The 142,771-nt window shown below is 42.6% G+C and overlaps 9 protein-coding genes, 1 long non-coding RNA gene, 1 other non-coding gene and 2 pseudogenes across 14 annotated transcripts in view; 6 read left to right on the plus strand and 7 right to left on the minus strand.

The window, feature by feature from the left end:
* Positions 1 to 3,230: 3,230 nt before the first annotated feature.
* Positions 3,231 to 4,295, minus strand: LOC107275450 (uncharacterized). The gene has a single exon (XM_015771565.2). The coding sequence runs from the start codon at positions 4,272 to 4,274 to the stop codon at positions 3,231 to 3,233; it is 1,044 nt and encodes a 347-aa protein (XP_015627051.1). The 5' UTR covers positions 4,275 to 4,295.
* Positions 4,296 to 7,703: 3,408 nt separating this feature from the next.
* Positions 7,704 to 14,630, plus strand: LOC4328264 (AIG2-like protein D). 2 transcript variants are annotated; one of them, XM_015771568.3, is made up of 6 exons: positions 7,704 to 7,873; positions 7,968 to 8,040; positions 8,201 to 8,293; positions 8,495 to 8,578; positions 9,143 to 9,280; positions 14,474 to 14,630. In XM_015771568.3, the coding sequence occupies exons 1-5, from the start codon at positions 7,755 to 7,757 to the stop codon at positions 9,233 to 9,235; spliced, it is 462 nt and encodes a 153-aa protein (XP_015627054.1). In that variant the 5' UTR covers positions 7,704 to 7,754; the 3' UTR covers positions 9,236 to 9,280; positions 14,474 to 14,630. The 2 variants fall into 2 exon arrangements, with proteins under 2 accessions (XP_015627054.1, NP_001396245.1); NM_001409316.1 differs by lacking the exon at positions 14,474 to 14,630 and having other exon boundaries at positions 9,143 to 9,459.
* Positions 9,472 to 16,865, minus strand: LOC4328265 (auxin response factor 5). 2 transcript variants are annotated; one of them, NM_001409798.1, is made up of 14 exons: positions 16,479 to 16,865; positions 16,285 to 16,403; positions 14,877 to 14,975; positions 14,734 to 14,790; positions 14,502 to 14,657; positions 14,333 to 14,417; positions 13,877 to 13,967; positions 13,587 to 13,751; positions 13,346 to 13,468; positions 13,132 to 13,207; positions 12,917 to 13,046; positions 10,709 to 12,546; positions 10,421 to 10,611; positions 9,472 to 10,156 (listed from the first exon to the last, which is right to left on the minus strand). In NM_001409798.1, exons 1-14 carry the CDS (start codon positions 16,576 to 16,578, stop codon positions 9,958 to 9,960), a joined length of 3,429 nt encoding a protein of 1,142 aa, NP_001396727.1. In that variant the 5' UTR covers positions 16,579 to 16,865; the 3' UTR covers positions 9,472 to 9,957. The 2 variants fall into 2 exon arrangements, with proteins under 2 accessions (NP_001396727.1, NP_001396728.1); NM_001409799.1 differs by lacking the exons at positions 14,333 to 14,417; positions 14,502 to 14,657; positions 14,734 to 14,790; ... (1 more) ...; positions 16,285 to 16,403; positions 16,479 to 16,865 and adding an exon at positions 14,220 to 14,322.
* Positions 16,866 to 32,662: 15,797 nt separating this feature from the next.
* LOC4328266 (L-arabinokinase) lies at positions 32,663 to 41,148 on the minus strand. Its single transcript, XM_015771300.2, has 28 exons — positions 40,939 to 41,148; positions 40,581 to 40,757; positions 40,362 to 40,445; positions 40,162 to 40,238; positions 39,613 to 39,679; positions 39,341 to 39,398; positions 39,187 to 39,254; positions 39,035 to 39,097; positions 38,718 to 38,771; positions 38,516 to 38,618; positions 38,316 to 38,425; positions 38,088 to 38,207; positions 37,752 to 37,808; positions 37,180 to 37,343; positions 36,914 to 37,073; positions 36,733 to 36,816; positions 36,193 to 36,315; positions 35,890 to 36,020; positions 35,734 to 35,815; positions 35,364 to 35,451; positions 35,166 to 35,209; positions 34,985 to 35,080; positions 34,802 to 34,878; positions 34,472 to 34,687; positions 34,222 to 34,387; positions 33,874 to 33,945; positions 33,575 to 33,778; positions 32,663 to 33,422 (listed from the first exon to the last, which is right to left on the minus strand). Exons 1-28 carry the CDS (start codon positions 41,071 to 41,073, stop codon positions 33,312 to 33,314), a joined length of 2,991 nt encoding a protein of 996 aa, XP_015626786.1. The 5' UTR covers positions 41,074 to 41,148; the 3' UTR covers positions 32,663 to 33,311.
* A 1,754-nt stretch (positions 41,149 to 42,902) lies between these two features.
* Positions 42,903 to 44,662, minus strand: LOC4328267 (uncharacterized). The gene has a single exon (XM_015769572.3). It carries the CDS (start codon positions 44,435 to 44,437, stop codon positions 43,157 to 43,159), a length of 1,281 nt encoding a protein of 426 aa, XP_015625058.1. The 5' UTR covers positions 44,438 to 44,662; the 3' UTR covers positions 42,903 to 43,156.
* A 211-nt stretch (positions 44,663 to 44,873) lies between these two features.
* LOC4328268 (uncharacterized) lies at positions 44,874 to 48,098 on the minus strand. The gene is made up of 3 exons (XM_015768096.3): positions 47,816 to 48,098; positions 46,161 to 46,425; positions 44,874 to 45,543 (listed from the first exon to the last, which is right to left on the minus strand). The coding sequence occupies exons 1-3, from the start codon at positions 47,915 to 47,917 to the stop codon at positions 45,224 to 45,226; spliced, it is 687 nt and encodes a 228-aa protein (XP_015623582.1). The 5' UTR covers positions 47,918 to 48,098; the 3' UTR covers positions 44,874 to 45,223.
* Positions 48,099 to 80,112: 32,014 nt separating this feature from the next.
* Positions 80,113 to 80,251, plus strand: LOC112938024 (small nucleolar RNA Z247). The gene has a single exon (XR_003241072.1). It is a non-coding gene; the product is annotated as a small nucleolar RNA Z247 (small nucleolar RNA).
* A 1,886-nt stretch (positions 80,252 to 82,137) lies between these two features.
* On the plus strand, positions 82,138 to 86,399 carry LOC107280059 (uncharacterized). Its single transcript, XM_066307850.1, is given in 4 exon segments — positions 82,138 to 83,358; positions 85,277 to 85,622; positions 85,712 to 86,015; positions 86,018 to 86,399. Coding segments are annotated over 3 exon segments (837 nt in total). The 5' UTR covers positions 82,138 to 83,358; positions 85,277 to 85,286; the 3' UTR covers positions 86,215 to 86,399.
* Positions 83,377 to 85,026, plus strand: LOC107279957 (protein ALP1-like; annotated as a pseudogene).
* Positions 86,400 to 94,772: 8,373 nt separating the features above from the next.
* LOC136355433 (uncharacterized) lies at positions 94,773 to 97,247 on the minus strand. The gene is made up of 2 exons (XR_010739685.1): positions 96,686 to 97,247; positions 94,773 to 96,166 (listed from the first exon to the last, which is right to left on the minus strand). It is a non-coding gene; the product is annotated as an uncharacterized lncRNA (long non-coding RNA).
* A 16,791-nt stretch (positions 97,248 to 114,038) lies between these two features.
* On the minus strand, positions 114,039 to 125,268 carry LOC9266165 (uncharacterized; annotated as a pseudogene).
* A 2,080-nt stretch (positions 125,269 to 127,348) lies between these two features.
* On the plus strand, positions 127,349 to 130,013 carry LOC4328271 (uncharacterized). Its single transcript, XM_015769475.3, has 2 exons — positions 127,349 to 127,999; positions 128,680 to 130,013. The coding sequence occupies exons 1-2, from the start codon at positions 127,476 to 127,478 to the stop codon at positions 129,551 to 129,553; spliced, it is 1,398 nt and encodes a 465-aa protein (XP_015624961.1). The 5' UTR covers positions 127,349 to 127,475; the 3' UTR covers positions 129,554 to 130,013.
* A 3,583-nt stretch (positions 130,014 to 133,596) lies between these two features.
* The window catches only part of LOC9266752 (nuclear pore complex protein NUP160), a 13,839-nt gene continuing 4,664 nt past the window's right edge, over positions 133,597 to 142,771 (plus strand). The window contains exons 1-15 of one of the 2 annotated variants that reach the window (XM_015771439.2): positions 133,597 to 133,916; positions 134,756 to 134,888; positions 134,974 to 135,238; positions 135,323 to 135,383; positions 135,809 to 135,966; positions 136,932 to 137,014; positions 138,295 to 138,399; positions 138,590 to 138,687; positions 139,067 to 139,187; positions 139,629 to 139,811; positions 139,918 to 140,110; positions 140,208 to 140,776; positions 141,181 to 141,343; positions 142,086 to 142,348; positions 142,461 to 142,648. In XM_015771439.2, the coding sequence (XP_015626925.1) occupies positions 133,705 to 133,916; positions 134,756 to 134,888; positions 134,974 to 135,238; positions 135,323 to 135,383; positions 135,809 to 135,966; positions 136,932 to 137,014; positions 138,295 to 138,399; positions 138,590 to 138,687; positions 139,067 to 139,187; positions 139,629 to 139,811; positions 139,918 to 140,110; positions 140,208 to 140,776; positions 141,181 to 141,343; positions 142,086 to 142,348; positions 142,461 to 142,648 (2,795 nt within the window). In that variant the 5' untranslated portion in view covers positions 133,597 to 133,704. The remainder of the gene's footprint in view (positions 133,917 to 134,755; positions 134,889 to 134,973; positions 135,239 to 135,322; positions 135,384 to 135,808; positions 135,967 to 136,931; positions 137,015 to 138,294; positions 138,400 to 138,589; positions 138,688 to 139,066; positions 139,188 to 139,628; positions 139,812 to 139,917; positions 140,111 to 140,207; positions 140,777 to 141,180; positions 141,344 to 142,085; positions 142,349 to 142,460; positions 142,649 to 142,771) is intronic. The other variant, XM_015771440.2, reaches the window with a different exon arrangement.

The raw sequence follows: 142,771 nt of genomic DNA on the forward strand, positions 1-142,771 counted from the left end.
AAGACGTTCCCTCGATAGTTTAAAACCCACTCTCGAGAAACTGAGGGGTTGTTAAGTTCCCAAAAAACTTTTCCTAAAAACATCACATCGAATCTTTGGACACATGTATGGAGCATTAAATATAGATAAAAAAAACTAATTGCACAGTTTGCATGTAAATCGCGAGACGAATCTTTTGAGCATATTAGTCCATGATTAGCCATAAGTGCTACAGTAACCCATATGTGCTAATGACGGATTAATTAGGCTCAAAAGATTCGTCTCGCGATTTCTAGGCGAGTTATGAAATTAGTTTTCTTATTCGTGTCCGAAAACCCCTTCTGACATCCGGTTAAACGTCTGATGTGACACCCAAAAATTTTCATTTCACTAAGCCCTGAAACCACCTTCCTCCGTCACTCTCTCCCAGCATGACTTCAAAATCAACACCCTACATCCCTACCCCATAACCGTAGAGGGCAAACCAACCCAAAAGCGCACACAGCGTGACCACACTGGTCAAAGAGCAAGAAGATGCAGACTCATCATCACTCACTGCTGGCAGAAGGCTACAACGAGTGGGAGAAGACATGGAAGCCTCACCAAATACTAAAAGAACACCCATACTCACCACTGAGTGTGAAACACCGATACTTTATTTTCTTGCCGTACGTGTATCGGATACTCCATCGATACGGTATCGAAGGAGTATCGGACACGGACACTAAACAGTGAAAAAATAAAAAATAATTAACGATACTCGTACCATACTTATTGGATACTTCTCTGATACCTAGCCCTATAACCACTTGTTCAATAGCCCATTAAAACCCCAATGCTACACTACTAATATATTTTATAAGTTTAGTACTGACCATATTTATTATTTAAGGTTACAAGGTGTTAAGCTTGTTACTTGTTTGTAAGAGGCAACAATGCATAGAATTTTGTTTTGTTAAGGTAATCTTATTGTTTTACCTTCTCTATATTTTAGTTTTTTAAAAATATTTTTTATATACTCACCGTATCGTCATGTTGATGTTTTTCAAAATTCCCGTATCACCGTACCAATATCACGTATCCATGCATCATGACTGGTAACACATGCAATTAACTACATCAAGCACTCCGCTCTGAGAGCTGTCCTCTCCTTTGAGAACCCCCAAATAGCATGAATCCCAGGATAACTCTAACGATAAAAAAATTGACTGAAACAAAATAAAATTTACCGCCATATCTGATCACAAAACGATTACAAATAACAACAATGACACAACTCAAAAGATCGGACACATATTCAAATGGTTCCCTCTAAAACCATTTTATTATATTACTGTGCCATACAGTTTTGAAAGGAGGCACCACGTTTGCTTTGGAGGCTAAAAATTCCCATATTGATCGGAGAAAAAGAAAAGAATAGTCCAACTAGAAATACAATTTAAAATAACTGAAATTCATAATTAAAAATAAGCACTCTTGAAAAAAGAGTCCATTTAAGAACCTAATACGAGATTTATTAACATTCAGAATAAAAAATAAAATAAAATCCGAAATTAGCAAAAAAAAAAGAAAGAAGAATTCGAGCAGAAATATAATTTAAAAATAAATAAAATTCGAAATTAAAATTATGAAATATTGAAAGAAGAGTCCATATAAAAAACCTAATACGAGATTAATTTAAATTCAGAATAAAAATAAAAAATAGAAAATAGAAAATAAAATAAAAGAAGAGTACTGAAAGTTGGAATTAAGTATAGACAATATTGAAATAATAGTACATATAAAAACCCAATACGAGATTAATTAAAATTTAGAATGAAAAATAAAATAAAATCCAAAATTGGACAAATTAAAAAGAGAGTTCAGGAAGGAATACAATTTTGAAACAACTGAAATTAAAAATAAAAAATAAAAAATAAAAATATTAAAATAACACAATTCAATATTAGTTAATATTCAAAATAAAAAATAAAATAAATTCTTAAATTAGAAAAATAAAAATAAGATTTCAACTAGGAATACAATTTATAAATAACTAAAATTGATGATAAAAAATAAAGACTATTGAAAGAAAAGACCATCTAAAACACATGACGAGATTAATTAAGTAATAAGCATATAAATGAGTATAGTGGTGGCGGTTGATGGGACATGTAAAAATTATTAATAAAACACCAAATATAATCTTAATGACGATTAAAATGAATGATGATGGATAGGTCGTAAAGCAACCGGTTAAGGCGGTTGGCGGGACTTATAGAAAGTCGAAAAATAAACCCCAATGATAATTATATTTAATTTTTAAAATCTCAATGACAATAAAAATGATAGGCAACGGGCGGGTCGTACAGTAGTACAATGGCAGAGCCGGCAATAGTTGATGGGACTTCTAGAAAGTAAAAAAATGAATTCCAACGATAGTTATGTTCGATTTTACGAATCCCAACAACAATAAAAAATAAGCGGCGGATGGGTATAGTGGCAACGTTTAACGATATTTCTAAAAATTATAAAAAATAAAATCCAACGAGTCAATAAACCCTAAAAACTATAAGGTCCAATTTTAAAAGGTTCGGGCTTCTAAAAAGTTTTAAAAAATAAACTCCAATGATAATTATGTTTGATTTTAAAATCTCAATGACAATAAAGAAGGGAGGCAGCGGGCGAGCCGTAGAGGAGTACAGCGACAAATCCACGAACATTTTGGCGGAACTTCTATAAAGTAGAAAGAACCTAAACGATAATTATATTCGATTTTGAAAATACCGAAGATGCAGCAGACTGGCCGTAGAGGAGTATAATGACAACGTTTGACAGAACTTATAAAAAAAATCTAAATACGAAACCCAACGAGACAATAAACTCTAAAAACTATAAGATCCAATTTTTAAAGGTTACAAGGAGAATGAATAGGAACAGTGGAAGACCGAGCAAGCAAATAAAAAAGGATATGACAGAAGTAAGGGATAGTAAGTGGTGTGACTTTTTAAAAACTACTATAAAATTAGAAACATGGGGATTTTAAGATTTGGTCTTTTATAGTCTTATAAGACAACGAGGTGGTTATTTAATAAAGTTTAAGTAAAATCATATAAAAAAATAATTGTGTATAGGCGTTAGCCTTGCGCGGGCCACCCAGCAAGTTGACTATGATAAAAACCTTTAATCGATCCTTCCTAGCTCAGTTAGAGTAAAGTAGGGCCTCAAATCATTGTGGTTGGTTCAGTGATTTGAGGCCCCTGGCCAGATAACTAAAGCACCCAATACATCATTTCGCTGGTGAGCTTGTACATCTCAGACCTGTGCTTCAGCATGCGGAGCCCTCCACCATTGGCACCACCACCAGCATCATCCTCATCGTCATCGCAGCGCTCCACCTCGACGGCGGTTAACACAGCGAACAGCTCCTCGCCATCGCGATGATCCTCATCGGTGCGGAAGAACCTGGCAATGCAGAACTTGCCGGAGCCCAGGTTCACGAGGTCCGAGCTGACAAGATTGAGGGCGTCTGGCGGTGTGAACTCCATAGGAAAGCTGCGAAGCAGCGGCAGCTCGCCGCCATCAAGGTCCAGAGCGGAGAGCACCAAGCTCCTCTTCCTCCTGTCTCTGGTGCTGTGTGAGAGGCCAAACCAAAGGCCGTGCTCATGGCAATACTCGGCGAGACCAACAAATGGCAGCGTCCATCTTGTGGCCACTGTGCTCCACGCATGGCGCACCGTGTCGAAGCAGTAGATGCCGCCATTGTCGTGCGTGGATAACCAGATGTCCGTGCCACCGATCACAGCGTAGGAGTCGACTTCGAAGTCGGACAGCGGCGGCGGCGGGAGCGCGCAGCAGCGCCAATCCTCGTTCAATCCATCCTCATAGATGAGCCCATGGAAGCTTCCACCGTCGTCGACATCGAGGATGTAGAGGTCGTCGCCGACGGTGACAGAGGTGGCAGGCAATGTCACCTGGTAGGGGAGGGCGGGCATGGTGCGGACGGCGTGCTCGCCGGGGTCGTAGAGGACGGTGCGGCAGCTCTGGTCGGCGGCGACCACCATGTTGTGGTTGCCTCCAAGGAGGAAGAACTCCATGTTCTGGTTCCCGGACAAGCTGGAGGAGGGAGGGTAGAAGGTCATGGCCGGGCATGGCAGGCTGCCGTACTCCACCGCGTCGGCGGCGGCGGCGGCGGATGGCACCGGAGATGGACGTGGGAGGAAGAAGCGGTCCATGTCTATGTTCCGCAGCGTGTAGTTGCTGCGGCGTGGGGCGAACTCCTCCAGCACCAGATGAACAAACCGACGAACACTCATCGTCGATCGATCGGATGAATCGATGATCGTCCCCAAAATGAAGTAATCTTACTAAAGATTGATTGGATTGATTGGATTGGATTGCTCTGGATCTTCTTCTCCCCCACCACGAATAACTAGGGTTTTCACGAAGCCAAACGATCTTTCTCGTTGCAAAGCGACTTATCCGATTCGGTTACGCGGAGTGGAGATCATGCGGGCGCCCTGATCATACGATCTATCTCTATATAAACCGAGCTGCCGCCTTCACGCAACACACGCGAAATCAATCTAGGGTTTGCCTCCTACTCTGTGCTGCACCTGATCAAGCGATCTATCTCTATATAAACCGAGCCGCCGCCTTCACGCAACACACGCAAAATCAATCTAGGGTTTGCCTCCTACTCTGTGCTGCGCCATCGCTCGTAGACTACTCCATCCCACTCGCCGGTGTGCACCGGCGATCGGGAGAGTAGATCTCCGGAACAATCTACGGTTTGCCTCCTACTCTGTGCTGCGCCATCGCTCATAGACTACTCCATCCCGCTCGCCGGTGTGCACCGGCGATCGGGAGAGCAGATCTCCGGAACCTCTGCCTTCGACGTCATGCACCGGGAGAAGGCGGAAATAAGGTTTTTGGGAAGCGCTTCGCGCGACTGCTCCCTGTTCGTCCGCGATGGCTCGCCTTCCTCTTCGCTCGCGTGCTGCGCACCTTCGTCGACGCCTGCAACCGCGAGTAGTCCCTGCCGAGCAACCGGTCTTTCCGCCACCTCGGTACGTGTTCGACATGTTGCGCATATTTGATCTGTTCATATTTTACTGTTTAGTTTACATATGTAGACCTAATGATGCGTTCATGCTAGTTTATATCTGCAATGTCATGATTTATTTATGGAATAAATTAAATCATTATGTGCTTATAATTTCAACATAAGCGAATCGGATAGTCACCGGCGGCGGACAGATGATGGGAAGGGAATGGCGGAGGAAGATGGAGTGGAGAGAGGGGAGGAGGAGTTGGCCACCGACGAGGTCCACTCTGGTGGCGGCGGAGAAGAGGGGTGAGTGCGGGGGCGTCCGGGGGACGCGGCGGGTGGGAAGGGAGGAAGGCGAGGGCGTGTGATCTGGACGTGAATAATATTTAAAGCTATGTGTGAACTGTAGATAATTATAACTAGAGGACTGCTACACCACGGACTCCCGTCCTAACGGGATAACTTAATGAGGATTATTGTTTGACCAATCAACCACTTCTGTCAATCTATCCACTTCACGTAATTCCATACAAGGGTCAAAGCGTCAGTGTATGTTCACATAATCACGTGAGAGTCTACAGGCTTATGGTTGTCTTTCAGTCTTTCACTAGAGACACAACACACTAGGTACTCGATACTTAGGTGGTACCAGGTACCGGATACCCCATATATCATAATATCTAGTACTGGGTATGGTACCTTTAGGTATCAGGCTGGTCTAGGTACCAGGTATATGATACCTAGGTACCCAACGTACTCAGATGGTACCAGGTACCGAATACCCCATGTACCATGATATCTTAGTACTAGGTATGGTACCTTTAGATATCAGGCTGGTCTAGGTACCAGGTATCTGATACCCCAGGTACTCGATGCCCTATACCAGATCTGGTACCTATGGGATTCATGCCGATCTAGGTACCAGGTACCTTGCTACCCCAGGTATCAGGCTGGTCTAGATACCAGATATCTGATACCCTAGGTACCCAATGCCCAGTACCAAATATGGCACCTATGGGATTCATGCCGATCTAGGTACCAGGTACCTTGCTACCCCAGGTATCAGGCTGGTTTAGGTACCAGGTATATGATACCCCAGGTACCCGATGCCCAGTACCAGATCTGGTACCTATGGGATTCATGCCGATCTAGGTACCAGGTACCTTGCTACCCTAGGTATCAGGCCTGATACCTATGATATCAGTCGAAACAATCTGGGTACCAGTTACATGATACCTATGTATTAGAAACTCGATACCTAAGCATTAGGTATCTTGTGGGTATCAAGCATGTTTCATGGATATTAGGCCCTCATGCCGATGGGAGCTATGAGAAAAAGGGAAAAGAGACGAGGCAAGCACAAAAATAAGATGGCTATCTTCCTTGGAGGTGGAAGAACACTATTCCTTCTTGTTGCCATCCTTGATTCGGATCGCCGCTGCTACATCCTCGACACGCATGTGACCATGATGGTTATGGACATCGCCTGTGACAGTAGGACGGACACCTCAATCTCTCCTCCTAGCTCGAACTCATTGAAGCTCTTCCTAAGCACCTAGTACACGAGAGTTCCCATGACCACCATCAACGATGTGATGTTCCGCACAACGAGAGCTAACACCGCTCTGGTCTTGTCGCAGGGCTTGCAGTGAGTACTTGCCCAGCCACATTAATTAGGAATGAAGAGAGGAGTTAGAGAGGGAGAGAGGCGTAGAGGAGGAGAGGCGAAGGAGGAGGACGACCAAGCAAAGCTCCGGGAGAGAGAGGTAGAAAGGGAACAGATAAGATTGGATATCGTTTCACTTCTCCCGTTCCTACGGCATTCCGTTGGCTAGTTTTTCTGTTATAACTATTTTTAGACGACATACGGTGCTCAGTGAAAATATACGGTGCTTCTCTAAACTTGCTTTCCGATGATTAATAATCAGCTGTAATCAAAGCTGTTAGCACCCAATGGAGTACAATATATTGCTGATGAGCTTATACATCAGAGACCTGTGCATCGCCGTCGTCGCAGAGCTCCACCTCGACGGCGGTGAACACCACGAACAGCTCCGGGCCATCACGGTGTTCGTCGTCGGTCTCCAAGAACCTGGCGATGCAGGAACCTGCCGACGAGGTCTGAGCCGACGGGATTGAGCGCGCCGGGCAGCGTGTAATCCCGAGGAAGAAGGCTGCGACCACACCGGCGGCTTGCCGGCGTCAAGGTCCGTGGCAGAGAGAGGACCATGCCACTGCCATCACTAGCCGGTGAGAGGCCGTGCTCCGGGACGTACTCGGCGAGGCCGCCGATCGAACGGCAGCGTCCAGTCGTCGGCGGCGCGCCGTGTCGAAGCGGTAGGTGCCGCCTCCGCCGCCGACCAGGAGTCGGGTTGGAAGGGAGGCGGCGGGAGAGCACGGTAGCGCTAGTCCTCGCCGCCGTGGTCATCGTAGGCGTAGATGAGCCCATGGAAGCAACCACCGGCGACCGGCGAATCCGAGGCGTTGAGGCAGGTCGGGAAGGCAGAATCCGAATCCGAATGAGGACGGTGTGCTCGCCGGTGTCGACGGCGCGGCGAGTCTGGTCGACTCATCGCCGATCGATTGACCATTTGACCTCCAAGATTGTTTATCTGGCATCCTGGCCCCGCCTGCCATAGACTCATCGGTCTCTGGCCCCACCTGTCATAGACTCATCCGCTTCTCTCTGCTCGTTAGTTGCCTTCGTCCTCCTGCCGCCTCGGGTGTTCTTCCTTCCTCCATCGCCATGGCGGCGGCGGCGGCTTCCCACCGCGTGTTCGTCTACGGGACGCTAATGGCGGAGGAGGTGGTGCGCGTCCTCATCGGCCGCTCGCCGTCCTCCTCCCCGGCCGTCCTCCCAAACCAGTCCGTCCACGAGACATCTGTTTCTTCTTCTTCTTCTTGCCAAGAATCCCCTCCTCTCTGCTGCGAAATTCTGATCGGCCACCGTCTCCTGCAGCCAGAGGTTCAGCATCAAGGGGCGCGTTTACCCGGCGATTCTTCCCGTCGACGGCAAGGAGGTCTCAGGGAAGGTAAGCCCCTCTTGCTTCCTCTCTCGGTTAGGCAATCAAAGATTCAAGAAAGCTGAAGAGTCAAGTGAAGAGAAAAATCACAAGTGCTTGTTGCTAAATCAGCATGTGGAGAAAATTAAGGCCAGTTAATCTGTACTCTTCTTTTATGTATGTTGTGCAGGTTTTCAAGGGCATCACTGACAGGGAGCTCAATGTGCTGGATATATTTGAAGATGAGGAGTATGTCAAGAGAACCGTTGAGATATCACTAACTGTAAGCCTATCTCTACTATGTACTTAGCAAATTCCGATTGTTTAGATTGCCTGAAATTGCTGCTTCAGCAGTCTGTCATGCTGTACTGAAATTCTGAATGTTCAGCAAGATTGGACCCTGTGTCTTGAAGGAGAAATGTTTTGATTAGCTTCTTCTTTTCATCATATGGCTTCAGTAAGATGGGATGGTTTGGATTTTCAGGACACATCGGAGAAATTGCTTGCTTATGCATACATTTGGGGCAATCAGGATGATCCTGACCTCTATGGTGAATGGGACTTTGAGGTGAGGATGTTTCCTTTTTTTAAAAAAAAAAAAAACTTCCATATGCCATAACAGTGTATAACGTCCTAACACTATGCTATCATGGTTCTTAACACAATGATACTCAATTCACGTATTTGCGAAACCATGTTATCATAATCATCCAATGCAACAACCTGGCAGCCAACACCATGAGAGCTGCAAGCTCTTGCAGAAATAGTATATGCATCCGTAGAAAGCCATTTCTAGTTCTACTGTCAGTTCAGCAATCCTTGTTCCTCTGAGTGACCAAGATCACTAACTTCAATCAGTCATCAATCATTTAACATAGACGTGAATCAGTTGGTCAAATTCGAACCTGAATAGAAATGGCATGTCAGATCTTTTGGTTAATTATAGAGCACACACTCAAGAACTGGTAGACTTATACTCCATGGTCAATTAGCTGTGTAGAATGTTTACTGACTTTTGAGCCCTGCTCATTCATTGCTCTTCTCTCTTCTGCTGTCAACTTCTTTGAATCTTCTGTTGTCGAATTGTGATGTCCTCGGTACCTTTAATTCCTGTGCAATGTGTTATCTGTAGGAATGGAAAAGGGTGCACTTGGAGGATTATGTCAAGATGACACAAGAGTTCATGGAGGAACTGGAACAGCTCGAACCAAAGACCGAGACCTGAAGCTCAACACTCATTCGTCCAGAAGGATTCACTCAACAATGAATTGTATGTGCATTGTCAAATGGTTCTCCTCTTGTTTGTAAATAAGATGTTTACACCATTAATTGATAGACAACAGTTACAGAATTCGCAGTGGTTTCAATTTTAGTGCTTATAAGCTTGAGTGCAAATACATATAATTTCTGTGCTTTTGAATCAGTCCATATTTTACATGTGATGATGTGAAACAAACTATCTTCAATTCAGAAATTGATTGATTGGCAGAGAAGATGACAGGATAAAGAAGGAAAGGTGCAGAATATTTGCTATAGTGGTTTCTAATCTGGGTCTGATCTTAATAGAGGCTTGAACAACCCCAAGAACAGTTAGGGCAAATGTTTTCTCTAAAATACACTATCTTAAATTTCGCCTAAACCCTGTCTCAACTCGTTAACAGCTCTAGGTAAGTTCCATTCTTATCTCTAACTTTTTGCAAATGCAAAAACTACACAATATATCAAAAGAGGAAAAGAAATATTCTGAGGAGCATTTGCCCTCCCAGCTATAAGCTGACACTCTACACTGAATTCGGCGCATAGCCTTTTAGGCCACGGATTTGATGATAGTTATGCTGGGTTTTTGTAGCCATTGCATCTCTTCTGATCCCATTCTGAATTCATAATGGACGCAAAATAAGACAGGGATGTCAAATATTTCATATGTGAATGAACCTCTAAGTCAGGTCATTCGAATTGATCATACGGGCCGATGGAAGGGTTCCCGGGGTTCTGGTCACAGCGAGGCCTCCAACCATTCACCCCATCTGAGCTGCTGCAAGCCTGGTTGGGGAGGACATTGCTCCCCAGATCACCATCCAAGCTCATCTGTTGCACTTCTTGAGGTGATAGAATCCTAATGCATCTTACACAGTTCACAAACTCCCTACATAATCCGCAACAGCTCATATTAGAATAACTAACCAGTAAAATCTTTCATCGAATAGTTCACTTGCACATCTTGTACACGCATTGTTTTTCAGTTTATGAATAAACATATTTTTCTGTCATATTATCATGCTGGATTAACCATATTTCACTCTGGTAAACATATCTTTAGCTGTCAATTTTAGCAATCTTTATTATCTTGGGGCCTATTTTAGAGCAGGAAATTAAAGGTTCACATAAGGAGAAAGATAGATATACTTACTCCCATGGGTCATCACCAAGAAGCAGGATGTCATCCTCGTGATCCTTGTAGACCAGTTTCCAGCCTATTCTCTGTCGATCTTCAAGTTGACCCTCTATACCAAACATGCGAGCCAAAGCATGCTTCAACTCTTCATATCCAGAGTACCTGCCGATGTCAATAGACCGGCCTACAGCTCCTCGTTTGTACACCTATAATTCTTAGATTAGGCTTACTAGCATACGAGCCACAAAAACACACATCTTGAATGCTACACCATCATAACCTAAGCTAAGGAAAAGCCAATACCTTGGTGAATGTCCGCATTCTCTGCAGCAGAGGGGCAGCGGGCCAGGAATTTTTGTTCAAGAAGGCACCATCATTGATCGCAGAATCAATGGAATTAAAAGCCATATCCGACTGACCAAATGACTGGGAAACCATGGAGGTTGATATTTCTTGCAGAGCATCCTTTTGCATCGGGTAGTTGTTTTCAACATCAGTTGATATGTGATTCTGATACTTGACAGAATCAAGTGCATTTATCAGCAAGTCCTCTGTTTCTATTGGGAATCCTAACAGGTTATCATTGTTGATCCCAAACAAGCCACTGTTACTTGGATCCACACCTTCCATTTCTACATCAGGAAGTGCATCTTTGAACATCTGGTGTTGATTGAAGTTAGAAGAGGGGAAACCTTGATGCACAAGTCCATCTGTTCGGGAAGGACATAATGAAGTTGCTGATGAAGATGTTTCCAAGTTGTCTGTTTGCAATGCATGGTTTATACAATTTTGTGGGCCAGGAGCAACATTTGGTAATTTTGAGTTGACAACACTTTGCTTCACATTATTATTCGGCTTTGGCAATTCCTTGGTCATTAGTGGAGTTGCTGTTACAGCGTCAATGGAGGTTGGGATCAACATTGGAGCAGTGGACGGTGGCAGCCTTTCTGTGTTGATGCAATGTCTGTTTTTGGTTGATTGTGTAAAGTGGTTTCCATTAGCTGTGGATGGAGATGTTGAACAAGAGGGCATTTCCTCTGTAACTACAGATTGTGTAGCACCCGAAATGATCATAGCACCTCCAGTTTTGGGGATCACATTGGTTGATGAAATTGGTTGAAAAGCAACTCCTGACACATCTGCAAGTGAGACTTGTTTCTGTAAAAGCTTCTGCTGTTGCTCTTGCTGGACCGTGGGTAGCAATGGTGTTGCTTGCAATGAAGGCTTGATTTCTTGTTGGGGCATCATTTGTTGCTGAGCAAGTGAATGTGAATTTGACAACTGCTTTTGCATGTCCGTGATTAACTTTTGCTGTTCTTGGATCAGAGGTGGCTGTGAGAGTGTTGATGTGGATTGTGACATCAGTGATTGCTGCTGCAGTTTCTGTAATATCTGCAACTGAAGCTCCTCATCAAACAACTTAGACTGCTGACTTGCCAGATTTACCAACTGTCCAAGGGACTTATTTAGCTGCTGCTGATTCTGTTGTTGCTGCTGCTGCTGCTGCTGTAACTGTTGTTTTTGCTGAAGTAAAAGCTGCTGTTGCAGCTGTAAATTTTGATCCTTCTGTTGATGAGACAAAAGCAGCCGCTGGCCATTAATCCTTTGCGGGTTTTGAGTTGGAGATGGCTTCTGCTGTTGCATCTGATTCTGAACAATCACCTGAGCCTGGACGAGATTAGATTGAGCTTGGCTCAGGGGAATCACTTGTATGGAGTTCTGCTGTCTCTGATGGTTGACAGCATCTTGTTTCTGATCTTGAGGATTGATGATAGCACCAAGCTGATTCAACGGAATTGCCGCCTTGGACAGATCGTTCATGGTTTGCATTTGCTGAGGGAGCTTGGGAGAATTAAACTGTATGCAGTTCTGTTGAAGGAGATTGTTCTGGACATATAGTTGCCTTGCAAGTTCATCAGCAGCAAGGTTTTGCATGGCAGGGTTACCTAGAGCTTGCAGGTACTCAGACTGCGCAGCGGTGTTAGCCAATGATGAGCTCTGCTGCCTGTTCATGTTCATCCACTGAACCAAACTTAGACCAGGTGCTGTACTGTTCTGGTTTTGAGTATCCTTTATGCATACCTCCTCACCAAGCCAAGGCATTGCCCTCTTGAAAAGGTTTTCCATCTCTGACTCGTCATCTGTTAATTCAGATAAAAGAATATGAAATATACTACCATAAAAAAAACATATGCTAATGCGATAATGTAATTAGCCTATAGCAATCCTGGTTTCGAAATTTATACACTTGTTATCCTGTTCAGTCTACTATAACCATACACAATAACCCATTAAGTAATTCCGCATCGATGTCTAATGTTTAACAAATATGCAGACCAATTGTTTCCAGCACACATAGAATAAGTAAAAAATATGAGCAGAGAAGTACCAAACTAGTATATGCGCATACTGTTTAAATTAAGGAAAGGTATTTGCAACCAAATGTTCAGAGGCCATTTGAAGGAAATCAGTGTTGAGTATTCTTGTTGAACATACTAATATCAGTCATACCTAATTGCCTGGGGCGCTTCACACCAAAAAAAGGTTGGGGACATAGAAAAAAGGGAGCTGCAACCGGTTCAATCTCCCAGATTGAAACTCTGTTCCTCCTTTCACCAGCTGCAGACTCATCCCAGCCAACCTATAGAAATCAAATCAGCGAAATGGAAGAAAAATGAAGGGTGGAAAAAGATTAACACAACTTGAAAGGTATTCAGGAATTCAACCTGTAAATTGCGCCATTGGGAGTTTTTCCATCTCACAGGATCTAGGTCACTTATTCCAGTTATTGTACCCATGTACCTGAAAAGGTAGATATTTACCTATACGGACAACATAGCCATGATTTTTTTTTCTCCATGTTTTAAAAAGAAAGCAAAATGCATGAATCTCATTATGTTTCAAAAGTATGTGTTTTACGGATAATAAATGCCAGCGTACCTTCTTGTTCCTAATTCCTCGGTTTCAAACATCATGCGAAACCGCATTCCTAAAGATATCTGATTACTATACAGTGCCTTCTGGTATTTTGCAAATGGGATAACAAATTCAGTAGGACTGGCCCTGAAAGTTCATACACGTCAAAACACAATACTCAGAGCTATTCAGTTTTGTCTATACAACTTAGCTATTGAATGTACAGTAAACAATACAGACAGGAGTATAAAGTCAGCACGCAAACCTAGGGTTATAAAATATGGTAAAAGGGCTACTGTTGGCAGCAGCATGGGCAGCCGCAGCAAGGACTCCTATGTGCATACTGTCGCTTGAAAGTACTGAAGATGATATATTAGTCGGTTGTCTGTTAGCACGCCTGATTCCTAGTAGAAGTTGATGCTTTTCATCCCTGAAAATAACATGACAATAAAAAAAAAAGGGGGCATTTACATCTTGGATTTTGCTGTTTATTCTGTACCTAAACTAGGAGAAGCTTTTATTAGATGGAACTAAGGAAAGAAGCATGGAGTTCACCTCACAACAATAACAGAATCACCAGCAAATAACCTCTTGCCACTCACGAAAAGGCTCCAACCAGTAGTAAGTAAATGTCTTTTTGGTTGACCTGATAACACAAAGCACAGAAATAATTAACTGTCTCCAAACTTTACATATACGCATCAAAGACATTCAATAGAAGTATAGAACTAGGGACCTCTGTTAACTTTTATAAACCATAAGACAGACATTATCGTTCACTATTAATTAGCTTAATAATAGAAAACTGATGCAGAAGTGGTACCCATGTTGGTATTATTATAGGAAAACTATAGATCAAATTCAATTTCCGAAACTGCAAAGGCATACTCTGCCTTACCAAGGTCAATGGAGGGGCTATCCAGAACAAAAGTAGATACTAGATGCATGGAGAATCTCATTTATCCTGCCATTTTACAAAGAATGTTATACTGAATGTTAAATTTTCCACACCTCGATATATATGACGAAATGTCCACACATTGTCATGTATATCTCTAGCTTGCAGTTCTTGAGCTGGAGGTTGCATAGAGAAGTCCTACAGTGCAGAGTGGCAAAATTACAATGGTGCTAAGAACAGATCTTTTGTTGCAGAAAATCAGAAGATATGAAGCCTACATACCAGGGGAGGGAATATCTTCTCTGCGGCACGGCGAGGCACAGAGAATCCTCCATGTGTACTTGTATCACTTGCGGTGAGTGTCTTACAGAAGAATTCCATTTGTGGCCTTGCTTGTTTTAGTGCAAGCTCTGATATTTGCAACGCCTCTTTTCCATACTGATAAAAGCAATTGATGAGTGCATTTGAACAGACTAGGAACTTTTGCGGAAACCACAATTTTTTGTTTGCTCACTGTATTCACTGGTTGAAGAGTCATCTGTGCATAAACTTCATCAGTATCTGGGTCTGCCTGATAGGTAAAGATAATGATTTTAGTATTGCTGATTGCTAGTTCTTAAAGCAAAGAGAAAATGGAAGGCAAGTAGCTTTAGGTACATGCAAATTGACACCGTGAAGAAGACATATCAACTTGGAGGGAAGATTTGGGTAGCTTGGAACATGTGCATCCACATCCTTTTGCATAGAAGCTGCAACCTGAAACAAAAAGCTTAGATTAAGTAGATATTCTGCTGTTTCCAATAGCATGGAGAAAGCATTTCTTAATATCTGAAACAATGAAAAATGCAGTCAGCTGAACCAAGTAGCCAGTATATGTGGATCAACATCCACTTTTTTCAAACTGAAAAAAAAGGTTTTGTGCTCAAGAACATGGAAGTGGAAAAAGAAAAGTACTACTGCACTACTCTGTAAACTAGCACTCGATAACCATCTCATAAAAATTTAAGAAAGTACAACCTTTCAAACATACTATGTTACTTTTGTACACCTGTCAACAAAATTTCAATAAAAAAATGAAGTTTCGTAGTGTCCAGTCCAGAAAGTGCGGTTCATGAGTGAACTTTTTTTAGATAAACTCGCATAAGTACAATTACCATCATGTGCAGCGCAACCAAATATCATTCATGAAAAAGGACCTTTTTTCTCATCTTTCTAAAAAGAAATGCACGAATAATTGCAGGATTAGTCCTCCCAAGACTGTCTATTGACCTAATAATTAATTATTTATTTTTTCAATCAGAGCACCATACCTTACCATTTGACAAAATTTCTCAAAACAAGTAGGAGTATTTATTTATTACAATCGGTTGGACTAGAAATGATCCATCTCAGGGTCATGGATGCAAGAAATCCAAATCCCATAAGATGCTTCATGGAGACCAAACCACATTAACATCGAAACAGTACTCACCATACTAGTAGGGCAACAGAAAAGGGAAGCCAGTAGGCCCAATGCTCCCAACCACTTTGGTAATGAACAAGTACAGTTATTAGTAGCTACATACAAGCAGAGATGTCTCTGCTAGCAAGTAAAATCCTCACATACATTAGCAGTGAACAATGCATCATGTGAGAAATACTCTTCAACTCTTTTGTTATAAAAAAATTATCTTCCATAGGAGATCAAATATCCAAAGCCAAAAGTTTATTTGGGGTGTAAGTAAAACATTTGCTCTGAGAAGGATCGTTGCACTGTATCAATCACTGCAACAGTACATACAGAAAGAAATAAAGAAAAGTTCTTTTCTGTAATTAACCAAAAGAAAAAAAATTCCCATTGAACAACCCACAGAAATCTGAGAGTTTCACCTCAAAACGCACAAAAAAGACCACAAATTTTCAACCTTGCCATGAGCAGCAGCATCAGATTAACATTATACTAGAGGAGAGGAGAGAGCATCCAAAATACAGCAGAGATTAAACAGCAAGAACTGAAGAAGTCTTCGATCAAACTAGGTCGATGATGGAAGAAGAGGAGAGAGAGAGAGAGAGAGATGATGATGACCTGCTCGCTGTGGCCTTGCGGGAAGTAGACGACGAGGCTGCCCACCGGCGGCAGCGACACGAGCGGGCCGGCGCACGCGTGCCACAGCTCCGAGTTGATCGCCGCCGCCTTCCGCTCCCCTGCACCGCCGCAGCCGCCGCGTCAGCCACCGCCACCAGACGAGCGAGGAGAAGAGAAAAAAAAAAGCAGTATACCTTCGCATGCGGCCACGGCGGCGGTGGCGGAGGAGGAGGCCGCCGCCGCCGCGGTCACCGCGGAGCTCGCCGGCGTCTGCTGCTGCTTCATGCTCGCCATGGCAGTTCACTTCAGAGTCCTCCTCCTCCTCCTCCTCCACGCATGGCACGACCGCCGCGCCGGCGCCGCGGGGTTCGGCGCTAGCTCTTGCCAGATGAACCACGCACACAAGCTCGGCTACTCCGGCGGCGGCGGCGGCGGCGGCGAGGCGAGCAGCAGCAGCACGAAGAGCGAGGTGCGCTCTGCGGCGTCTCGGGAGTGGGAAAGCAAAAAAACGAAACGCACGCGGCGCGGCGGCTCTCGTTCTGCTGCTGCTGCTGCTGCTGCTCTGGCCTCTGGTTGCTCAGCTAGCAAAGCAGCTGGTGTTTTTCAAGTGCGTCAAAAAAAAATATCAGTTCTTCTATTGGAGAAAAAAAAATACTAGTAGAATATTGTTTTTTTTAACAGTGGCAGGGTTTAGTTCCCTTCAAACTTCAAAAAATTCCGTCACATTAAATGTTTGACACATATATGGAGCATTAAATATGGACGAAAAAAAATCAATTGCACAGTTTACATGTAAATTGGGAGACGAATCTTTTGAGCCTAATTACGCCATGATTTGATAATGTGATGCTACAGTAAACATTTGCTAATGACAAATTAATTAGGCTTAATAAATTTGTCTCGCAGTTTACAGGTGGAATCTGTAACTTGTTTTGTTATTAGTCTACATTTAATACTTCAAATGTGTGTCCATATATTTAAAAAGAATTGGCACACGAACTAAACATACGGCTAGTGTAAAAAAAATTGTTTCCTTGCGAAGAGTAATAACTTTTGTGTGGGCATGCAAATATGCAATCGGCCGTTTGGGAAAATGTCGGGAAGATATACGTTGGTCCTCCGTGCTCTCCCTCTTATCATAAAACCATGAATATATAGGTGGAAATAGTATGACAGTCTTGAGTTAGCATATATATTTGGTAGAGTTTCAAATCTCTGTGTTTGGCAGAGTTTTAATGTCTGAAATAGCTTAGTTGTGGAGCTGACAAAAAGCAATCTCACCCTTCTTATGTTTTTCCAATAGTGGATCCTTCTAAATTGCTCTTAAAAATTAAGAATCTAGTATTATTTAATTCGGGCGACTGTATACTAAACAGATATCCGAAACTGATAATAGTATTAAGTATCTAGGGAAGTCCATCATACTACAACTACTCCCTCCGTTCCAAAATATAAGTATTTTTTATCCTGACATATGGTCTCCGAGATGCTACTTTGATCAACAATATCTATAAAAGTAAGATATTTTAAATAAAAAAGTTGCATATTAGAATAGTTTGTTCAATAATAAATCTAGTAACATCAATTTTACATGATTGATTTTTTTTCCCTATTAATGGTTAAAATAAAAAATGTTTGACTTGTTACTTTTCTAAAAATGTTTATATTTTAGAACGGAGGAATTACTATGTTACTATCTCCATTTGAAAAAGAATCAATTTCTAAGGATAAATTTGGATCTAGAATCATACCTAAAGTTGATTCTTTGAATGAGGATGTACCACTCGGCAAAGACTTTTTTTTTCCGAAAGACCCTAGGCAAAGACTCAACAAGACGAGTGGACGATGTTAGTCACGATCGAGTAGCTAGGATATATGGTACGATTAGTTGGGATGTTCAAGGAAATCCCGCGATTTGTCCAGCTAATTATAAATCGATCCTGGAGCATGTCTTCTGTAAGCTAGCTTGTTCGATCGACGTCCTCATCATCAAACGCCATTTGTGTGTTTTGTACTACTAGTACGTGTGTGTTGCGTCCACTTGACACATTGGTGATAATTTGCTAATCATTTTGTCAGCTCTGCATCGTGGAAACACAATGCTCACTACTAGTAGTATACTAGCATGTAGCGTGCTCGTCCGTTCATCCTAGTATTTTCATAAAAATAAACGTTTCAGAGCAGGTACAATAGTAGGCTATAAACCAGCTGTAAATATAATTTAAGAAGATAAATAAGAAGAGAAAAGAGCAGCGGGCTATATATTTATAGCCAGCTGTAGCACAGATTTCAAGACGCAGTGTGTGTATGACAGGTGGGACCAGGTATTAATAGTGTAGTATGTAACTATTGTATGGATAAGCTATTAGATTGGTTATAGATAAATTAAAGCTAGTAGTTGGCTTGGATAAGCTATTAGATTGGTTATAGATAAATTAAAGCTAGTAGTTGGCTATACTATTAAACTTGCTCTTAGAGTATATCCATACAAACATGCCAAACTTACCGTCTTGGCACTAACATATTTATATGGTCTGCTCATGGTGTGTTTTGTAGTACACGCTCCTTAATTTCTACTCCCTCGTCTTTCGCACGTACGTTTTCCGAACATCTAAGCATTGTATATTAAAAAAGGTTATATAGAAATTATTTTTAGAAAAACATATTAAACCGGCCATTTTTCAAGGTTTTTATAGCTAATACTTAGTTGATCGTGTGCTAATGAGTCACCCTGTTTGCATGCACCCTCAATAGCCTCATGGCATGATCATACCAATGCACAGAATTTAAACGATTTTTGCGAGAGTTTTAGCCATTTAGTCCTATAAGAAACATTCTAAAATTCTGTTGTTTCAAAGGAGAAATCAGTTGCTTAACCTTTAAAAAAAGAGCGGGTACAATAAGCTGATACTATAAGTATAAATGAGGCGTACAAGTTATCACATCATACTTGTATTTATGTGGAGGAGAGAGAAGAAAAACGAGCTCTAAATTTATAGTCAACCGTACAGCACAAACTTCAATATACTGTGTGAGAGAGATAAGTGTGTTAGATATTAATGATACAATATGTCTATATCTATATATTACTTAGTATTCCATGAGTAAACTATTAGGTTGGTCATATATAATGCCTTAATTTTTTAAGCTAGTAGTTATTATATTATTAAACTTGTTCTATGATTTTTTTTATAGTATGTTAAGAGGGTTGGGATTGTGATTAGCAAAATGAGTGCAGGGTTACGATAAAATATTAAAATGAGTGAGAGGGAGATGATAATGGAAGGCAGAAGAAATCGACTAACCTCTAATATCCAAAAGAGAATCATGTTGATAGGTGATTTTTTTTTCTCTTAATCCATTATCCAAACTGGCTCAAACACCACCTAAGATGGTATTTGAATCTTCTGAAGATGGAGATGAAGATGAATATTAAGTTTTTTACGTAAAACGAGGTGGTATTAACGTATGATTGATTGAGTTTTAATTATTACAAATTTTAAAAATGGATTAATATTATATTTTAGAGCATCTTTCATATAGAAAGTTTTCGTACGAAACACACCGTTTAGAAGTTTAAAAAACGTGACACGGAAATTTTAATCTTTATCTAATTCTGGTTGGAGAAAAAAACTGGGCCTCAAGACTCATGTCCAAGCCCAACCCTGACCCATCTGCCTTACGACAGTGTACGGCTTCGACTGCGAGGGGTCGATCCGACATGGGCAGGGAGGGAGGGCAGCAAGGGGTTGCGATGCGTCGTCGTGCTCGTCGTTGCCGACGCCCGCGGCACGGCGACACGTCCGGCGGTCGCCGTGCGTCGTGCCGGCCGGCGAGGGGACCTTTTTATTACTATATCCCCTTTCCAGCATGGACTACTACTACCACTCTTTTTCACTCCTCTAGCTGCTGCTCTGCTCAGAGGCTCGTGAGCTATTCGTAGCTAGGCTTTCGCCAGCCGGCGGCGAGGAGTTGGATGACACTGACGCACGTACTGTCGCTGCACAGCGGTTAGAGCAAGTTTAAGAGCACCCGCAATGGTAAAGTAAGTTGCTATCTATAAAACATGTACATCTCAGCAATAGACTCAATTAATAGTAAACCACCTTAATAGTATGTCTACATTGGTATCTATAATTCTCTCATGCATTGCCTCGTTTTTCTCTATAGACTATCTCTAAGTTAGTAGATAGCTTTGCTCTCTCTCTTCATTTAATACCTTCCAAGTAGAAAAATATGCTGACATGGATCTCTTGTAGAGAGCCTATAGATAACCATTGTGGGTGCCCTAATAGTATAGCTAATTATTAATTCCAATTTATCTATAGCCAATCTAATAGTTTATTCATATAATAGTTATATACTACACTATTAATATATGGTCCCATCTGTTATACACACTGCATCTTGGAGTCCATGCTATAGCTGGCTACAAATCTGTAGCCCGCTACTCTTCTCTCTCCTTATTATCTACTTAAAATATGTTTATAAGCCAGGCTTATAGCTTACGCAATTGTACCTGTTCTTAACGGTGGCCGGCGCGGTGACGCATGCAGTACTAGTGCAGAGAGGTGGTCGGATTCCGAGGAGCTCTCCTGTTCTGTTATTGTCCTTTCAAACTTCTAAAAATTTTATGGAACATTAAATATAGATAAATGTTGTATTTAGATTGATCCAAAGTTTAAAATTTGGTTGAAATTGGAGACGATGTGACTGAAAAGTTGTGTGTATGAAAGGTTTGATGGAATGGAAAGTTGGAAGTCTAGAAAAAAAAACTTTGGAACTAAACACACCCAAAATAACTAATTATGAGACAAATCTTTTAAGCTAAATTACGCTATGATTTAACAATATGATGCTACAGTAAACATTTGTTAATGATGGAATAATTAGACTTAATAAATTTGTCTCACAATTTACAGACGGAATTTGTAATTTATTTTATTATTAGTCTATATTTAATACTATATTTTTATATATTGTCCATATACTTGAAAATATTTTGGTCAGACAACTAAACCGTACTACATCGGTTGTGTAGTTGGCACGCTTCTTCATCAGTGTGGCCTCGGTGCCCGCGCCGCCGCGTGCGCCGCTCTTTCATCGGTGCCCGAGCTCAACACACACACACACACACAGCCCTGCCCTGCCTTCTCTCATGCGAGACCCCTCCACCGAATGTAGTTTCGGCTTGGCTAGCTCCAGAGAAAACCATAGAAAAAAATTCCATTTTGGTTATTTGAGACACAGGATTATAAAAACGTAAAAGTAGAATAAAAAATACATGAATGAATATAAGTAGAAAGTCATGTGTAGAATAGAGTATCGAAAAATGGTCGTTGTTTCAAAATAAATCAACTTTTGTGTTGATTGAGAGATACGTAAAACGAGATGAGCCATTAACGTATGATTAATTAAGTATTAACTATTTTTAAACTTCAAAAATGGATTAATATGATTTTTTAAAGCAACTTTCCTATAGAATTTTTTTTTAAAAAAACACACCGTTTAATACTTCGGAAAGCGTGCGTGTGGAATACGAAACAAACTCAAAGAACACACCGTTTTATCATATCGTAGGTTGTTTAATTTTGGACTGAAGGAGTATGCATTAGATGGAGCATATGAAAAACATAATGAAGGGCCCCCTTTAAAATGTAAGATTGTCAAAAACACGAGAATAGAAAAAACATAGAAATATGATGTTATGTCCGTTGGATTTCTAAGAGATTTGAAAACACAAGAAAGTTTCAAAACTACCGTTTGATAGCCATACAGGAAAAACGTAGGAATTCAAGACACGGAAAGAAGAAAATGTGAGGTAAGACCTCAATGATATTTCTTGAATTTTCTCAAAACAATGGTACTTCCTTCATTTTATTCTCTCCATATCAATGAGGGGTACAGTGATATTTTAATCACCTACCTAATTTGTTTTTAACTAGCTATAACTATGTCTTGTTCCATAGTAAGATTAATACGACCTCATACCTCATACTCTTTATTTCATTCTATGTGGTCTCCCTAGTTTCATGTGTTTCTTTCTATACAAGTTATCCAAAGGCATAATTTTCTAAATTCTTATGTTTTGGGTTCCTATAAGGTTCTATAGCTTACAACATTTATTCATGTATTTTTCTTGTTCCCGCATTTCAAAGGAGGCCATAGACTCGTGAAGTGAGCGTAACTCAACTGGTTAGGTTCCTTGTGGTGGAACCACCCGGTTTTAAATCCTAAATTTGATACGAGTGCTCGCATTTACGGCTAATTATTATTTCAGTGGTAGACGATGTACCCGTGAATAGCAAGGCGCCAGTAGTGACTTCGTCAATCTCAAGATATACCCGTCCAGTTCGGAGGTGCTCATAGGGGTAGGGTCAACAGCGAAGCTAGTGGTGACTTTGTCAATCTCTAGATATGCCGGTTCAGTCTTCCGGAAGTGCTTATAGGGGTAGGGCTAACAGCGAGACGCTAGTGGTGACTTCGTCAATCTCTAGATATGCCGGTCCAGTTTTCCGGAGGTGCTCGTAGAGTGTGCGTATGTACGTTTATAGGGATGAGTGTACGTGTGTTGTGAGCGCCTGCGTTTATACATGTTTCTAAGAAAAGAGGCCATAGACTCAAAGCCCGAATTAAACTGGCTCCAACTAATTTAGAAAAATCGGTTTCACTTTAGTAAACATGATTAATTATTAGAGTGGTAGATTAGCAGTAATTGTACTACCATACACGTCACATGAGTACATGATGGTGCTCCGTACTTGTATATGTAAGCACCCATACTTCTACTTGAAACCTCGACAGCGACAAGTGCCAAGCACTAGCTAGAGAACCGAAGAAAAGACATGGCAAGGTCAAATGGCCACGTAGCAACTCATCACCAAAAAGATAGTACTACTACAAATTATTTTTCTTTTTTTTAAAAAAAAACTCAACAGCAAGAAGCCAAGATACCCGGTACTTGTAGTGGTACAACATGTGTAGGCAGGTCAGGTCAGGTCATGTGGTCAACCAGCCAATGGAAAGCAACCGAGAGATGCCTTCCATGGATTAATGTGCATGGTAGTAGCAAATGGTGGCCAGCATATCGTTCGATTTTTCAGACACGGGACAAAAATCGTAGGGACTCAATCTTTTCGCTTTATACTTATCCGTTAAAATTTAAATTTTCAATCTTAATTTAAAGCTGATTTTAATTTTTTTTTATTTTTTAGCATTTTACTTTTAGATTTCTAGTAACACGTATATAAAAGTTTTATTTACCAATTACTTCTCGTTTGTGAATATACGTTTGGCTTATTCCACGAATAAACCAAACAATGAGACCGGTACTCGATTCACCTTTTAAACCTCTCCCTTGTCTTATGAAGTATAATGAACTAAAAGGACAAGTAATTTACTCCTTTCATCTTAAAAATACAAAATTTGAAAATAAATTTGGACAGTGATAGAAAAGTTAGAAGTTTGAAGAAAAAGTTTGGAAGTAAACAAAGGCTAATTCACCTCCAGGTGGAGTTACCGTCCGTACTGAAAACATTCATACGGCAGACATATTGACACAAGATAATTTATTATAGGAGTAGAAAAAGGAAAAAGGAAAGCTGTCCTGAATGGGGAGCACACATCGATGGATTTGCCTTGTCTCCTGGCAGTGAGGCAAAGCTTATTCTCTGGTCTCCTCTTACATGGATCACGCCCAAGACAGCTTTGTACGACCTAACATCACCTGGTCAGCTCTAAATTCCATCTCTCTCTCGTCACGGGCCGCACCACCATCAGCAACCACCACCATCAGCAAAGATTCACGATGCTGTAATTATGTATTAACTGTAACTATGAGGTTATTATAGGATATACACCCTCCGTCCCAAAATAAACACAGCTATAAGCTTTCGTACCCAACTTTAATCGTTCGTCTTATTTAATTTTTTTTTGAAAAAGCTAAAAAACATAAATCACGCATAAAGTACTATTTATGTTTTATAATCTAATAACACTAAAAATACTAATCATTAAAAAATTTAAATAAGACGGATGATCAAAGTTTGGTACGAAAACTCATGGTTATGTTTATTTTGGGATGGAGGGAGTAATTCACAAAATAGTAAACGGAATTGCTTATGAAGTGATCTTACTTCATCTTAGTTTTATTAGCGTAGATGTTTATAAAAGGTCTACTACTCCTATGTGTTTTAAAAGTTCTTTTTTTATGAAATTAAGGAGAGATGTGGAATTAAGTGAGTGATGGTTGTAATTTGATTGAGATGAGAAAATAAGTGGGCAAGTTTGTTTAGGATAAATTTTGAATGTTAGCATACTCTTATACTAATGCGAACCCGCTAGGGTTTGTGGCCCGATCTTTCGATGAGAGGTAGGGGATAACTCGATTGGATGAAGACGACGTTCACGGCCCGACTACAACCGTCCAAAGACGCTGCGCCTTAGCAACCGATACACCATCTCCAATGGTCGCCGCGAACTTGTGGTGCGCGTCAACCCGGCCACGAGAGCACTCGTCCTGCAAGCAATCGAAGAACAAGCAAGAACAAGTAGAACAAGCACTGAAATTGCTAGATAAAGATGAAAGTTTCACTATCAAAACACAATATGGTGGGGTTCCGATTACAGGCAGACGGGCGGTTTAGCCAACACGCGCGCTGCGAGCCGGTAGCAAGTAGCTATCTCTATCATCAAAACCCGAGAAACCCTGAAGGGGTACCTAGCTATTTAAGGATGTGGGAGGATGACCAATGGTGCCGTAGGGTCGTTCTCCACCAGGTTGGGGCGCACCCCACATGGGCCCCACTTGGGCCGGGGTCCCAGGCGAAGTTACAAGCCTATAGGCCCATTACAGGTGACGCAGCACCTTGTTTCTGCGATTGCCGTCGACTGAGATGGAATCTGGGAACAAGACTGGATCCGTTGAAAAGAGGACTTGGAGAGCTTTCCATCAAGTACTCATAGACCCAAAACGGAGCTCGTATGAAAATTTGGCGGCCGTTTGAAGTCAGCAATGTAGCAGGTGGCCGAATCGAATTCCAGCTTATGGAGGACTTGATCTTGATGTCTTCTTGTTGATCCATGATGTGAGCAATGGTTGTATCCATAGTAGCCATGTTCACATCATTCTCCCCTTCTTCACTGAAAACCGTCCTCGGTTTTTCCATATGGTGCTCTTCACACAGTCCATTCAAAATAACCTGTTTCATCAAATCAAAACAAGGCAAACTCGAAATAATTTTGTTAGCAATAACATTTCTCTCTAGCTTGCATGTTTTATCCACATGTATAGGAGATTCTAAATCTGAACATATGTAAACTCTATGCACCAAATATAGTCCTCTATCATCAGATTCGCCAAATATATGAAAAATAGCACTAGTTGGACAAGGCAAATCAAACTTAGCAAATAATTTCTTCTTCAAATTATTGAGCTCACAAAAATCATCAAACTGAACATAGCCCAAAATATTTAAAGAAGATAGCAATTCACGTTCCTGTACTTCATTAGCAATGTGAACAACATGCTTAAAATTGGCACACAAAGAAACACTAGAAATAGCATGTTCATTCACTAGTTGTGTTAGGGATATAAGTGAAGCATTATCACACAACTCTTCTTTATCACAAGGAATAGTAAGTAAATCAACTTGTGACAAAGGCAAATCAGAAGTAGTTTCCACCAAAATTTGTTCTAGATTAGCATGGATAGTGGACAAATGTGACTCATTAGAAGCACACTCACCTTGAGTAATATCAGCACCATTTAATTTACCTTTTATGCCCTCTTCAGATAATGTAGGTGCATCAGTCTTCTCTTCTTCCTTCGTGAGTGATGGAGATGACATCTCGAGCATATTGCTCTTCTCCTCATGGTGAATGTTCTGAGCTCCCTGCAAAATGTCAGTAATAGGAGGCACAAGCATAGATTGTTTCTCCCTTGGGTTTATTAAAATATTGCTCTCAACACTGCAAGCAAGCATGAACAAGTTGCCTATATGATTATATGTCACGTTAATAAGCCCAGCCTGAATATTGGAATTAAGCCCTCTGAAAAATCTAGTCATTGTGTTCTCATTAGATTCTTGTAAATCACTATAAGTAATACAAATTTTAAAATCATGAAAGTACTCCCTAACAGTTTTGTCACCTTGTTTTAGATGTTCAAATTTCTCAAGGAAAGCACGTCTATAGTATGAAAACACAAATATTTTTCTCATCAGTATTTTGCATTCATCCCAAGTTTCAAGCTTATTTCCCACAGTATGCCACCAAAAAGATGCAGAACCGGTACACTTATTACTAGCAGCCTTAATCATTTGAGCATTAGAAAAATCATACTCATCAAATTGTTTTTCTACTGCTAGCTCCCAATTAACATAAGCGGCGGAATCATACTTACCATCAAAACCAGGCAATTTAGATTCTACCCTTGCAAGATCACTATCATGTACCTCATATGTGATGCGTGAAGAAGTCGCTATATCTCGTTGATGGTGAAGATGTTGACGTTGAGCATGACCATCTCGTTTCCCCATGCGCAATCCTGCCATGGTTAGTAGCAAATAAGAAACATACACAAAAATATGCGCGTTCCTATTAACTACTAGGTAGTGGCAGCTCAAAAATCACACACACTCAAGCTTTTAACCAAGCTCTTACAAGATCTTACCAATGCAAGCGGAATGGTGACATACACCGACTCAACCAAGCACCCCAATGGAGGTTGGATGTATCGATGCCTTGGCAAATACTTGCTGTACGGCTGCAATCAAATCTGTGGAGCTCTAGGTAGGCTTAAATATGTAGCAAAGGAATAGCAAATGCTCAAATCAGATAATGCAAAGTTGAATAATTGTTCAAAGTCAAGTACCGTGCTGGTCCTAGGCTAGAACGTACTAGAGACGCGAGCCTAGACACAAACGATACCACAAGATAGCACTAGGAACAACTCATGCACAACTCTGATATATGAAGTTCAGCTCAAACATAACAGTATTTTCTCTTTTCTTTCTTTCTTCTTTCTTCTTTTCTTTTTTTTCTTTCCTTTTCTTTTCTGTTTTTTTGGTGCATCTTTTTTTTCTTTTCTTTTTTTTATGCACCTTTCTGCCTTTTTTTTCTCTCACTTTTTTCTTGATTTTTTTTAACAAAAACTGACTCAAGGACCTTAATGTAAGGTTACAGGGACTCAAACGTAAATATAAAATTTATAGGGACTCAAATGTAAAAGTTCAAACCAAAATTAAAAATTATACAAAAATGGAATGCTGAATTTATACTGATTCTGTTTTTCTGAACGGATCTTGAAACGGACACCAAACAAAAATTCACCAAGGTGTAAGGGATGGCACGGTGTAGATTGAACCGAAAGGAGAGGGGAGTCGGACTCAAGGGGGGAATGCCGCATGGAAGGTGGTGGGACTCGGTGAGAATTTCTGAAAGAAGGAAACCTATTCCTTTTCTGCGTGGCCCCCAAATAGAAACGAAAGCAATCTAATCTAGTCTAATCTTCTCCTTCCATCTTCCTCATGCGCATCTTCTCCTTCCTTCTTCCTCACGCGCACATGCACGGCAAAAACAAACACACACAAGGATCGGCAAACTCTAGATGCAACACAATAACTCCAAAACTAACCGACAGAAACTTCTGAAAACTACAAAAATAGAACCGTGGCAGCGAGCCGATTCCGTTTTCGTAGGTCCCGACAACAACAGAGACACGGTGGCAGCGACGACTGTGGTACAAAACGTGACCAGAACTCGAAACTCTAAACGAACTAGACGTTAAGACCAGCAAGATGACGTGACGATGCAACACAAAATTCAACAAAGCAAAAACTGAAAAGAACTATGCAATGGCACAATATGGCTAGGTAAATGATACAATTTCTTTTTGTCGGGCTATTTTCTGGTTATGGGTAGATAAAAACTCACCGAGCAACGAAAGCTCTGATACCACCTGATGCGAACCCGCTAGGGTTTGTGGCCCGATCTTTCGATGAGAGGTAGGGGATAACTCGATTGGATAAAGACGACGTTCACGGCCCGACTACAACCGTCCAAAGACGCTGCGCCTTAGCAACCGATACACTGTCTCCAATGGTCGCCGCGAACTTGTGGTGCGCGTCAACCCGGCCACGAGGGCACTCGTCCTGCAAGCAATCGAAGAACAAGCAAGAACAAGTAGAACAAGCACTGAAATTGCTAGATAAAGATGAAAATTTCACTATCAAAACACAATATGGTGGGGGTTCTGATTACAGGAAGACGAGCGGTTTAGCCAACACGCGCGCTGCGAGCCGGTAGCAAGTAGCTATCTCTATCATCAAAACCCGAGAAACCCTGAAGGGGTACCTAGCTATTTAAGGATGTGGGAGGACGACCAACGGTGCCGTAGGGTCGTTCTCCACCAGGTTGGGGCGCACCCCACATGGGCCCCACTTGGGCCGGGGTCCCAGACGAAGTTACAAGCCCATAGGCCCATTACAGGTGACGCAACATCTTGTTTCTGCGATTGCCGTCGACTAAGATGGAATCTGAGAACAAGACTGGATCCGTTGAAAAGAGGACTTGGAGGGCTTTCCATCAAGTACTCATGGACCCAAAACGGAGCTCGTATGAAAATTTGGCGGCCGTTTGAAGTCAGCAATGTAGCAGGTGGCCGAATCGAATTCCAGCTTTTGGAGGACTTGATCTTGATGTCTTCTTGTTGATCCATGATGTGAGCAATGGTTGTATCCATAGTAGCCATGGTCACATCATATACGGAGGGAGTTAATCTACACAGAGTTGCTAAACCAGAAATATAATTATGACAGCTTAGGTTGTTTGACTACGACCTTATTGTTAAGCTTTTGTTTATACTTATGTGAATCGCTTATCAACAGTTTTTAAATAACTTATGAGTAGAAATTTTATACTGTATACTACTCCCTCCATTTCAAATTGATCTACATATATATTTTTAAGGTTATTCCTAAACGATATACATATTTGTGTTCATTCATTAAGTCTATTCGTTATCTGTGCTTGGAGTAAATGGACATTGATGCATGCATCCATGCACACAAGTATTTATAACCCATATGCAATATCTTTATTTGCTATTGGCTAGGAAATAATGGGGATGGTGCATACATTAAGTCTATTCGTTATCTGTGCATTGGAGTAAATAGACATTGATGCATGTATCTATGCACACAAGTATTTATAACCCACATGCAATATATTTATTTGCTATTTGCTAGGAAATAATGAGTATGGTGCATACATCGAGTTTGTTGCTAGAGTAAATATAGTAGGAGAGAGTTATTATTTTTTCTTGGTCTTGATGTACTTATGAAATATGTAAATCAATTTGGAATGCAGGAAATATATCTTTAGCGATTCAAAAGTTTTTAAATAAACTACAATGAAAACCTATAAAACCAATTCCAAAATTAAATTTTACAATTCAAAAGTTAATTTATAAATATAAGCATAAGCTTTGAAGGAACTATCACGCCGGCATGACATGCATGATGCCGACAGTCCCTGCATTTTCAGCTTCAGTCACATCTTTGAGTACTCCACTTCATTTTTTCAGCTTCAAGCTACTTCTAGTACTACTTCAGTACAAAACTTTTACTGTCATAGTGTCATGCAAATGTCAATAAGTGCCACCATCACAATACATCAATGTAAAGAAAGACTCATGATTTTTCCCTACTCTTCACTCCTTAATTTCACCTTTTCTTTTTCTCACTTTGAGCTTTCAAAGTATTCAAAATACAGTATCATGAGGGTCTTCAAAAGTCAGGAGAATCCAATATGCATGCAGCCTTTACTGCTAGATTTGGGACACTTGTCACAGTCTCAACGTTACAACAGTAGTAAAAAAAAAGTTGCAGTATCAGCTACTAGTAATAATATCTTTTTGCTAAAAAGCCAGGGTGAAGAAAGTTACTGTTTAGAGCAAGTATAATCTATGAGAAGGCAAAATGCTGAGATGGATGAGAGAGGAGAGGATAGAGATGAGAAGCAGGCTGTAAGTTTAGAACCGGCTTAGACATAGAAACCAAGAAAATCTGTGAAACAGACATGTGAAACAGACATGTGGACTATTATATTAAAGAGTTAACCATTATATGAGTGAGCTGAGAGATAGGCTATAAATATCTATACAGTAAACAATTGGCTGCATTATTATCCGTCCTACAGATCGTATGTTTGTCGTAAGCCAAATTATTTTAAATTAAATTAAATTTATAAAAAAACAATAATATTTACGATATCAATTGTTATCATTTGGTCCACTATGAAATATATATTTACAGTCTATTTCTTTGATGAGATATATGTTATTTTTTCTAATAAAAATTTAGTTGCGCTTAGAATAGTTTGACTCAGACGAACCTAATATCTTTTTTATATTTTAAGAATAGAGGGAGGAGAAGTAAAAAATTCAGAGGGAATTGTCAAAAGTTTATGATTACAGTTAAGCTAGCTTGTTCAAGCTTAGCTGCCGACACGATCATCCAGCCGGCAGAAAAAAATTGAAAAGGAATTGCAACTTTTGTAGTATCTCTCCTTCACCACTGGACTGGAGTCGTCAGGTCACAGCCCAACAGCTTGTTACAGGCATATGCTGAGCTACATGTTCTGAAATGACCTCTGCAAACGGGTGAACCTCGCAGCTGCACTGCAGTGCACTCAACTGCATCTGAATTCTCTTGCAACCACTCAAATTCAGAGTAAAGAAAATTCTCATCTGCAGTGACTGCTCTGACTTTATATGTGAGATTAGTAATTTTGCAGGCCATGCCGACATACACATTGGTTGCTTATCTGATACCTGTAGAAGCTAAGCAGAACATGTTCTTGCTGATGAGTTGCAGGTGAAGAGGATCTTATCCTGTCAAATTTGCTGCTGGCTCTTATAGATTTGGATGGCCATGATATCATCAGCTAATCTTTATTTTTCTTTAATTAGCTTATACTGTGAAAAATTCTGATAGGTAATGACAGATATATATACTCACATAGCAAGGATATCTCTTTAGCTTGAGTGGTGTCATCTCATGTTTGCCACTGCAAATAAGCCAATAAACCATAGGCTCCAAAAGGTATTATTCTGCTAGGATATGATCTAAGATTCTAAGGCTCTCTTTTATCATCTCCTAACAGATAAAAGGACCATAGGTATTTTTACCTCCAATTCTATCTATCAAGAACAAGGCCTACAAATCATCAATTGCATACTTTTATTATGGTCCCAAACTTTATGGATGCAGCATTACAGCTAAATGACATGGAAGAACATCCAAGATGCATAGAAACGAATTAGCATTGAAGAGGTGTGTGCAAGAATCTCAATGGATGCCAGGCTTTTTGATGGCAATGGCTCTATGGTGCAATGCTCCTGGTCCAAGTGCGTGCATATGATTAGGATTGTGAGGTGACATTGGCACCTAATGTGTTCTCCTTGGAAGATAGTACATTGCTGTTGCAATACCCTACTTATCTGAATATATCCCCAGTTTATGCTATGAAAATTCAGAGTCTGTGTTTGATAAGTTTGGATTGTGTTCTTGACATGGACATTGCAAAGGGAGGTTGGCCAAGATCTAATTAAAAAATTTTGATCAGCTAGTAGAAAAGTGAAGGGGAAAAACATACAGCGCTTGGCTAACTTGTACTGTACTACTCAGGAGCAATGTGGGGGTCACACTGGGCCTGCTCTTTGATGTCTGATGCTAGGCCCTGTTTAGTTCGCGAAATGAAAATTTTTAGGTGTCACATCGAACGTTTGACTGGATGTCGGAAGAGGTTTTCGGACACGAATGAAAAAACTAATTTCATAACTCACCTGGAAACCGCGAGATGAATATTTTAAGCCTAATTAATCCATCATTAGCATATGTGGGTTACTATAGCACTTATGGCTAATCATGGACTAATTAGGCTCAAAAGATTCGTCTCGCAATTCCCCCCTAACTGTGCAATTAGTTTTTATTTTTATTTTTTTTAAATGCTTCATGCATATGTCCAAAGATTCGATGTGATATTTTTGGGAAAAAAAATTTGGAAACTAAACAGGGCGTAACAGTTTTGGTCAGTTTGGACCTACTGAAAGCTATTGGAATCTTCTCTGTGTGTGTGTGTGTGTGTGTTTATTTTCTTTTTCTTTCTTTCTTTTTTTTTTTTTTTGCTCAAGAGGGGACCAAAATTGTTGTTGTTGCAAAACCTCATAATCCAAGTAGAAAGTTTCTGATAGAGCAATTCAATCAGAAAGTTGTACTTGCATCTTGTGAGATGGCAGAAGCCAAATAGGCAGTGATACTTCATTTCTGTCAGGCAACAGTATAACTCTGATTCTAGACAACTTTCTGGCATCAACTTCTGCAAACAGTAACAAAACTCTAACAAGAAGCTAGAGCTAAGCTAACTGATCAATTATTCTGCTAAATGATTGTTCCAGATAATACACTAACTAAGCCCTATTCATGATAAGGCTGAATGAAATCATCATCCAGCTGCTTGATACTACCAAAAAAGGAGAAAAGGATGTGTTACTCTCTGAACATTCAGATCTCTCCAGGTTAGCACAACTTGCCATCTGAAAACAGAAGGCCATGCTGCTACTCTACAATGCCCAGTTTGCATCTGCTGTCTGCTTGATCAGAAGCCATGTCTTGTCCCTTGCAAATGCAACTGCTCCTTGATGCATGCATAGCCTCCGATCCAATAGTTGAAGTCGGTAGCCACTGTGTACCCATGCAAATGGATGGTGTTGAGGCTATCAGCTATTGCAGAACATCAATCTAAAGACTTCCATTTTATTATCTGGATACTGCACTTACACAATGGAAGTCTGCACCAGAGGTGCACTAATCACTAGAATTATTGCATGAACTAGAGAGCTTATTACTACTACATAATGGGATGATGTGATATGTGTTCCATATGAACAGGTAATATTCAGGTTCCTGACAAATGTTTGTGTGGACCTAAAATACAGCCAAATCTTCAGTTAGGCTGATTGATGGCTATGTGGATCGCCGTCGAATCTTCAGGTATCCAAACTTGCCTGCACCTGGAGATGAGCCCTCGAAAACAATTGGTAGGTACCCGGTAGCAGCTTTGTATCTCTTCTGAATCTGAAAACAAATGATATTTTGTTAGCATGCAATACCATGAAAATGCAAACATTATGGTGAATCACAACTCTCTTGGAGGGTTTATCTTGGATCTTTGTAGTTATGGTCATCCATTGTGTACAACTGACAATAAAAAACGATGTCGAAAATACCTCAAAAATCTCTTCACTGCTTTTCAAGCAATTTTTCCCAATGACACAAACCGAGCCCCCAGATCCTCCACCAGTTATCTTTGCACCAAATAAACTAGGACCACCATCCTGTGAGGTCTTCCTGTGCTGGACTTCTTGTACCATATTAACAAGCCTGTCGGTTCCATCAGAACCAAGCCCACAAGCATTGTAGCTGTAGTGGCACTGCCAGAAAACAAAAGGGTCAATGCAGTGCCACTGACTGCTAATTTTGTGAATCAACATGTACAGTGCTGGGCTTTCATTTGTAATACAGATACCTGATACATCAATTCTCCAAGGGCCGAAAGTTGCTCAACTGTTTTGGCTGCTGTTAGCAATGCTTTGAAGGCCTACACGTGAGAAGCATAACAAGTGTCAAAAATATCAGTGAAAGGAATAAGCTATTCTTTATGGAGAAAAAATAAAGCTGGTTCTGAAAACCATGCGCTCTCAAGATAGTTTTCTGATTTGCAAACATCTCAAAGAATTATTTTAAAGTTTAAAAATACAAACAACGAGGATAAAGCAGCAAAAGCAGTAGAACATCAGACAACAACATGCAGGGATCTCATCAACAGCCATTATGAATCGAGAGGTGTAGATATTCTGGTTTTATGATATCAAACCTCAACTCGGAAGTTCTCGTATATAGGATGTCTAGTAGGAGCCTTCACACAGTAAGATCGTTTTGGGTCAACAGTTGTTACTGCATCATTATGATCTCCATACTTCTCCAAAAATGCATCCCCGGTTATGATCTCTGGAATATCTCTCGCGTAAACAGCTTCATATCTGAAATTTTGCCAAAGTCATAAAACCTGGCATACACTATGAAGGACCATATAAAATTTGCTGTCAATATCAAGGTAATGAGACCTATGAGGTGGTAGGTTGCATAAATACTCCAGCGACGCTTCAGATTTCAAAAGATCTACACCATGTTCTTCGTATTCATCAGAATTTGTGTTGCCTGATTGAATAGGAGGACAGGAGGGTAATGATTCTGAAAGAAGATCAGATGCAGCACACTTGATCATCTTGCGTCCCATGTAAGTGCCTACCCTTACAGAGCCATAATCAGTCCCACCAACACTGCATGAACCAAAGAAGATTATGGTTAACTATGCATCCCAACAATAAAACCAAACCATGCATCCCAACAATAAAACCAATCTTGCAAAAGATATCAATATGGAAAGTATTTACCTATGTCGTATCCCAGAGTCAAGACCCCAAAATCGAATGTGAGTTGGAATGCTGACCAACTCTTTCACTTCTGCAGGCTGCAGCAAAATTTGATCAATTAATTATAGAGGAAATGCAAAGTTGGACTGAGGAATGACTGGGTCTGGTAGCTACTTCCTCCAAGAGCTGGGTACCCTTACTAACCTGACAAATCATTGCAAGAAGTTTGTTAGCTTCTCCACAAGCAGATGTCATTTGATCCATTACACCACAAGGTGCTCCAACAATGCGATTCTCAACCTGCATAGTCACCAAAGAATGACTCTCTGCAATAGAAGACCTACCACATTCTGAAGCTATATCCCTTCATTTATTAGTACTTTACCTTTTGGCAGAGTATGGCAAGATCCCGTGGAGGGATATTTAGACCTGAAGCCAAGACAAGAACATGAATTGATGTCAACTAGCACGCCCAGTTAAGTTAAATGTGCAACAGTGGTGGCTGCTGCAGAACTAGATATCCAACCAAAAGAAAGAAAATAGTGGCATTATTACAACAAAGATGTTCAAGTCAATCGTTTACCATAGGCAGCAGCAATAGCAGACATACTGGCAACCTCCACTGATGCAGAAGAGGAGACACCTTTACCTTCAGGAACTGATGAAGAAACCTGAGGATTCAAATAAAATTATCATGAATGACCAATACAAACATTCGAGTTAGAACACTTGATTGATTAGAATGTGGAAGGAAACACTTGATTGATTAGAATGTGGAAGGAGAAAGTGTGAAAGATGCTGTTTTCTTTTTGTGACTAATAAACAATATTCCTTTTGAGTTCTGAATATCTCTTTATCTCCCCAATATGAGAAAGGTGACAAACTGGACAAAGAGGTGGAATTTTACATATATTACTGCATTCTGATTGAAAACAGAAAGGATCAAAGCTTACCAGAATGCTCATGCTGTCTGTGAAGACCACACCTAGCTCGGTCATCAACACAAGGATTGTTCCAGCAACATATGCAGCCCATCTGAACCAGAACCAAGAATGAATATGCATGACAAGTTATGATTTTTATAGAGTAAAACAAACGATCTTTCTTACTTTTGGGATGGGTCCTGAGAGAAATATTCTTTGGCCTTATCATAGGATATTGGTTTGTCACCATCCATAAAATCAGACAGGTCCATATCAAAGGTTGGTGCACGATTACTCAATTCAGAACCAAATGATACCTGTACAGACATATTTAGTAAGAAGATCCCAGTCGTCCAAATGAGCTGTGAAGCATCCAACTAAATATATGCTACATCTTTGGTTGTCAAATGAATTAAGTTTTAAGAACGCATAATAAGGATAAGAAAAGGTAAGCGAAGATGCTTAGAGAGTTAGTGATAAATAACATACAATTTGTAACAACGGCACTGCTCTGCCATTTGCTAGTTGCCTAGCTTGTGTATGCTTCCATAGCTTCTGCTTCATAGGATTACTTCTCTGAATAGCAACATGACAAGCCTCTCGAATGGGCATCTGGTAATTTGGACCATCTCAATGTCAATCGCATATGCCAAAAGAAACTTTCTTTATGTTTTAAATATATCAAATCAATCAATAACTTAGTAACTTACAAGGAGACATAATATTTATTCATCTATCTAAAAATAATTGTAGGAAGGTCTATAGAACATGCATGTATTCAGAGTTTTCCAGGTATATGTCAATATATCATTCCACAATACATGCAGGAGGAACCCCTACCTTCAATGGTATCAAGAGGAGATGCAAGCAAAGTTACAGAAACAAACTAAAATGATAGTCAAATGCAGAATTGAAGAATCTTTAAATATTGAAAATTTGAAATCATTTGTGTGAAAGTTTTATCACATAGTGGAATTACAGGAAGGCTCATCTATAAGAAATGCCACTTTCTCTTGCATTTGAAACTACCTGTAATACAAGACTTCCTGAATAATCTGCGATGCCACCCATGACATCTAAACGTCCAGGTGCTCTTGCAACATATATTTCCTCCTACAACAGAATAAATCATTCGAAAATGATTTTCCCCTATAACATATCAATAGTTTCCCAAAAAAATCAGTGTATTATTTTTATGCTTGTATAGTACCTCCCAATCAAAGAAAACAGAAGCAGCAACCCTCTCTCGAGATTGCTTCTCAGGGCTCCTTGGATCATTTCCAACAAGTCCTGATAAACTAGTTAAAAATGCCATTGTATCAGTTAATCCTTGTATGTCCCCATGGAGTATCTCGAAGTCCTCAAAAGATCTGACACCAAAACAAAATTATTTGAATGGACGGGGATATGATAAAGTGTGTTATTGGATAAAGTACATGTTATTATGAGGGGAAAAGAAAGGATATGGAAACTTACGACTCTGCACTTCCATTAACCTCATGATATGTTGGTGCTGGACGAACACCGATTTCTTTCTCAGACACAGAATACCAGTCAGGAATTCCGACATCTCTCCCTGGAGCCCTTTGTAGTTGATATCCTAGCACTATGGCATCACGCAAACGTCTTGCTCCGCTCAACTGTAATTGTAGAGTAGTGCAAATACTAAGTCCAGAAGTTGTGAAAAAAAAAACTCTTGTAACTTTAAAACTTCATAGGTTTTCAAGTTCCAGAGCAGTAGATAAATCCTCTGTTCTGAATTGGGAATTAGCAACTAGGTGGACAGTTCCATAAAAAAAATATTCTTGAGCAAAAGAATTAATAAAAACCTCCAGGGGTGAAATGATTTTAATGAGTAACATGACAAGAAAAGGCAGAAGTGTTTACTTATGTTCAACTTATCACTTTATATGTGTAGTATGAAAGCAACAAAAGTTCCATACGACACCAAATACAGATAACTGAAGATATCAAAGTCTCACTTTTATCTGAAAGTTTCAAGGTACAACTGAACAATAATGTATCAACAATTTATGTTAGTAACTCACCTTGCCAGAAATATACTTCTTGCCAACAGCAGTGTCCTGGAGGATATGTGCAGCCACCTGAACGAATAATTATTAGCTTATCTTGTATTATAAATGCAATCAAGAAAGTCTGTGAATCACATCTGGTTTGAGGAAAACATGATGCAAGTATCCAGTTGACTCTTCATGACTTACGGAAGAATTGATTCAGGATGAACTTCAACCTATGGCTAGTATGGTATTTCAGTTTTAAAAATCAGCCATCATAAAAAAAAAATAAAATTTACAAGATGGTTACTAGCTTGAGTTCCCAAACAACCCTCACAGACCCATATCTGAGAACTGTAAGGACATTACCTCACCACCATTTATTGGACCATCATAGCATGGATGAAGTGTCATAGCACGTTGCAGATAAGGTTTCCAGTGTCCAGTAAGTAAATCCCTCCGTACCATCTCAACGCCACATTGATAATGCTGTTTATTAGGAAGAAAAGAGGATATAGAACAGGACATCAAGGTTCATGACTGATGCTCTATAAGTACGAATTCTTAAAATGAAACTATACTTCGAGATGTTTCAACCTCAAGCATATTCCTCAAAAACGGCTCTTCATTGAAATAATCTCTACGAACAAATACAAATGGCAGCTTGTAAGCCAAAGCCTCACTCACAGTGCCATATCCAATTTTCCCTATGCAACAACCAACAGAATTGTTACATTTCTAGAAAAGAAATAAGGCGGTAAATAGCCCTAACACAGATAATATAGCACTGTATTTACCAAGCATGCAGTCAGATGCTGCCATCAAATCAGGTGTATAGGCGTCCTTTGCAAGTTTAATGAAATTTGGTGGAAGCTCTTGAGTTTCAGATGCACCACATACCTTTATGAAAATAGAATTTGGTCACAAATGTTGTCCAGACATTATTAAGAGAGAGAGAAAGAAGAGAGAAGAAAACACGTAGTTTCAAAGAAAATATACCAAACAGAGCCAACCATCAGGCAGCCATTCTTTCTTCAGTTTCCATCCTGCAGGCTGAAGAGGAAACCATCACAATGGCATTGCATCAGCAATACTTGCATAAGATGGTAGCAAATTCAACTATGGATTGTACTGACTACCAATAACAGCAGAAAGACAGAAACCTTAGCTGGTCTAAAAGGACATATTGATTTAACATAAATATAGCCCTTTCAAAAAAAAATGATTTAACAGAAATATGCAACTAACATCCATTAATTGAACAAAATCGAGCATCTATAAACGAGAAAGAACATTCAGGCTATTTAATGGTTTACCTGTCCTCCAAAGTTGAAAATGACCACCTTAACATCATCTTTAATTCCTAATTCCTTCCTCACCTGATATATGGAGATTTTTTAAGTCATCAAGAACTGAGAACATGGGTTGAGTGTTCAGAGCAAACATTGTCCAGCAGAGTTGTACGCACCTCAGATCTAGATTTATGCAATCTTCTCACCACAAGAGGAACATCAATGACATCACGGAAAGCAGGCACTGCAGAAGATAGAATTAATCACGAGTACTTCAAACCAACATGCAGGATCTTTGGATATATTATTCATTCAGACATATAGACGTACTAGGGCAGTATCCAGGGAGTCGTAGTAAGAATTCACAATGTGAATAATCTTCTGCTATCTGCAGTTGATGCCAACATAAATGCATGGTTATTGAACGGGCTGAATTAGTCTCAACTTGCAACTAAAGAACGATATTACAGAGAACAGTTTTCTCAAAAAAAAATCAAGAAATTTGAATCCGGTGTCTAGGTGGCTTTAGGAATTTAGTAGTTAGCATTAGCAAACCAATTAGACAATTTTGCACCATTTTTGGGAAATGAAATGACAGGCACCTGCCACACAATTGAGCGATGATGATGTCCAGCTACTACGACATACTCTGCATAAATGAAGTCCCAGCTGCAAATAGAAGGTGAAAATTAAAGACCGTGCTTTGATTCAAAAATAACTACTCAAAAAAGAAGCAAGAAAAACTGCAAATAAAACTATCCATGTAAATTTCTTCAATAGCCCGAATTATAAAAATAAATGGAGAGAAAAAATTATGTTTACAACTAGTCAATTTCGGGTAAAGCCATAACTAAAATTTATTGTTAGCATCACTCAGAGCTGCAGATTTCTTGTGGGTTAGTAGATAACTTTTGTGTTCAGCGTTAGTACTGATTACATCAGGAAATGAATGTTAGCAGGCAAAACATATAAAAGTCAGGTAACTGTAGCAACTATGCACTGATGAAACATATAACCCCAAGCAAAATGTTAACATAAACTTGGAATAATATGGGAACCCACAAAGGCTGTAACTAATAATTCTAAAGCTCACTCTACATCCTCATTGCTCCTTTTGACCCCTAGCATGAAGCAACCACAGAAACACTAACCTGAAATTGGTGACGCACACCGATCGAATGCCAGCATCCGCAGCCGCCCTGCACGCGACGGGGACGACATCTGAAACCTGACCAAAGACCAACAACACCACATTTGCTTCAGATGCTGTAAAGATTCATGGAGACCCCGGATAAAAACAGATTAAAAAAATCGAGCAAGTAGTTGGTGTTAGCATCCTCAGGAGCATTACCACTAGGTCGGCCTTGATCGTGTTGAGCCATTCCACCTCAGTCCTCAGAATCGATTCGCGTGGCATCACGGCCGTCTGATGATACTGCATTCCGCACCACACAATCACTCAATCAGCCACAAATCCACAGGCAAAGCACAGCACAGCAAGAGCAAGAGTGGTGGATGTTGTAGCAGTAGCAGGTAGTAGAGTGGAGATATTGGAGTATGTTTCTGGAACCTTCTCGAGGGAGGCGAGGCGATCGACGGTGAGGGCGTCGGCCTGGACGGCGCCGCAGTCGAGGAGCACCTTGCGGATGTGGAGGTTGGGCGAGCTGATCTCGGTGGTGAAGACGAACTCCGGCGCGCCGGTGACCACGTGCACGTCGTGCCCCGCCGCGATCAGGTGCCTCACCACCTGCACTAACCACAAACCAAAATTCCATCACCCCAAATAAAAATTAAAAAAAAACTCAAACAGCAGCGAATCCATCCATCCAGCCACGAAACCAAAATTCCGCGCAGAAACCAAAATTTCATCGCACGGAGACAAACACGAATCAATCCTCCCCAAAACGAGAAAAAAGAGAAGACGAGACCTCGAGCGCGCGGGTGGCGTGGCCGAAGCCATGGCCGGTGATGTAGTACGCGAAGACCAGATGCTGCGGCGGCGCCGACACCACCGCCATCGCCGCCTCCTCCTCATCACCTCCGCCGTCTCCCCGAATCCTCATCGCCGCCGCCGCCCCAAATCTCCCGGAATTTCTCCCGGAACAACAAAAATCGACACTTATTATCAGAGACTCCACACTCCACACTCCTCCTCTCCTCTCCCTCTTATATAAGTCAGACGATCAGCAATTGATTGATTGGGAGACGAGACGACGTGGACTCGTTGGTTGGTGTTATCCGAATTAACGAACTGCCACGCCTGAATTTCTTTTGTTGTTTTTTTTTTGGGTTTTTTTTGTTGTTGGCGCGATGATTTGTTGGTGGTGGATGGTGGTGGTGGCTGCCATTCCCGCGAATCTCTCTATCTCTTGGTGTCATTGCCGCGATTCGCATGGTGCCTGCAGAATCAGGGCGCAACAAAAGAGCAGATGGAAGAAGCAACAGCAAGTAGTAGCTGGGGGAGTTAGGTTTTTATCCTATCCAATTCCAGTAGCAGCCAGGACGATTCGCGTATATCCTATCCAATTGTTGGATTATGAATTTATATCCGATTCGTTGTCCAACTAGTCCAACCTCCTCTGCAATTGATCAAACAAAATTAACCTGTAAAGGTTAATTGGATAGGATAACCTTTTACTTAATTGGTTAATACTACTAGATTTTAAAGTAGAGGCTAGAATAAATTCTACGATTGGAAAAATTCTTATGCTTTCTACCTTTTGTAGGCTTTCTATCATTTAGGGAAGGTTTTTTTATAATTAAGTAAAGTGTTAATAGTGTTAATAAATTAACCCTTTAGTTAATTTGATAACATTCTTTTGATAATAAATTATATTATAACAAAAAAATGCTAATTTTATAGTGCTTCTTAACGGTTTCCTGGAGGTAACACATTTTCTATGCCTCCGGTTACACTAATAATTTTGTATCTTTAGTTACATCTCAAGAACTGTAAAATTTTGCCAAAAAGTATCATGCTTAGTTACTCCCTCTTTTACTAAATGTTTGACGCCGTTAACTATTTTAAATATGTTTGACCGTTCGTCTTATTCAAAAAATTTAAGTAATTATTATTTTTTCCTATCATTTGATTTATTGTTAAATATACTTTTATGTATACATATAGTTTTACATATTTCACAAAAGTTTTTGAATAAGACAAATGGTTAAACATGTTTAAAAAAGTCAACGGCGTCAAAAATTTTGGGATGGAGGGAGTATTTGGTTAATAACTAAACATAATATAAAATGTGGATAAGGATAATTAACGTTGTAGAGGTATTTAGCATGGCATGAGCATGCATGTAGATGACTGAAGATCATAAGGCTATAACAAAATTGGCATTTTTCAAACCAAACTCAAGGAAGCCATGAACATGTTATGACATCCTTCAATTTGACACCAAAACTCAAAAAGAAAGGATCTTGAGACCAAGACGGAACATATAACATCAGTCCAAGTCATCAACTCAACCCATCGAAGGGGTTGCGTCTACGCCATGACCTTGACGTCCATGACCAGAACATGGCATCGTGTACCGCTTGTCCCTCTGCTTAATTTGGCACTTTTGAGTTTTGACTTCGATCAAGGGATTTTTTTTTCTCTCTATGAATTCTATTAACCTCTAATTTTTTAATAAACGACGACGTTAACTTTTGGACGCATATTTTAGCATCTGTCGTCATACTTTAAACTGGAGTGAGCAATAATCAATTCCGTTATCAACTATGCAATTTTAGAAAACTGCAATTTTAATGACAAAACCAACATTAGCGACATGTTTTAGTTTACTACAACAATAGCGTGAGAAATTATCACAAAACTGTAATTTTTACGTTATATGCTGCTACAGTTGTTACCTATATGTACTGTAACAGCATATATAACATAAAAGTTACAGTTTTGTGATAATTTTCCATGTTATTGTTGCAGCAAATTGAAACATGTCGTTCATGTTGCAGCAAACTGATAGTTATGGCACTAAAGTTACAGTTTTTTAAATTTACTCATGGATATATTATCAGCAATGGTTCAGTTGGTCACAAACTCACAATCGCAAGATCACAAATGCAGCCAGCAGCAAGTCCAAACGCACAACAACAACAACGTCGGCTGCTGCAAACCTGTCTGCAACGTCGCTCAGCTCAGAACACCCAGTGCAGCGTCTCGTCGTCGTCCTTCCTCGGCCGGCCGCGCCGCCAGCTGCTGCGTCGTCTGGCCTCGCGCGTGACGACCGTCTCGGTGGAGAGCACGTACCGCCTCACGGCGCGCCTCGCCATGCGCAGCGGCGCCTTGCCGCTCGCCGACGCCTCCACCTCCACTCCGGTCACCACCGCGAACCTCTCCCTCACCTCCGTCTCCTCCTCCTCCTCCTCGCCGGCGGTGGCGGCGGCATTGAATCCCCAGCGCCGCGTCGTCGTCTTCAATGAAGCCTTCTTGTTGGTATCGAGTGGTCGTCCTCCCACCTCGACGCGCGTCGTCTCGAACAGCTCGGCGACGCACAGCCTGCCGCCACCGAGCTGGACGAGGTAGGACGCCACCGGGGCCGGCCAATCCTTGTGCGGCGGGCGGTACCTCCATGTGTGGCGCAGCGACGGGGGCGTGGCGGTGAGGTCGGAGGCGCAGAGGTGGCCGTCGTGGTGAGGGGAGAAGCCGAACCAGAGGCTGTGCTCCGGGACGTGCTCGGCGCGGCCGCGGAACGGGAGCGCCCAGTCGCCGGCCTTGGACCACGCGCCGCTCGCCGTGTCGAAGGTGAACGTCCCGTGCCGCTCCGTGGACACCCAGATTTGGGAGTCGCGGACCACCGCGTGGGCGGCGACGCGGGCGGGCCCGTCGTCGCCGTCGGGGTCGAGAACGTAGGGCGGCGCCGTGAGGGAGCGCCAGTGCCAGTCCTCGATGATGGTGGCGCCACCCCGCGGCGGCGCCGGCGGGAGGCCGTGGACGAGCGCCTCGAAGCAGTGCTCCGCCCCGCGCATCCGCGCCGGCTCCGGCGCCGCCGCCTCCATGACGTAGACGCCGTCGCCGACGGTGAAGGCGATGGGGCACCGCTTGGTCGCGCGCATGTGGGGGAGGAGGCGGACGGCGTGGGCGCCGCACTTGAACAGGATCAGCAGGAAGCTGCGGTACTCGCCGTCCACACCGACCACCTTGTCCTTGCCGCCACCTAGGATCATCGCACCGCACCTGCCCCAGCCGTGGCCCTGGGGTCTATAGATGGCCTCGCCGGCGCGAGGTAGCTGCGCGTCCACCATCGCTGCCGCCACCGGCGCCAGGCGCGGGCGATCTGCGGCGGCTGATCCGTCGCCCCCGCCGGTTGGCTTTCTCGGCGGGAAGAAGCGCGACATGTCGATGCGGCGGAGCCCGAACTCCTCGCTGCCCCACGGTGTGGGTTTCTTCACCAGCAGATGCAGAAACCGGCGGCTCATCCTACAACTACCGATGAATTTCTCGACGGCGGCAGCGGCAGCGGCGGCGGGGGGCGGCGGTTTCTTCCTTTGGCCGTACCGGTTAAACCCCTAGCTTTTCGCGCGTCCGATTTTGTACTGATAACCTAAAAGATATCCCCTTGTTTGGACAAAGGTATCCTAACAGATTGGCTGTGTTTAGTTCACGCTAAAATTGAAAGTTTGGTTAAAATTGAAACGATGTGACGGAAAAGTTGGAAGTTTATGTGAGTAAGAAAGTTTTGATGTGACGAAAAAGTTTGAAGTTTAGAAAAAAACTTTGAAACTAAACAAGGCCGTAGTTTGAGTAAAATTTCTCAAATTTCTGTTTGAAATCTACAGGATACAAATATGTGCAATACAACATAAGAAAAGGAACATATCAAGAAGATCACAAATGCGGAAGAGGCGAAGAGCATTGAGGTGGTAAATCCAAAATGCTAGATAAATTAATTGGATGCCAACATACAGGCTTGTGTTTTTTGTAACAACAACAGTGTACACTCTCTACTAAAACACTAATAATGGGCAAGATCAGGACTATTTCTAGGTGTACACTGAAACACTGAATGGGCAAGATCAGCACTATGCTAGAGGGAGCTACTATGCACATAACAATCATTTTACCAATTGATCTAATGATCAGCACTATGCACCACATGGCAGCCATTTGAGGTACTAGTCGTGGATGCTAACTAACTGGAGGATTTCTTCATCCTTCCTGTAAGTAAACAGCAGCAGTCAATTCACAACAATGACATCTGACCGTCACCTTGACCACATAACAGGTGCTGAAGGGTTTGGTAGCGACGATGGGGTCATGCAGTGTTGTTGCCACTGGTGAAGGCTTTCGCCATCGATTGCTGCGACATTTGCTTCCGGAGATTCCTCAACGTCCATAGAATCGACTTCTGTCTCATCAGACTCCATTGGCACTTCGAAGAATTCTCTCTTTTCTGAATCTGAAGCAGACCAATTAGATACCGTGGCAATTTGTGGTGGTGTCCAAGGAACTAAAGCCAAGAAGTTGCTGCACCCAGGAGATTTGTCCTCCAGCCCGTGAAAGTTCCTTTGCATAAAAGCCTGATCTGAAAGATGAGAAAGAAAATGGTGAGGAGCAATTTCAAGGTATGGATGATAATCCTATCCTGACATACAGGACATGAGTATAACACTAGAAAATACATACACATAAAGTCCGGTGCGCCATACAAACATGCTAAAGTAGTTCAGCGGGCTTTCTTCCTTAAAGTTAATCATCTAATGCTCATCACTTAAAACAGAACTCACACAAAGAATGTCACCAAGTATAAGTGTGCTAGAAGTACAGAGGCATTTTAAGACAAAAGCAAATATAAAATCAGGAGCAACGCGTGCAGCTAACAAACTTGCATGCTAGCAACATAGCCTTGAATATTTGTTCTACTACTAGCCAGTTGCCACAAAACTAAACAGTGAGATCTTTGCAAGATAAGTTCTGTGTATACTTATTTCAATATCAACCTTGGATGCATCACAGATGTAGTATGTAAAACACTAAAACGCCTAACACCTAAAGTAGCAATAGCATCTTCTCCTATATATCTATCCCATTTGACACACGCTCGACATACTGTAAAAGTACAAAATAAAGTATTGCAAACATTCAAATATTCAGAAGAATACAAGAGTAAGTTATAATAATACAAAATGTTAAGTAACTTACTCTTTAGACTACGTATCAAGTCTGGACTGATTATGATTGAAGGGTTCGAGGTCCCAGGACCAATGCATGCAGTGTTATCTACTGACTTGTATAAAACAAGTGCCTTGTCCTCACTTGATGGATGAGATTCCATGGCACCTCCCAGCATGTCTTCTATAATGGGCATGCTAACAACACTGTGGATTTCCTCTCCTAGCATCTCATGTCCAAATGGCATGGAAGGACCTGGCGTCTCTTCTTCCATAATAGGTGGAAGCCCAATATCCTACAAACAATAGTCGACATTTATTCAGCAAAATGTGACGGTGCAGCAAATTTATTGAATATGTACTTACAGGGAAAGTAAAATATTGAAAACCAAACAAATGCTAGAAACGATATAATGCGCATTTATATCCTGAAGCAACTAGCCAACTACAAATGAAACCTAGTTTTCTTCAAGCATAACACTCCTACTGGTTAGTGGTAACATTGAATGAGGTATCAGAACCAAGGTGAAATATGGCAATACATTGCTCAGTACTGAGAATATCTCCCACTAGAACACTGAGTGGGGATGGTGATGTCATAACAAAATCATGCATGCCACGCCCACACCAATGGTGGACATCTTATTAACAATGAAAGAAAACAATGTCAAGATGATAAAAAAAAAAGAAAAGAAGAGATGATCCATTGAAGTACAGTGAACCACAAGAAAGGTTTGCTAGTGGTTCCATACAGATTTTGACGAACAGAAAGATAGAGTCATTTCATTATTAATTAGGAACCCTCTGTGATAACTGTTACTGCTGAGCAAACTCATATTGGATAATGCTACAATGATAAATTTGGAGAGGATTTATGGTGCTGATAAAGCCTATATAATGCTCCCTCCAATCAAAATTATAGAACTAAGTTTAGTTCTCCGAACGTCAAATATTTTGACTGGAGGGAGTATCTAAATTATAATCCATTGAACAACTACATGAAAGATAGTTTAGGGAAACAGCTGGTACTCAAATACATAGTAGTATTAGCTATGCTTTCACTCAGCTATTTTATTTCGTTGGGAATCCGTTGTTTTCTAAACTCCATCATGCGACACACAGATGTAACCAAGCAACTCCAAGGTACTGACAAGCAAGAAAATGAAATCCGGTAAACAAACATACTGCAATAACACGGTAGATTCTTGGATGGGAACAGTTGTCATGGTAAGCCCAAGATGACACTTTCTCAGTGCATTTACCATTTTTTTCTCAGCCTCTCTTAATAATCTCATTGCAAACACGGCACCCGCGCAAAATCAGGGCATCCATAAGCATCCCGAAATACAACCTAAAAATGCACCAAACTACCTGGTAGATATCGCATAATAGTACTCCAACTAACATTAAACCAAGCAAGCTCATAACATGCATCAAACTGCTACTAGTAACCAGTGGGACGCCTAATCATAGCTATAAAAGTAAAAAAAAAAAAATATGATTCCAGGCTCCAAGCATGAACTACAATAGAAATATCCGACTTAGAGCCAAGCACAAAGCTATGAAATCTAACACTCGTATCGAAACAGTACTAGAGCATGGGGGAAGACAGCTCGGCTGCTCAGCTACACAGACCAAACGAAGCCGTAGGGACGAGGAGAGCAAATGGCGGTGGCGGGAGCTCACCAATCTGCGGCTCTTGGCGGCGGGGCCGGAGAGGGAGAAGTCGGAGAGGCCGTCCACCACCTGGTCCAGCTCCTTCCTCTTCCCCATGAACCCCACCATCATCCGGCTTCCCCCAAGGGAAATCAATCGTGCTCGAATCCCGCGGGCTCCTCGCGAGTCCCGAGCTCGAATCGAGGCGCGGGGATGCTGGGAATCTGGGACTGGGCTGTGGTGGGATTGCCGGCCGGCGGGCGGCGGCGCGGGGAGCGGCGGGTTTCGCGGGATCTTGGCAGATGGAAGGGGTGGGGTTTCGCGTGTCCGCGTGGGGTAATTTTGCGTGGGTGGGTGGGTGGTGCCTCGCACCGGATGGATGGTTCCAGAAGACGGGTGGGGTCGTCAATGGAAATCATCCAATTGGATTGGTCTTAGGGCATTAACAATACGTCACACTAGTTGAGTTGAGGAGCCTCGGGGTGTCACATAGGATAGGGCTAGAGGTCTAAAATTTGGATTCTTCACGGTGCAAGTGTCTCTAGGAGTTTATATTTCAGCCCCTAACATTTTTTTTAGTTCTTATAGTTTCTTTAATTTATGTGAAGTTCCAAAATTTACACTATACACCCTACAATCTCTACTATTATAAAAATTAAAGATGTTTTTGTTGGTACTTTGGTACATCATCCGTGTATGAGTTGATTTTTAATTTCGTTCGTTTTTGAAAATACATATCCGTATTTGTGTCGGTTTTTAAGTTCGTTTGCTTTTGGAAATACAGAAAAGACTTCTAATTGTAGCTCATGATTTTCTTAAAAAAAATATATTTATCCAAGCGAATTTCTACAGTAAATTTCATCTTAACTAAACCATATCTCTACTATTATAAAAATTGAAGATGTTTTTACCAGAATTTTAGTACGTCATCCGTGTTTGAATCGGCTTTAATTTTATGTTTCGGTTTTAATCTATATCTCTACTAAAAACAATAAATTCTGGTCTTATGTTAAAAAAAGAAAGAAATAAAGTCCAACTTAACGAGCGATAAAAAAAACTTCCGTCGTTAGTAAAAAAAAAAGCATCTCGTCGCTTGAAAAAATTGTCCGACTCCTGTAGAAAAGGAAAAAAAATCTCCCAGTAAAAAAAAAGTCCGTTTGGTTTTTTTCACTGGTATTTTTTTTCCCTTTTTATGTTTGGCTGGGTCAAAGAAAAGCAGACCGAATGGAGGAAGGTAGCGGACACGGAATAGCGGACTAGTCTAGGGCTGAAAAGGAAGGAAGGCTTTCGGCCGAAAACACAGAAAATATTTTTATTAACCTTTTTAATTATTATCTATAGCGATCCCAATGTTAAGATTTTTATTAACTTTTCAATTATAGTGTATAGTAATCCTGATATTTTTTATTGGTATGAAATCTTAGGTAATCCCGATTTTTTGAAATCTTAGGTATGACAATCTGAAAATTTATTGGTGCTTGTTTTGATATAAAATCTGAAGTTGCAATGTTGTTTGTTCAGAAATCTCAAAAACGTTATAGTACTAGTTCTGAAGCTGATAATATGACAAGTTTTACAGTGAGTTCTTGAATGAACTAGCTGATAATTGACCAGAGACTATTTGGCTACATGTTTAATAACTTTAAACTTGGTTAGTTTCAAGAAATTGTAGCAGTGAATGTAGCACGTTCTGAAAATTTTACCTCGGTGCTGTATTTTGCTTCTGACGGATATAAAATTTCACTGTATTAGATTCATGGCAACTAGTCAAGTACTGAACTATCGTGTACATGTAATGGATGTTAGATTTAATTGGGTAATTAATCCATTTAAATCAATTAAATCAAATAAATTTCAAGGCTCATTATGCTAGGAATTCATGTGAATTCATTCTTCTATGGGATATCAATGGGATGAAGAGTTTTGAGAATTAATCCATTTGATTAAGGAATTGGTAACTTATATCAATTAGTCCTAATTGATGGATGGTTGATGGTTGTGTAGTGGAGGATGGTTCATGGCTAGTTGATGACAATTAGTTGCTCTATTCCTCTTCCTATTCCATGACTCTTACTCTTCATCTTCCATTCCTCTTATAAAATGAGAATGGATTTGATCTCCCGCGAGAAGAAGTAGACACACTTTCATCCATTTTCAAAAGCTGTTGCTGCTACGGTAATCCCATCCCGACGAGTGTGTGCACACGCGTTGGGAGAGTAGGCCTCCGAAACCACGCGTTGCTGCGACGTTTGCACAGACGGGCGGGCGATCAGGTTTTTGGGGAGCGCAAGGCGCGACTACTCACTGTTCGTCAACATCTACTTCATCTTCACCAACATGTCGAACACTGGAGACAAGGAGAAGGAGACTCCCGTCAACACCAACGGAGGCAATACTGCCTCAAACTCCAGCGGAGGACCATTCTTGGGGTATAACCTTATTACATTATTTCAATTAGAAGTTTTACTGTTAATGTTCATCGCAATGTCAACATTGTGTCATTATGTGATTGTTGATGCTTATTCAACGTTAAGCATGCTCATGTTGATTACATTCACCACTATCACTGGATCAAATTCTATTGTAAATATCATGTTTATTATCTTGTTATTTTGGATTAAAATATGCCGAATTATGACCAAATTTCCAACAATGGATACATATCCAGGTTTCTAAAACTACTAGTAAAATGTAATTGGTTCTGTTGTGCTTTCATACATTTTCCGATTCCAAGTTACTATTGGCATGTGTGAATGCATAAAAGAAATAACTTGCTGTTGTTTGTTGTTCATGTGAAAATGGATGGAAGTGTAAAAATATACAAAAGCTCTTCTGTTCATTGCAGGTGATCATTTGATATGCTACCCCGGTGCATTTAACATGACTACAGGGCCATTGCACTGGGAGTTGCTGCAAAGAGCAAGGTATTACATTTTCTAAATCATTTGCACCTGAAAATATTACGATCATTCAACGAATAAATATGAGCTTAAGGGACAAATAAGAGACAATGAATTGGACTGGTAATGAATTTCTAAAATAAACTCAAATGTACAGACAACTTAAGCTTGGTTAGTTTCAAGAAATTGTAGCAGTGAATGTAGTGTATGTAGTATGCACATTGTGTACAGTAGCATATACTTCTCTATATGATAAAGTTGATCCTGTACTTTTCCATGTGTTATGGTGAATTGGTGGTGATGTTGTGAGGTGATCCATGCATATATTATGGTGATGGCAGAAGATTCTACAATAAACAAATTTGATTTTCCTGCAACTTGTAAATTCGCAGAGAGATAGGGCGAGGAGTTTGAAAGAAATATTATGGCGGTCAAAGAAACACCTGATGAAGCACAGAAGCTTGAAGAGTTCTTATGCGTACGAAGAGAAATGCTGAAACGTGTTTAACTGGTGAATATGTCGTCTGTTGCTTTGCCGTGTAAAAACCGTTTTATCCTGGCACTTGTCTGCAGGGTGCCTGTTCTACTAGGACAATGAGGCACCTGTTTTGATAGCTCTCTTTTCATATTGTTCATGCTGTAAAAAATGGGTGCAACTGTTTATGGAGAAAAAAGTGGGGGATGCGAATCATACTTTGTTGTGGGAGGATGTGTGGTATGGGCAAACTCCTGTTAGAGTGCAATACCCAGGCCTGTATGGGGTCAGTTTACAGTGTGGGAAGACTGTTAGGCAGGTCTGAGACGGGGGGGGGGGGGGAATGGGATCTAAAGTTTTTAGAAGACATTTGTGTGGGGGGAGTTTGTTGGAGCTGCAAGATCTTCAGAATAAGTTGAGGGCTGTTGACATCACTTCAGACTGTGATAGGATCATTTGGCCTGCTAGGAGGAAGCGGGAGTACAATACTAGGTCCATGTATCTCTACTACTTAAAAAGTCCGTAGTGGTGGTCTTGATTCCTGACATAGCAGACGCATCTTACAGACATGCATAATCTCAACCATCCGATTGCCATATCCAATAGCGTCAATCTCCTCCACATCACGCGATCGCTCCTCTCCCATCACGCGCTCGCTCCTCCCCATGCCCACTCCTTTCCCCACGCCGCGTCCTTCGCCCTCCTCCCTGCGTCGCCTCCTCGCCCCGCCGTCGCGTCGCCTCCTCACCAGCCATGCCCACCGGCCTCCTCTCCAGACCCCCGCCGCCCTCTCCAATCTCCACGCCTCCACCTCGCATCGGATCAATCCTCCACCTTCGCCCTCCTCCCTCCTTTCCCTCCCACACGGAAAAGTCTATACGTACTAAATTTTTCTTACAAAATGTTTACAAACTCTGATGTGTCAAGCTGTGAGTAAATCTAGATTTCTTGTAACTTCCATCTAGTTAAATCAAATGGTTGAGAAATTTGTTAGTAAAAGTTTTGTAAGAAAATTTTAGTACGTGTAGCAGTACTCCTCCCACACACACGACTCGCGCCACCACCGGCCCCTCAACCCCGCCACCGCTTCTTCCCTTCCGCTCCTTTCCCTCCCCCACCCACCGGCGCCGCTACCGATCCCGCCGCCGCACTAATCTCTCTCGCCACCGTCGCCCGCCATCTCCTTACTCCGCAGGCCTTCGGCACGCCGCAGACGATTTCCACGCCGACCGGTCACCACCGACGCCGTCTTCTCCCTACTTCACCGCAGGTACTGCTTCATTGCTTCCGCTCCCACCTTCCCCTTCTCTGATCTTTTATGTCGCTCCCACCTTCCTCTTCTCTGATCTCTTTTATGTTTTATGTGGTAGCTTGTGGTAGCTAGGTCTTTTATCTATACTTTCCCTGCTTCTTCTTCTTCTTGTTGTGTTTTTGTTGCTGGATGAGTGGATTGATCAAAACGTATGTCCTCATCCGAGAGAATCAACAAAAAATCATATAGGCATCATTTATGTTTTTCCATTTCCACTTTTTTTCACTAAGTAAATTAAAGAAATAGTAAGTTTGCAGTAGTGTCCGAGTTGTGAATTTACTAATGAAAACATCCAAACTGAACGAAGTTTGTTTTGCTGTGGCCCTTATTATTGCATGTAGAAGGCCAGCGGTATTTTATTTTTAAAACTCTCTCGCTAATTTGGTTTCATTTCATTTAGGTAGATACTGATTAAATTTTTACCAAAGCAAAATTACCTCTATGTTCTCAAATAGACCGATCTTGATAATTATGGGATAATTTTTGTGAGATTATTCTCTCTATTCTCATATATAATGATTTCCATATTGTTTAACAAAGATTATGTTCGATCATATAAAACTTTGTATCCCTTTACCGAGGAATGATAGGAGTTGAGAAAATAGTTTAGAGTCAGATAAAAAGAAATTTGAATGGGAGGTGAGATTGAAGGTAAGTTATTCTATAAATCCTTATATTTTTTTAATAAATTCTAAACATTTGCAATGCTTATATTTGTAGATAGAGAGTAGCTACCTTTATGTTATTTTAAAGGGATTAAGGAGAGGGCAATAAAGTTAAATGGCAGGGTTGTGTTTTATTTTTGTTTTTGATAGAAAATGTTAAGGTTATGATTGATTGAGATAAAGAAGCATATGAAGAAATTAAATAGAAAATGGTAGTAGTTGGTTGAGATGAAGGAATATGTAAAGTACGCTAAATTTTATATATTAAAGGTATTTATATTTTGAGATGAAGGGAGTAATAAAATTGGCACTACGATGGATGGAGTTCTTAAATAGAAAATGGTTGTAGTTGGTTGAGATGAAGGAATATGTAAAGTACGCTAAATTTTATATATTAAAGTTATTTATATTTTGAGATGAAGGGAGTAATAAAATTGGCACTACGAGGGATGGAGTTCTATCGTTGCGGGTCACTGAGACGAGCTGCTGGTACTCTCCATCTATATTTATATATTGTGTAGTAGTATTATGTTTATGAAAAAATATGTATTTTATTTGAGTAGGCTATTTTGTCTAGGAACATATGAGTTCTCTGCCAAAGGGCATTTTGTCTGGAAGCTTCATGATTGATCTAATGGATTTCGCTGTCATTCATGATTCTCCTGTGATCCAACGGTCTATATATTTTTACCAATTGAATCTGATGGTCCTTGCAATTTTAATTTAATGAAACCGTTCCATTTGTGGGATATTCTATTCGTAGACTGTAAAGAACAGTTGCATAAGTAATCTTAAAATGAACTTTGATAAATATTCTACTTATTTCAAATGCAGTTATTACATTCAGTTGATAATTGTTTATAATGGTCGATTTGCTCGCATACATTATTTAATACCTGTATATTTCAGAATATTCCAACTATTGAGGCGGACGCAGGTTGACAACTGATCTAATTAAGCAATACAGGATCCTTGCGTGTAAGTATCATATGCTCACAGCCCTTTTAATATAGTACGAAATTGGGGATGATCAGACCTTTGTGTTGAATTTAAAGATTCCTGGACAGTTTTAAAGTATCTTATTCTGTTTGAGGATTCAAAATTTGGATTGCTCAGGTGTTGTATGTACATATTTGTAGTATGAAAGAATGCGATTTCCTACTTTGATCACTAAGGAAATCGGGCACACTACAAGACTGAGAGTCTAAGTCACATGAATTTGTAGATTAACTGTTGCGGATTTACATTTTTGGTAGAAAAAAATCTCAAATTTGCCTTTTGCATTCCATCTGGCACTAACTTAGCCTGCTACTCTAGCAAAACTTACGATCATTCTACCGTTAAACTTACAATCTGACCAAAATACACTGGGTGCATAATCCTCAGATTTTCTTCCAATTTCCAAGTTAAGATTGTTTGTTCTGACAGTTTCATCCATCCAGCTAATGTTATATTCATCGGTCAATTGATATATTATTGCTTGCTAATTTTACAATCACTCCTCTCTCAGGTCCTTTTGCTGATATAACTAATGTAATTGATGCTAATTTGACGAACAACCATCCCGCTATTAATAAAAATGGAACTAATATGCCAAAAGATCATGAGAATTGTCAACACAACAACTTGGACTCTATAGGTTGGGCGTAGCACCATATTATATATTTCGTTTCTTTTTAAGCCTTTTGTATTAAGCACAGTTTTTGTGTGCAGGCACTCTTGAAGATGTTACAAAACTAAGTGCGGCTGAACTAAAAAGGAAGCGTGCTAGGGAGTGGTACGCATCATTGGCCAAAGATCAAAAGAAAGATAGAAACAAGAAGGCACGTGATATCAGGAAGCGGAGGAACTATGAATCTCAAAGGTTTAAGGGGGTGTTTAGATGGGGCTAAAACTTTTTAGCCCATGTCACATCGGATGTTTGGACGCTAATTTGGAGTATTAAACATAGACTAATAAAAAAACTAATTTCATAAATGAGAGCTAATCCGCGAGACGAATTTTTTAAGCCTAATTAATCTATAATTATAAAAAGTTTACTGTAGCATCACATTGTCAAAATCATGACATAATTAGACTCAAAAGATTCGTCTCGTGAATTAGTCCAAGGATATGGAATGTGTTTTGTAATTAGTGTATGTTTAATACTCCAAATTAGTATCCAAACATCCGATGTGACATGGATTTGGAATAAGTCCCTGGAAACCAAACGGGCCCTAAATCTCTACTGTTGTGTTGCCTTCTGCTTCACCGTGACAAGCTCTGTTAGATGTGATGGGTACCACCTATAGGGGCTCTGCTACAGCGATGGTTCTTCTTGCTCATTGTCCAATCCTCTTTCAAATTGCCCTCTTGATCAGGTAATTAGGTACTGTACTATCTTAACTAATCGATTTGCTTTTATCTATGCTTTCCTTCATCTGGTTTTGCTTCTGTTTAAAGGTGTGAGTAATTGAACTGATGAACTTTGCCCTTGTTTTCCTCGTCCACTGTTCATGATGTGTTGGAATTGTAACATTTTCATTTTATTTCACATTGACAGCATGAAACTAACTTTCTACTGGATTCCACTTGTGGTGTCAGTGGGAGAAGATATATGCTTAGGACTTCATTGAGATTAATCTAGAAGATATATTTGGACTACACCATATGTTTACGTGCAGCTGTCATGTATGGTGACCTTTAATTTGGATTTATTTATGATATCTTTAGTTCTTAGCCGTGAAAGACATTATGGTATGTTTATTTGCTGTAAAAAAAAGGCAATTATTTGTGAAGTGTAAAGTTAAGTTTGGACACTTTATGCAATTATCTGTGTAGCACATGCACATACCTGTTTGTGTTTTTACATCTATGCACATGCAATACACCGAAATACTTTGATACAATTTTGTTGAGGGTGATGCATTGGTTCAGAAATTCAATTCTGGCCGTGTGCAGGAATTAGAGATAATCTATATATGAACTTGCAGTCGTAGAGGTACACTGACCAAACAAATTGTTATTGAAGAGAAAAAAATATCTAAGGTTTCACTGAATATTTCAAACGAATTGTATATTCTAGAGTAAATTCCCTGTGTGAAAACTCACTCAATACTTTCTTTAGCTAATCCCTTCTATACCCTTGAAATTTCAACTTGATCCCTTCCATGCCCCTACCGTTACATTTTCCATCATTTCACTATTACGTTTAGTTACAAATGACCTTTTTTCCCTTGATGCTTTAGGTTTGAATATAACCTTCAAAAACAATTAAAAATTTTGTTTGAGTGCGCAGTATGTGCATTTTATGAAACTAATGAGACTAAATAATTAGTGCAGAAAATTTTGACATAAATTTTGAAAATAAAACAAAAGTAATAAATTGAAGTTTTTATTTGAAATTTTAATAGGACAATGGATTTTTTTTATCGGGAGCATTCATAAAACCATTATTGTGAACATTGGTCCTATATTTGTATGAATGCTCCTCATTTTTTATGATTTTTTTTAAAAATAAATACATATTTTTTATTTCATTATATAAAAATAATTTTGGGGATAAATAATACATCGCACAACAAACTCATAACTATTAATAGTCTCATGCGGGAAACTTTTATATTTTTAATAATGTAATTCATAAATTTATATATTCATCCGAAGGGTAAAATGGTCATTTTTATAGAAATTAGACGGTCAACTAACGGTCAACTGACGGGAGGGGTATAGAAGGGATCAAAATCAAATTTTAGGTGTATACAAGGAAGTAAGTGAAATTCAGGGGTATAGAAGGGATTAGCTTAATTTCCAGGGGTATACAAGGGATTTTCTCTATATTCTAAGCCTCCATGCGAGATAAGAGTTAACGATCTTGTGACCTACTTTTTGCGAGCACTTCTTGGATGCCCTAATATTATGTTTGCTTAGTGCCTTTAAGGAGAACCGAAGCAATGCTAGGCTCAGTGTGTGGCGTGTTGTAGCATATAGAGATGTGTTCGTACCACGGAAATGATAAGACATTTTAAGGATGTTTTTTATTAATCAAATAATAAATCTACTATTTATATATTTTGCCTACATTTATTTTCTTGAATATATAATTTATAATTTAGAGGCAATGGTAAGTCATATATATGTTTCTTGATATCATTCATCTGTCATGTATGCTTCTATGTAAATGTCACAGGCATGCTACTACTAGTAGATTGTTAAGTTTTGGAGGGGTTATTGATGCAGAAATGCAGGATGTGTGGCAAAGTAAAGTGCCTCTTAAGATTAAACACTTTGTCTTCTTAGCTTTAAGAGGGAGAATTCCTTCACCCTATTTTTTTAGGGTTTGCAGTTTTACCCTCACGTTTTGAAATCTGAAGCAGCCGTCTACCCTCACTTGTGACAACCGTTTGGTGGGTCCCATGTTGTGCGTTAAAGAAATACTAAAGGAAATAAAAAAAAGGTTTTAGGAATTGTGATATTACCTTTGTACCCTTGAGGGAATGGATATGGTTGACCAGTTGAGTGAGTCTCCCACCCCGTGCGTCACTTTGCAGGCCGGGGGCGCCGGCGGCTGCGGCAAGGGCGGCGAGGGCGGCGCGGCGCGGAGGTGGCGGCCGTGGGCGCGCACGAGGCGGCGGCGGCGAGGGCGTGCGACGCGGTGGCGGCGACGAGTGCGCGCGCGCGGCGCGGAGGCGGCGGCCATGGGCGCACGCGCGAGGCGGCGTCGGCGGACGCGAGCGTGCCGTGCGCGAGGCGGCGGCGGCTGCGGGCGCGCCGTGCGCGAGCGGCCGAGGGCGTGCGCCGGCGCCCGCTCCCAGGAGGTGCACAGCCGTGCTGGCGGCGGCGGCTGCCGCGTAGAGATTTGCTGTTTCAATTTGATGAGCAAAATGGCTTTGTATCGACATAGTTTCAGAAATGGATCGCTAAATGTTACTTGGTATTTGGTATTTTGTTGATATGCACATGCTTGAGAATATGCACAAAGGGCGCACATTATATGATTTATACACCAGTTGATCCTCTTCTGTTCGTTGCAGTGAAGGTACGTTGATTGTTCTTCAACTTGTTGAGACATTCCAAGCTAAACTTAAGACATTGTGCCTGAAAACATACGCCCTTTGTGCATTATAAAGATGGTGAGTGACAAAATAGGGGCAAAATCACACAAAGCTGAAAACAATAGGGCAAAAATGCAATAACCATCGAGGGTATAAATGTCCTTTTCTCTACAACTAACACCGTTAGAATAGGCTGTTAGAAGTGGGGTACACAGCTGCTTTAGATTAAAAAAGTAAGGAAAAAACTGCAGACCCTAAAAAAAAGTAAGGGTAAAACAGTAATTGACTTTGAAAGTGGGGGCCACTGATGCAATTGCCCAAGAAGAAATGGGATGGCGCGGGGGGAGGGGGGGTTGATGAATTAGAGTCTGTGGGCTTGGATTTGGTTCCTGGGAATTTGGGGATGCTTTGCACTTGCTAAAAAGAAATTGGGAAGGGTCTTGGGCGTGTTTGTAGTTGCGGTGTGTATTTGGACGATTTGGCTCACTAGGCGTGTATTTGGACGATTTGGCTTACTAGGAATGACTGGGTTTTTGAAAACATTTTGGTCAAATCTCCTTTGCAGGTGGTGTACAAGGTTGTTGCTATGATGCAAAGATGGAAAGAGTTGCTAAAGGAGGGCGATCGAGGGCAAGTCGATAAGTGGAAGGAAGTGATCCTGGAGAATTTGGCGCGACTTAGGCAGCTGTGTGATCCTCCTGAAGACATCTGATTTCGGTTTTTTTTTTTTTTTTTTGGGGGGGGGGGGGGGGGGTGGGCGCCGGGTGCTTAGGGGTTCCGGTTTCTGAGGCCTTGCTATCTATGTGTTAGTGGTATTTTGTTCGCTTGATATGTAGCTGGAGTCCCCTGCCATCTAGTTTCCTCGTTTTTCCTTTTGTTTCTTGATGACTGAGCTCTTTAGACTCAGAAGACTGTGTTCTCCTTTTGGCTTGGTTTTCAAGCTGGGTAATGAATTACCTGATCTCAAAAAAAATATTGTTCTTCGACAAATATAAGTGATGCCTATTACTAGTACTTTTTTTGGCATTCAAGGGTATAATTTTGAAGCATGCTATAGCATCAGGATTACGGATTACTTTCTTTACTTAACTCATGCACTTTTTTTTCCTGTTTTATTAACCAGCTTCGAGGAAAAAGCATTTTGCAACAGAGAATTACCATGCACAAGCTGCTCTTGATCATTGCAATTTTGCAACCTCCATGTTTGGCATAAGCAGAGCAGAGCGACATAAAAAAATCACTGGCCTATTATATTCTCTATTTTACGCGTGAAAACAAAAACCACTCGGGTTACTATTATTTAAATAAATCAAACTTTGGTGTACTATATCACAGAATATATTATAGCAGAACGTTTTTTTTAAAAAAAAATTAAGTCCGGGTGTCCGGACCAGATCGAATATAAAAAACCTCGTGGTTTTTCGGACAAGCGTGTATAGGAATAAATGACAAATATTATTTTAGGACACAATTGGTTAAGCCCGGAATCCGTCCGGTCTACCCGGACTAGGTCGAATATAAATAATCATTGTTTTTCTGTCGAGCGCGCATATATTATAGCAGAACAGTTTTTTTTTTAAAAAAGATTAAGTCTAGGTGTGTCCGGACCATGTCGAATATAAAAAACCTCGCGGTTTTTCAGTCGAGCGTGCATAGAATAAATGACAAATATTATTTTAGGACACAAATGGTTAAGCCCGGAATCCGTCCGATCTACTCGGACCAGGTCGAATATAAAAAAATCATGGTTTTTGTGTCGAGCGCGCATACATTATAGCAAAACGGTTTTTTTGGGACAAAAAAGATTAAGTCCGAGTGTGTCCAGACCTGATCGAATATAAAAAGCATCATGGTTTTTTTGTCGAGCGCACATAGAATAAAGGACAAATATTATTTTAGGACGCAATTGGTTAAGCCCGGAATCCGTCCGGTCTACCTGGACCAGGTCGAATATAAAAATTCGTGGTTTTTCTGTCAAGCGTGCATATATTATAGCAGAACGGTTTTTTAGTGTTCGAATGTAATTTGTTGGAACTTTTTAAAAAACATGGTTTTTCGGTCGACTGCGCATAGAATAAAGTGGAACGGATTATTTTGGACAACTAGTTATTATGAAGCCATGATCAGGTCGATTTTAAAAAATAAAGCAGAACAGATTATTTTCGGGAACTAGTTATTATCAAGCCCCGACCGAGTCGATTTTAAAAAATAAAGCGGAACGGATTATTTTGGACAAATAACTATATGTACAGACCAGGTCAATTTTTAAAAAACATAGATTTCCGGTCCACCGTGCGTAGAATTAAGCGGAACATATTATTTTCGACAAATAACTATTAAGACCGGGATTGTCCGAGCCAGGTCGATTTTTTAAAAAAACATAGTTTTCCGGTCGACCGCGGATGGAATAAAAGACAAATACTATTTATACTATTTTAGGATATAATGTCGAATATTAAAAACCTCACGATTTTTTTAGTGTCCGAACCTAATTTAATAGTGAATCTCTGAAAATATCCACGTATATTCTCAGCAAGTACAGCCCATAAAGAAATTTGGAGGCCATCTACGAACGAGTGGGCCTGTATCGAGAGGCCCATCAGCCGAAGCGCTATTTGGCAGCACAATCTGGAATCCATGCGCAATTACATAATACACCCCCCTAAAAACTGAACTTACAAGAATACCATATGATTTTTTTTCCACAATTACTCTTTTACTACACTACTACTCCATCCGTCAAAAAAAAAACCTTTGAGGGATGTGATTCAGTTTATCTCTTTTTTGACAGAGGGAGTACACATTTATATTAGGTGTAGTAGCAACGAATTTTCACCCTTATATCTCATCTCTTCAATGGTCTATATTCATTTAGAGGTACACTAAAAAAAATCCATTTAACAATGGACTCAGTTGTTGTTTCCAAGTGTGAATTAAGTTACGTCTAACCAACAAAGACACACACGTGTTGAATGTGGTGTTCAATGTAAAGTAATTTCTTCTACAGGATGTACTATGAGTTAACATTTTAAGTAGAAGTAGAACATTAATTCTTACAAAATAAATTGGATGTTGATCTTCTTATTATAACTGGAGTGCAACCTTATCTGTGTGCTACTCCCGCGCCGCCTCTTCCCCCACCGCATCTGCTGCCGCCGCTGCCTTCCCCGGTCGTTCCAAGCCATGGCATCGACGGCCTCCCTCAACGCCAAGTCGCATCAATGCCAGTGCTCGTTTCTTGAGGTGAGCGCATTCCTTCTCGTTCTTAATTGAACCGAAAATAGGCATCAAGATATATAAGTTGCTGCACTAATCTGCAAGTTTCTGTCAGAAAACATAGCAATGCATTTAGAGCTTGATTTTAGTTAGCAACTTAGCATTATATGTGAAAATGCATTTAGAGCTTGAGTTTAATTAGCAACTTAGCATTATATGTGAAAAAAATTAGCAGTTATATAAGATATATGATTGTAAAAACTACAGCGGCTGCCGGTAGGGATTTTTGGTGGTAAGTATTGATTTGACAATTTTGGATTTTTGGGGCTGATTTTTAGTAATTAGATTCAGGTTTTACCAAATTATTCAGGTCTCCTACATCACTGCTCACTCCTATGCATCCTATGCGGCTGTTGCTACTGTCTGCCAAGATGAGTTGAATCATCTCGCTGCACTTGGTGGTGATGATGCTATCAGATGCTATCTCCATATTTTAATGTATGATACTGTTGACTTTTTATCCAACGTTTGACTATTCGTCTTATTCAAAAAATTTATGTAATTATCATTTATTTTATTGTAACTTGATTTATCATTAAACATTTTTTTAAGCATGACATAAATATTTTCATATTTGCACAAAATTTTTGAATAAAACGAATAGTCAAACGTTCGTCAAAAAAGTCAATAACGTCATACATTAAAATACGGAGGGAGTACATGCCATGGACCACCGTTGTTTCTTGAAATCTTCGTTAATTATATCAGGGTATCCAGAGCAAAGCACGGTTGAGGTAAATACAATTTCTTGGATCACAGTTTATCTGAACAATTAACCACTCTTGATGTACATGTCACATGTTGAAAAGGTTTCCAGTGCGTATTCTGAACTTATGTTAGCAAAAAAGCTACTATTTTGCCACCACCATTTTGATTTATGTTTAGATAGTTAAACTCTGATATCATCATCCTAGAGATGTACTTGAGGTGAGCACTTGCCATCTCGTTCTTAATTGAACTTAAAATATGCATCAAGATGTGTACTTGCAGATAACGATGCCTTAGCTGCACAAATATGCAAGTTTCCTTCAGAAAACATACAAGGGCATTTGGAGCTTGAATTTAGTTTGATATACGAAAAAATGTTAGCAGTTATCTAAGCTTGAATTTGGTTTTTCTTAGTTACGACAGAAGATGAACATAGAAAGATTTGCATCGTCCTAATATTTGTTTACTACTTTACTGCTTCCACCTGGTCTATTGCGTTGTACTAGTAATTAATTTTTTCGAACTCTGACATAGTGCAGTGAGAATGACTCTAAAGAAGCAAATGAAGTAATAGTAATAGGGGAACTTCTTTTGCGCATCAGGAATTAGAAGCAAATGAAGTAATAGATAGACAACCTCCTGAGGTAGTGCGTAAAAATATAAGGTGTATATAGGTCCTTGCTGTGCCGTTGAATTCAACAACTTTTTGTTGTACGTGTAACTACCACGTGAAAACTACAATGATATGAAGATTATAAAGATGTGATGCAATTATCGTTTGTGCTTCAAGGTTTTCGTTATAGCAGATTTATATTGAATTATTATTTTATATCACATTATCCAGTGATTCAAATTGATGTACAATTTTTCCCGTTGCAACGCACGGACGTCCAGCTAGTAGTGACTAACTGTCGTTCAGATAAGAATTGCATCATCATGAAAGAAATAGTATACAGAGCTTTCGAATGCAGAGCTTTTAATCGAAAGCTAACCGATAAGTCTGCATCCTGCAAAAACAGGATGATTAACAGAAGAGAGGTTTATTGAACAAATCCTAAGCAGTGGAGTACTCCCTCCATCCTATAAAAAACCAACCTAATACTGAATGTGACATATACTAGTACTACGAATCTGAACATATCTTTGTCCAAATTTATTATAATAGAATGTTACATACAGTCGTAGATTCAATTTTTTCAGTGGGACAGAGGGAGTACTCTGCTAGTCAGAGTAGGAGGTTTATTGAACAAATCCTAAGCAGTGGAGTACTCCCTCCGTCTAAAAAAAAAGACAAACCCTGGGTTTCCATGTCCAATGTTTGACTGTCCGTCTTAAATGAAAATTTTTTATAATTAGTATTTTCATTGTTGTTAGATGATAAAACATGATTAATACTTTATGCATGACTTGTCTTTTTAATTTTTTTCATAACTAGCAATAGTGCCCGTGCGTTGCAACGGGAAAAACACCGTTTGATAATGTGACACTTTGAAAACCTCAAATCTGTAAAAATCAAGTCTAATTTGATATATTAACAAATAGGTAGAACCGAGTCTAATTTGATCAATTAGCATAGGATTTAGGATTTAGTTTTAGATTTATTTTTCGAGCCTACTTAGGAGTTTATCCGACGGACTTTAATTTGAAAAATGTAAGCCACATTGTTTGATCAAATTTGCTTTTGGCCTAGGTCTTCCCAAGCCGGTCCAAACTTGGGCTGGCCCATCTTTAGCGAGTTGAGTCAATTCAACGGCCCGCAAGCTGAGCAGCTAAGTGCGGCCCACATATGCGGGGGCGGTCCGATGCACTTCCGCGGCCCATTGGGCGCAGCGTAATCAACGGCAGCGACGGCCCGTCGCTGGGCGAATCTGAGCCGTCCGATCTAATGGACGGCTCCAATCGTCCCCGCGCCGGATGAAGCGCCGACTGGGGAGAGGGGCAAAACCCTAGCTCCCAAATCCCTCTCTCCTGATCCCATTTCCCTCCGGCGACGAGCGAGCGGAACGACGGCTGTCCGGCAAGTTGGTGCGCGCGTGCAGTGACGACCGCCGAGCGGCTCCTGCTTCGCTGGCTGGGGGAGCGCACCCGAGGGCGGCGCAAAACCGTGCCACGATGTCGGCGGTCCGGCTAGGTGGGCGTGCAAACGGCGACGAGCGCCAAGTGGCTTGGACCTCGTCGGCGGTAGGAGCGACGCCAAGCCGACGCTTCCCGTCTTCGGCAAAGGATGGTGGACGGGTGCTCTAGGACAGTGCGCGTGCAGGGAACCCGGCACGACTGCGAGGAGGTGAAGGTGCGGTGGTGCCGCTTCCTGAAAAGCTCCGGTGAGCTCAGGGGCTTCAAATCCGGTAAGTAACCCGAACCCTTAGCTTAATTGATTTGGATTTGACTCCTATGGTTCTTACCCAAAATTAGAGTTCTTCGAATTTAGAGAATTTTATCGGGAAATTTCAATCTATTTTATTCTCTCTTTTCGAGTTAGGGAAGTTTCAATATCGTTTATCCTCTTTTAATTTTGGAAACTTCAATCTAGTTTATCCCTTTGCTCAATTTCATTTTTTTTTTTTGCTTTGGCTGGCGTTTCATTGTGCGGGCAGGGACGGAGGGCGCCGCTCGTCCCCTCGGAAAGATTAAGATTAAGATAAGATAGGATTTTCACGGACGACGGAAGTAAATTGAATCGAACTTTCTTTTATTTGTTTTAATGTTTTTTTCGCCCTTTTTTTGTTATTACGAACAACGGAAACGTTTTTAATTTTTTAAGTAGTAGAGATAGAGAAGATAGATATATATAGTACCGTGTCAAATATAATAGGATTCGACTTTTTTTTACCGCGTCACATGTAATTCTTTTTTTTTTTGGATCGGACAGATTTGTTTTTTATTTTTTTCGCTCTTTTTTTACCGCGTCCACGCGGATAAGTTTTTTTGCCGGTCTTTTTTTCACCTGGTTTTTTTTATGCCTGTTTTTTTAGGAATCGGACATATTCCTTTTTTATTTCTTTTCGCCCTTTTTTTTACCGCGGAATCGGATTCGTTTTTCTTTTCCCTTTTTTCCCTTTTTTTATCGGACAGATTTGGTTTTTCTTTTTTTTTCGCCTGGTTTTTTTCGCTCGTTTTGTTTTGGATCGGACAGGTTTTTTTCACCTGGTTTTTTTAACGGACGATGGAAGCACCTCTTATTGTAGTATAGATAGAGAAGAGATAGGGATTTTTTCAAATAAGACGGACGGTCCACGTTAGACACGAAATTTTTAAGTAGTAGAGATAGAGAAGAGATAGAGATTTTTTCAAATAAGACGGACGGTCAAACGTTGGACACGGAAAACTAGAGTTTGTCTTTTTTTATTATTATTTTGGATGGAGGGAGTACTCTGCTAGTCAGAGTACAGATGTGGGTATGTAGCGTTCACCAAAACTATAACGTTGCGACTTATGCCTGATGATGCGAAGCTCGTCGTCGTGGCCGCGCACCACCTCGACGCCGGTGAGCACGGCGAAATTCCTTTCATCCGACTCGAAATCGCAGCAGTATTCGGTGCAGGTCCCCCGGCGAGAGACCGTGTACAGCTTGGCGACGCACAGCTTGCTGTCGCCTAGGTGGATGACGTGCGACGAATACACCTCGGTGAATTCGCCGAGGTCGATGGCGTGCGACGGGCGCGCCCTGCGACGCGACGGCCCTGGCACGGCGAATTCCCTGCACCCGGGGTGCGCCGGCGGCGGCGGCTCCGGCTGCTGGACGGTGGAGGAGGACAGGTCCCACGCGCCGAGGACGCCGTCGTCCGCGGCGGAGAGGCCGAACCAGAGACCGTGCTCGGGGACGAACTCGGCGTGGTCGCTGAAGGGCAGCGTCCAGTCGCCGGCCTTGCTCCAGGTGGCTCTCGCCGTGTCGAAGGAGTAGGTGCCATGCCTCATCGACGACAGCAAGATGTGCGAGTTGCCGACCGCCGCGTACGCGCAGGTGTCGCCGACGACGTGTTTGTAGTCCGCGGCGTGCACGTACGGTGGCGGCGGCATGGGGCGCCAGAGGCAATCGTCCAACTCGGGCTTCTTACAACGGACGAGCGCCTCGAAAGAACGCTCGGTGACGCCGTCGGGGTGAGGTGACACCGCCATGACGTACAGATCCTTGCCGACGGCGAGCGACAGTGTCCAGAGCTTGGGCGTGACCATGGTGGGCAACGCGCCGACGCTGTGCTTGGCGGGGTCGTAGATGATTGTGCGGCCAGCCTGGTCGACGGCGATTATCTTGTCGTCATTCCTGCGCATAATCTCCATCCACGTGATGTTGTCCGTCCCCGAATTGCTGCTGCCGGGGGGAAAGAAGTTGATGTCGGTTGGAGGCAGGCGCACGTCCTCCACGGCCGCCGGCGACGCCGCCGCCGCCGCCCGGTCTGCATAGAAGAGACTTGATGGGTCGATTCGGCGTAGCCTCTGGAAGGAAGAGTCTACAGCCCGGAAATCAACCATGTAGAGGAATCGCCGGTTTTTCGTCTTCTTCACTTTCTTCTCTTCCAAGATGCCGGAGCGATTATTGGGATTTGTCCCCAATCTGCTAATGGGGTTAACATTTGCTAACGAGGAGGTTGGGGTTGAGTAGATGCGGTCGGCGAGCGCGGCGGCGCGACGGCAGCTACTGGCACCTAGGCGATACATGTTGTGGATGGATCTGGAGGAGAAAGATGAGCTAGCGGGTGTGGCGGCGGCGCAGGGGATTTGGAAGAGAAGCGCAAGGGGATGTCTCGCCGTCGTCGACCTGTGGTGGAGAAGGAACGGATCTATGGTTTTTCTCTTTTTCTTTCTTACGAATTTTTTTCGTTTTTAGATTTTTTTTTAATATTTACAGAAATAATCTATCGACCAAAAAAATTGCAGAAATAGCCTCTGCCGCCCTAATGATGGGCGGCAAGCTGACGTGGCAGACGGTGGGTCGACCGCGCCGTCTGCCGCCGTCGGCCAAAATTGCGGGCTAATTGCCATTTTGGCCGCCCATAAAGAGCTTGCGGCCGTACTTTTTTCATCTGGGTCCCTTGCCGCCCTCTATGCCGCGGCGGCAAGGGACCCAAATGAAAAAGTACGGCCAAAAGATTTTTCTATGTTATGTTAATAATAAATAAAGAAGTATTTATTGGTAAAACTTGTTAATATTGTTATAAAAATGTATTGAAGTTGGTTGTTGCGCAATTTCATATGTTAAGTGAGGTATTATTTTGTACCTTATTCGACGTATTAGTACTCGGATAATTTATATAGGCCTATCGCAGTCTGGGTCATAGAAACATTATATGGACTTAAACAAGGAGAATTATGTAACATGAAGAAATAGTAGTACAATTTGAATATGATACAACTATTTGCATTGCGGTTACATAGATGATATTAGATTCGAACTAGGAGGGAGGTAGTGCAATAGTTGAACACAACAACGATGTAGTAATGGGACAAGGAAGCATGACAGTAGAAATTTCAATATGCCAAGTTGTCCGATAATAGCTAACCCCTACGTGAGGATCCCTCTCCTCTCTCAAACCGCGCTTTAGTAACCCTGTATTGCTCTGGTAGTTTAAGCTGCACAACACGGCTAGGTGGAGTTAGAATCCTTCTGGTGTCTATCCATTCTCTGTATTAACATCTCCTTGGTGGTTCCTGGGAGGAAAGAATAGATGTAAAGCAAGCAAAGTTAGTAAATGTTGTGAGAAAATAAGGATTCATGTAATCAAAATATTCTTACCATGAAATCGTCGTCAAGAATATTTGGACAAACAAAGAACCTTCGACCCAATGTTGTAGGATTTATGGAACGAAGAACCTGACAACGATCACCACACCTGCATCTTGGACGGGCTTCCCATGGAGGGAGTGCCGTAGTTAGCACCCGCCAGTCGCTCTGTTGTTCACGACATTGTCGTTCATAAGTCGCTTTTCTCTGTAAGTATTGCTCAGTACTTTCGGATGCGAAATACCAGCGACCTTCTTATAAACAAGTGGTTAGGTCGAGAACGGGATTTTCTGTATCGACCCACTCGATGTATGCGCAAGCCGTAGTGCGGGTCTGCCGAATAGAGTAGTGTTACGAAGAATAAAGCGATTGCCCATACGGAATGAATAAGCATATGCAGATAATAAAATACCTCACGGTCATAGTTAGGGCACCTAAAAAAGCGCCTTCCTCGAATATCAGGATTCCTCGAAGCCATTAGTTGGCATCGATCACCGCATAGGCAGAGAGGACGCTGGCACCAAGGTGGTAGTAGGTATACACAAGGATCGCTACGCTAGTTTGGATCCTCAACACCTCGGCGTCTAGCCATTGACGAAAGCCGGTCGGATTTGTAATGAAGCAAGTGGGGAAGAGAGTACTGAATGTGACTGAGTTTTGAAAGATTGTGAGGCCTCACACGTTAAGGCGACTTATATAGGCGCAAAAAATCGAGTGATACCCCTGACATGTGAACGTGGTGGGGTATGGTGGGTATGCCTGATTGGCGCCGAAAGATACATGCATGATCGGCGCCGAAAGTTACATTGGTCGTATGCGCCAAATGGCGGGCAAATACTCGTATCACACGCGAATAAAGGAGGCTGCATCGGTGCGGCAGAAAGTAGTCGTGCATGCGCCGAAAGGTATCGTGCATGCGCCGAAAGGTATCGTGCACATATAACAACAACGTAGTCATTACACAAGCATACAGTACTGGAAAGTGAAGCAAGTAAACAAAGAGAAGACTGCTCTACTGGCCCTGCCCCGCACCACGACCACGCCTGGTCCTCCGGGCCTGTGCTCGCACGTGGTCCTGGGAGTAGGTGAAACGATCCGGTGGCACAGCACGGGTAGCACGAGTGTCCCGCGGAGGAGTGGCCTGCGCATGGTCCTGCGTCTGCACCGGCGGTGCGCCTCCCAGCTGTGAGGGGCCGATGACGTCCTTTGTCGAACCTGAAGCGAAGTCGAAGTCAGTGATGTCGAAGAGGAAGGTGGAAGGCAACAAGTGGTCCGACGAGGTCCCAGCATGGTCCAGTGGTGGACCCTGACTCGACGTGCCGGCTGCCTGTGACGAAGTCCCGGTGTACTGCCAGAACTGCGCTGAGTGCGAGGTTGACACAGCTGCCTGAGACGCTGACCCTGCAGCCTGGGAGAAGTGGGCGGCCTGCGTCATAGCGAACTGGGCGAAACCTACACATCGACAACGGGACCCTTGTAAGCTAAGACATAAAATGTATGTAAATTGATTGTCGAAGTAATGTTGTTTTTTTAAGTACCTGTGGGGGGCACAACAGAAGGCCTAGCCGAGGAAGGCGGGGTGCTGAACGGTGCACGAAACCCTGAAGCAATCGACAAGTGAAACGGCTCACTTATATGTGCGAGGCATGTACAGAAATAGTAATAAAAATACTTACCTCCGTGCGGAGGGGGAGTCGGCCTAGGAACGTGCGCAGCTGGACGGGGACCAGTCGGTACGGGTGGCCGCTGTACAGCTGCGTCTGCCCGAGCAACGTCGTCTGCACGACAGGTGAGAACTCGGAGAATCGAGCGCATCGACTCCACCATCCGCGTATACGTCGTCAGGTGCTCCTCTACGGGTACCGAAATCCCCGCGCCTAAACGTTGGATCGTCGTTGAACCGTCAACGACGATCCCGGTTGATGTCGTCGACCTGCATGGTTAATTTGTTCGTAAATATTCGTAAAATTTGACGAAGAGAAAGACATGAAAACATAAAGGAATGGTGCGATGCAGGGTACTCACAACATGAGCGAAGTCCTGGTCGCGGTGCCTGGCATAGAGGTCTCTAGTGCTCGCAACGTGGGGCTGCTGCTCCAAGGGAGCGAAGGTGACCCTAGTACAGGTGCGTGGCTGGTACCAGCGTAGGTAGGCCTGGTACGACTCCTCAGTGTGTGGCTCTCCCTCGTGGTCCACGACCTCCTCGGTTGCGAGCAACCAGTCCTCAACAAAAGTCGCCAACTTGGCGGGCCAGTCGCCAGCTGAGTGTTGACCCTTGCGCGAGTACCTGCGAATTAATGTTTAATATTAGTGTGAAACGACAGATGTTACAAATTATTGTGAACAGGCAGATTTTAATGCAACAACGGAAAGCGTAGTGCAAGAAGCAACCGGTGAACAGCAGCTGGGACGGTGGTCGGAAACGGTACTGGAAAGGGCTGACGGAAGCCGAACTGCCGCATCACGCGGAAAGGGGCGTGAGGCTCAACGCAGATGTCGAAGACCATCGGAACCGTAGTCATCCAGTACGCCTGGTCCCTGGTGCAGAGTGTGGACAGACCCAACGGCGCACGAGCCTGGGTAGCCATGGCACTGTAGGGCTCCCACACGACGTCAGTCGGCAGAAGGCGGTCGAACTCCATAACAAACTCAGGATACGACCGCCTAACCTGGACGTGGGCCCATCGGCGCTGCAATACGAGACGATCGATGTGATGTACAATGAACTTAGCAATTAACTTAACAATACGATAAGATCGATGCAACGTACCTGACGACGGCACCACAGAGTACCCATCGTAGGGTAGTCGACCTCTGGTCGCTCCTCGTACAGTGACTCCTCGTACGTGTGCTGGTCCACCTCAGGGCGGCCGATCGCAATCCTCTCAGCTGCCCAGATAGAAAGAAAGAGAGGGCACCCACCAAAGGTCGCGTTGGGATCCGTCTTCGTGCAAGACTCACAAAGTGCACGGTACAGAGCCGCCAACAACGTGGAACCCCAGCTCCACTGAGGCACCTCGCCTACCGCGGCGTCGGCGATGCTCCTGGCGTAGTGCACGAGTCCCTTGTCGACCGCGTGCCCGTGACCGCCACAGAACATCACCCAGCCAAAAAGCCAGAGCAAGTACGCCTCCAAACATCGGCTGTAGGAGTACTCGTCGGCCTCGGCCTGTAGCTGCTCAACCTGCAAGCCGTCGATAAAATGTTAGGCACCTTAACTGCGGACTAAATATGTAATACGATTGTCATTTCGGTACAAAAACACTCACGGTGAACTGAAGCAGCCACCTCTTCGTAGGTCCGGTGTTGCGGTGGTGTGCCAACGGCTCGAGCGGGAGGTACGGTGCGCGCTGTACTAGTGCGAAACATGCCGTCAGATCGTCCTGCCAGTCCACAGCCGTGGTCACTGGCCCAACAGCGTCTCCCGCGAGCGGTAGCCCCAACAAGTACGATACGTCCTGTAGGGTATGGGCTACCTCACCGCACGACAAGTGAAAAGTGTGCGTCTTTGGCCTCCATCGATCGACCAAAGCTGCTAGGAGGGACCTGTCCACAGTCCATCGTCTGGCCGGGTCCGCGTCGCCGGCCGCAGCCTCCACCAGCCGACACATCGGTAGGAGGCCGGCCTCACGTAGCCTGCAATAACAAATTAATATGTCATTATAAAAAATATTACAGTGCAACTAACTTATAGTAAAACACTGTTCGTACCTCTCGACAAAGGAGTGGTGAACCGTGAGTAGCTCACTGCACGTCCGTGCCCGGAACGTCCCAAGCTGAGCCCCCTGCACCGCAGTAAGGTGAGACCGGTGTCGGTGATCTATCGCCGGGTCCAACAACTGAGGTGTATCCTGACGTGCCATCTCTGAAAAATATAGTGTTTCGTGTTAGAACAATTCAAAAAATAGTAATGTAAAACAAAAGATAACTTGCAAAATTATGAAATAGTAATAAAATCATGAGATTAATTATGTACAACAAGAGTACAGGCTATTTAAATATAGCAAACGTTACTAATGGTACATAACGATGACGTGCAATTTAACATATATGTAGAGTTCAATAATATAATATAACATTACGTGTCGAAGTCCGACATACATCAGCATACCTAAAGACGTTAGGCGCCTTAGTCCGACGTTACATCACGAGACCTAAAGACATGACATGCCGAAGTCTGACATTACACGACGAAACATAAACACATCGATAAGTTCGAAACGAATTACAAGCAAATCCACATGCCGACATAGAACATAAGAACTACACCACGTAGCCAGACGTGGCACGACGACGCCTAGGACGTGGTCGAGTGGAGGTAGTGCCTTCACCCGTAGGGCGAGCTCCATCTGCTGCTGATCCTGATAGTCCTGCCTCCGCTGCACTTGGTTTCTCCTTGTCTTTAGGACAATGCTTGTAGGTGTGCCCATGTTCATCGCATTTGCTGCAACGCTTCACCCTGCCAGCCTCCGACTCGTCCATATCGTTGCGGATGCGACGAGTCCTCCTCCTTCCAGCCTTGCCTCGGAGCTTCGATGGGTCAGGAATATTGAGTACTTCATCGTTAGTCTCTGTGAACTCCCCAGCTATGCCGAACCCATAAATCTCGCCGCTCCATGTATGATATATTGCTTGCTTACTGAAGTACTGTGACACATATACTGCATCTGGTATGCCACACTCCGCTGCGGCAGCAATGACATGGGTGCATGGCCTGTGGAGCAGCTTCGGCTTTGCACAAGAGCAATGGCATGTGCCGTCGGCTTTGAGAACACACTCCTGCTTCACTCTCTTGCGGTAGATACCCCTGCCTGCCTTATCTTGACATAGTATCTCAAACCTGTGCTGTTGGGTACCTTGCACTAGAGCTCGATGTTTCATGGCCTTTTTACGCAACTCCTCTAGCTTTTTCTGCATGAAAGCTCCAAACAAAATGCTGTTGTTCGGCATAGAGGGAAGAACTGCCTGGAACCGATCCCTAAAATACCTGCATGTCCCATGTAAAATGAACTCCACTATGCCAACTAGTGGCAGTCCACGGACACCGCGCATCACCCAGTTGTAAACTTCTGCCAAATTTGTTGTCATTATTCCATATCTAGCACCACCTGTGTCATACGCCTTGGCCCATTTCTCTTTTGGTTCATGCAGAATCCACTGAGAAAATTTCCGAATCTCCAATCCAGTTCTTCTAACCAATGTTGGACTATCCGTTGGGAGAGGTCCAAGAGCTTGAGGAGGGTCAGCAACGGCGGTCGATGGAGCCGTTGCACGCTGATCACTGCATTTGGCTGTCAACTCATCTAATCTCTTCCAAAGCTCATTGAATTTTTTCTCCTGGTTCTGATTGCACAGCCTCTTGAACATGTTCATGAGCTCCTTGTTCTTGAATTGCTTGAAGAAATTAGCTCCCATATGACGCATGCACCACCTACTCTGTACATCTTCCCAAACACCGGGGTATCCTCGTTCCATACTCCCAAACTGCAACTCTCCTATCGCTCGCAGAATGCCAGCGTGCCTATCATGTATCAGGCATACATTTGGCCTCATACCAACAACTTTTGTTTTAACCAATTTCAGGAACCAGTACCAGCTGTCGGTATTCTCACTCTCAACAAAAGCAAATGCCAAGGGCAATACCTGATTGTTCCCATCTACCCCTATTGCTGTTAGTATCTGGCCCCGATACTTTCCTGTCAAGAATGTCCCATCAATGCAGAGAACAGGACGACAGTTCACGAATGCCATCTTGCATGCATGTAGAGCTAAGAACGCCCTTTGCAGCACACTCTTGCCAAGATGTTCAATTGAGGGGAATTTCTTCACTTCGTAAGAGCTCCCAGGGTTTCTTTCCTCGATAACACCAAGCAGGCGTGGCAAATTGTCATACGAGGCTTCGCAAGTTCCAAATCTCATCTCTATTATTTTGTTTGGCCCTCCAGGCCTTGGCATAGCTAATAGTATATTTGTATGTCTCTTCAATGTGTCGGATTATTGACCTTGGTTCATATGTGAGATTATCGATGACATGCACATACATCTCAGATGCAACAAATGCACATGTAATGTTCCTGTGGTATTTCTGAACACCAGGTAGAAAACATGTATGCTTCGTAACAACTGACACTGTCCAATAATCCTTCCATTTCCCCTTATACGCGTGCACTCTCCAGGGACAACCATCTTTTTCCTTAACACACCGAACTTCATATTGCGACCGGTTCGACTTGGCAACCCAAAACTCTCTATGAAGTGACACTGCAAAATGTTTTACCGCCTCCTTCATATCTTCTGCTCTACTATAAATCGCTCCCTGAATAACCTCATTTTCTTTGTACTCCCATCTCACACTATCCTCTTCAGAGACGATCAGCCCAGAAAAATCCTCACTAGCCCATTCTGCTGGATTAATATCCGTCTTATCATCTGACGAATCACCTTCCTCTACACGCTCGTTGTCAGAATCCTCCCTCTCCATTTCATCCACAATGGCACCGACAGTCTCCCCCTCGTCAGCCACTCCACCTGGTTGAATGCCCACTGGAGCTACTACGCCCCCGTCCTCTCGTGCGTTGACCTCCTCCACAGAAGTCTCGTTTACTTCAGCACTTGGTCCCTCGCCATCATCCATGTTCATCTGAATAATCCTTCCATTTCCCCTTATACGCGTGCACTCTCCAGGGACAACCATCTTTTTCCTTAACACACCGAACTTCATATTGCGACCGGTTCGACTTGGCAACCCAAAACTCTCTATGAAGTGACACTGCAAAATGTTTTACCGCCTCCTTCATATCTTCTGCTCTACTATAAATCGCTCCCTGAATAACCTCATTTTCTTTGTACTCCCATCTCACACTATCCTCTTCAGAGACGATCAGCCCAGAAAAATCCTCACTAGCCCATTCTGCTGGATTAATATCCGTCTTATCATCTGACGAATCACCTTCCTCTACACGCTCGTTGTCAGAATCCTCCCTCTCCATTTCATCCACAATGGCACCGACAGTCTCCCCCTCGTCAGCCACTCCACCTGGTTGAATGCCCACTGGAGCTACTACGCCCCCGTCCTCTCGTGCGTTGACCTCCTCCACAGAAGTCTCGTTTACTTCAGCACTTGGTCCCTCGCCATCATCCATGTTCATCTGCACACCTGGATCCTTCGGGTGAACAAACGGAACCAAAGCTAGAGGCCACCCGCGTTGCAATGCATTTTCCAAATACCATCTCCACACTCGAGAGTTTTGAACTGGCATTAGTTCCCAATAAAAACCCTCAGTTGCCCGACTTACTATAACATTGACTGTTATGTCACTTGTCTGTGGATCAACTCTCAAGCCCCTCATTAACCATCCTTTTATAGAAGGTACACTCCTCTCAGCCGGTCTCTCAATTCCCCTTTCTAATACAATAAAATTTGACAGATCTACCCCAGTTGGCCCGTAACGGACGTTTCCTGGTCCATGGTAAACTTGGAATATTTGTTTGTTCGACATATCTGTCAACGAAATAACTAGATCATATTACTCTTTCATGCAATAAACATCTACAACGTAATATCTTCTTGTGTAAGCCAATGCAACGGTAATGTATTAATTCCAAACTAGCAGATCTACGTAGTTACCGATATCTACAATACGCACTTCTAGATTAGTACAACTAAAACCCTAAAAATATAATGCATTTATTCAAACAAATTTTTAAAGAATACACACTATTTAACTCAATAGTCACATATAGGATCTATGAATATTACCTGAAATCGGCGTCTGAATCCGGCAGGGCTTCGCCCCTTCTTCTCTTCTCCTCCCCTCTCTTCTTTTTTTTTTCACTGGAATTGAGGAGAGAAGAATGAGGGCTGAGGGCTGGGCAGCAGGCCTTTTATAGGCAGCGAGGCCTGCCGCCCGGCCAGAGGGCGGCAAGGGGCCGCCTGCAAAATAGCCGGCCCCGACTGGCTTTTTTGCATTCGGGCCCCTTGCCGCCCCACCAGAGGGCGGCAAGGGTTTTCCTGCAAAAAACCCTCCCTCCGTCACCGCCCGTTCCTCCCCCGTTTGCCACGTCAGCTTGCCGCCCCAGAGGTGGGCGGCAGGGGCTATTTCTGCAATTTTTTTGGTCGATAGATTATTTCTGTAAATATTAAAAAAAATCTAAAACCGAAAAAAATTCTCTTTCTTACAGCCGCTATAGTTGGGCCACAGCCCACGGCCCATGGCTCAGCGAACCGGATGCGGGTTGGAACTTTGGAAGCCACCGCCGTCGGAAGGGCACGGGCACGAGACGAATTTTTTTCATTTTTCATTTTTTATTTTTTAATATTTACAGAAATATTGTACTGGTAAAAATATTTACAGAAGTTGAGAGACGTGAGGGACGGACAAGTTGAAAAAAAAAAGAAAAATGCATTTTTGGCAGGGTAAAAATTACATTTACCCCCATGCAGCTCTTGTAGAGGGTGGTAAGGGATATCAGTGCAAAATACGCACACCTTGCCGCTCTCCACTTGGGCAGCAGGGGTCATCTGTGTAAACTAGCAAAATGTCCGTGCGTTGCACAAGATAATGGCTAGGTTTATAAAGTTTGACCTCGATGATTCATCGAAGCACCTAAAGTATGTTCTGCTTGCGTCGGCGCCTCTCCGACTCCCTTGCGCAGTGGGCCGGTGCCAATCCCTCCCCCCTCGTGGCGGCTGGCACAGATCGATCTCCTTTCCTGTCCTTCGTTTCCTCTCTTTGCTCCCTACTCCCTCTCAGCCATAGCGACGGTGGCCGCGGCAATAATGGCCAAGGCAGCCACAGCGACAGCGGCCGTGGCGGCGATGGCCAAGGCGGCCATAGCGGTGACGGCTCCGCAGCAGCTAAGACGGCCAAGGCGCGCGGGCGGCGACGACGCTGGTGGGCGATGGATCCGGTGTTGGGAGGCGCGTGGGTGACGGCGAGGCTAGGGGGCGGTGGGGGAGGTTCGAGGGTAGTGGCGAGCATGGTGGGTGGTGGATCCGGCGTTGGGAAGCATGCCAGCGGCGGTGAGGCAGTGGGCAGCCGATCCGGCTGCTAAGTTCAAGGCTTCTAGTGGCCGACTTCCGAGCATAATCCCTCTGCCTCCTGAAGCTGTCACCGCCGCCTGCTTCCTCGACATCCCTGCCAAATCGGAGCCCGGTTGCCTCCTCACTAAAGCGCTGAGCTTCCACCGTCCGCCGAAGCCGTGCACTCCCGCTTGGAGCTCACAACTGCAAGTCAAAGTCACCTCCGCAAAATCAGGTTAGATCCGATTGATTTTTGTAGCAATCCCGTGGAAGTATTTATGGGGTTGGTTTTATCTGTTCGAGTCCAAATCGAATATGCATTGGATTAGAGTTCTCCTGTGGATCTCTTTTCTGATTCTATTTGGGTGGATTAGAGTCTGATTTGAATTCACAAGTTCTCCTTTTAGTTAGAATTTCAATTTCGAATTGGGAATTTGAAATTTTGGAACAACCTAGCTGTGGGAATTTTGTTTTTTCCTTGTGGTGTGTGCATCCGATTTTGTTGCGCTGATTTTGGGAAGTGTTTCCATGTATCCGATTCTGATGATTTAGTGATTTTTCTAAGGTGCACTGAGGGATGAAAGCGGCCTTTCCCGCAAATCGGAAATCGAATGCACTCGTACGGATAGATGAAAAATTAGTGCGATGACGGACGAAAACACGGACAAAAACACACCAATTAAAATATTTTTATATAATTATTTTTTATTTTAGTTAAACTTTATTTTATAATTTAATGAGGAGGATTTCTTTGTATTTTAGCCATGCTCTTATTATATTGGGTTAATTGGATCCATGCCACTACAACTTTGCCAAATTAAGAAAAAAAAATGCAACTACTATTCGTCATATCTGCTGTATGCCACTGGAAATTTTAATTTGCCAAAGTTGCAGTGGTATGATCCAATTAACCCTATAATATTTTAGTCCTTATATTTTCTCAATTATTATTTTTCTCAAAATAGTAATTATTATATTTTAGTAACCTTAGATAAAAATAATATAATTGCAAATGCAACTTTGTTGGCCCATTTCTCAGCCTCTCTACATTGTCTGCATTATTTTCCACTTAATTGTTCCCTCTCTCTCCTCATTAGTTTTTCCCCTTTCTTTCCCACTTCCACCGACGAGCGAACGAGTTCTCCAGGGACCTCATCATCTGCTTGCGGGGAGAATTTTCAGAATATAACACTCAATACACACTGCTTTCAATATTTGTCACTCAATTCACACTACTTTCAGAATACACCACTAGAGTGTGAATTTTCTTCGTTCCGTGACACTCCGTCATCCCAAAACCGCGCGTCGTCAGTTCATTCCTCTCGCCCCGTTTGCCCTCACCGCCGGCGAGCTCGTCCTCCCCCACGCCGGCGAGCTTGTCCTCCCCACACCAGCGCCTGCGCTGCTGGGCGGGACCATCCACACGGTCGCCGGTGACATCGCCTGCTTGCCGCCGTGCCGGATATTGAGATCGAGCCGCCACTGTTGGCTTGGAGGAGGGGGTCGGCGACGATGGGGGTAGCGCGGGGGGAGGAGCCGTGGCCAGCGCCTCCACCGGGCCGCCGACAGCCGCGCGCGTCGGCTGTAGCTTGCGGCGCCGCTTCGCGGTGGGCTCGTCGCCGCGGGCAGCCGCCGCGACGGCGGAGGGCGACTCGATGGGGATGCGGAGGACGCCGTCGACGGTGGCTTGGAGGAGGTCAGCCGCCGGAGCTCGACCACCGGAGCGACGGCGGCTCGGTTCGCTCGTGTCATCCCCGAGCTCAGCCGCCGTCGCCAGTCCAACCTCCGCCACCGCGGCCTCGAGCTGGTATAGAGCTCAGTCGCCGGAGCTCGACGCCGACGGGCGGCGGTGGGGCTGACGCGGGCGACGGAGGGGCTGACGCGGGCGGCGGCGCGGCTAACACGGGCGCGAGCGGTGGCTGACTGATGACGGCGACGTCGGGAGGATGGAGAACGACGGCGCGACTGACGGTAGGGGATGGAATAGCACGGAACAAAGAAAATTTGCACTCTAGTGTTGTATTTTGAAAGTAGTGCGAATTAGGTGACAAATCCTGAAAGCAGTGCGTATTGGGTGTTATATTCTGAAAATTCTCGCTTGCGGGGGTTGGACCCTGGAGCCTGGAGTCGAAGAGCTTGCCGCCGGTAGAATCCATGGTGCGGATTCGCGCCAGCGTGGACCGGCCAGGTCCGTGGCCGCGCAGATCGAGCTTGCATGGGCTGGCTAGCTCCCTGGTAGGTCCCTGTCCTCCTCTCCTCGCTCTGCTCTCTCTTCCTCCATCCCGGCATGGATTGGGCGCAGGTGACGCGGATCAACGCAGCCGCTCCCGGCCAGCATCAACCTCACTTGAAAGAAGCAGAGCGATTTTCCACCTTGGCTGGATCAGATACTATTTGTCTTCGATTCTGTGAGTTTATATTTGATTTTCTGTCTTTTCTTCAACTCGATTTTGTTAAAGTATATCTCTGTGTAATCCGTGTGCTTTGGATTAGGATGGCCGGTGGATTAAGCTATAGATTAGCTTAGGTTGTTGTGATCACATGTAATAAGGATCCGGCCGTTCTATCCATAGCGCATGCCTATTTGTATCTTCTCCATCGCCGTTTTGTGCGATAGGTTAACACGCATCGTCGACCCGAGTGCAAAGGACGACGTTCCCATCCATCCTGTTTTCCCACATGGTATCAGAGCGCTGAAGTTAGATCCCATCTACCATGGCTAGCTCCTCCTCTTCCACCTCCACAAATTCCTTGTTCTGCTTCAATGTTTCTGAGAAGTTGAGCAAGCAAAATTATCAGCTGTGGTGCGCACAAGTGCTGACTGCGATTCGTGGGGCACGCCTCAAGGGGCATCTGAAAGGCAAGACCGTCACTCCCGCCGCCCACATCGAAGCAGAAAAGAAAGAAGATGACAAGACGAAGATCAAGATCATGATCGACAACCCAGCGTACGAAAGAGTGGTTTGCCGCGGATCAACAGGTTCTCGGCTTCCTCTTTTCATCGCTGTCACGGAATATATTATCCCAGGTTGCCACGGCGACCACAGCGACAGATGCCTGGAAGATGATCCAGGAGATGTTCAACTCCAGGGCGACTCGCGCGCGCTCCCTCAACGTGCTGCTATCTCTCACCAGCACTAGGAAGGGAACCCAGACCATCTCAGAGTACTTCGCCAAGATGAAGGCCTTAGCAGATGAACTAGCGATGTCAGGGAAGCAAGTCGATGCCGAAGAACTCACTGCTTTTATCTTAAATGGTTTAGATGATGATTATGATTCTGTTGTATCGGCTTTAGCGGCCAAAACTAAACCTATTACTCTATCAGAAACATATGCCCAGCTATTGAACTTTGAGAACAGGCTTAATCTACGACGAGAAGGCAACATGACGGCCAATGTAGCCGGGCGCGGCCGTGGCAACGCTCCGAGCAACCGGGGTGGTGCCGGCCGTGGACGTGGTGGTCGCGGCGGCTTCAATGGTGCTGGCACAAACGCCGGCTGTGGAGGACGTGGCGCTGGACAGCAGCAGCGCTCCGGCAACGACACACGACCCGTGTGTCTGGTGTGCTACAAGCGGGGACATGTTGCAGCAGATTGCTGGCATAGGTATGATGATTCTTATGTGCCAGATGAGCGACACCTTGCTGCAGCAGCCTCCTACGCCTATTTTTTTTAGATAAGTCACCGGAGGGGAGAGGTTCCCCACCTGAATTGCATTAAATAAATAGAGTAAGGGTTACAACTGAGTTTACATGACATGAAGAGATTGCAAGGGGGAGGAGAAGATCCCTTTCCAAATTGAAACTACAACTCTATCAGGAGGCTTAAGACGTTCAGACCAGAGAGAACATTCGTCCACACATTTCCTAATTGCTGCCGGAACTGAAGCATCCAGGTTGCGGAAAACAACGTCGTGTCTGTGGTTCCATAGTGCCCATAAGCAGAGAAGATAGAAGACATGGTGGTGCAGCTCGGGCAGGTTTCCATTGGGGCGCAGACGTCCGAGTTGACGAACATCCTGAATAAGCGGGTCAATGCCGATCGTCGTCCAGAATTGCTGGGCAAAGGGGCAAAGGAAGCAGATGTGACTTGCAATTTCAGATGCAGCTCCACAAATGGAGTCGACTCCAATCGGTACATGGTCTCAGGCGCCACGGACCACATCACCGGTGAACTGGACAAGCTCACGGTTAGCGACAAGTACAAGGCGAACGATCAAGTGCACACTGCCAATGGAGCAGGTATGAAAATCGAGCACATTGGTCGCTCTATATTGCAAACCCCTATGCGCAATCTTATCCTCAAAAATGTTTTACATGTTCCACATGCCACCAAAAATTTAGTTTATGCATCAAAACTTGCCTCCGATAATGCTATATTTGTTGAACTTCATGGAAAACATTTTTTGGTCAAGGATCAGGCTACGAGGGCAACAATGCTTGAGGGACGGCGATACAAGGGACTCTACCCGCTTCCTCCTTCATCTCCTGCATCCTCTCCAAAGGCTGTTTACGGTGTGGCGCCATCTTTTGCAAGATGGCATAGTCGGCTAGGTCATCCTTCAAGTCCTATAGCGTCTAAAGTTATTAGCACAAATAATCTACCTTGTCATGACAAGGCTAGTAAAGAGTCTGTGTGTGATGTGTGTCAGATGGCCAAGAGTCATCAACTTCCTTACAATAGATCTACTAGTGTTTCTCAATTTCCTTTGGAACTCATTTCCTCAGATGTCTACGGACCTGCTCCTATTTCTGTTGGTAGACATAAATATTATGTGAGTTTTGTGGATGATTATAGTAAGTTTACCTGGGTTTACCTTCTTAAAGCAAAATCAGATTTTTTCAGGTCTTCCATGAATTCCAAGCTCTTGTTCAGAGAATGTTTGGCCGGAAAATTATCACTATGCAAACCGATTGGGGTGGAGAATGTGAGAAACTCCATTCTTTCTTTCGGCAAATAGGCATCTCTCATCATGTATCCTGTCTGCATACTCACCAGCAGAACAGGGCAGTAGAACGTAAACACCGTCATATAGTAGAAGTAGGTCTATCTCTTCTAGCTCATGCATCTATGCCACTAAAATATTGGGATGAATCCGTTTTAGCAGCCGCATATATTATTAACCGAGTTCCTAGCAAGGTTATTTCCTTTGAAACACCCCTTGAACGCCTGTTCCATCAAAAACCTGATTATTCTGCTCTTAGAATCTTTGGGTGTGCCTGCTGGCTGCATTTGCGCCCCTACAACAATCACAAACTCCAATTGCGGTCCAAGCAATGTGTGTTCCTTGGTTACAGCCAGCTTCATAAATGGTTTAAGTGCCTTGATGTTGCTTTCTGGGAGAGTTTATGTTTCGCAGGACGTGATCTTTGTTGAAATGGTCTTCCCATTTTCTCAATTAAAATCAAATGCAGGCGCCCGCCTAAGAGCAGAAATAGCTTTGCTTCCATCTGACCTTGTAGCGCATGATCAAGGGGGCGAGCAACAGAGTGATCATGTTCTTGATTTTCCTAATACTGCTAATGAATTTTCTGGTAGCAATTCAGATGATTCGGGTACAGATGAAGGTGTGGACCTAGCATCACCAACACCGGCGTTTGAAGCGCATGGCGCAGGAGAAATCGCTTCTGGATCGGAGCCTAACGCGACACGGCAGACAGCACAGACACTGGCCCAGCAGACGCACGGCGCGGCTGCTCCACTCCACTCAGGCGGCGACACGTCGCTGTTTACTTTACCAAGTCCGGCGCCGCACCAGACCACTTCTGTGCCGAGCCATGATGAGACCGGTACGAGAGCTGACACTAAGCATGTGTTTGGTTGGGAGGATATCCCGGGATGGGATGGGATCGTCCCATTTTTAGGTCTGTTTAGTTGAAGGACAAGGAGGGATAGGATGGTTCCAAAAGGGAATATTCCTTCAATATTCGGGACAACCCCATCTGGGATAAACTGGCGGACAAAACGATCCCACCCCATGCCCGTGACTCGCGACTCACGCGCGGTAAGACCGAAAGTTTCGCTTCACCTCTTTTTTCCCCTTCGTTCTTATCTCTTCCCGTTCTTATCGCTTCCTTCCTAGGGTTAGCAACACACGGGTGGCGGCGGCGCGAGCGTGGGCTGGGGCCAGCCGGTGCGCATGCAGGGGCGAGGCGGCGCGGCACGCCCGGGGTCTCTCGTCAGCGCGTAGGGGCAAGGCGGCGACGGCGCGCGCGGGGGCGAGGCGGCAGCGGCGCTAGCGGGAGCTCGAGGCGGTGCGCGAGCAAAGGGTCGGCGAGCAGGGGCAAGGCGGCAGCGGCACACGCAGAGGCGAGGCGGCGGCGGCGCTAGCAGGAGTTCGAGCTGGCGACGCTCGAGCCGGCGCGCGAGCAGTGGCGCGGCGGCTCTCGAGGAAGGGCGACGCGGCGCACGAGTAGGGCCGTTCGTAGCCTCCAACTGCACATCGGGGTTCCCATTCACCACGGTAAAAAGACCCTAAACCTTGGATGAGGATTTCGTTTTCAGATATGTGCATATATGTTTTTGTTCAAGAATGTGTGAAATCAATTGCTGCTGTTCAAGATCTGTGCATATATCAATCGCTGTTGTAAATTTCTTGACAGTAGATGATGGCCATGTGTTTTTTTGGTTGTTGTATTGTAGATGGACAAGAGGACCAAGGTTTTAGTTTGTATTGCTGCTACAAATTTATTGTTGTCGATGATGGCCATGATTATTAGGTCTAGAAAAAGAAAGAGATGTTCAAGGAGATAAGGTATTAGATATGGCCCATTGGTTGAAAGGGATAGGAAAAGAATTGACTACCTAGAAACAAAAATTTGGTGGAACGATACAACTTGTATCAACATGTTTAGACTTAGAAGGGCAAGTTTCTTTCGTTTCTGTAAGCTTTTTAGGGATCGTGGTTTACTTGAAGATGCCATCCACATGTGTATTGAGGAACAAGTGGCTATGTTTTTGCATACAGTGGGACATAACCTTAGAAATAGATTAGTTCGCACTAGTTTTCATAGGTCTGGAGAAACAGTTAGCCGTTATTTCAACAAAGTCCTTCATGCAATCGGTGAGGTACGAGATGAACTAATCAGGCCCCCCTCATTGGACACTCCAACTAAAATAGCAGGAAACCCTAGAAGAGATCCTTACTTTAAGGTCTGAGATTCATCCCTATCTAAATTTATCTTTATGTGAACATTGATATATGGTCCCTAATTTTTAATGTTGTTGAACACAAAATAGGATTGTATTGGAGCTATTTGATGGCACACATATTAGAGTCTCGGTTCGTAAGAACGTGGAGTCTTCTTTTCGTGGTAGGAAGTCCCATGCCACTCAAAATGTAATGGCAGCCGTAGATTTTGATCTTCGGTTTACTTATGTCTTGGCTGGTTGGGAGGGGACAGCACATCATGCTGTAGTTTTAAGAGATGCTTTGGAACGTGAAAATGGCCTCCGTGTCCCACAAGGTAATAGATTACTATAGTTTATCAAATTATCCATGACAAATGTTGATATTTAGGAATGTGACCAACTTGTCCATCATATAATAGGCAAATACTATCTAGTTGATGCTGGATATGGAGCCAAACAAGGATTCTTGCCTCCTTTTCGTGCTGTCCGGTACCACCTGAATGAATGGGGGAATAATCCGGTACAAAATGAGAAGGAGTTGTTCAACCTTAGACACTCATCCCTCTGTGTGATGGTTGAACGTGCATTTGGGTCACTAAAGAGGAGGTTCAAAGTGCTTCAAAGTGCTTGATGATGCCACTCCATTCTTCCCATTTCGAACTCAAGTAGATATTGTTGTAGCTTGTTGTATTATTCATAACTGGGTCGTAAATGACGGAATTGATGAGCTTATAGCTTCGTCTGATTGGTCAAGTGAGGACATTGATGAATCAACCGGCCAAGCGAATGACCATGCATTGATGGTTCAATTCAGGCAGGGCTTAGCTAATCAGATGTGGGCTGACCGTAATAGCCATCATGGAATGTAATATGTAGCTGGGCTACTTGTATTTCTACCTTATTTACTATATTTCATTAGTATTCAATGAACATTTTTATGTATTTCATTTGTATGGACAGCTTGTTGTACTCCATTTGCTAAATTTCATTTGTACGGATAAATTTATTGTTGTATGCTGAATTTATGGTTTGATGAATGCTGAATTTATGGGTTGATGTATTGCTGAATGGTGAATTTCTGGGTTGATGTATTGCTATATACTGAATTTCTGGGTTCAAAGTATTTGCTAAATGGTGAATTTATGGGTTAACATATTGCTGAATGTTTAATTTCTGGGTTAATATGCTGCTTAATGGACAATTTCTGTTTACTATATTGCTGAATGATCAATTTCTGGTTCATTTGACAGAAGGTAGGACATGGACAACACTAGTGGCAAAGGAGGAAGCACCCATGCTTCATGGACCTCAGCTATGTCATCTTTCATGCTGAAACTCCTTGCTAATCTTGTGGCCGGTGGCACAAGGACCTCATCTGACTTCAAGGCAGTGCATCTCAACACATGTGCTAGGGCTATGAATGAAAGGTTCAACAGTACTCTCACGGGTGAGCAAATTAAGAATCATTTGAAGACATGGCAAAGAAAGTTTACAAAGATAAATAGGCTTAGGAAAGTGAGTGCTGCTGGTTGGGATGAGAAAATTTTCATCATTACTCTTGATGATGAGCACTACAATGGCTATATTGAGGTAAATGTCTTGACTCTTGACCTAGTGGTTTATTCCATTCATATTTTTATTGCAATTACTTAAACAAAAATTTTGTTTCACTGAATGATCACAAGGCTGATGCTGATTATTTTAACAAACCTCTTGCGTACTATGGTGAGATGCTTACAATATTTCGTAGCACCATGGCTACAGGAAAGTATGCAAAAGACTCAAGTTCAGTCCTAGGAACAGAAGATGTCCAAACTGAAAATGATGAAGAGGAAAATGATGGCCCTGCCACTACTGATGATCGTGCGGAGGCATCATCTGCAAGCAAGCCAAAGAAAGCTAGAACACAAGAAATTGAAGATGATGGGCTGATTGGTGCATTCACCAGTGTTGGTGACAAGTTAGCTTCTGCTAACTAAAGGTCGCTGAGCCAGACAATAAACTGCCAGATGGTTTATTTGAAACCTTGAAAAGCCTTCCTGGGTTTGAGGAGATCCATGTATCTGTTTACTATGCTCATTTGGTTGCCAACCCTCACATTGCTAGAGCTTTTGACGGACTTCCTTTCGAAAAGAAGATGCATTGGGTCCACTTGTTCATTAATGAGAAGTTTCCTAGATCAATGTAGAGTTGTTGGATGAGTTGGGTAGTTCTTTTGGTATTATGTGTTGCCGGTGGGGCCATGGTCATGTATGACTTGTACTGCCAATATGTTTAAGGCAGTGAACTCTCTAGTAGGTGTAAGACTTAAATTTGCTATTATGTGTAAGACCTTAATTTGCTATTATGTGCACGACTTGGAACTTCTTATTATGTTTGGCTTGGACTCTATGTATGGGTTGAAATGGGATCAGATGTGAGCTAATTATGTGTGATTGTTTTTTGAGGGGTTGATTATGGAACTACTAGTATTGTTCATCATTTGGTAGCTTGTCCAATATGCTGAAATCCTAAAGCTTCCACTGTTCTTGGCTGTAGTAATGAAGCTGCTGGAGCTTATTTTCAATTATAGTGATATGAAAGGTATTTTATTTTTGTGATATATAGTGTGGTCATCATGTAGAAATATTATTTCGTAGTTTGTAGACTATGAGAGGTAACTTCACCAACTAATGTGTGGAGGTAATTGTATCCAAGAAAACAAAAGATAGGATCATTCCAACCCATCATATCCCTCAAACCAAATAAAAAACAGGATCCGTTCCATCCCTTCAACCAAACAAAAAAACATAACCATCCCATTCCAAAAAGGGTAAAAAAACAGGGATGGAACCAACCCATCCTATCCCATCCCCAAACCAAACACAGCCTAATGATGCAGCCATGCAGGACACTGAGCTGAGTTCCGTTGTCCAATCCAGTGCTGCAGGCCTAGAACAAGATTACAAGGAGGCATCAGGAAACCCAAGGTATATATAGATGGTACTGTGCGATACTCCTGCTTTACTTCTGCAGGTGAGCCGAGCAATTTGGAGGAAGCACTAGGAAACAAACAGTGGAAAGATGCAATGGATGCAGAGTACTCAGCATTAATGAAGAATAGAACCTGGCACCTTGTTCCTTATCAAGAAGGTAAATATCATTGATTGTAAATGGGTATATAAGGTTAAAAGAAAGGCTGATGGAAGCCTAGACAGGTATAAAACTAGACTAGTAGCAAAAGGTTTTAAACAACGGTATGGCATAGATTATGAAGATACTTTTAGTCCTGTTGTTAAAGCTGCTACTATCAAAACTGTCATGTCTATAGCTGTGTCCAGGGGTTGGAGTCTACAACAACTGGATGTTCAGAATGCCTTCTTGTATGGAGTGATAGAGGAGGAGGTGTACATGAGACAACCCCCAGGGTATGAAAATTCTTCTAAACCAAACTTTATTTGCAAGTTGGATAAAGCCTTGTATGGTTTAAAACAAGCACCAAGGGCTTGGTATGCAAGGTTAAGTGGAAAATTGCAACAGTTAGGCTTTAAGCCATCTAAAGCAGATACATCTTTATTCTACTTCAACAAAGGCAGTATAACCATGTTTATCTTGATATATGTGGATGATATTATAGTTGCTAGTTCTACTAAGGATGCAGTGTCAGCTCTTCTTTGTGATCTGAATGAAGATTTCGCGCTGAAAGATCTTGGAGAGCTTCATTATTTCCTTGGCATTGAGGTTAACAAGGTAAACAATGGTCTAATATTGTCACAGGGCAAGTATATATCTGATTTGTTGAAGAGAACAAATATGGTTGATTGCAAACCGGTAAATACACCTCTGTCAACTACAGAAAAATTGTCTTTGCATGAAGGTGATCAATTAGGACCTAATGATGCTACTCAGTATAGAAGTATAGCAGGAGCTTTGCAGTATTTGACTTTGACTAGACCAGATATATCCTTTGCTGTTAATAAGGTTTGTCAATTTCTTCAGACACCTAAAATTGTTCACTGGGCAGCAGTCAAAAGAATTTTGAGATATTTGAAATACACAGCAAGTCTGGGTATAAATTTTGATAGATCAGTATCTACACTTGTTAGTGCCTTTACAGATGCAAATTGGGCTAGGTGTCTTGATGACCGGCGGTCCACTGGAGGGTTTGCTGTTTATCTTGGCTCCAATCTTGTGTCATGGAGTGCAAGGAAACAAGCTACAGTCTCCAGGTCCAGTACAGAAGCAGAATATAAGGCTTTAGCAAATGCTACAACTGAGGTAATGTGGATTCAGACATTGTTGGATGAACTCGATGTCCATGCACCGAGATCAGCAAAGATTTGGTGTGACAATATTAAAGCCAAGCATTTGTCTGCTAATCCAGTTTTTCATGCTCGCACTAAGCATATTGAAGTGGACTACCACTTTGTCAGAGAACGGGTTCTGAACAAGTTACTTGAGGTTGAATATATTTCTTCTGGAGATCAGGTAGCTGATGGATTTACCAAGCCTCTTGGAGTGAAACAGTTAGAGATGTTTAGAAACAATCTAAACTTGAGAAGTTCAGATTGAGGGGGAGTGTTAGAGTATATCCCTGTGTAATCCGTGTGCTTTGGATTAGGATGGCCAGTAGATTAAGCTATAGATTAGCTGAGGTTGTTGTGATCACATGTAATTAGGATCCGGCCGTTCTATCCATAGCGCATGCCTATATGTATCTTCTCCATCGCCGTTTTGTGCGATAGGTTAACACACATCGTCGACCCGAGTGCAAAGGGCGACGTTCCCATCCATCCTATTTTCCCACAGATTTCTCTTCATTTTATTCTTGGATCCAATTTTTGTTGCCATAAACTTGTTTTTTTGCCCAATTTATTTACAAGATAGGTTTAGTTTGAGGAACTTTTGGGTTGGATCTAATGTGTTCATGTTTCCGATTCGGTTGGCTTCTCGAGTTGAGGCGGAGGGCAACGGGAAACGGAGGCTTGCAATCGCAATGGACAAAAGCGGATTATGACGAACGAAGGCATAATGTGACGAAAGGAAAAATACTAATCTTTTAATTAAGTTAAGATTAAGATATGCTAGGATTCTCCCCTACTCTCGCCCCTTCTTACCGCAGAGAAGCCACGTATCCGTATCGGATACGCGAACGGAACGTATCGGATATGGCCCGATACGTATCCCGTACGTACCTGGCCGCAATGAAGCAGAGCGTGCAAGCTACAGGGTCGTCGCTAATGGGTGCAGCAGCTAGCGCTCAGCACCTCCGCCGCCAGGACCAGGGGGTCCAGGACCACCGCCGCCCCCACATAGTGCCTCCGTCTCCAGGCACAACAATTTTCTTTCGTTCCATGTGTCACATCAAGTGCTACCATGGATTTTGGAACTGGAACCTCAAGTGCTAGTGCGGCTGCTATTGACGCTTACAAATTTATCATGAGACTAAGGACATATTTGGTAGAGCTCCAACTTCTAAATTTAGCTTTAGAAGTTGGGTCTGGAGTAGAGTTGTAGAGCTGCCTAAACCCAGCTCCACATCTCTAGTTTATTTTGTGAAAGAGCTCCACCCAGCTCTCATCCTATTTTAGATGGAGCTGAAACTGTTTAGCTGAGCTCTAGCTAAGAGAGATGGAGCTAGAACTGAAGCTATGCCAAACATACCATAATAGAACATCAAGGGCAATCAACATCTTTGATCTGGTGGTGCTTGGTGGCTTGATGCTAGCATCATGCCACATGTTAGTCGACGTTCAATTGATATTGTAAACATGATGCATCAATTTATTGATGATTCGTATGTGTTGATTTTTCTCTGATTTATTGGCAGCTGGCAAGTTAAATCAGTTCGCCAACTTGAATTATCTAGAGAGGAGAATTGGAGAAGATTGATAAGGAATCGGATGCAAAGAATGCTATGCTATGGATTACTCCCTCCGTACTTGTAAAGAAAGTCATTTAGGATAGCGACACGGTCTCCAAACACAACTTTGACTTCTTGTTTCTATAAAAATATTTATTGAAAAGTGATATATGTATATTTTTATGAAAGTATTTTTCAAGACAAATCTATTCATATAATTTTTATATTTTCAAACTCAACAACTTGAGAGTTATTCATGATTTATATACCCAAGGTTTGACTTAAACATTGTCCTAAACGACTTCCTTTACGAGTACGGAGGGAGTATTTCCTTACAACACTTCACTATTTATATATTTTTAATCTCTACTATTATAAAAATTGGAGATGTTTTTGCCGGTACTTTGGTACGTCATCCGTGCATGAGTCGGTTTTTAAGTTCGTTCGCTTTTAGAAATATAGATCCGTATTTAAGTCAGGTTTTAAATTCGTTCGCTTTTGGAATACAGAAGTAGTCGTATAAGAAATCTCTTTAAAATAAACTCGCATGTTAACTTGACATGATTTTCTAGAAAAAATATATATCCAAGCGAGTTATCACAATGAATTTCAATAGCCTTTACCGATTGCAACGTACGGGTATTTTTTTCTAGTATTATATATAAGTGTATCCCTGTGTTGACGCTTTTTTGTGGCCAACACAACATTACCTAACAATTTGCAGTGTAAACAATAGAGTCGCCAAAATCAATAGATCAAAATCGGCTAGTGGAACCGATTTCAAGATTAATTCACTTTCGCGGAATCACACGACTAATTTATAAGGAAATTAGCAAAGAGGGTAAATATCAGCAAACTAGCAAAGGATAATCTCCTCGCTTTCGTGGTGAAGCACGACCGTTTTTCAGCGCAAAACGGCAAATATTAACTAAATTCTAGGGTTACCAGAACTCAGCTATGAAAACAAAATAGAAAATAATAGGAAAGTAAATAACAAGAAAATAGTAGATTGATATTTTTTTTTGGGGGGGTTCCTCAAAACTAACCTAATACACTAATATTTATAGGAGCACCTGAACCCTAGCCGCACCACTTGAGCGTACATGGAAACTCCAATAAATTAGCTAACAGAATCCGACTCCATCTAAATATTAACAAACAAAAAATAAATAGTTCGCATGCAATCTAATGCCAGTCTTCCAGCCTGATCACTGTCACCCTTCGGTCTATGTGGCACGGGTCCCGTGCGGCAACAGCAGCACAGCTCGGCAAATTAATCATCAATCAAGCACTGATCCCCGTCGCAAATCTCTCCTAGGCTGCATGCATGTGACAAGTCCAAACCAAATAAATTGCTGCTGCACCCAGCATTATACACAGATCATCCAAGCAGGGCATCACAAATTCCTGCACACATATATGTTTCAAAACTCTCGAGCAAACGTCTAGATAAATGTACCAACTACTCTCAATAATTTGGCCTGCCCAAATAAACTAATTTTAAGCCAAATTATGGTACAAACACATACCCCTGTTTTCAGTATAAGAATCATAACTTTTTTTTACCGAAAACACTATAAAAATTAACCACTAATATGATATTTGTCCTAAACCAATCCACAGTCATCTTCTTAGAACGATACTTTGAACACGGTATCAGTTCTGAGCCCATCCATAGTCGTCCTCTCAAAATGATACTCAAATAGGTATCCGTTTTAAGCCTATCCACAGTCGTTCTCTCAAAACAATACTCAAATAAGCATTCGTCTTGAGACAATCAAACCTCCTACAAATACCTTCTCAAATATTTTCCATTTAGTACAAATTTTACTACTAATTCGGTCATCACTAATGTCCACCTAACCGAATTAACCTATCCTCCAATTCTGGCTATGATACTACACTATCTGTAGCTATTAACCACCAGGTACTAGCTCAGCCACAACGACAAGACGTACAAGCCCCTGTCTCCATTGTATTCAGCTAGCCGAACCATCATACTCCAATGAGGCATGTACACTACTACCAGAACGTACACGTACGCATACACCTCATTAGCACCGAAACCACATGCATGTACTGTGTACCCCTATCAGAATTCAGAACTACCCGGCACCAGCACTACTGCATGTATTCACCAAAGTGTTACTACTAGATAAATCGGCTTGCACTAAATTGCCATGCAAACTAACACTACAATTTGAGCCGATTCATTCAGTAGCAGTTAACAAGAAGACTTGCGTCAAGTAATTTGCTTTGCTATCTTCCTTCCTCAATATATGACGAACAGTAAAGGTATCAAGCGGTTTGATTAAAACTAAACATCGATCCATATAACAATTTAGCAATCACTGGTGGAGAAACGATTTTTAGTTCCGGTTGGGAACTCCTCTATAGTCCCAGTTTTTCAACCGGGAGTAACAATCCGGGACTAAAGATATCTTTAGTCCCGGGTATATCTTTAGTCCCGGTTCAAATACCCGGGACTAAAGATCGATCGGGACTAAAGATGTGGTCCCGGTTGGAGGGTTTTTTCTTTTTTTTTTTTCTTTTCTCTCTTCCTTTTTCACTGTTCTTTTGCTATTTGACCAAATCATCTCAGATCAAACATTCACAGCATTATCTCAGATCAAACATTCACAGCACACAGCAATATAGTTCATCCAAATCATTCACAGCAATAGTTCATCCCAAATCATCCACACAATAGTTTATCCCCAAATCATTCACAACAACAACACAGATCAAATCACACATTCAACTCAATCAACACACAGATCGAATCGCACATTAAGGAAAAAAAGAAAAAAAATCCAAGCTCCAGCTTCCACCGCCTGCCGCTGCACCAGCCGCCGCCAGGCGCGGCCCTCTGCGCGTGACCGCCGCCCAGCCGCCTCCCCTCCGGATCCGCCGCCGCCCGGCTGCCGCGGTGTCACACCCTGAAAATTCAAAATATATAAATTGTTGTTTAAATGGAATTTTTAGAATTTATTGTAAAAGCCTAGAAGAGAAGATCTAATTTTAATTAATAAATTCCAATATAAAATGGGGCCAGATAAAATTTCATTAAATACTTTGCTTAATTCTATAATTCCTAGATTTTTCTGGGATTTATTTGAGCTAAGGAAGTATTTTTAATAAATGGAATTGCATTTAAGAAATAATTTAAATTGAAAAAGGTTTTAAAAAGTCTCTTTTGGCTTTGGGCCGAAAGTCGGCCCAAAACCCTTCTCTCTCTCCTCGGCCCAGCCGACCCAGTCCGCAGCCGCCGGCGCCCGCGCGTCCGCCCGCTGACAGGTGGGGCCCGCCTGTCAGGTCGTCGTCTTCCTCCGGCCGAAACCCAAGCGCCGCGCCGCCGCCGCCGCTTTCCAATTCGGCCGATCCTTTCCTTCTCCGGCCGAATCAATAGAGGAGAAATGATCCTCGAGATCTCCTCTACCTTTTCTCCTTTGGAAACACCGGCTAAAATCGTTTGGAAATTCGTGGATTCGAGTTTGTTTCGGATTCGATTTTCCCGAACTTTCCTTCTCGTCGCCAGCCGCCGTGGGCCTTCGTCGTCGTCTCCTAGCCCCTTTAAAAGGTTCCCCGGTGTCTCCTCTACCCGCCGCCACCTTCGCCTTCGCCTCTCGTCGTCGGAAACGCCCTAGCGCCGTGTGCCCTAGCGCCGCCGTCGTCGCCGTCGCTCCAGCCGTGCGCCGCCGCCGTTCCAGACGTCGCCGTCGCTCGGGAAGACCGCCGTCGTGGTCGCCAAGTCGTCGCCGTCCTCGTCCGCCCCTTCGCTGTCGCTGTAGACCGCCGGAGCACCGTCGCCGTCGTCAAGCCGAAGAGCGTCGCCGCTTCTTCTTCGTCGCCGTCGCCGTCCGTTCCTCTTCCGCCGTCGCTTTGGTCGCCGGTGAGTTCGCCGTGCCGTCCGCTACCCGTTGGTGCCTTCCGTTCGCGCCGCCGTGCCGTCGTTCGCCGGCGAGCATGCAAGCCCGAGCCGCCGAGCCGCCGCCGCCGGTGGTGACGTCATCGCTGACGTCATCGTGGCTGTCCGCCGTGAGCCGGTCGTGGACCGATCGATCTCGACCGTCCGTTTTGGATCGAGTCGATCTCGGCCGTCCGTTCGCGTGAACCGCCGCCGTGCGCCCGGTCCACCGAAACCCTAGCCCGCTGACGCAATAATCCTCCTTTTCCTTTTCAAAAATAATTCATTATTGCGTCATAATTCAATTAAAATCAATTTAAGTGTTTTAATCCGATTTAATCTTCAAAAATTCATAACTAATTCATCTTAGCTCCGATTTAGTTGGTTCAAGTCTCTAAATTTTTCTAAAATTGAGATCTACATATTAAAAATATCCACATGTACTGTTTATGCTTGTTTATGTGCTGTTTTGGTGATTTTGCTCTTTTCTGCTTAGATTCCGTCGTTTCCGGAGAGTCCGTTTTTGCCGGAGAAGAGTTTGAAGAGTTCCAAGGCCAGCAAGGCAAGTCACACAGATCCCAAACAACCCTTTGAGCATGTTGATCATGTTTAAAGCTATTGTTTCTTTTCAACTATTGCATTTATTTTCGAATGTCATTGGGTGGAATTAACCTATTCATTGTTATAGCCCTTTTTGTTCTTGATTACTTTATTCCTTGATCCCTTGGGTTATTATAATTTGACTAGTTGAGCTTTATTTATATGGGTTCAATTAGACATTAGATATAATTGCTTAGCCATGCTTAGAAACATTAGCTCACTATTGGGATAACTTATGACTCACTATTATTTAATGATGGCTTAATGATAGTTCACGATGGACAATCGTGATTAGTTAATGTCACGCCCGGAATTTCTATCCAAAATTCCAAACGCTTACATGTGTGTGAACCCTCGTCCAGGAATCAGCCGAGGCACACAATAACAAATTGATAATAGAGTACAAATATTACTCTAATTAATAAGCGAATAAAATGTCATTACAGAGGTAGATAGTTCCTCTCAATCAATAAAGATCTAAGCAGCGGAAAATAAATAAACGGCGCAGACGGCTCCACTCCACAGGCAGCTTGACCAAGGCTACACCTAATCCTCCACACCATCAGCCTCATTGTAGAACTCTTCCTCTGATGAATGATTGCAAGGTGAGTATATGACATACTCAGCAAGCCACGCAGCAAATATGCAAGTGCACAGGATAACAAAGGATGGCATAATAGGGTTGCATTTGCAAAAGCAGCATTTAGCAAACATTTGAGAATTTAATAAAACAGTTAAGTAATTAAACAATATTAATCCAACGCTATACAACATACCCTGTTGTATAGGCCCAACCATTCTGAACAACCATCCCGGCTGCACAGTTCTATCTCCAAACCAGGAATGTACCATTCCAAACCAGGAGCTAATCAAATTATTACCAGTTTAAGCATCTTTTACAATGATGAGAGGTGTGAGACTAATCACGAAAGACATTGTTAGACCCGCCCATAACCGCGGGCACGGCTATTCGAATAGTTTTACTCTGATCAGAGGTGTACCACTGTACCCACAAGACACAACCCCACATCATGTCACCATGTGCCTCAATACCACCACGGTATCTCGGAAAGGAGTTGTGACAATACCCCTCGCATAACACAATCCACTGCAGCGCACCTTCCTGGATCATAATCACCCCCTTATAAACAAGGCATGGACTCCCCAGCGACCCCCGTGGGCTTATCTCCGCCACTTCTCAGTCTGGTGCCCCGCAATGAACCATGCTATACAAAAGATAAAGTCGTTGCCCATGCTGGCTTGTGGTTGGCACGGTTAATGTTTCACAACCGAAACTCGTGAACCGGTCCTTAATTGTCATGAGCACGACCAACAAAACCATGTGCTCACAACCCACCATTACCAGGTTTTAGTTGGCACATTAATTAATTAACTAATCACGATTGACCATCGTGAACTATCATGAAACCATCATTAAATAATAGTGAGTCATTAGTTATCCCGAATGTGTACTAATGTTTCTAAGCAGGGCTAAGCAATTATATCTAATATCTAGTTGAACCAATATAAATAAAGCTCAACTAGTCAAATTGTAATAACCCAAGGTATCAAGGAATAAGGTAATCAAATACAAAAGGGCCATAACAAAGAATAGGTCAATTCCACCCAATGACATTCGAAAATAGATGCAATAGTTGAATAGAAACAATAGCTTTAAATAGGATCAACATGCTCAAAGGGTTGTTTGGGATCTGTGTGACTTGCCTTGCTGGCCTTGGAACTCTTCAAACTCTTCTTCTGCGAAAACGGACTCTCCGGAAACGACGGAATCTAAGCAGAAAAGAGCAAAATCACCAAAACAGCACATAAACAAGCATGAACAGTACATGTGGATATTTTTAATGTGTAAATCTCAATTTTAGAAGAATTTAGAGACTTGAACCAACTAAATCGGAGCTAAGATGAATTAGTTATGAATTTTTAAAGATTAAATCGGATTAAAACACTTATATCGGTTAAAATTGAATTATGACGCAATAATGAATTATTTTTGAAAAGGAAAAGAGAATTATTGCGTCAGCGGGCTAGGGTTTGGTGGACCGGGCGCACGGGCGACGGTTCACGCGAACGGACGGCCGAGATCGATCCATCCAAAACGGACGGCCGAGATCGATCGGGTCCACGGCGGCTCACGGCGGACGACCCCGATGACGTCAGCGGTGACGTCACCGACAGCGGCGGCGGCTCGGCGGAGCGGACGGCTCGGGCGGCGCACACTCACCGGCAAACGGCGGCGCTAGGACGCAAACGGAGGGCACCAAGATGTAGAGGACAACACGGCGAACTCACCGGTGACCTAAACGGCGGCGGAAGACCAACAGACGGCGACGGCGACGAGGAGGAAGCGGCGGGAACCTTCGGGTCGACGACGGCGAAGCTGCTCCGGTGATCTCCGGCGACGGCGAAGGGGCGGACGAGGACGGCGACGACTTGGCGAGCACGACGGTGGTTTTCCCGAGCGACGGCGACGGCTGAAACGACGGCGGCGCACGGCTGGAGCGGCGGCGGCGACGGCGAAGCTAGGGCACACGGCGCTAGAGCGATTCCGACGACTAGAAGCGAAGGCAAGGGTGGCGACGGGTAGAGGAGACACCGGGGGTCCTTTTAAAGGGGCTCGGAGGCGGCGGCGAAGGCCCACGGCGACGGCAACGGCGAAGGAAAGCTCGGGAAGAACAAATCCGAGACGAACTCGAATCCAACTCTTTCCAAAACGATTTAGCCAAAGATTCCAAAGGAGAAAAGGTAGAGGAGATCCCAAGGATCATTTCCCCTCTTTCAATTCGGCCGGAGAAGGAAAGGAACGGCCGGATTTGGAAAGGAAACGGCGGCGGCGCGAAACTAGGGTTTCGGCGGCGGCGGCCGAAGGTAGACGACGACTAACAGGTGGGCCCCACCTGTCAGCGAGCGAGGGCGCGCGCGCGGGCGGCGGACTGGGCCGGCTTGGGCCGAGGAGAGAGAAGAGAGGTTTTGGGCCGACTTTCGGCCCAAAGCCAAAAGAAGACTTTTTAAAACCTTTTTCAATTTAAATTATTTCTTAAATGCAATTCCATTTATTAAAAATACTTCCTTAGCTCAAATAAATCCCAGAAAAATCTAGGAATTATAGAATTAAGCAAAGTATTTAATGAAATTTTATCTGGCCCCATTTTATATTGGAATTTATTAATTAAAACAAGATCTTCTCTTCAAGACTTTTAAAATTATTTCTAGAAATTCCATTTAAACAACAATTTATAAATTTTAAAAAATTTTCAGGGTGTGACAGTTAATTAATTAATGTGCCAACTAAAACCTGATAATGGTGGGTTGTGAGCACATGGTTTTGATGGTCGTGCTCATGACAATTAAGGACCGGTTCACGAGTTTCGGTTGTGAAACATTAATCGTGCCAACCACAAGCCAGCGTGGGCAACGGCTTTATCTTTTGTATAGCATGGTTCATTGCGGGGCACCAGACTGAGAAGTGGCGGAGATAAGCCCACGGGGGTCGCTGGGGAGTCCATGCCTTGTTTATAAGGGGGTGATTATGATCCAGGAAGGTGCGCTGCGGTGGATTGTGTTATGCAAGGGGTATTGTCACAACTCCTTTCCGAGGTACCGTGGTGGTATTGAGGCACATGGTGACATGATGTGGGGTTGTGTCTTGTGGGTACAGTGGTACACCTCTGATCAGAGTAAAACTATTCGAATAGCCGTGCCCGCGGTTATGGGCGGGTCTAACAATGTCTTTCGTGATTAGTTTCACACTTCTCACCATAGTTAATGATGCTATAACTGGTAATAATTTGATTAGCTCCTGGTTTGGAATGGTATATTCCTGGTTTGGAGATAGAACTGTGCAGCCGGGGTGGTTGTTCAGAATGGTTGGGCCTATGCAACAGGGTATGTTGTATAGCGTTGATTTAATATTGTTTAATTATTACTTAACTGTTTTATTAAATTCTCAAAAGTTTGTTAAATGCTGCTTTTGCAAATGAAACCCTACTATGCCATCCTTTGTTATCCTGTGCACTTGCATATTTGCTGCGTGGCTTGCTGAGTATGTCATATACTCACCTTGCAATCATTCATCAGAGGAAGAGTTCTTCAATGAGGCTGATGGTGTGGAGGATTAGGTGTAGCCTTGGTCAAGCTGCCTGTGGAGTGGAGCCGTCTGCGCCGTTTATCTTTCTTTCCGCTGCTTAGATCTTTATTGATTGAGAGGAACTATCTACCTCTGTAATGACATTTTATTCGCTTATTAATTAGAGTAATATTTGTACTCTATTATCAATTTGTTATTGTGTGCCTCGGCTGATTCCTGGACGAGGGTTCACACACATGTAAGCGTTTGGAATTTTGGATAGAAATTCCGGGCGTGACAAGTTGGTATCAGAGCCCCTTGACCCTAGGTTATGCCAAACGGTTACCCATAGAAGCCCTCTAAAAATATTGGAAAAGTAGAACTGTTCTCCTCCCTTTCTCTTTTAAACCAAACTAATGGCACATGCACTTCATAATCTCTTTTAATGGTTCTCATTAAAAATTTATTCCAGTGTTATTAGTACTGTACATCTATTACTGTACTAATGGCTCATTTACCAGCAAAAGTTTTACAATATTGCTTTATTTAATCTTGCTGCAATAAAATAAATTTAGCATGTTGATTTTATAACTTTCTTTCATTTCTTTTGAAACCTGTTATTCAAAAGTACAAAACTTGTGACCTCGTTTCCAACTGTTTCAACTTATCTTGCAAGCTTGGTTTACTTTGTTTACTTACCTTTTTACTTTGATTTTCTAACTTTATTCAAATTAATCCAAAAACTTTTGCTATTAATTGGATAAATGTCTTAACTCCCTCCTTTCACTTGTCTTTAGATGCCGCGCTACAAGCCTGAGTACTTGTTTGGTGTTGAGGGTTTTGTCCAGGAGTTGCGTACAATGTCCTTTGTCATTGGATTTGGGACTGCCCCTTTTTATGCCCAGATTCCTCATGATCGTCATGAAGAGAAGTGCCGAGTCAAAGTCACCTTGAACAGTAATAGTGAAGATATCCCCTCAGTGATGTTCAAAGCTGGAGGAAGAAACTACATCCATGCATGTCAGGAAGTGGCAAGGATCGCCATAGGAGAGCTTCGCGATCGCTACAGTGATCAATTGGCCGACACTGAGTATCGCTACCATCCTCGTCAACCACAGGGAAGTGACCGTGGCAGTTACCTTGAGACTGAAGGAATTGAGAATGATGCTACCACAAGGCATTTGGTGGAGATGCTGTGGGCTATGGATGAAAGTCGTGCGGAGATTGTGTTAGCAGCTCAAGATCGTGAAGACCGGAATCGTGGTAAGATTTGCAAGCTAGAAGACAAAGTGGATCGTTTGGAGAAGGAACTAGCTGTATTGAAGGGAGAAGCACCACCGCAGAAGGCCAGGATTCGTCTCACCGCAAGGAAGAGAGCTCTATTTGTCCCTCGCTATCAATTGGCGCCAAAGGTTCGTGTGGTGGAGAAAGAAGTTGCCCCAACCCTAGCAGATCCTCCGGTCATCATCATAAGTGATGATGAAGAAGAAGAATCCAAGCGCAACCATTCCAAGATTGAGTGGGTAGCAACTCAAGATGATGAAGACGAGCCGAACGAGCCTTTAATCGACCTCCGATGCTCGGAAGAACTAGAGTGACTTGTTAAGCCGTTGTCTTAGATCGTTGTGTTAGCTTGCTTGTTTTAAGTTTGCTTGTGTGTCTCGCATGTGATTTACATCAGTAGTGGGATGTAAGTGCATGCGTTTGTTTGCTTTTGAGTGTTAGGAAGTTGGTGAGTTTAGTGGTGTGAGAGTCTTCAGTTTGTAATAATGAAACTCAGTTAAGATCAATAAAAGTTAAAGTAATTCTCTGTCCTAAGTAGTTTCCCCCGGTTTCTCTTCTTGTGCCCTGTCCATGCCAGATGGTGAACACTCGCAGCAACGGGAATGGCCCCAGTAACAATAACAACGGAGAGAATCCCACTCTTGCTCAAGTTCTTGCTCAACAGACACAGCTAATGAACATGATGATGCAGCAACTCCAGAACCAGCAAAACCAAGGAAATAACCATGCACCTCCCCAGAACAAGTTAGCAGAATTTCTTCGTGTGAGGCCGCCTGTTTTCTCTAGCACCACTAATCCTGTTGAAGCTGGTGATTGGCTGCATGCCATAGAGAAGAAGTTGGATTTGCTTCAGTGCACTGATCAGGAGAAGGTCTCATTTGCATCACATCAGTTGCATGGCCCTGCCTCTGAATGGTGGGATCACTTCCGTCTGAACAGGACTACTGCTGAACCTATCACTTGGCTTGAATTCACCGCTGCTTTCCGGAAGACGCATATACCATCGGGAGTGGTGTCTCTCAAGAAGAAGGAATTCAGGTCGCTCACTCAGGGATCTCGCTCTGTTACGGAGTATTTGCACGAGTTCAATCGTCTTGCTCGTTATGCTCCGGAAGATGTGCGCAATGATGAAGAGCGCCAGGAGAAGTTCTTGGAAGGACTTAATGATGAGCTTTCTTACCCACTCATGACTGGGGATTATCATGATTTCCAGAAGTTAGTGGATAAAGCTATTCGCCAGGAGGAAAAGTACAATCGTATGGAGCAAAAGAAACGCCGGATTGCTCAATTCAAGACACAACAGGGGAATAATCAGAAGCCGCGTCTTACTTTAGGACCCCAGTCTATGCCACAGGGAGGTTCTTCGTCTGTTGTTCGTCCGCAGCGTCAGTTCTTCAACAACAATGCTGGCAACAACATCCGTAATCAAGCTCCACATCCTGTTGCAGCTCCAGCACAGCAACAACCTGCCAAGAGGGAGCAAGGCAGCAAGCCCGTGGTGTGTTTCAACTGTGGAGACCCAGGACATTATGCTAACAAGTGTCCGAAGCCCCGACGCGTGAAAGTTGTCCCTGTCCAGAGCAACTCTACTGTACCAGCATCAAAGGCCCGTGTTAATCATGTTGCTGCTGCAGAAGCTCAAGATGCTCCAGATGTGATTTTGGGTACGTTCCTTGTTAACTTAGTTCCTGCAACAGTGCTTTTCGATTCTGGTGCTACACATTCATTCTTATCTATGAGTTTTGCGGGAAATCATGGGATGGAAGTAGAAGATCTTAGACGTCCTTTGATGGTTAGTACCCCAAGTAATCAAGCACTCTCTTTGCAACGTAGCCCCTCTGTCAGAATAGAAATTCAAGGAGTACCATTCCTGGCCAATCTTATCTTGTTAGAATCCAAAGACCTTGATGTCATCCTAGGGATGGACTGGTTAGCCAGACATAAAGGTGTGATAGACTGTGCTAACAGAAAAGTAACTCTCACCAGCAATGATGGTCGAGTTGTAACTGTTCATGCATTGTCTTCTGAGTCTTTAAGGTCAAGACTGAACCAGATAACTTTGGAAGAGATTTCTATAGTCCGGGAGTATCCCGATGTGTTCCCATATGATTTACCTGGTATGCCGCCCAAAAGGGATATAGAGTTCAGAATAGATTTGGTACCTGGAACAACTCCGATCCATAAGAGACCTTATAGAATGGCAGCCAATGAGTTGGCAGAAGTCAAGAGGCAAGTAGATGATTTGCTTCAGAAAGGATACATCAGACCGAGTTCATCACCATGGGGAGCTCCGGTTATTTTTGTGGAAAAGAAAGACCATACCCAGAGAATGTGTGTGGACTATCGTGCACTAAATGATGTGACTATCAAGAATAAGTATCCACTACCCAGAATTGATGATTTGTTTGATCAGCTTAAAGGTGCTACTGTTTTCTCCAAGATAGATCTTCGATCAGGGTATCACCAGTTAAGAATCAAAGAGGAAGATATACCTAAGACAGCTTTTACCACTAGGTATGGGTTGTTCGAATGTACTGTTATGTCTTTTGGACTTACCAATGCCCCCGCTTTCTTCATGAACTTGATGAATAAGGTGTTTATGGAATACCTAGACAAGTTTGTGGCGGTCTTTATTGATGACATTCTTATCTACTCTCGAACCAAAGAAGAGCATGAAGAACATCTTCGCCTTGCACTAGAGAAGTTACGAGAACATCAACTGTATGCTAAGTTTAGCAAGTGTGAATTTTGGTTGTCTGAAGTGAAGTTCCTTGGTCACGTCATCTCAGCCGGAGGAGTTGCCGTTGATCCTAGTAATGTGGAATCCGTAACCAACTGGAAACAACCGAAGACAGTTTCAGAGATCCGCAGTTTCCTAGGCCTCGCAGGATATTATCGGAGGTTTATAGAGAATTTTTCCAAGATTGCTAAGCCCATGACACGACTGCTTCAGAAAGATGTGAAGTACAAGTGGTCGGAAGAATGTGAGCAGAGTTTTCAAGAGTTGAAAAGTCGCTTGATATCAGCTCCTATTTTGATTTTACCTGATCCAAAGAAGGGTTTCCAAGTGTATTGCGATGCATCCAAACTTGGGTTAGGTTGTCTTCTAATGCAAGATGGAAAGGTGGTTGCCTATGCATCTCGTCAGTTACGTCCGCATGAGAAGAACTACCCTACTCATGATCTTGAGTTAGCTGTAGTAGTTCATGCGTTGAAAATTTGGCGTCATTATCTTTTCGGTACTCGTACAGAGGTATATACCGATCACAAGAGTTTAAAGTATATCTTTACTCAGCCGGATCTGAACATGAGACAACGGAGATGGTTGGAACTAATTAAGGATTATGACATAGGAATTCATTATCACCCGGGAAAGGCTAATGTTGTAGCAGACGCTCTTAGTAGAAAAGGCTATTGCAATGCTACGGAAGGACGACAGCTGCCATTGGAATTATGCAAGGAATTTGAAAGATTAAATTTGGGAATTGTCAGTAGAGGTTTCGTTGCAGCCTTAGAAGCGAAGCCCACTCTAATTGATCAAGTTAGAGAAGCCCAAATTAATGATCCTGATATTCAAGAGATCAAGAAAAATATGAGAAGAGGAAAAGCTATCGGTTTCTTGGAGGATGAGCACGGAACTGTATGGTTGGGTGAGAGAATCTGTGTCCCCGACAACAAAGATTTAAAAGATGCAATTCTGAAAGAAGCTCATGATACTTTATACTCCATTCACCCTGGTAGTACTAAGATGTACCAGGATCTCAAGGAAAGATTTTGGTGGGCAAGTATGAAGCGTGAAATCGCAGAATACGTAGCAGTATGTGATGTTTGTCAGCGAGTCAAGGCAGAACATCAGAAACCCGCCGGTTTGTTGCAGCCTTTGAAGATTCCTGAATGGAAGTGGGAAGAAATCGGTATGGATTTTATCACTGGTTTACCCAGAACGTCATCAGGTCATGACTCTATTTGGGTGATAGTCGACAGACTTACCAAAGTAGCTCATTTCATTCCGGTAAAGACAACCTATTCCGGAAGTCGCTTAGCGGAATTGTACATGGCAAGGATTGTGTGTTTGCATGGCGTCCCTAAGAAAATAGTGTCTGATCGAGGCAGTCAGTTTACCTCAAATTTTTGGAAGAAACTTCAGGAAGAGATGGGTTCTAAGCTGAACTTTAGTACTGCTTATCATCCGCAGACAGACGGACAAACCGAAAGGGTGAATCAGATTTTAGAAGACATGTTGAGAGCTTGTGCTTTAGATTTCGATGGAAGTTGGGATAAGAATCTACCTTATGCAGAATTTTCGTACAACAACAGTTATCAAGCTAGTCTTCAGATGGCTCCTTACGAAGCACTGTATGGTCGGAAGTGTCGCACTCCGCTTTTGTGGGATCAAACGGGAGAACGTCAGGTTTTCGGGACGGATATCCTAAGGGAAGCAGAAGAAAAGGTAAAGATCATTCAAGAAAGATTGCGAGTGGCTCAATCTCGTCATAAGAGTTATGCCGACAATCGCCGCAGAGATCTAAGTTTTGAAGGAGATTATGTGTATCTTCGTGTCACGCCTCTTAGAGGAGTTCATCGTTTCCACACCAAAGGAAAATTGGCACCGCGTTTTGTGGGACCTTATAAGATTGTCAGTAAAAGAGGAGAGGTTGCTTATCAGTTGGAGTTACCTCAATCTTTGGCAGGAGTCCATAATGTGTTCCATGTGTCGCAATTGAAAAAGTGTTTAAGGGTACCTACCGAAGAAGCTAATCTCGAACAGATAGAAGTCCAAGAGGATCTGACCTATGTTGAGAAACCAATCCGTATTTTGGAAACAGATGAGAGAAGAACCAGGAATCGAGTTATCCGCTTTTGCAAAGTCCAATGGAGTAATCACTCGGAAGAAGAATCAACTTGGGAACGAGAAGATGAATTGAAGTCAGCTCATCCGCATCTGTTCGCCAGTTCTTCCGAATCTCGAGGACGAGATTCTGTTTAAGGGGGGTAGGTTTGTCACACCCTGAAAATTCAAAATATATAAATTGTTGTTTAAATGGAATTTTTAGAATTTATTGTAAAAGCCTAGAAGAGAAGATCTAATTTTAATTAATAAATTCCAATATAAAATGGGGCCAGATAAAATTTCATTAAATACTTTGCTTAATTCTATAATTCCTAGATTTTTCTGGGATTTATTTGAGCTAAGGAAGTATTTTTAATAAATGGAATTGCATTTAAGAAATAATTTAAATTGAAAAAGGTTTTAAAAAGTCTCTTTTGGCTTTGGGCCGAAAGTCGGCCCAAAACCCTTCTCTCTCTCCTCGGCCCAGCCGGCCCAGTCCGCAGCCGCCCGCGCCCGCGCGTCCGCCCGCTGACAGGTGGGGCCCGCCTGTCAGGTCGTCGTCTTCCTCCGGCCGAAACCCTAGCACCGCGCCGCCGCCGCCGCTTTCCAATTCGGCCGATCCTTTCCTTCTCCGGCCGAATCAATAGAGGGGAAATGATCCTCGAGATCTCCTCTACCTTTTCTCTTTTGGAAACACCGGCTAAAATCGTTTGGAAATTCGTGGATTCGAGTTTGTTTCGGATTCGATTTTCCCGAACTTTCCTTCTCGTCGCCGGCCGCCGTGGGCCTTCGTCGTCGTCTCCTAGCCCCTTTAAAAGGTTCCCCGGTGTCTCCTCTACCCGCTGCCACCTTCGCCTTCGCCTCTCGTCGTCGGAAACGCCCTAGCGCCGTGTGCCCTAGCGCCGCCGTCGTCGCCGTCGCTCCAGCCGTGCGCCGCCGCCGTTCCAGACGTCGTCGTCGCTCGGGAAGACCGCCGTCGTGGTCGCCAAGTCGTCGCCGTCCTCGTCCGCCCCTTCGCTGTCGCTGTAGACCGCCGGAGCACCGTCGCCGTCGTCAAGCCGAAGAGCGTCGCCGCTTCTTCTTCGTCGCCGTCGCCGTCCGTTCCTCTTCCGCCGTCGCTTTGGTCGCCGGTGAGTTTGCCGTGCCGTCCGCTACCCGTTGGTGCCTTCCGTTCGCGCCGCCGTGCCGTCGTTCGCCGGCGAGCATGCAAGCCCGAGCCGCCGAGCCGCCGCCGCCGGTGGTGACATCATCGCTGACGTCATCGTGGCTGTCCGCCGTGAGCCGGTCGTGGACCGATCGATCTCGGCCGTCCGTTTTGGATCGAGTCGATCTCGGCCGTCCGTTCGCGTGAACCGCCGCCGTGCGCCCGGTCCACCGAAACCCTAGCCCGCTGACGCAATAATCCTCCTTTTCCTTTTCAAAAATAATTCATTATTGCGTCATAATTCAATTAAAATCAATTTAAGTGTTTTAATCCGATTTAATCTTCAAAAATTCATAACTAATTCATCTTAGCTCCGATTTAGTTGGTTCAAGTCTCTAAATTTTTCTAAAATTGAGATCTACATATTAAAAATATCCACATGTACTGTTTATGCTTGTTTATGTGCTGTTTTGGTGATTTTGCTCTTTTCTGCTTAGATTCCGTCGTTTCCGGAGAGTCCGTTTTCGCCGGAGAAGAGTTTGAAGAGTTCCAAGGCCAGCAAGGCAAGTCACACAGATCCCAAACAACCCTTTGAGCATGTTGATCCTGTTTAAAGCTATTGTTTCTTTTCAACTATTGCATTTATTTTCGAATGTCATTGGGTGGAATTAACCTATTCATTGTTATAGCCCTTTTTGTTCTTGATTACTTTATTCCTTGATCCCTTGGGTTATTATAATTTGACTAGTTGAGCTTTATTTATATGGGTTCAATTAGACATTAGATATAATTGCTTAGCCATGCTTAGAAACATTAGCTCACTATTGGGATAACTTATGACTCACTATTATTTAATGATGGCTTAATGATAGTTCACGATGGACAATCGTGATTAGTTAATTAATTAATGTGCCAACTAAAACCTGATAATGGTGGGTTGTGAGCACATGGTTTTGATGGTCGTGCTCATGACAATTAAGGACCGGTTCACGAGTTTCGGTTGTGAAACATTAATCGTGCCAACCACAAGCCAGCGTGGGCAACGGCTTTATCTTTTGTATAGCATGGTTCATTGCGGGGCACCAGACTGAGAAGTGGCGGAGATAAGCCCACGGGGGTCGCTGGGGAGTCCATGCCTTGTTTATAAGGGGGTGATTATGATCCAGGAAGGTGCGCTGCGGTGGATTGTGTTATGCAAGGGGTATTGTCACAACTCCTTTCCGAGGTACCGTGGTGGTATTGAGGCACATGGTGACATGATGTGGGGTTGTGTCTTGTGGGTACAGTGGTACACCTCTGATCATAGTAAAACTATTCGAATAGCCGTGCCCGCGGTTATGGGCGGGTCTAACAATGTCTTTCGTGATTAGTTTCACACTTCTCACCATAGTTAATGATGCTATAACTGGTAATAATTTGATTAGCTCCTGGTTTGGAATGGTATATTCCTGGTTTGGAGATAGAACTGTGCAGCCGGGGTGGTTGTTCAGAATGGTTGGGCCTATGCAACAGGGTATGTTGTATAGCGTTGATTTAATATTGTTTAATTATTACTTAACTGTTTTATTAAATTCTCAAAAGTTTGTTAAATGCTGCTTTTGCAAATGAAACCCTACTATGCCATCCTTTGTTATCCTGTGCACTTGCATATTTGCTGCGTGGCTTGCTGAGTATGTCATATACTCACCTTGCAATCATTCATCAGAGGAAGAGTTCTTCAATGAGGCTGATGGTGTGGAGGATTAGGTGTAGCCTTGGTCAAGCTGCCTGTGGAGTGGAGCCGTCTGCGCCGTTTATCTTTCTTTCCGCTGCTTAGATCTTTATTGATTGAGAGGAAGTATCTACCTCTGTAATGACATTTTATTCGCTTATTAATTAGAGTAATATTTGTACTCTATTATCAATTTGTTATTGTGTGCCTCGGCTGATTCCTGGACGAGGGTTCACACACATGTAAGCGTTTGGAATTTTGGATAGAAATTTCGGGCGTGACACGCGGCGCGAGGCCACCTCCGCCCTGCCGCGCGAGGGCCCCGCCGCTGCCGCCCGGCTGGCCGCCATGGCGCGAGACCGCCTGCGCCTCTATCCGGCCGCCGCCGCCGCTTGGCCGCTGACGAAAGAGAAGAGAGGGGAGGAATAGAATGGGGAGAGGAGGAGGAGGAAGAGGAAGAGATGGGAGGAGCAAGAGATAAGGTTAGGGAAGAGATAAGGAATAGAATTTATTAACTCCTCCATCTCGCGCATGCCTCGTCCTCTCCGCCACGCATGCGCGCATGGTGATATTTTGTTCCAGTTTAGGCTACCAATCGGGACTACAAATAGATCCACCAACCGGGACTAAAGATAATAGGTATCTCTAGTCTCGGTTGGTATTATCAACCGGGACTAAAAATTGATCTTTAGTCCCGGTTGAGAACACCAACCGGAACAAAAGATAAAAAAGTAGCTATAACCCGGTTTTTATTGCAACCGGGACTATTGTGGTTTTTGGCTGACCGACCAAAGATGGTTTCTTCACCAGTGAATCCTAAACTCCCCAACTAAATTGGTGGACTACTAGCAGCAAATCACCCAAAGCATCTACATCCTCACACCAATATTAACTAAATTTCCAAACCGAATAACAAAGCCTTGTATTCGGTCTAAAGTGTAAGGGTATTCCAAATAAACCGATGTCTCATAAGCAAATACTATTTGGCAAAACTAAAACAGTACCAACATCTTGCCGACTTGCACAAAATATGACCGAAATAAATTATAAAAAAAATAAAAAAATCACAGTTATTTCTAGCTCCCAAATATTTCGGTCTCTAAAAATTGATAACAACATCTACAATTATTAGTAAATATACAAAACTATATGGTAACATCCCTCCATAATATAGACTCATATGATATCCAAGAATCATAATAAGACCATGAAGGATAACCTTACATACCTGAGAATTGATTCCAAGACATATGCATCGGTTGCATAGGTGAAGAATATATATAATATGGTGGCAAAAGAACCTGATGATCTGATGCAAACCGTTGATTTGGCACACACCTCCTAACTACCTTCTCATTCTTTGCCTCCACTTTAACTTTAACATCTGTTTTATTCTGCACCTGAACACTTCCTTTAGGAAGCCATGACATACCTTTCTCCCTCAGCTTTTCTACACTTAGCTTGTGGAGCTGCTTCTTCTGCCAATTCGACAAGCTGTGTGAATGTCTCAGTTGGCTGCCATTGCCCCCCGAGCTCTTCGGCGGATCCTGATTTGTTACTAACTCTGCCGAAGATGTCTCTCACTTCATACTCACATGATGTACATTTTCTAGCTGTTGTACACGTGCATGCCCCCCAGGTTCAATAACCTTTTTTCTAAACTAAAGCCTTTTGTACACTCACACATGCACCAGCAGCTAAGCTCTTTTCTTGAACTCTAGACTTCGGCACCTAGATTTGCTTCCTTGTTGAACTACCTCCCACCTGTACCGAAGACTTCTTTCTACTAGACCACCTAGACCGATTTCTCTTATCAAATCGGTTATCCATGGCATGTGACTTTTCTGGAGTTGCAACATGCAATCGACCTTCATTAATAGCTGATTGTATTTTCTGACGAAAAATATTACAATCACTAGTGCAATGATCAAATGAATTATGCCACTTACAATAAATTTGTTCTTCTAAATCTTGAAGCGATGGCATGACATGATGATCCGGCAATTTAATATAATCATTCTTTAGCAAATCATCAAAAATATGATCACACATACTCCAATCAAAAGTATACTTCTTTTCCTTTAACCGACACTTTTGTGGAGACGGTTTTAAAGCTAAGCAAACAAATGGTTCAGATTTACTATCTACCCATTCGGCTACATTGTCGCTTATATTTCCCTTGTCCAATGATTTAGAACTATCTGCTATATCAGCACCAATTTTAATTTTGTGCTTCTAGCTCTAGATTGATCATAAGCAAACCATGTAGACATAAACTTTGTCAATGATGAAATAGAAAATTTAAACACTTTATTATTGCCAACAAGAATATTAATCTCCCCAATCGATCTGTTAGAATTATTCATGGTGACATTATTAATGTATGGATTATTTTCAGAAGCATGATCAAATTGAGAAATAAGCAAATTACCTGTAAACGTTACCTTATCTAATGTGTTGGAGAAGCATTCTGATTTTTTCACTTGAATGATGTCTAAGTTCGTTCATTGATGGCTCTCCAATATTTCCGCCTTGTCGTCGCGATTTCGTGATCCATCGTCTAGATGTTCATCCACTTCCTTGGCACGAAATTCAGCTGGCAAAACAAAAGGTCCTATGTTTCCAGATAAATCAAGCATAGCTACCTCCTTTTCATTAGCCGATAATTCTAAATTTATCGGCTTTTGCTGTTTCGCAATAACACTATTCTTTGTTTTCTGCAAGCGTATGAGTTTATGTTCCCTTAGCTCTGCAATTTCTACCTCGACTTCCTGCTCTAACTCACACCGTTGGCCCTCAGATAAATCGTCTAGTGTGACAGTGTTATTGTCGAGATCGAAATTGTGCTCTTGATCAATGTTGGCAATTTTTGACATAGGTATTTCAGTTTGCCCCCAACCGAATTTACACAATTTGAACTCTGCGTGTTTGACCATATACATAGTACTATTTGATTGACATTTTGAAGATGGCAAACTATGTGGGGGTACAAAATCACTAGTGGAACTACTATTAATTCGGCTATAATCGCTACTAGCATATGAAGCCGAATTATTTCCACTAGATACTATATAAGGTGACCCATAAGACTGAGATGTGACTGACCGATACTTGGCATGCCATGCAATGAATTAAAAGAATCAACTGGATAATTAATATTGTCATGGCCATACATATCTTTCATCGGCAAAATTTGTTGTGTAACAGTAGGTTGTGAAATAATCGCCGATGAATTAAAAGGTGTGTGTATATATTGTATATTACTAGCATTACTGAATTTTAAAGTATGTGAATTACTTTGCATAGGCAGTGACATATTATTTTCGTAATTCAAAGATCTCGAATAATTATTTGAATAATCACTAGCAAATGCAATATGTCCATTAAAAATAGGTCTAGCAATATTTGTATGAGAATATGTGGCACTTGTAAAATTGTTTAAAGAAATTGGTGTAGATTGTACCTCACAATTAACATAGTAAGGTTGCGGCGTAGTAGTCCAGTATGTCTCCATGAATTTTGTAGCAGGGCTTGTTCTTTTCCTGGTGCAATTCGTGTACCTAGCAAAAATCAGAGAAATTAATTTGCACTTACAGACCGTGAATTGGTTGATCGCTAGCCAACTGATCTCCTTGTTGACCAGTGTATGTAGTTCACTGTTCCCAATGCAAAAGTTTCTATACAAAAGTTGCTTAAAAAAATCATATTAATCATATTGATCTATTTTTGAAAAAAAATTAACCAATACTTAATTAGTCGCGCGCTAATGGACTATTCCGTTTTCCGTGCACTAATGGCTGGTTGGGAACATCCCCTACGAACACAGCCTAAGTACATGAATTATTTTCATCAGCCTGATTTGAAAAAAAAAAAAACTACTTAGAATACCATATTAAAGACTACTGATGTGAGAATCTGCACAACCATTGTCTAATTGAACTTCTGACTGAACTTTTGTTCAATTAGACAATTAGGCAAGGATCATCTGACTGAACTTGACACAGCAAGTCGGCAGGTGGAGGTATCCTGATAGATAAACAGATCACATAAACAACTCAAACATCGCAAACCTGCCAATCTCATAATAAGAGAACATTAATTTGCAGCTTTACTTACTTCGATTTCATTTTTTCTCAGGTCAAGAACAAAATTTACATCAATGCGCGGTTGCAATCTGAGTAGTGATCTTTTACTCCGTACAGTGATGACGCAAAACTTACAGGAGATGAGCTACTACAACTAATTACACTTCGCATGTCCATGGAAATAAGGTTTGCATATACTAACTCTGATTCTCTAAAACAAGTCTCCGTATTTCAGGCTCCTTGCAGCATATGGCTTTACTCTCAGCTTGCTATTCTTGCCCAACTGCTTGTGGAGTTGTGGGGTGAAACAGGTATCACCACCTGCAGAAGAAGTTCTAGTTCTGAAAGACAACATACCTTCCATGATACATTGATGCCTTGTTGCCTCCAGATAGGCTCAGAAGTCTATCATACCTGTTCAACATTTGGGGGAGATCACGAAAATGTATTCAGCAGTGAACCCTAGATGGTAGTGAAGGTTATATACATATACATGGGCCAAATGGGCTAAGTGGGCCAACTGAACCAAAACAGAAATATATATATGGTGTATACATTAACACCCCCTGTCAAACTCTAGGTGGATCAACAGCCTTGAGTTTGGAAAGAAGAAAATCATGCTGGTCTCGTGTTTGCGGTTTGGTGAAGAAGTCAGCAACTTGAAGTTCAGAGGGCAAGTAATGAAGACAGATTGTCCTGTGTTGATAATGAAATCGGGTAAAAGAAGCATCAGTCCCTATGTGTTTGCTGAGTTCATGTTTGACAGGATTTGAGGCTATTTGGATAGCACTTGTGTTATCACAAAACAATGAAGTTGGTTGTGAGAGGACAACACCAAGATCTGCAAGTAGCCAACGGAGCCATATAACTTCAGCTGTTGTAGTTGCAAGAGCTCGTAATTCAGCCTCAGCGCTTGAACGAGAGATAGCTGTCTGTTTCTTTGACTTCCAAGCAAGAAGAGAAGATCCCAGGAAGATACAATAGCCAGTAATAGAGCATCGATCAATAGGGTCACTTGCCCAAGTGGAATCTGAATAAGCTTGAAGCTCTAATGAGCTATCACGGGAGAAAAATATACCACGAGATGGCGTCCCACGTAGATAGCGGAGCACTCGTAATAGGTGAGCATAATGGACAGATGTAGGGGCACTAGTAAATTGACTCAGAACATGAACAGCATGTGAGATATCCGGTCGAGTAACAGCAAGATATACAAGACTTCCAACAATATGTCGGTATCGAGAAGGATCTGAAAGTGGATTCCCATCAGTAGGACGAATCTTGAGATGAAGCTCCATAGGAGTGGCAGCAGTTTTATCATCACTTAGACCAGAGCGAGATAGTAAGTCGAGAGTATATCGATGCTGAGACAAATGAAAACCATTCGGTGTTGAAGCAACCTCAATGCCCAGAAAATACTTTAGTGGTCCAAGATCAGTCATCATGAATTGCTCACTTAGACGTTGCTTCACGAAGGCAACATGAGAAGCGTCATCACCCGTTATGATCATATCATCAACATAGAGCAAGAGAATCGTACGACCTCGAGAAGAAGTGTGGATAAATAGGGCAGAATCATGCTCACTAGCAACAAATCCAGCTTTTAGAACAACTGAGCTAAAGCGCTCAAACCAAGCTCGTGGAGCTTGCTTAAGACCATATAAAGCACGGCGTAGGCGCAACACATGACCAGATGGACATGTCAAACCTGGTGGAGGCTGCATGTAGACTTCCTCTTGCAAATCACCATGAAGAAATGCATTCTTCACATCCATCTGTGAGATCTCCCATTGACGAGTTGCAGCTACAGCTATAAGGGTACGGACAGTAGTCATGTGAGCAACTGGGGCAAAAGTCTCATCATAATCTCGACCATATTCCTGCTGAAAACCACGAGCAACCAAGCGGGCCTTATACCGTTCAATAGATCCATTAGAGCGAGTTTTCACCTTAAACACCCACTTGCAAGTAATTGGAACAGCATGATGGGGAAGAGGAACAACATCCCATGTACCCGTGCGCTCTAAGGCAGAAAGTTCCTCATTCATAGCCAATTTCCATTCATTAATTGTAACAGCCTCTTGATATGTGCGAGGCTCCTGAACACCATCAGCTATTGCACAACTGTAACGAGGATGTGGCATAATTTTACTGCGATCTCGAAGACCATATCGTGCTGCAGGAGATGGTGATGATGGTATAGGCATATCATCAACAGGTAGCTCATTAGAATCATCAAGTGGGTGAGAGACAAGGGAAACCTATTGCTTCCTAGCAGATTCGGTAGGCAGCAGCAAAGAAGATTGAGGACAGGGGAAACTTGCCGGCGGAGGAGAAGAGATTATTAGCAGCAGAGCAGATCGCTGATGCGACGTCCAGGACGCAGCTCCGGCGAATCCCAGGCAAGCTCTGATACCATGTTCAACATTTGGGGGAGATCACGAAAATGTATTCAGCAGTGAACCCTAGATGGTAGTGAAGGTTATATACATATACATGGGCCAAATGGGCTAAGTGGGCCAACTGAACCAAAACAGAAATATATATATGGTGTATACATTAACAATACCAAAGATGCTCTCTACCGAAGGATTCACTAAACAACCTTTCATATTTTCATCTTTATTTCCTAAACCTAAACTCAACTTTTTAGTAATGGACACAATTTCTCGGTCCAGGAAAACAGAGAATGCGACCAATAAGAGGATTTAAGAAAAAAATCAAAGGGCTATACCTATACTGTACTGCACTAGTCACTAGATATTAGTAATGGTAAGAATAGGGCCTCAAGGTAGTTTGATATACAAATGGTTGCTCCTATAGACATAGGAGGCTATAGAAGACAAGGGGTATGAAAGCATTGTCGAGTTGGGCTGTATAAGCTTCCAATAAACCGCTCAACGTCACAGCTACCAAAAGTGATATCCAATGCTGTGTTAATATAAAAAGAGATGGTCAGGATTTATGCTTGCTTTATATTGTAGAATAAAAGCTTCAAACGGTTCAATGCCAGGGGGGAAAGTAAAACCTGTGAAAGTATGTAGCCACTTGAAGCTAGGAGTGACAGCAGGATTGAGCAGGCTGCTAATGCAGAAGTTATGCCTGCTGCTGTGCCCTCAATTGTTTTCTCTAACATTTCAAAAGTATGTGCATAAGAGATCAATTATCAATCATGGAATAAATAATAATGGAAATTAAACTCACTTCCTGTCTTGCTCCATCTTAGGACACCATACTTATAACATATCATTGATGCCTAGGTAAAACAAGAGAATTCATCATACTGAATGCAGCTAACATAAGAAAATATTAACTGATCACACACTGGACATAGAACTTACCATGGTATCACCAATACCCAAGCTGAGAATTCCAGCAAATGGTGTAAGAGGTCGGTCATTGAATCCTGATGACATCCATTTAGGAAGTGCACATCCCAGCAAGAGTGAGAAATGACTGAACAAAACAAATATAGTATTAGGTCTATCCAAGCACTAAACATGTAAATGAGTTAAAATCTGGAAAACAACGACCATTAATCCAGACCTACCTAACAATTAGAATCTCCGAATCGCGGTGATCAGTGAAGGCACTCATGAACTGATGCACAATATGCCCAAGAGGGTATATTTCCCAAACCTGAGGTCAGGGTGAAACATTTCGTCGGAGAAATTAGCACATGTTGGCATACAAACTGCCAAAAAACAGAGAAAGGGGAGAAAGAAACAGGACACAAATAAAGAAAATGCTTACTCGAACCATCTCCAATATTAAGAAAACGGCAAATGTGTGGCATGATGTGTGGCATGGCGCATGCCCTTTGAAAATTTGCTTCCCAAGAATTTTTGAGATTTGCAATCAACAAAACATCTTAGTTGCTGAGGTCTCTGCAAATGCTAATGCTCTCACTTTCAGAAGGTCTTTTGGGGAGAGAGAGTCTGAGGAATGGCTAGCTATTGGGGATATCATTAACTCTATTGAGTTGTCTGATGACCCAGATGTGTTCCTTTGGGGGCTTGATAAGAATAAAACTTACACCTCTAAATCCATGTATAGAGCAATTCTCTTTAGGGGAGTGACTGACACTAGAATGCAGGGTGTGTGGAATTGTCCCTGTCCTGAAAAAATTAAACACTTTCTATGGCTTGCTTTGAAAAACAGGATACAATCTGCTGAACAGCTGAAGAAAAAAGGATGGAAGGGCTCTGAGTTTTGTGTACTTTGTGGGATGCTTGAAACCACTGATCACATTCTTTTCCAGTGTCCAATGGCCTCTTTAGTCTGGTGCTTATGCAGAGATGCTTTTGGCTTGGAGTATTATACCTAGGTCTTTTGAGGATTTCTTCCTGATCAATGGCTCTTTGGGTGGGGCTGATCTGAGAGTTTTCTTGACCCTACTTGCTGCAGTTTGCTGGGTGTTGTGGTCCACTAGAAACAACATGATTTTTAGAGAAAAATTAGTCTACTCACCCCTATCATTAATGTTCCAAATCAATTCATTTTTGCAGCTCTGGAGAATCCTTAGCAGCAAGGACACTGAGAAAATTGACAAGATTTTTTTTTTTTTTGCCGGGTCGGCCGAAGGAACTGGCGACCAAATTTCATTAAGATTGGGAGGAATAAAATCAAAGTACAAGTAGTTTTCGCTTGCAACGACAGGAGGCTGTCGAATTAGACTGTGGCAGGAACCACAGCCCGGCAAACTAAAAAACTGGAACGCCAACACAACAGAAAGAAAACTAAGAACTGCAATTCTCGAAATAGCCTGCTTCTTTCCACACTAAGATCTCTTCTTTGATAGCCTCTGCTAACTGGTTAGGGCTTCTCGATCTTTGGTCGAAAATTGACAAGATTACTGGGAAGCTCATGGATGCTACTTCAACTTTGAGACAACCAAGATCTGGAGTTGGCTGATCGTCTGAAGTTTTTAGTTCTTAGTCGTTTGCTTAGCTTGAGAGTTTGTTAAGCCTGTCTTAGAGTTGTTTTGTTTCCTTTTAGTGCTGGTCAGCTTTTATCCCCCCTAATGGTGTTAATTCTGGACCTTTCCTGTGTGTGATGTAAAATGGGTATCCCCCATAACGATGCCGTGTTTGGCTTTCTATAAAAAGCCGGGCCTAATGGCCTCAGTTTCAAAAGAAAACGGCAAATGCTGCACCAAATGCTAAGCCCAAGAAATCAGGCGCAAAGAGAAACAATTTATTGAGAGTGTGTTTCAAACAATCTGATGGGGATCGAATAAGGAAAACATACAATACCTGAAATATTATTGCAGGAGAGAAAATTAGGACAGCAACGGGATGGTAATACTTGCGCAAAAGAATCCTCTCCGTTTTGCTTTGTTTTGATATACTGTAGAACCTTCTAATTGATACATATATCACAAATATCCAGTATGCGCATAAAGCAAGCCGTTCACGTGAATCGGTGAAAATATAGTTAAAAACCCTGTCAAACAATAAACCATTAAGTGAACCAAAATTCAATATGTACAAAAATGCACAAGGTTTAGAAGCAACAACAGAAAGAAATTTTTCAATATTTGACTAACAGATTTCGTGCTTTTATGCCCTTCCAATGAAATGCAAACTTATATGCTCACCAAACAAATGGATGCACTTCAAAATCTTGAATAAGACGCGTCCATGATGGCACTAACAACAATAGTGCTACCAACAATGAAACATAAAATACATCACAGTCAATTCTCTTCTGTGTGCATTCCTCAACTGTTTGTGTTCTTTGCCTCCCCAGTTTTCTACAGTAAGCCAAAACTTGAACGGAACTTTTGTATAACAAGGGGAGAAGAAAAGGACCAAGCAAAACCCCCTGCAGAAAAGAAAAAAAAGGGAAGGGTATTATGCACTAAGAAACTGAAGCCATACAACGCAATAACTTCTACCTGAATAACTGTGCCTATCTAGCTTCGAGTTCCAGGTGCGCGAATAAATGCTTCTGATGATACGGAGAACTTCATCTGCCAGCAGCACGGTTGCAAACGTGAAGGCAACAAAATAAGTATCAGATTTGCTACCATTTTGCTGGTAAAACATATATAGTTCAAGGAATAAATCACACCTTTGAAAGAGTATGAGCCAGCATATCACCACAGTAAAGAAAAAGACCACTTGAGACCAAAATGGCCTCCCCTAAGTTCACACAAAATGTAAAGATAAGTTAAAAAAAAAAAGCAATTGCTTCAAGTCATGATGAAAAGGAGACATATACATTGCATCGGCCAATAGGAACCTCACAAATTAGCTGAATTTAAATTTTAAAAAATGAACAGTGTAGATATAATGCACTATGCCTGCATGGAAACTGGTAGGATAACTAGAAATCGTATGGATAGCTCTAAAGTATAAACATATGCAGTCAGATATACACAAAAAAACTTTATCTAATTACATCTTAGACTTCAGGTACAAACCAAAAGATGAACATGAAGGGAACTTCTCTAGAATATGCTGGATTAAGATCACAGCAGCCACTCCACGACAGAGCAAATACACCAAATTACTCATCACCAGCAGATCTATTAAGACAAAACCTAGATTAGTTTGTAATTCCTTGCTTCTGATGAACTTCCACCAGATTTTGAAAAGAAAGGGTGAGATTATATCTTTGCATGCAGATAAAATATGCGTGTACCTCCATCAGTCTTCAGTAAAAAGTGGAACAAGTATGCCAGGGGATATAAAATGATGAGCAACGAGCCGTATTTCGAAGCTATAGAATTTCCATTGCTGGGAGACTGCCGTACATGCCAAACAAAAAATGCTAACACGCTGAGGCAGCTAACAGATACTGCCCAGTACTGCATTTCAAGGTATGCATATTCTGACAATGAACACATATAGTTAGTAAACCTGATGTGTTACCGAAAATCTTAGTGTCAAACAAGATTTGAAATGTTGATGAAGACTTAGGAAAATATCCATTTAGTAGTGGATCTGATAAATTTGATAAAATAGAAAAAATGGATACCTTCTCGTCCATTAGGATCTGCTAGTAAGACCCTATAAAGTTGAATTAACCGTGAAAGCATGACACTAGGCAGAGTAGTGGCGCCAAGAAGTATGCCTGATGAAGCACCTGGCCTGGATCAAGAGCATCAAGAGCATCAAGCCACCACAAGAAGGTGAAGTTTTATGCTATTCCTCACAACACAAGACATGACGAATCTTACGGTAAGCAACTAGGATTGCACATCACAGAACCCATATAAATGACAGTGGGAGCAACGTTTTTGCTGAAAATGCAATGGAACAGTATTTGTGAAATGGGTTAACTAAGAAATGCTGAAGCCCAATTATTCAAGAGTGATATTTGTCCCTTGGATTCTTGGAACCACCAAAACCTGACCATTTTGCACACTACTGAACCAAAAGAAAATCCACTAAGCCTCAAGTAAAAATAAAATCGCATTCCTGCTGTATGCTGAATCCGACTGATGTTGTTTCCCCAATTGCATGATCCTCACAGGGAGGCAACCAGCATTGAAGCAACAAATGGATCAATTCACCTGGTCCTGAACCGGCGGGCGGAGCGGGGATGAGGACGTGGCGGGGGAGCCATCCACGGCGAGCTCGACGGCGAGGGCGGCCGCGGCGAGGACCGCGGGCGACGAAGAGGAACAACGACGAGCCTATCTGGATTTTTCACATTTTGGTCCTTTTAAAAAATTTATTTCGCAAATAGACCTAAAAAAATATCCTATAAATGGTCATTTTTGGATGCCAGAGTGGCTGGGGCCGTCGTCCAACAGGACAGCGCCAACCTCTCTATCGCCGTCCCCCCGCCGATGTGGAATGAACTCAAATGGACGGAATATGTAACTTGTAGAATTTTTCCTTTCTTCTCCTCTCTTCGAAGTGCAGAGGAGAGAGTTGTGTAACTTTTTTATTTTAATTTTAATTTTTTGATATTTTTTGCACGCTTAGGAACACAAAAGAACCAACCATATAAAAAATAAACTTAAACGGATGAAATATGTGACATATGTGAAATTTTACAAAGCTCTACTAAAAACATGTCTCCTCGAAAATCCAGACGAGCCTCTCGCCCGAGACCACCGCCGGCGCACGAACGCGACTACGCTAGCCTCGGGTTCGGTTGGGTCGGCCGCCTTGGTGGTTCTGACTGACAGCTGGGTCAAAGCGCACGAACGAAGGGAGCGCGGCGCGAACCGGACGGAGGAGGAGAGGTGGGCTCTGTAGCCTGGGTCGGGCCTTGGTGGCTCTGACTGACAGGTGGGTCAAAGCGGTTGAGCCGTCGCGTCCGACACGGGTGTGGGTGTGGTGCACCGTGCACGCGCACCGGACCGACCTGGTCCTCTTGCGTGGCGTGTGCGCGACGCGGAGAGAAACGATTTTGTGCCTCGTATCTGTGGGCGTTTGCGTCGACGTCGTCGTCTACTGATGGGCGTTGGGTTGGATGGGAATATGGAATGATTCCTGAGCATTTTGTACCACCTCTCCAGGCAAAATTCACAAGTGTTGCAATGTTCAAGCAAAATTCGTGTTCTGTACTATCAAATATAAGTTCGACATCCACAACTCATGTTCTCAGATAGGTACAGAATTTAAAGCAACTTTAGGTAACTAGTGACTGATGAGGAGCTTGTCTGATGGATCACAAACCACAACATACGCAATACAATTTAAAACATTTTCTAAAGTAACAACTAACAGTCCGGGAAGAAAACAGACACTATACGATCTAACCATCCATCCATTGATCCATCAACTCAGAGCAGGGTAGTAATACTAATACCACGTTCCAGGCATAGTAATAACATTACTAATACAGACTCTAATAATAAGACAAGTTCACAATCTCGATAGTAGCTTTATAACATTTTTTTGCTAATAATACAGTTATTGGGACAGCAGTAATACTATGTTGATCATTTTCTCTTCAGAGCGGAGAGGATCATGCAACGGCAACAAAGTGTGACATGCAGGACAGATATCATCTCCTTGGGATCTTTTAATCTAAGGGAACTCCTCAGCAAACCGGGTCAAAATACCCTGAACACAAAACCAGTAACAAAAACGTCAGTGCATCAGAACAGGTAGCAATTTATCATTACATTACACAAGTAAACAAGGGGGAAATATATCCTAAACATTGCACCCCCTTCAGAAGCAACAAGCCTGCAAATACAGAAAAAAGAAATGCAACTTCAATGAAAATGCATCCATCACAAGTAAACACCATAAATTGAATATCTGCTAACTCAAATATCACTGAGTTCAAGCTTCACACGCATATATTGGGTGACGGTACATGGAAATGTACATCCTGCCTGCCAATGCGTTCTCACATCAGATGTGTTCTTTGCATAGAGGGAAGAAAAAGGCAGAACATAAAGCAAATTTGCAGAAAGAAACATGAAAGGAAAAACGAACTAGTGCCTGCACACTATGGTTCATATGATAACAATAACCAAAGCGTTGGCACCACTGAAAAGGAGCAAACAGAACAAAACAGCTGTTGGTGCAACCTAGTCCATTCAATATAGGCAGCTCGTGATAGATGTTCACTGAAATCAAGTAACCAAGAAGACCATACAATTCTAGCATATCAATGTAAAGTGAATTATAAAAAGCTGAGCTCTATTTCCAACAGGTCAAACTGCCTAAGGCCTAATAACATACAGCAGCCCAGGCTAAGGATGCCCATTTGTTGAGGAACAGTACAAACTGATAAAACACTTGCAAGGACAGCAGTAAACGAAAAGGAATCATACATGCGAGTAATGCAATGGTTGCTCTTTAGAAAAAGAGAGCACCTGAATGAACAAATGTGAACCCATGATACAATATCACAACTTACTTCGTAACTAACAGCAGAAGTTTCAATAATATTTGCCACAAAATTTAAGTAAAATAATAGGAAAGAAACAACACTTACATTGAACAGACAAACATCGCCAGCTCTGGACGGCTGTAGATATTATCCCCATCGTCATCCAGTGCAGGATAAGCAGCAACAAGCGCATCTTGTGCAGCAATATATAGTTGAGTTGTAGATTTTCCAATATACTTCACATACTTTCCTTGCTGGATGGAAAAGGCCTTGAAGGCAGTAATTCAAGATCACAGCTGGACCAAGAGCAACTCTCATCCCCTCAATCGCCTCCATGACAGCATTGATGACATGGGGAGATGTCTCAAATATGTTTGGCACCAAGAGCCATGTGCTTCACAGCAGAGGCAGCAGTTTGCCAGTGAACAAGATCTCTGTCCATTAGAGCATCGTCAACCAAGGGAGTAACAGCATATATGTAATCCTTGCCCATCTCACCAATATACTCAAAGAGGAAAGAGAGAGACTTCAGGACACCATTCTGAACATTGAGTTCTGGGACTCGGTACTCATTCATCAGGGCAGGCAGAACTGTAAAAGGTGAGCAGGTTTCAGCAACAATGGCAATCGCGACAGTCGTGCAGACACGGTTTTGCCGTTCCTGCACCTTCAAGTAATTCAACAGAGTAGCCAACACATCCTGCAGCCCAATAGCCTTCGCAATATAACCAAATGTGTTCACGGTGGCTCTTCTAATACCCTTCTTGTGAGCCTTCAACATTTCAAGAAGCTCAAAACAAATCCTCATCCACTCCCTAGCAGGCACAAATTCTGCTCCACGATCAGCAATCCTACCAACTAGATCAATGCAGTTCTCCTGGACCTTTTCATGCCTGTTCTTCAAAATAGGAGTCAGTCGAGGAAGAAGATTCTTGATCAGCGGTGTCATCTTAGTCATGCCAATGACATTCACAATAGCTTTCAGTGCTCCAAGAATTGAACCCAACACCTCAGGGTACTCCTCTCCCAAATACTCATACAGCACAACACCCAAGTGACCCATAAGCTGCTCCTCCTGGCAATGTTTCATTACAATGGCTATCCTTGAGATCAGATCAGCAGCTTGCTGCCTAACTTTTGCACTCTTGTTGTTCAACCGCCACTTAATGGTACCACAAATCTGAGGAAGGTAAGGCTTGACCCCCTGTCCCAGTGCATTGACAACAGCCCCAAAACCATTAAGCATGACATTTGCATCGTCACTTGCCTGCTCTTGGAAAGCATACAAGATGCCATCAATAAGCAGCTCCTCCAAACGAGCATCAATATCTGAAGCACCCAAATTAGCCACTACCTTCTCAACTGTTTCCATTACCATTCTCCTGTAAGGTTCGCTTTCATCTTTCAGATCCTCAACAATCCTCCCAACAATATCAGCAACTCCAACCTTATTTGCCATCTCTACCGTTGTTTCCACAAGCTGCTTATAGTTCCTGCGGTCCAGAGCCATTCTCCTAACCCAGAAGTGATGGAAAAATTCAGGAAGGATGTCATTCCAGATATAATCAGCCTCTACACCCTCTGTACTGACACACTGTTTAACAACCTTCAGGACAATCTTTTTCATCTCTTCATCTGGTGACTGGAACTCCCTAATCAGGATTTGCATGACCTCCTTTGTGTAGTAACTGGCATACAGCGCATCCATAAGAGGGATGATAAAACCAATTGCTTTCAAGAAGGCAGCAAGAACCTTTCCACGGTTAGATCTGATACCCTTCCACAGAGGCTTCAAAACAGTATCAAAACTTTCTATACCATATGGTGCAGCAGCCTCAGCAAGTGCAGCAAGAGAAAGGGCAGTGATTGTCCTCACTTTCTGGTTCTCGTCACTAAGACCATGCTCAATGATCTCGACTACGGACTCGAGATGTGGCAGAACAGCGCAGCCCATAAGAATAGCAATCTGCTGAACAATCTTGATACCAGTGTGCCGAGCTTGCCAAGACTTCTTACTCTGACAGACAGCCTTTAAGAATGGCAGGAGAGCAGGGATACCCAAAGCAGAAGCCACCACACTAAATGCTCTAGCAGTGGTATTTCTCACATACTCATCAATGTTATCAATATCTGGTCTCATGGCGGCAATCATAGTAGCAAGACCAGCAGCTTTGCTAAGATTTGAGATGATCTCCCGGCCCTCAACACGAGCGTAGTAGTCCTCATCAATCAGAAGTGGTTCGATGACCACAAGAATCTTGTGCACAAATGGACGGACTAGCTCATCCAGCTTATACAGTACCCTGTCAATGACCTTCACTAGAAGATGACGCTCCTGGTCCTCAAGTGTTGGCTGCATGAGCAAGGGTAGAATCTTGTTGAACAATGGGCCAGCACCAAATTCCCTTGCTTTGTCTGTCAGCTGTCGAAGTGCTGTCTTCCGCTGTGGGGGTGTGCCATTCTTCACCTTGAGCAGGAGCTTCATGATCTTCCTCTCCTTCTGCTCTTCTGGAGATAGCTGCTCCCCCTCCTCCTCATTCAGCAATGTTCCAAAGTACTGGTAATCCTCTGGCTTCATGAAGGGCAACCCACCAGGCAACTCCTAGGGCACATCAAACTGCTGCCCACGATTCTCCTCAGGAATAGCATACAATGGTGTGCCCAATGGTGTCGGTGTAACGAGCAGCTTTCTTGCTGGTGTGCGTATGGGCTGGTATGAAGCAGGAGGTTCAAGAATCTTGTACCCTTCCTGAGGGAACATAGTATCAAGCTCCTCATCCGTAAGAGGCCTGTTCCGCTCCTCAATGTCCCGCTCCCACCGCAAGAGCTGGTACTGCTCTGGAGTCATTGGACCACGAGAAGCAATCTGGCCGGGGTGTTGGCGTCGCAAGGTTGTCACCACCAAATGGCGTCGGACCAGGAGTGTAACCTGCAGGCGTCGCAGCACCAGTGCCTCCAGGTGTAGCACTACCCATACTAGCAGGAGTCTCATCCCATCTCGATCTCTGCTTCTTGGGTGTTGGCGTGACAAGCCCACCAGGCAGCTTAGGAGTAGCATCCCAAGCTCCAGAAGGTGTGGCACCTGGAGTAATGCCACCAGCTGCAGGTGTTGCATCCGCATCGGCCATCCTCCCAGGAGTTGGTGTCTCATCCCACCGATTCCTTCTCACCGACGGCGTCGCATCCCCGACACGACCAGGGGTGGCATCCCAGCGCCCAATCCCAGGAGTTGCATCAGGAGCATCCCAATCGGAGGAGGTCTTCGCCTTCTTGGATCCAGAAGCAGCAGAAGCATCACCATCTTGCGACTGATCCCATCTATTGCTGCGCCGACTGGCTGCTGCTCAGGCAAGGCCTTCTTCTCCTTGGCCTTCTCCTCTTCCTTCTTCTTCTGAGCTATATCACGCAGCAGCTGCTCCTTCTGCTTCTGCAGGTCATTCTCGCGCATGGCATCAGCATAGGTCCGCACGGAAGGGTCCGGGGTGGCCTCACCGGCGGCGAAGGGATGTGGCGCTCCGGCGAGATGATGCGGGCCAGCCGGCGGCGGCGATAGTCATCCTCGCGGTCGATGATGCGCTGCGACTTCTTGGGGAGGCCGTCGTCCTCGGCGGCGCGGGGGATGTCGGCGGCGGCGACGGCGTGGCCGGTGTAGGAGGCGAGGCGGCGGGCGGCGGGGTTGACGGCCGCCTCGGAGTCGTCCTCGGAGGCGGGGATGGAGGTGTCGTAGCCGGCGAAGCGGTTGGGGTCGGAGCCGCCGCCGCCGTAGAGATCGGTGTCGAAGGTGACGGAGGAGACGGCCATGGGCGCGCCGGCGGCCAGGGCCTCCTCCATCTTCTTGCGCTCCTCCTGCGCCCGCGCGAGCTCCGCGTCGATGGCGTCCATGGCGACGGCGCGGGGGAGAGGCGGTTAGGGTTTGGGGTGGAGAGATTGCACGAGGCGAGAATGGGGGAGGATTGAGTTGTGGTTCAAGATAAAACTTCGTGACACGTTGTCACGTTGATGCGTCATCGGGCACGTTCGGAGTAAGTCCCGGGTCCACGATACATATGTACGAGTTTGATACATGGCACGTTTCGGCAGAGATTGTATCTATCCATCTTTCTAAAGATTTATACGTTGATATCACACACAGATTTTTAATTTTTAGATTAAAATCTAATAGACACAGGATAAAAAACAAAAAACAATTAAGAAAAACCATAATGGACACTAATTACCATATATTCATGAAAAAAACCAAATCCAATATAAATTTCAAATTATATGCGATTCAAAATTACACCATCTCTTATAAAAGTTATGATGTAAGTTTCATGAAAATATTACAAGAAAATATACTGTAATTTTGAGTGAGACAATTGAATGAGAGATAAGAAAAAAAAATCTTTTAAGTGAGATATAGAAAAATCGTTTTGGATATGCATCATTCTTTAAAAACCGGTTTCACTGTAATATCATTTTTAAACGCGAGCATTCGCTATAATATTGTTTTCTTTTTTTATTGCATTTGCAAACATTTTTGTCCAAAGCATATGCAATCTCTCTCTGACCACGTACTCATGATCGAGACCGAGCCGAGCGAGAGGAGAGAAAGGCGAGGGAAGGGACGACCACATTAGTATCGTCACTCACTAGACACGTTGCCACCTTCCCCCACTATCCACGAAAGATGTGGTGAAAGGAGGCAGGAGATATTGCTCGAGTAGGTTGCTGCTTCTTGCTGCTCCTACCTCTCTTGTCTCATGGCGTGGCATGCCACTGGGCTTCTCCCTCTCGCCAAAGAAACAGACGTTGTGGTCGTCTCCCAACAAAACCTTCTCCATCTCTTTCACGATGACTCTAATGGCACCACAGATGACGAGGGAGGGGGCGCAGTCAAGTAAGACGGCGGAGCAGGTTGTGGGCAACGCCGACGAGGTTGGGGAGGGAGAAGTGGCAGGGATGGTAAGGGAAGGTGGCTAGGGCTATAAGTGGGTCAGCCGCGAACCCACTTATAGGTCAAAATAAGCGGTTTCGCGACTTATTTTAGCCTATAAGTGGGTTTCGCGGGTTAGCCACTTATACCCCTAAAGGTGGCAGCGCAGAAGACAAATGAGGTAGCGCGACTCAGTTGGGGAAGGAAGTGACGCGCTCGGTTGGGTAATGCGGCGGAGTTGGTGTAATCACCCCTTCATTCAGCCTTCTATCCTAGTATTGCTCAGCTCGGTCTCGATCGTGGGTGCATGGTAGGGCTGTCAACGAGCCGAGCTCGAGCGAGCTCGTCTGCCCAAGCTCGAGCTCGACACAAGCTCGAGCCGAGCCATTGCACCTTCGAGCTTTTAGGCAAGCTCGGTTCGAGCTCGAGCTCGGTGCCGAGCTCGGCCATAAGTAGTATAATATATATTTTAATAATAATCTCTTGATAAGTATAATTATTTTCTAGTTAATCACACTAATAAAAGAGTAGAAAATGATTAAAATAAATATATTGTGCTAACACATGCTAATTTATTGTGTAAATAGATACAAATATATATATTTATCTATTAGTTTATTATATTAATAAGGTGAACATGCAATATAAACTATACACAGCCAAGCTTGGTCAGGCTCGGACGCTCGGTAGAAGCTCGAGCTCGGCTCGGTTAAGCTCGCGAGCTTTTGCTCAGACTCGAGTTCAGCTCGTTTGGAGCTCGAGCCGAGCTCGAATCAAGCCTAGGACGAGTCAAGCTCGAGCTGCTCGTGAGTCTCGAGCTTTTTTGACAGCCCTAGTGCGTGGTCCAAAGAGAGAGATTGCATATGTGGTTTGGTTCAACAACAGTAAGGGGCAAAAACGTCCGATGAAAAAATATTTGAATGAAAAATATTTTGTAAGTAAAAAAAACAACGAAAATAGCATTGTGTCGAATGCTTACAATTAAGACTGACATCTAAGCGAATCACACGCAAAATTCTTAGGCACTAATGTGGGAACGCGAAGTAACTAACTGGTTAATTTAGTACATAGGAGTATTTAGGATGGATTACTATTAAATCCCCAAAACCCCGCACCACCGCGTCTCAAAAAAAAAAAAAACGCACCACCGGCGCGGTCGGCCTCGCCGATAGAGAGGCCGCGCGCGGAGGGCGAAATGTGGAAGAAGATCGCGGCCGGCGCGGCGGAGGGGGAGACATGGAAGGCGCTCGCGGCCGGCGCGGCGGAGGGGTGGCGCGGTCTGCTGCCGAAGACGGCGTCCGCCACCACCAAGCTCGTGCCCGATTCTTCTCCAAAGTCGGCGACGCCGACCGCGGCGCTCAACCTCGTCGCCGACGCGGTGGCGGCGTGGCGCCGCTGGCTTCGCTCTCCATCAGCGAGTCCCACCGCGAGGTGTGTATACCCTCCTCATCAGCTGCCGTGGAGGGCACCGCCGGAGAAACAAGCCCCCCCGTCTCCGACGCAGCGTTGGAGGTGTGGCGTCGTTGGCTACGCGCGTCGACGCGGCGCTCGCTCTCCTCGTTCATGGATCAAGCTTCGTCGGAGACTCACGCGCCCCCACCAACTCCACGGCCGTCTCCACCACGTGTTCTCCCGCCTCCTCCATTGTCTGCTGCACGGAGGGCGAAGGGGTGTCGCACTGCTGCTTCGTCGGCATCTCTGTCACGCAACTACTCGACGTCGTCGACGAACTCGCAGTCCCCTCCGGAGCCCCGCGACAGGTTAACTCTTCAGAACTTATATAAATGATGCTTCCTCTAGCGATATTTTCTCTCATGTCCTTTTTAATTTGTACTCTCCAAATTGCCCCACATGGTTCATGGCCCATGTCCAAATCTGTGGTGCAAAGTCAGACGGGATAGACTAGGCACCCATTATATGATCTGATCCGCAAGCTTCCCTCCATTGATGCCCTCCCGGAGCTGAACGAAGGAGGAAGGAGGAAGGACGATGCCGTTGGTGTTGGTGTTCAGAGTATCTCTGACTAAATCGCTTATCTCTGAACAAGGGAAGGAGGAAGGACGAGTATTGTGGATTTCCTTTGGGTTGGGAATGGGTTGAATCCATTTTTCTGCACTTGGTTTGGGTTTGCTCTGTGAGTGGATTGGATTGGTTTGGTTTCTGCAAGCTATGAATTGGATTGGAATGGTTTAGAAGTGTACTGTAGAGACAAGTGGTCTGGGGCGGTTCTGGTCTGGATCTCAGTCCATTAGCAGGCTTATTATCATGGGTATTCAGTTGAATGCAATTATTTTTCTGCTTGATGAATCAGTGGTGGACGCAGGAAACAACTGTTGAGTCAACAGCCCAGGATTTTGTTCAACATTAAATTCCAATAGAGACAGCTAGTGTTAAAAGAGTTTTTTCTCCAATATGTCCTAACTTAATTATTGGTTTGCAGCTGCAGAGACGACAGATCATTGGACATATGGTATACTGCTAAAGAATTTGTCAAGAAGTATCCAGTTGTACTCTTTGCTCAGCCTACAGATACACACTCTCAGTTCCACAGATGGGTATACCAGGAGTGGTTCAAACCCACGGTAAGAAGCTTGCTTAAGTGTGTCAGTGATCACCATGCTTCCAATTTGGAGTTTCAGGAGATTACTACGGAGAATGTCAAGATATTTTGCAATGCTGATGCTCCTCAATTTATTCCCCGAATCAAAATCTACTGTGAGACCAGAAAAGCGACTTATGAAGGGAGAAAGCAGAATTTTGTGCAGACAGGGGAACTGATAACAGAGTTGATAAAATCTTCTGTGGACAATCCAACTGAGGTTTTGGACCTGCTCTCTGAGGACATAAAAGATAAGCTCAGTATGTTGAAAAATCCTGACCTGTCTCATGATGCTGATCCACGGCAGTGTGGAGTTTATATCCTTGTGAATCATCCGTCCATGCTACGAAGGGAGATGCAATCTCCGTTTTACCTTGCCTGTTATGATTTGCTAATGAGTGTGGATAAAAGAATTGCAAACAGGGCATTCAGGAAACTGCCTTATAAGAACTGGCAGTCAAGAGCCCTGCAACACCCCCTGCTCAAAGATCATCTCATCAATAGACGGTCTAGCTATGGCAGAGACAAGTATCACCAAGCAAGATATCATCGGAATGTGGCAAGTCACAAAACATCATGGAAATCCAAGTACAAAGCTGAAGAGGTCGACGAGATTATCCACCACCACTTTCCGATGATTTTAACACGTCTGATGAAGGTCCTGTCAAAGATGAAGTTGCTGATACGCCTTACCCTCCACAACTTCTTTGGATAAAGAATGCTGTAGTGAATCTACTGCAGTAGCAAAGCTCAACTTCTTCATGTAGGAAAGGCCATAGTGATGCAACTTTTTAACAAAGCTGAATCTGCAGATACCCCATGACTTCTTCGGCTAAGGAAGGCCACTGTCAAGCTATTGCTGTAACAAATCTGAATCTCTTATACCAGAACTGGTGTTGTCTGCCGCACCCTCACAACTTCTTGGAGTGGGGCCGAAACAAATGCAAAAGCACTTCATGCTTATTACGAGTAGGTTTTGTCTCATTAACTTTTTGTTCTTTAGGCCCCAGTTATATCCAATTGTCTGAATCCCTATGCAGGTTAATTTCCTGGGTTCATGTAACAATGCAAACCCATGATTTTGCTTCATATCAACATAGCTAAACATGATATTTTTCTGTCGACATTTCTTCTGATATGCCAGAAATATATATTTTTCTTTTGACTTGATACAATTAATTTTCCCTAGGCATGTTTGCAAAGCCTTCCTGTCCGTGTCCAAGAAAGACTCGCATTTTATCTAACCACTGTACTTACACAACGGAGGTCTGCACCTGAGGTGCATTAATCGCTAGAATTACTGAATGAACTACGGTATACAGCATAAGACCTTTGTTACATTGTAAGATCTGATAGCGTGACAAATGTTTGTGTAACCTTATAATACAGCTAAATCTTTCATTTAGGCTGATGACTATGTGGAACGCGTCGAATCTTCAGGTACCAAACTTGACTGCGCCTGGAGATGAGCCCTCAAAAACAATTGGTAGGTACCCAGTAGCTGCGAGAATGGATTCTAATCCCTCGGGTTTAAGTTAATCTGGAAAACACAACATGATAGTATCTGTGTTAGAGTGACATGCCATGAACGTACAAACATTACAAGGAATCGCAACTAACCTGGCAAACCGAATCACAACTAACCCGGCAAATCATTGCAAGAAGTTTGTTAGCTTCTCCACAAGCAGGTGTCATTTGGCCCATTACCCAGCAAGGTGCTCCAACAATGCGATTCTCAACCTGCATAGTTGTCACCAATGGATGACTCACTTTAATAGTAGAAGATTAAGTTATGGACATAAGACATAACACAGTATGAAGCTACATCCATTCATTTGTTAATAGTTTACCTATTGACAGAGTAAGGGGGTCACAGAGTATAGCAATATATCTTGGAGCAGTATTTAAAACTACAGGCAAGAAAAGAACATGAATTGATGTCAACTAGCATGCCCAGTTAAGTTAAATATGTAACAGCGAGGTAGCTGCTGCAGAACTTGAAATCTATTATATTATTAAAGGAATAGAAAAAGGAGCCTCCACGTTCGCTCTCAAGGCCTATAAATTCTCACATTAATCGGAGAAAAAGAAAAAACAGTGTCCATATAGAAATACAATTTAGAAATAGCTGAAATTCAGAATTAAAAAATAAGGAATATTAGAAAAGGAGACTAGAGTCCATATAGAAATACAATTTAGAAATAGTTGAAATTCGGAATTAAAAAATAAGGAATATTAGAAGAGGAGACTAGAGTCCATATAGAAATACAATTAGGAAAGAACTAAAATTCGGAATTAAAAATAAGGAATATTAGAAGTAGAGCATAGAGTCCATATAGAAATACAATTAGAAAATAATAGAAATTCAGAATTAAAAATAAGAAATATTAGAAGTAGAGTATAGAGTCATATAGAAATATAATTAAGAAAAAAAATAGAAATTCAGAATTAAAAAATAAGGAATATTAGAAGAGGTGACTAGAGTCCATATAGAAATACAATTAGGAAATAACTGAAATTTGGAATTAAAAATTAAAAATAAGGAATATTAGAAGTAGAGTATAGAGTTCGTATAGGAATTTAAAACTAACTAAAATTCGGAATAAAAAGGAGCCTCCACGTTCGCTCTCATGACCTAAAAGTTCTCCCATTAATCGGAGAAAAAGAAAAAATAGAGTCCATATAGAAATACAATTTAGAAATAGCTAAAATTCGGAATTAAAAAATAAGGAATATTAGAAGAGGAGACTAGAGTCCATATAGAAATACAATTTAGAAATAGTTGAAAATCGGAATTAAAAAATAAGGAATATTAGAAGAGGAGACTAGAGTACATATAGAAATACAATTAGGAAAGAACTGAAAATCGGAATTAAAAATAAGGAATATTAGAAGTAGAGTATAGAGTTCATATAGAAATACAATAATAGAAATTCGGAATTAAAAATAAGGAATATTAAAAGTATAGTATATAGTCCACATAGAAATACAATTAATAAAAAAAAAGAAATTTGGAATTAAAAAATATTATAAGTAGAGTATAAAGTGCATATAGGAATTTAAAACTAACTAAAATCCGAAATAAACATAATAAAATCAAAAGTAGAGTTTAGAGTCCGTATAAAAATACAATTTACAAACAACTAAAATTCGAAATTAAGAAAAACATGGGAAGAAGAGTTTAAAGTCAATATAGGAATTCAATTTAGAAGTAACTAAAATTTGAAATTAAAAATTAAAGAATATTGAAAGATGAGTTTAGAATCCACATAGAAATACAATTAGAAATAATAAACATTCAGAATTAAAAAAAGAAATATTAAAAGACGAGTCTAGAGTCCATATAGGAATATATATAATTTACAAATAACTAAATTTTGATATTAAAAATAATTAATAACTAACACGTATATAAAATACAATATGAATATTACACATTAGTAGTTTCGTAAAGTTATTGCAAAATTTAAAATTATGTTATCATTGTAATATATTTTAATAATATAATGAGAAAACATATATGCTATTATATGAGAGAAAATATAATGATGCTAGCCGCGCAATTTGCGCAGGCCACCATACTAGTTTACCTAAAAGAAACAAAATTAGTGATATAACATAGATTTTTAAGTCAATCATTCGCAGCAGCAATAGCAGATACACTGGCAACCTCCACTGATGCAGTGCCGAAGAGGCTGATCAATTAACACGTGGAAGGAAATTGTGTGAAAGACTTTGTTCTTGTTTGTGATTATCAAACAATCAATTGCCCAAATGTTTGTGATTAACATGGTGGCATGTCTGGCTACAAAGAAATGCCAAGATTTTCAGACATCAACAACCGAACACACATCGAGCAGCCCAACAGATTAATGAAGACATTCAAGAATATGAATTCGTGTTCCAGCCTCCCTGATGTAGTCTGCTTTTCTGCTTTTTTCTCTTTCTCCACTTCTGTCTACCATCTATCTCCCTCCCCCATTTTCGCTTTCTTCTCGCTTGCTGAAGGCGGCTCTTTTACGTCTGTACTAATACGCTGCTAATCGATTTGTAGACCCTTTCTCCCTCTCTAATATATTGGGCAATACTCTTGCCGCTTTCACCTTAAAAAAAAGCCCAAATGAGCCGTGAAGCATCCAACTAAATATAGGTTATATTTTTTGTTATCAATGAGCTATGAAAGAGTGATAAATACAGAAGCCGTAAGAAATCATAACATTGCAATAAAAGGAAAATGAGGTTTGGTCATAAACAACATACAGTTTTGTAACTACGACGCTGCTCCAACTTCAACATATGCTAATTGCCTCGCCTATATATGCTACTCCCTCCGTTTCACAATATAAGTCGTTCTAGCATCAATATGAATGTGGGAAAACATCAATATGAATATGGAAAATGCTAGAATGACTTACATTGTAAAACGGAGGAAGTACCATAGCTTCTGCTTGATATTAAGAGCTAAATTGCATATGCCAAAATAAACTATTACTTTATTTCCCGAGAACGCCGTCGCCGGGGATGGCCAGCCGCTTCCATTTGCTCTTAAGATCCAATGTTTTGACGCGCCGGTGCCTGTTAAGGGAGGCATTATAGACATTATATTTTTCTTGGTGGCTGACTGGGCTGAAAATGAGAGGCTATCTTTAATGGGCCGGGTCCACTTCGTTCACAAAGGCGCTGGGCCTAAAACGCGTGCAGCCCAAGAAAACGGCCCACTACCCTCACCATCTCCCCCCAACCCTCGACCGATGTGGTGAAGTCCCAAATTTCTCCGAACATTCCCCACCTCACCGCCCAAAACCCGCGCCCATTCCAAAACCCTCCGCCGCCGCCGCCGCCGCCGCGGCCGCCGGCGAGGCCTCCATGGCCACCACCACCCCCGCCGCCCGCAAAATAGCCGGCACCGAGGTCCCCATCCCGGGCTCGGACAGGGTGCGGTGGATCGAGCTCACCGTCCCCTCCACCCCGTCCCCCTCACCGGAGGGCGATTCCGATCCCTTCGTCCTAGTGCCCCCGCGCGCCGCCTCGGGGTTCCACGTCGTCTCCTCCGGCGACTCGCAGTGCTATCTCGCCTGGTACGCCGGTGTCGCCTCCCCCTCACTGACTCGAGCTCCGTTGGCGTTGGGTTTTCTCAGGAATTAATGCTGTGTTAGAGCTAGTGGTAGGGCTGAGATAGCTGGAGTACTATGGAGTTTTGTGCAGTGGAGTTGATTTTGGTCTTATTCATCTGGTACTTTGTGGGAATACACTGCACACTCTGTATTGCGGTGGTTAACTGGTTGCTGTGATGCTCCGAGGAACACTAAGTCTGTGATAGCTTCAGCTAAGCAGTCAGTTAGTTGATTTGTGCAAATTCAATCCTGTATTATCCTGCATTGTACCGTCGCACTGTAGTTGAGGGTAAGCTCTAGTGCATTTCATCGAAAATATACATGACACCACAGGGCAGTGAGCCAGTGACATACTGGCATGGTGACAAATTATAACTGGTACAACCATGATATTCAGGAATGTTATCATCTGACAGAAACTTATGTGCTGTTATCATCTGACAGAAAGTTATGTGCTAATAGTTCAGTAGAGTTCCTTAACGATTCAATTTTTAGGGACATTTTGACAAAAGAAAGTCCTATACTGTCATGGTTGATGAGACCTAGACACTAAATTTCTAGGGACATCTGTTAAACTCCTTGCAAGTACATGAGTTCATACATTTCCTACACTGTTGTCTTCCACCGATGAAGAATGTTGAACAAAATACCTTGTCAGATGACCTTCTATTAGCTAGCTAATAAGCACCATTTAGATGTATTTGCTTTAAAGCTAGGAATATGCTATGCTAAATTGCTAATATGACACATTTACTGCTGGATGTATTTTTCTTTCTAAAGAAAGAAGATGGTTTCTGTTGCAGGAGGTTCCATGAGGAACAACAAAATGTTCTAGAGGTTATTGATCTCTGTGCTTTCAAGGAGTTTCCAAGCTCTGGACTGCGGTTGGTATTCCAGGAGGAGCTATGCCCGTTTTCCTTCTTATGTGCACGTGAGGTTGGCTCATTAATGATTCTTATGTGAATAAAGTATCATAGCATGTTAACTAATTTTCTGGAACATCATTTATGTGGTAATGCAGGGCGGCAGACGTGGCACACCTGTATATCTGCTATATGTGCTTACTGTTTCTGGAGTTGCTCTCTTATGCCACTTGCGAAGCCCATTTTCCTATATCTCTGGTTCAATATTTCCTCAAGACGATATAGTTGAATTTAATCTCCAAACCCAAGTACAGAGTGCTAAGGTTACAGCTGTAACAGCGATGTCAGGATGCCTAGTGATTGGGCGACAAGATGGGTCAATCTGCTGTTACAGTCTGGGCAAGTTAGCTCTGAATTCACCAGGCAAGCCCATAAATGAGTTATAGATGGCTGTACCTTCAAATTTCTTCCAATGTTTTCTGAATGTTGCACTGTTTTCTGCTGTAGGTTTCTTGAATGAGCTCCGAGATGATGCTGGGATCGGACGTTTATGGTCTCTTGTGTCAAGGTACTTATTTTTTCCTAACAGTTCACCTGAGAACATTTGTATAGCATAGCTCCACCAGAAACTACATAGCCTAGGAGCATTCAATGCAATTTTCATACATTGTAGATTCTCTTTACATGTTAATTTAGGAAAAATTAATTACATGCCCCTGCAGAGTTTGCTACCCTAGGATTTGCCCTCCCCATGTTGCTAACATGTGGTCTGAGGACCACTTGTCAGTGATACATGGAGGGAGAAATCCTAGAGTGCTAGCCTATGCAGGGGGCATATAATTGATTCCCAGACTGTTGCAAGTCTGGGCTCAGCATATTTTGTTGTGTATGGAAGCCCAGTATTGTCTAAAACTTGTCTAGTTTTTGTACATATGACAATACATGTTGCTTACCATTTATGTAATATACTCCTCCATTGTTTTTTTTTTGCAGAACAAAGGCTGTGGGCCCTGTACAAGATATAGTAACAGCTACTGTAAATGAAAGGGAACTGCTGTTTGTTCTCCATCTGGATGGAAGTTTGCGCATATGGGATATTTTTAATCACACTAAACTTCTCAGTTACAATGTTCGCTCGAATGATATCGAAGGTAATTCGTGGTGGCTTTATGCGCTTCAGGAAAGGTCTTATACTGAATTGCTATTTGCTTATTTATGTTAATGTTCCTTGTAATAAGTGTTGCGTTGACATTGTCAGCACATGTTATGTCATTGTTTATCATGTTAAGCAACAACTTACAATCAAACAGTTACTAGCACACTCTGCTGAAGGCTCATATGATCTGCAAGCAGCTTGCTTGGTATGTTCATAGAATAGGAACAAGGAATGGATGCATCATGCAGTTGCACTAAATTATATCCCAGATTCCTAATAATTGGTCGAGTGTGGTAATCGTTGGTGATGGTAGCCTGGTATAACCAGCTAATCGAGTCTATTTCGGTGATTTCCATGAAATTTCTTGCAGAACAAAATAAGTATGGCAAGTGAAAAAAACTAGAAGATTCCAAAATAACAGAACAAAATACTCCCTCCATTCCAAAATATAACCAACTTCTAGTGTTCAAAATTTGTCCCAGAATGTAACAACTTCTCTACCTACTCTCTTATCTAGACCAATCACAATCATATCTCATTTAATTTCTCACCTACTTCTTCATCTCAAGTTCTCAACAGATCACAACCATCCCTCATTTAATTTCACCTCTCTCCTTAATCCCCATGAAGAACTCCAGAAGTGCCTGTATTTTGGTACTGAGGGAATAGCTAACATGTGGGGTCTATTTGTCAGCAATAGTTCCTTTTAAAGGTTTGATGAATCATTCTGAAAATTGTTAGACTGTAACAGCATTTGATGTACGAACACTTTGTTAGTGCATCACTGAATAACAACTGCTTCTGCAACTATCCCTTTCTTTTGGCTACCCTGGAATAAACTGGATATGTTTTACATACTTAAAAGAAAGGATGTATTTAAGTTGTTGCTTGCACTAATTGCTGTATCTTTTCTTGTTCTTGAATAGTGCATTTTCCATTAAAGTATTTTTCTATCTTTAGGTCAACCATCTAGGATATGGGTTGGTGATGCTGATGATGATCAAGAGTTGATTTTTTTGGCTGTTCTGCGTCAAGGCACTGTGGTATGTCAAGAAAAATGTCTCACCACTAAATTTACTTGGTCATCTGGAATGCACTGATTTTTCATGCTATGCCTTTTCACTTGTCAGTTGACTGACTTATAAAACACGATAACAGAACCTATAAAATTATGTCTGTTAAAAATGGATACATGCTTTTTGTGGGATAACATGGGGGTGAACCATTTCACTTGTCAGCTGACTGACTTATAAAACACAATGACAGAGCCTATAAAACTATGTCTGTTAAAAATGGATACATGCTTTTTGTGGAGTAACATGGGGGCGAAGTTGGTACATATTATATGCCTAATATGGGTCATCTAGAGTCCAAAATAAGGAAAACATTGCTTCATGAGTGATGTGTTACACCTTGTGTGGCAAAACATTGGATCTTAAGAGCAAAGGGAAGTTTGATTTATTAATGTCACTGGTAGAGCAAGTGGAGTTGGACAAATAGGCGATGGTGATTGTGGCCTGAATTTTGCAGTTTGTCCTGGCTCATGGGTGATTTTTGGAACGGAAACAAGAAAATGGGGTGGATGGAATACAGAGTTGTAGAGTTAACGATCTGCTAACAGATTATTATTTGTGAACTCAGACATTGTATCAATGATGAAACATGGTTTTTCTGTTGATAAGACAGGGATTTCCTGGTCACTGATTATGTCATCACAATATGCTAGGTGCTAATAATAATTTATTGTTGTCTTTGCAATAAGGTTTATTTCCTGTTTCCTTATTAAAATTTTCCTTTTGGTAATCCCACCAATCCATCCCAACAGTTTCCATTTGTAGATAGTAGATAGCCCGTTCATCTTAGTCTTCTGTTTCTAGATGCAGCCTCATATAGGAAACTGGGGCATTGACCTTAGGCTTAAACCTTAGATATCAGATTTTTTCCGATGTTCATGCTCATGTTAACCATTGTGTTAATTCTTTTTACCTATTGTTGATTACTCCCTCCGTCCCAAAATAGATGCCGCTGTTGGATTCAAAATTTGTCCCAAAAAGCTTGTCATTTTGGAGTACCTTTTGTCACATCAATCACCTCCAATTCAAAATTTTCTCCATCATACCCCCAACTACCTACCATACATTACTTAATAGAGGGCACCTATATTAATTTTTCCTAAACCATAATCTTTGCCAAATAACCTAGAACGACAACTATATTGGGACGGAGGTAGTATTTGTTACATGACATGGTATGATTGAAGCTGTTATTCTTTCAGCATTGTTTTTCTAAGTAGCTGATTAATTTACCTTTTTACACTGTGCAGACTGGAGCTTGTGATTGCGTTTCTGTATATGGTTTTAGTTTTGGTGCTGGTGAAAGGTTCTTGTTTTCTCCTGAACCTTCATTTTTTTCTATACCTTTGGTGGAGGTAAACAAAGTCATTACCGTATTGCATTATGATCCCTTATATTTATATATATATGGCCTTTTTGGGTTTCTGTTCTCAGAAGAGACAATTTTGAGTGCCTGTAGCAACTTGGTCCAGTGACTATGCTACCCGCTCGTAGAGGAGCAAATATATTCAACCTACTGATGTAGAGTATTTTGTTTTTTCTCAGGGAAAGCTTATCGACTTGAAAATAAGCATGGACAAGCTTTGGATACTTAAGGAAGTTGGATCAATGCTATATGAAATAGTGCAGTATGATTGTGATACGTAAGTATGCTGCACTGCACTGTTCCCTTATGAATTGTGAAATGCCGCTGACCAAATAGTTTTCTGCTCTGACTTTATGACTTTTTCATCAGTGAACCAGCACACAGTTTGTAAAACTCAAGCCTGTATTTTTTTTTGCACTTATAAAGATTCCCATTAAGTCGTAGAAACTAAAAGTTAGGTTTATAATTCTATATTGCCAAAACCTTGATTTCTTTTATAGGTCAAACCTGCTTTTGTTTCTTAGCCAATTTTAAGTGCCCACCCTTCTCTCTCTCTCTCTCTCTCTCAATATGTATAAATCCTAAACCCAGAAGCTAAACTGTATTAGGTCACTTTATGAGTGTTCAAATATTTACCTAAATGTAAATAACTGCAGTGAGATAATGCATTCATATGTGCTACAAGAAGTTTCTGTCAGTGACCAGTTGTTTCAAAGCTCTGAGAATACATTGGATGATTTGGTCTGGACAGCTGATTCAATATTCTCATCCAAGAAGGTAACTGTAATTTCCTTGAGGTTCCATTGTTCTAAATTGACATGTCATGTACACCTTGATGTTATTATTCATAGTTCTAGAATGATATGTCAAATATTGTTATGTACAGATAAGGTCACCTATTGATCTATATGACTTCTGGTTCAACTTGAATTATAAGGTTATTGCTTCACATTGCTGTTAGGTTTCTTGTCCTCTGAATGGATTAAACTCCTGACGTGTGTTTGATTCTTAAAAATGATTACTATTTAGACTACAATATTCGTAAACCCTATAATTGTCATTGATACGACTTTTTAGAGTTAGTTTATCATTTTTGCTCAATTGCTGCGGGATATATCCTTTAGCTATATAGATCTCATATAATTATTTTAGTTCTTTGTTGGCTGTGTGAAGCTTCTCAATGTTCTTCAGCTATGTAGACTTCTTTTGTATCTGTAGGAGCAGACATTCGGTTTTATTTCATCTATGTTTTTGCGGAGGCTACTTCAACCAGGAGTGAATCACAGTTCTGCTCTACGTGAAACCTTGTTGGAGCACAAGAGATTTCTATCCGATTCTTATTTCCAATCACTTACAACTAGTGGACTACGGAAAGAAATATTATCCACCATAGAACAAGAGGTGGTTTCCCTTTTCTTTTTACTCATTTCTTTGTTTCTATCAGGCTTCATGATTTCTAGTTCTAGCATGTGGCTTGACTGAATTTTCATATATCTCATTCTTTTAGGGAAGTTCACAGACTGCAAGTTCGACTGCTTATCATTGGAAAAAGTTTTCTGCACGGTATCTCCACAATTGGTGCTGGAACAATAGGCCATATGGGTTACTTCTTGATACTAACAGAGAAGTTTTTGGTTTAATAAGAAAGGGTTCATTTTCTCTCTTCCGTTGTTTGGAGGGCATGGAGCAGTTTATTTATGGTTTGTTACCTTTTTCTAGTATTTAATAATTATATTAAAATTATTTTCAACTATCATTATGAGCTATTCGGTAACGCCTATGAGCATTATACATCAGGTTCCTCTGATGACCTGCGCAATCTTGATATCCTTGGGGTGAACCCATCGGATAATATATCTCAGTCTGAAATCCTCATTGAAGTTCTAAGGTGCATGGATCATATAAGCCATCTGCTGGGGAGATCTGCTGCTGCAATATATCATGAATCCCTCATCAGTTCTGTTATATCACCTGATGAAATTGTTTCTCAGATCTTAAAGATTCTGGGCACTGGTTTCAGTCCTCAGTCTCCCTCAGCCCTCATTACATTATTTGGAACAGATGCTTATGCAGAAAGAAGGCAGACCGCTCACAAGAGTCAGAGGAAGTTTTCTGTTGAAATGTTACTATCTTTTCGTAAATTGCAATCAAAGTCGACATCCTGGTCAGCAGTATTTGATGTGATTGAGAACTTCATGAAGTATTTGAACACAAACGTGACCATCCAAGAGTATGAGCTGAAGAGAGTTTGCAATGTGAATACTGCGTTATTGGTTCAAGCTACTTCACAGGTAGCAAGAACAATGTTCGAGTCCACTTTTGATCTATATCTGTTCCTCAATTATCTGGTCTCCATTGGTGGGCAGGTATGCCATATTTTTGTATTTTGATATTTCTGTCTGATGTGCATGTGTTTACTTAACTCGGCCACTGTGCTACCTCTGATACGTACTGCTATATAGTTCAATATTATATTTCTTTTAGGGAAGTTCACAGACTGCTAGTTCGACTGCCATGCTATTACTCAAACTTGCTCCGGTTGGTCAGAACTGGCTAGGACATCTGCAAATACTGATTAAGATGTTAAAGTGTTCTTGACTTGCATCAATTGGAAGATAGTAGACATATAACCATAAGATCCTTGTCAGACCTTTGTGTTGTTTGTGGTGTTAAACTGTAATTCAATGCTTCTTCATAGATACACACTATTCTTGACTGGTAAACGTCTTTCTTTTATCTGTTTCATTAATAAGAACAATGTCCAAATCAGGTCTCCTTGTCACAAAATGATATTGCCAGAATAAAACTGAAGTTGTTCCCAGTGATTCAAGATATACTGGGACAGTGGATTGTCCTCCACTTTGTAGGAATTTCACCTACTACACCACCAACTATTGAGGATTTCAGCTATCAGCTTTCTTCTCTCCAGCTAGGTCAGAACTTACAGTACATTTTGTTGCTCTCTTACTTTTACTTTTGTTCTTTGATATGTATTCTCTTGAATGGGGACCCTTCCTCTACAGTATGTTTCCCGCTGTATTATGACAAGGCAACGAGTCCATACAGATAAAAACTGATATGCCAATGTTGGGAATAATTAACTATTTGCCACTCTTACGAGTGGTTCTAAAGGATTTGCCACTGGACCCACATGTTGGTATGCTGTATTCAATAATGGCTTAAATGGAAAGTGGGTGCACATGATACTTGTCTCATTAGAGACTAAAATCACTAGATCAATTCATCTTCAATTGCTTAATTGCTAATGTATCATGTTACCCATTTCATGGGAATGGCTTGACTTGACCCCTAAGAAACAATCTGTATCTCTAAGTTAGTTTGTTTCTAATATATGGAATGTATCTACATGGAGGAACTCAACTAAACAATGAAACTAATTATTATTTTTATCTCTTATTGCCAAGTAATAGCATGGCAGGAGGCCCATGGGAACAGTGCACTGCGGCCACAGGGTACTGTTCACACGAAAATTTTCTGCACTTGCCATGGGTCTGGGTGCACCACAAATGATTCTAAAATCTAAATGCAATGCACACCTAGCCTCTTATGATATATGGGATCTTATATTCACACTTGGCTTAATATTTATAATGCCACTTTCTTGTGCTTTTCTTGATAAAGAAAGAACACGTCCTCATTACTTCATTCTCACAGGAAAAGCTGATGACCTGTCTTTGCACAGAAAGTTTGGCTGCTCTTATTTTACATTGGCTTGTTTACTTGATTTTCCAAAATCTGCTGACGGGGATGTTCTCTCACCCTGGTTTCCTAATCCAACTGAGTTGGTCAACTTGGTAAGGAGGTTTAGTGGCTCAATTATGAGTGAAAATATTGCTGGAAATGCTGACTGTTTCTTGAGTTCCACAATTAATCTGGCAGCAGTTCTTGTTCGCCATGGTCAATATGAAGCTGCTCAGGTATCTTTCTTGTTGGTGCCCCTTAAATTCATTAAACGTTTATTGTTTGATGTGGTTCTACCATTCTATTTACAATAAATATGACAACCATTATCCTTATTTCTTCTGAAAGAGTCTTCTGGGCATTCTCGACACACACATGAACTATGTGAAAGCATCTCAAGCTGACCAGGATACAGATCTTGCACGCTCATCATGCCTTCATCTCAATGGATTTTGCCTTCTGGTGCTTGCACGTGATGAAGCAAACATTGTCCTGAAAGAATCCAAGGTTCATGAAGCTATCCGATGCTTCTTCAGGTACCACCTTCCACACTATGCGGAGTTGTGCACTGTGATTTACTGCTTACCAGAGGATATTGAGTCTCATGAAGTGGTCTTAGTGTTATAGATTATGTAACATTGATATGTTACAGCAATCTG

This window comes from Oryza sativa, chromosome 2 (assembly GCF_034140825.1).
Source record: "Oryza sativa Japonica Group chromosome 2, ASM3414082v1".
In the NCBI taxonomy this organism is placed as follows: domain Eukaryota; kingdom Viridiplantae; phylum Streptophyta; class Magnoliopsida; order Poales; family Poaceae; genus Oryza; species Oryza sativa.

What these genes read in the sequence shown, in the direction of transcription:
- LOC4328268 (XM_015768096.3), bottom strand. Translation starts at nt 47,917, where the DNA reads ATGATGGTGGGGTTCATGGGGAAGAGGAAGGAGCTGGACCAGGTGGTG. An exon ending in CCGCCAAGAGCCGCAGATTG is followed by an intron (nt 46,426 to 47,815) that starts GTGAGCTCCCGC and finishes TATTGTTTGTAG; the next exon opens with GATATTGGGCTTCCACCTAT. An exon ending in CTTGATACGTAGTCTAAAGA is followed by an intron (nt 45,544 to 46,160) that starts GTAAGTTACTTA and finishes CTCATCTTTCAG; the next exon opens with ATCAGGCTTTTATGCAAAGG.
- LOC4328266 (XM_015771300.2), bottom strand. Translation starts at nt 41,073, where the DNA reads ATGAGGATTCGGGGAGACGGCGGAGGTGATGAGGAGGAGGCGGCGATG. An exon ending in AGCATCTGACTGCATGCTTG is followed by an intron (nt 38,426 to 38,515) that starts GTAAATACAGTG and finishes GTTGTTGCATAG; the next exon opens with GGAAAATTGGATATGGCACT. An exon ending in AGAAGTATATTTCTGGCAAG is followed by an intron (nt 37,344 to 37,751) that starts GTGAGTTACTAA and finishes CTACAATTACAG; the next exon opens with TTGAGCGGAGCAAGACGTTT.
- LOC4328271 (XM_015769475.3), top strand. Translation starts at nt 127,476, where the DNA reads ATGGAAGGCGCTCGCGGCCGGCGCGGCGGAGGGGTGGCGCGGTCTGCT. An exon ending in CCTCCGGAGCCCCGCGACAG is followed by an intron (nt 128,000 to 128,679) that starts GTTAACTCTTCA and finishes ATTGGTTTGCAG; the next exon opens with CTGCAGAGACGACAGATCAT.
- LOC107275450 (XM_015771565.2), bottom strand. Translation starts at nt 4,274, where the DNA reads ATGAGTGTTCGTCGGTTTGTTCATCTGGTGCTGGAGGAGTTCGCCCCA.
- LOC4328267 (XM_015769572.3), bottom strand. Translation starts at nt 44,437, where the DNA reads ATGAGCCGCCGGTTTCTGCATCTGCTGGTGAAGAAACCCACACCGTGG.
- LOC4328264 (XM_015771568.3), top strand. Translation starts at nt 7,755, where the DNA reads ATGGCGGCGGCGGCGGCTTCCCACCGCGTGTTCGTCTACGGGACGCTA. An exon ending in GCAAGGAGGTCTCAGGGAAG is followed by an intron (nt 8,041 to 8,200) that starts GTAAGCCCCTCT and finishes TATGTTGTGCAG; the next exon opens with GTTTTCAAGGGCATCACTGA. An exon ending in ATGGTGAATGGGACTTTGAG is followed by an intron (nt 8,579 to 9,142) that starts GTGAGGATGTTT and finishes TGTTATCTGTAG; the next exon opens with GAATGGAAAAGGGTGCACTT.
- LOC4328265 (NM_001409798.1), bottom strand. Translation starts at nt 16,578, where the DNA reads ATGGCGAGCATGAAGCAGCAGCAGACGCCGGCGAGCTCCGCGGTGACC. An exon ending in CCCAATGGCGCAATTTACAG is followed by an intron (nt 13,047 to 13,131) that starts GTTGAATTCCTG and finishes TGATTTCTATAG; the next exon opens with GTTGGCTGGGATGAGTCTGC. An exon ending in GAATGCGGACATTCACCAAG is followed by an intron (nt 10,612 to 10,708) that starts GTATTGGCTTTT and finishes TAAGAATTATAG; the next exon opens with GTGTACAAACGAGGAGCTGT.